Here is a 144,179-nt window from a genome sequence, read left to right on the forward strand (position 1 = left end):
GCGGCCTCCAGCCATCCTCAAGGTGAGCAGGTGGGCTGGTGGGAAGGCATCTGCTAACAGATATTCCTCCATCCTGATGCTGGATGCAAAGTGGCAAAATTGGGGGTTCTTTCCTGAGCCCTCATCAGTCTTCTATTCTTAAAAAACAAGTCCTTGGAAATTTCATTTTAGTCTGTCATTACTCAGAGGTAGCTTTCCATGCTGCCCTTCTTCCCTACATGAAGGCAGGGCCAATATAGCATTGAAGAACTTGGACAGACTCATTTCAGTTCCCAGGTCTGCTGCATTGAAATTTCAATTTCAATCCATAAAAGAGGTAGAGTAGCACTCAATCTAAAGACTTCAGATTTAAAGGAGATGACATGTACAAAATGCTTGGCACAGTGCCTGACAGAGAGCAAATGATATTTGTTCCTATTAATGGTAGCTATTGTTGTGATGCAGACGATGATGCCAATCAAGGATCCAGGATGATCCAGGAAGGTGGTGGCCCTCAGCAGCCCTGGGAAGACAGTAATCAGTAAAGGGGAGAAGAGAGAGCAGTAAAGGATGTCAAAGAGCCAACTTTGACCAGCTGTCAGCTTTGCTTGAGGGCAAACCAGCTCCCCATTCTACTGCCTGAATCCCCTTTCCTCTTTCAAGGCCTTGCCCCCTCACCCCATCTCCGATCGTACGCCCTGTCCTCTCAGGCGGCCAGCACCTCCACGCTGCACAGTCCTTGGTGACACACTGTACTCTCATCTACCCCTCCACCCACAGCACAACTTATCTTGCCTGGCTCTCATTCTCTCATTACACAGCCCTCTGCTAGGAATCAGATAACTAATATAAAGAGGATATTAGTGATTAATAGAGGCTTCATGGTTGTCTCCCAATCATATCATATTCGTGGTGAATATCCCAAAGCCTCCTGGTAGAGATTTCTTGATCTACGATGGGTCTGAAAGGGAGATGGTTTGAATCAGAGCTGTTCTCAGGATTCTTTAAATCAAGCCCTCAACTGCTTACCTTCTTTGCCTACGTATAGAGTCAACCCTTAAAGCAAGTTGAGAGGACGCTCATATATTAGGTAAATCTCAAACTCCATAGATTTGTTCATGACTAAGCTACAGTTACATTGAGTTATATATTCGGGCTCAGTTTTCCCCAACTGAAAAATGGGTATATAACACAAATCCATTTTCTATCTCTTCCGCATCTCTTACCCTAACTGAGTGAACACATGATTAACCAGTATGTAGGGAGGACACAGAGTGTAGCTGTGTTGATTAGAGATGGGAGAGGGGAACAGACGGGCTTAATATTATCATTAGTCATGACTGGAGCCAAACTTAGCAGTTTTAGAACCATGTTTAATAATCCTGTCTGCATATTAGAATTAACTGGGAAGTTTTTTTTAAGAAAAAAAAATTCTTAGGCTCCACACCCCAAGATTCTGATTCAATTGATATGGGTGGGATCTGAGCATCAAAAATTTTTTTAAAGCTCCTTAAGGTGATTCTGTTGTGCAGCCAAGACTAAGAACCACTGTCTTAGAACAGTATCAGTAATACAAAGTGGGTGAAAAATGGCATCCTACTTGGTGGGTCTTGCTTGTGACCAAAAGCTGAGCCCAGCTCTACATTCTGGAAGCACTCAGCAACTGATGTTCAATGGGTTTCACATCATGGTTGTATTCTGGGGAAAAGAACTCTTGGATAGAAGCCAAGAATCACAAGAATTATGGAACAGTGGCTTAAAGGAGCCCTTAAAAATCACCTAACTTTAATCTTCCTCCCTGTTGCTGTGTGAGCACTGGCAATTCAACTTATGTCTCTGGGCTTCCATTTCTCCAGCCAGTAAATGAACAGGCAAAATCTGATAAGCTCAGGGTGCTTCCAGTGCTGTTATCTTAGGATGCTGATACTTTTCAAGCATCAGAGGAAAGAGAGGTTGATATTGCTCGTCCATGTTGATACTCTCTGTTCATTCTTTGTCTGAAGTCACTCTGGGAAGCCTTCTGAGCTACAGGCCTTGTAGCTCCAGGTCTCTTGGCTCCCTGCCTAGGCTCCTGGAGCAGCAGCTGATCTCTATCTTTGGGGCCTTCCTCCACCCAGCCTTCTCCGGCAGGATGAAAGCTTTCATGCGATTCTTGTAAAGGCAGCCCGTTTGAATTGCAGGGGCAGCCTCTGAGTGATCTGTCCGCTCCCCAGCAAGCACATGGCCTGACCACTGATGGTATCTGCAGAGGAAGTGGTGGAATGTGGAAGTTTACACGATGGCAATGTACGCACATCCCCCTGTCTTGAGCCCGGGGAGTGCAGCCAACGGCTGTGTGCTGTGATGCTCCTTGTCCGCCCGCTCCCTGCAGCTTTGGGCTGCTCAGAGCCTCCTGCTTCACGCTCTTCAGAGGGCCTGGGCCTCTGAGCAAGGTTTAAAGAATTGGCCAAAACAATAACAACAAAAACGTTTATTGTTTATCACTTACATCCTCTGCAGCAGGCGCCGTACCAGTGATGTCACGGAATCCCTCCAGGCCTTAGATTCTGACCCAAATTCACTGGAAGGAAATCGCTATGGTCTGAATGTTTGTGCCGCCTCCCCCAAATCATATGTAGAAATCCTAATTCCCAAAGATGATAGTATTAGGAGGTGGGGCCTCTGGGAGGTGCATAGATCATAAGGGTGGAGCCCTCATGAATGGGATTAATGACCTATAAGAGACCCCACAGGGAACTCTAGCCCCTTCTGCCATGTCAGGATACAAGAAGAAGTCTGCAGCCTGGAAGAAGGCCCTCACTCAACCCTGATGTCAGACTTCCAGCCTCCAGAACTGTGAAAAATAAACAGCACCCAGTCTGTGGTATCTTGCTATAGCAGCAGGAATGGACGAAGACGGGAACCACCCCAGGCAACCCCCTAATACAAAGTGTCTTACCTAGTGCACAAACTTACTGGAAAACCATCAGATCTGCTTCAAATTCAAGAGAAAATTGCCTTGTGATGTGCTACACTCGAGGCTGTGAGGGAAATGAAGAATCTGGATAGGGAAGAGGGCAAGGAGTTTTAAAGTGCATGTTGCGGACCTTTTTAGGTTCTCAGTATCTGTGTAGGTAGAAGAAGGGGTAAGGTGAAGAGGGTGGGTGGCTGGAAAAAGGTGGATTTAGCAGATCCCGCCCATGCAAGGGCTTTACAAGTACAGGTGGTAGGGGCCAGCCTGGTGGTGCAGCGGTTAAGTTTGCGTGCTCCACTTCGGTGGCTCGGGGTTCGCTGGTTCGGATCCTGGCGCGGACCTACACACCACTTGTCAAGCCATGCTGTGACAGGCGCCCCACATACGAAATAGAGGAAGATAGGCACGGATGTTAGCTCAGGGCCAATCTTCCTCAGCAAAAAGAGGAGGATTGGCGGTTGACGTTAGGTTAGGGCTAATCTTCCTCCAGAAAGAAAAAAAAAAAAAGAGTCAGTGTGAGGAACCCATGGGAGAACCCGGGGACATACACCCAGTAGAACAGCAGACACTCATCAACATAAATTGTGTTCAGTAAGTGTTTCCATGTTTGTTACTCTCTAATTAAAAGAACAAGTAAACCCTAGGAAATAAAATATTTTATTGCTCTACTTAACAGTGCTCCAGATCTGTTGCCCTCATCCCCCAATCGTCTGCAAGCAGGCCTCTGAGAGAACGCTCTAGGTGTCGTCCCCGCCTTCTGTCAGTCTGGTCCTCAGGGGCTGGGGTGGGGGGAGCAGGGCCTGAGGAGCACTGAGAAACACTGAGCCCCTCTGCCTGCACCTTTCGTTCTGTGAGTAATACGTCACCCACAGGCGGGGAAAAATAACCAGGGAAGAAAAAGTGAGAAAACAAAGGAAGAAAACAGAATCACAGAGGAGATGCACGTGCTTGGAAGGCTAAACTCTCACCATGGCAACCATATCTGTCAGACCACTACTTAAGCCATGTGGCTTCAAGAGGTCAAGTAAATTGATGGGAGCAATGGGATGACATCTGCAAAACTTGTGCAGGAAGGAATCCCTGCTGGGAAATCGGGCCAGTGGCCTCCAGAGCTGAAAGCACATTTGAGAACATCTATTTATATTTGCTTTTATCTTATCAGTATTCGATTTCTGTCCTGGGTACGTTTGATAATATACAAGGTATTGCAATATCGTAGTTTTTATTGTTCGTGCCGTGGAGTCTATTCCAGCTCCTAGCGACCCTGTGTACAGCAGAGCAGAATCTGCCCGGTCTTTTTGCTCCATCCTCTCACCATCCAGCGCTAATCAGACAATGCTCCACTGCTGTTCATAAGAGTCTTCATGGCCAGTTTTTTCGGAAGTGGGTGGCCAAGTCCTTCTGCCTCGTCTGTCTTAGTCTGGAAGCTCCACTGAAACCTGTCCACCCTGGGTGACCCTGCTGGTATTTGAAATACCAGTGGCATAGCTTTCAGCCTCACAGCAACATGCAGCCACAATAGTATGAGGACCAACAGATGGGTGGTGTGGTTCCCTGACCCAGAAATGAACCTGGGCCGTGGCGGTGAGAGAACCAAATCTTAGCCACTAGACCACCAGGGCTGGCTAATACAATAGTACACGTATATAATTTATAAATAAACAAATATACTTATATTAGGGGATGTATACTCAAATATTTCCTACTGATGGGGTACACGGTCAAAGGAGCTTGCAGAGCACCTGACTAGAACAATGACAAAAACCTTTAAAGACTCCATTAAAGCCTGGGGCCTCACCAAGGGGCCTTGGCCAAGCTGGCTTAATGTAGGAGATGTCAGCTGTCTGCTTGGAAAGCCCCTCTCTCAGCTCGTCTCTAGTGCCTCATGCCCCTTTAAAGGATGAATCACTTGCATATTTGGTCAAACAGAAGAAATATTATCATGACTGTTACTATCTAAAGCCCCAATCAGCCTCTCAGGAAGTCACATCACGGTGGGAAGGCCTTTGCTCCCAGGACCGCCATACACAACTGTGGCCCCTGAAAGGCAAGTAGGGACTGGAATCCAGTCTGTGCTCTGCTTGCTGTGCCATGTACCAGAAAGGGGAGCATTGGCCCTGAGGAAGGGTGCCTCTTACTAACACCCACATTGCATGGATTACCAACAGCCTGCCTTTTTTTTTCGCTTTATTTGAATATAATTTTCTCATCGATTTGCTTTCATAAATACAGTTTCTTGCTTGTTTTGTCTTAGTCTAATAATCACTCCTGGAGAGTACGCATTGTGGTGGGGGTGGCAGAACAGGGCTCTGGCTTCAGCAGGTGCAGCCCCTGGAAAACACAGCATACCATGGACCAGCACTCAAAAGCTGAATGTCATTTTCTGCACCTGTGTCTCAGAGATGCCCTGGTGCCATCTGATTAGGCAAGTTGTTCCACACAGAAAACAAACAACTAACGCCTCAGTCCAGCCTCAGCTGGGGGCAGCCTGTTGCCTGGGATGTGGCCTGCCTCAAATGTCTCCATCACACATAACTATTCAGTCATGGAAGGTTCCATTTCAGTCAGCCTGAGACCACTGTGGAATAATGCAATCCTTTTGAATCTGGCCACAGGGGGTCTTAGATGTCCACACATGTCACTGTTCAGTCTCATCCTCCTACAAACTCCATTGATTTATTTACTAGGGAATGTGATGTTTGCCCCACAATATCTTCTCCCTCCTAGGGAGTAATTGTGCTTCCCAGTCATCAGGTTGCACCGAGAAAGGGAGCAGTATTTGGTCTCTGCGGGCTGTCTCTGCAGTACTCCTGGCACCCTCACGCATCCGTCTTGGACTCCTTCATTGATTTGACAAATTCCTTGACTTCTTCTTCCAAGGCCTTGTTCCTCCTCTCAACGTCCTCCCGGGAGCGCTCCACATTGCGAAGGCTGATTTCCAAGGCTGCAAACTTCTTCTTCTCCTTTTCCAGTTCTTCATTGAGCCTCACCACCTTAGCCCAGACGTCATAATTTTCCTTCTCAAGGCTACGAGGAAGGAAACAACAGAATGAAAGAACAGGGTATGACCTCTAAACTCTCCCTTCCCCCTTGCCCACAACCTCCTCTGTCCATTTTTCTCTCCACGTCACAAGATTCACATCCAACCTGTACCTCTTATTTATGTCCCACCCCCCGACGTGAGAACTTCCTGGGAAACCTGAATTCCCAGAGCATGTCTGAGCCCCTTTTGTCATTTAACGCCATCTTGTGACATCTCTTGTGTTGTTTTTCATGTCATTTTCTTTTGTATCTTCCATCAGATAATGAAGTTTTTGAAAGAGAGGACCACCTCTAATATATGTATATGTTCACCCCCACAGCACCTTGCATCTGTCCTGCTCAATAGAAATGCTGATTGACTGCTGAAGCCCCATCCAGACTCCAGATTACCAACACTTTTGTACACGGGAGTGCCTTCTCATGCCGCTTCAATGGAGAGCACAGACCAACGCCTTCTCTTATTAAGGCCTCCTGGGGATCAAGATTTGGAAAAGTATAGGGAATTGCTCACTGAGGAACAGTGGTCCTGGCACTCCCGTCCTCCTTTCTGAATCCTGCTCCAGGTGAAGGATTTGTCGGATTCCTGAAATCTCAGGATTTTCATGGTTACTGGTCAAAATCTTAGTCCAGTTCCCCCTGCCAGGTTATGTTGAAGTAAGTCTTAGAATGAATACACATATGCCATTTTTAAGGCAAAAGAGGAAATTTCAGGCCTGTGAAGGGATTATGTGATAGGAAATTTGCTTCAGAATTTCATCTTGTGAGGTGCTGCCTCGCGGCTCCCCCAACGGCCTGCCCATTTTCATACGGTGACTTGAGCTCCCGTTTGAGCCCACATCTGGCTTCTCTTCTTAGCCCATTCTGCATTTAACAGCCCCTCTTCAGAGCCTTGCCTACCCCTGTCTGTCTCTTCTTAAAGCTAAATTAGTCTCATTCCTTCAGCCTGACTATTCTCCAAATTCTCCATCTCCCTCTTGCTCTGGGGGCAATCTCCAATGGGACATTACGCTAGATCTTAGCCACTACCAATTCCAGTGAAGAGGTAGAACTGGAGGGCCTCGGGAGCCTGGCTGACCCTGGTTCAAATCCCAGCCCCACCAAGGACAAGTGGTGTGACCTTCAGAGATCTTTCGATACTTCCCGAGCCCCTATTTCTTCTGTAAAGTGGAGATATTACCTATTTCACAGGATCGCTGTGGGGATTACATGAGAAGGTGTGTCTGAGGCACAAAGCTTGGACACTGCAGACTGTTAATTCTCCTCCCTCTGCTGAGGATGGGAGGCCCCCCGACGGTGGATTCAGAGGACTTGGTTCCATGCAGGAGGAGCAACCGCCTCAGTGGCAGCCAGTTCATTACCTACTTTGTCAGTGACGCTCGTGTTAGAGCGCAGCGGGTGTCTTCTCTGGGGCTGCTTTGATCCCTGCCAACACATCATCCAAGTCTTGTACTTTCACAGGTGACTGATTTCAGGCTCTCAGACAAAGGAGTTACATTTTGCCTCGAGAAGGGCAGCCCTCTCTAGAGAACAGAGGATGAGGACTCACAGAAGTCTTCCTTTCGCGTACCTGAGTCTTAATGGACTGAAAAGTGCCTGTAATTTGAAAACCGTCTAGTTCACATTTCACTACCTCATGATTAGTGTTAATATGGGCTAAGCCAGATTGAGGTTTCCTCTTGTGAAAAATCAGTGGTGTGAGAAAGATTTCAAGACAATAGTTTAGGTACCCAAGAGAGCAAATTATGTCCAAGCAACTTAGGGATTTGCATGAAATTGTGGCCACAGCCGCCTCACTGGCCTCCTGCTTGTGTCTGTCCCTTGCAGCCTGAGTCCAATGGGAAGCCAGTGACCCAGTGAAGCTTCAGTCAGGCGGAGTCTCCCGGAAGCTCTGCCTCACTGCGGCTTTAAGTTGGCTGACAAGGTCCCCCGTGCTCTGCCTCCCGTCCTATCGGTTATTCCCCCTGCTCCAGCCCACCATGGCTCTTCCTGTGCACGAACACACCACACCTGCTCTTCCCACGGCCTCTGCACCTTTGGTTCTCTCTGCCAGGCATGCTCTTCCCCGCTCTGTGGGCCTGACTTGTTCCCTCATCTCCTTCAGGCCTTTACTTAAGTGTCACCTCCTCAGTGAGGCCTTCCTGACCACCCTACTTAACATTAGAACCCCTTCTGGAACTCTCCATCCCCCTGCCCTGCTTTATTTCTCTCCATAGCATTTTCCGCCACCTGACATAGCATAATAGTGTACAAATTAATTACTCATCTGTATTGTCTGTCTGTCCCTGACAGAAGGATAGCTCTCTAAGTGCAGGGACTTTGGACTTCTTGTTCAGTGCTGTTCCCCACAGCTGGGATGGTGCCTGGCACACAGTGGGTGCTCAATAAATATTTTCAGAATGGATGAGTCACATTAGCATGAAAAAAATTTTAAGTTCCTCTTAATTCATTAAAGGTTGTTGATCTTTAAAGAACCACTATTCAGAAATAGTTAATTAAGCTACTTAAGCTACATACTTACCTTTGTATGAATTTAATCTAAAGTTTAGAGTTTTCACTAATTTCATCATCTCATTACTCCCTTTACCCTCTTTCTTATTAGGCCCAATTGCTGTTGATCACTGTATTCTCTAAATTGAAGTTTTATAACGTCACTACTTTGGCAGATGAGAACAATTCCCCTTGCTTCTAAAGATGGAAGCCAGTGGCTGCCCCGGGCCCTCTGCATGTGACTTACTTCTCAATCTGTTCCTCATACATTTGCTTCTGTGTTTCGATTTCCTTTCGTAGCTCCTGGACCACCCTCTGCAAAGATTCAGGGTCCTCTTCTCCAGAGTTCTTTCTTCCAGGTCCGGTTTCAGAGGTTGGGCTGGCAAAAGTGTCTCTCTTGGGGTCACAGGCATGGGGGGAGAGTGCACCTGCTTCGTCCCTGGGGGACCCGGGCAGGGCAGGGACATTATCATAGGTGGAAGTCCGCTGGGGGTCAGAAAGTTGTGGAACACCTTGAGACATCGTTCTCCTGTGCCCTTCCCCTGCCTTCACCTCTGAAGAAGGTGACCAGAACTCATTTTTAAAGATCTCCACTTTGCTACTGTTGGCACCTTGAAAAGCTGATGTCAAGAAGCATTTCCGGTTAGGGAGCGTCTGAGTCCTTTTTCGAGACTGCAACTTCCAATCTCCTGGCTTTTCCCTGGGGGCTTTGCCGTTGTCTTCTAGATACTCATCACTCGGCCGCTGTCCAGTGGGGCTGGTTGTGTCCGAGTCACTGGTCTAGAAAAAAATGGCCATGAATGTTACAAGGGTTTTTCCCACATAGGTCATGCTCCCAAGACAAAGATTAGAGATTTGAAAGAAAGCATGTCCTGGTTGCACCCCCATGAAAATCTTAATTAGGACACCATCTCTTAATTTGTCACATTAGTTGATAATCTGCATGGCATTTTTTTCAAAAGGACATTACACTTGAAGGAACTCACACTCTAGAGGTGTAGTCGTGACTAAAATCAATTGTTTGTTTGTGGTAAAAGAGTTCTCAATGAGGATTTTGTTATAATCTTAGAATGGGGGCGGGGCCCATCTAACTATGGCTCAAAATCCAAAATAAAAGTTTGATACATTCAACTTGTGGATTTCCATGACCCACCAAAATAAAAAGAACAAAAACAGAGCAAAGAAATCACCACACACTAAATCAAAAAGGAAATGACAAAGTGGCAAAAATATTTGCAATACATATCACAGGCTACTCTCCCTATTATATAAAGCCTATAAAAATTGAGAAGAAAAAGACCAAGCAATAAAAATATGGGCAAAGGACAAGATCAGACAGTTCAGAGAGGGAAAAATGCAACTGGCCCTTACTATAAGAAAAGGTGTTCAGCCTCTCTCACAAAATGAGAAACTCAAATTAATATGAAAATTACTGAAATACCACTTCTCACCTATCAGATGAGCAACCTCCCCCAAATTTGACAACACCCCCTGCTGGTGAAACCATAGGAAAACAGGTTCTTTCACACATTGCTGGTGGAAGTACAAAATGGCACAATCTCTATTCAGCAATTTTAATCAAAATTACACATTCCAGATCTATTTACTCTCTGACTCAGCAATCCCACTTCTGGGAATTTGTCCCAGAAGTACACCTGCCTGAGTACAAGATGAAGCACAGTCAAGGTTATTCATTGCAGCCGTGTTTGTAGTACAAAGGACTGAAAACGACTTGGTCCTCTGTGGGGGCTGGTTGCAGGGCTGATTAAGCAGATTACATGTACAAATGGAACATTACACACCTGCAAAAACACGAGGTCATAGGAGACAGCTGTCTATGTACTGACATGAAAAAGTCTCCAGGATATGCCATTAAGTAGAAAAACGCAAGATACAGATTATTGTGTGTGTGTGTGGAAAGAGAGAATGAGAGATTATGCTAAATTTTATGTAAAAAGGAAAGTAAATAACAATGTACAACTGTATCTGCTTAGATTTGTCTGAAGGAACACTGGAAGGATAAACAAGAAATTAATAAAGGCAGGGAAGGATCGGGTGGGTGGAGACAGCAGAGGGAGCACGACTTCTCACGTATATCTTTTTCTAAGTTTTCAATCTTTTTTGAACCATGTGAATATATTTTTTAATTAAATTAAAAAGAAAAATAATGAGCCCTAAATGTAAAATCAGAAAATCAGGGCTCAAGGGCTCCTTCTAACCCTTCTAGCGAATCACCTGCTTCAGCAACCCCATCTGGAGCCAGAAGTTCCCAGGCCTTGGGATGAGAACCAGATCTAAATCTCATTCTTGTATCCCTTCTAGTGCTGCCACCTTGGGCCTGCTGGTCAACCTCCCTGAGCCGAGCTCCTCGGCCATGAAGTGTAGATGATAAATTCTGCCCTACAGTGTCATGGTGAGGACTCCAGAGATGCTCTACTTAAATTTCCCAGCACAGTGCCTGTCATAGCTGCCCATGCTGTTACAATAAACAGCAGAACCTGTCAAATGAGTGGAACAATGGCTACTCCCAAGGACTGCCAGGATGATTTCATTATATGAGGAATGAGCATTTCTAAATATTAATTTAATTTTAGAGTGTTAGTAAGATGCATTGTGTCCAGATAGACATCACCTAGGAAAAATCACAATCACTACCACTATCTATCTTTTTTTCAGTACTTTGTTAATCATCCTCAGGATTAACAGTACTATGGGGAACTTACATTACCTGCTCAATCAGAAATTTAAAATTTTTTCTTGCCACACATAACGAATCAAGTTGCTATAGAAAGTTCACGTTCTTTTAAAAGAAACTTGCCCCTATAAATATGGAAAAATATTTGAGCTTTGTAAATTATTGTCCTCCAAGAGTCTAAATATCAGAGTCTGCAGAGTTTTTTGACATTGGGAACATGAACCCCAACCCTTCAGGACAAATGAGGGGGTTGACATTGCTGAGACTGCTTATCAGGGAATGAGAAATATTACACGAACACATCACATACTCTGAGAAAGGAATCACGTTTCATGCATTAGCAGGAAACCAGATCCCTCTGGACTTTCACCCGGAATTTTCAACAACGCTCACTAAAACATTTACAATGTGGTATATAATTTCTCCATTGAACTTCCTTGGATTGTGCTTAAAAGGGTTTCCCTTTTAGGGTGGGCTTCAGTGAGGACTCCCATTGCTCAGTCCTTGGGCGACTGGCACATGTCACTAACCCCACCTCCAGGATGCCAATATAGACTAAATTTTGAAAGAGGGCAACCTTTCAAGATGCATGCCCAGGGGTCTGTACCAGCTGTGCCCACTGCCATAGGATCATCCAAAATTCCCCAAATTGCCACCCCAGAGCAGCTCTTACACAGAATGACCTAGACAAAAGAAAGAGTTAGACGGAAGGAGGAAGCCTCTGCACCTTACCGTATTACTAAAGCTGTCTGTTCTAGAAATTGGGGCATCTTCAGTGGCATCCCAGCCCACAGAGCTTCGAGCCACTGGAGGTTTTTTGGGGTCATTTTTCTGGGCAGGGGGTGACAGTGGTGCATCCTTGGACTTGGGGAAGAGGACTTCATGGTCTCTGATCATCATGGTCATCACTCTTTGGATTTGAAGAGTCCCTGAAAGAAAGAAGAGATCTGTTATGCTGGACCACGGGGCAGGAGGCAGGTAGTCCTCAAGGATCTCCACCCATGGGATGTCGCTAAACTTGGCTGTAAAACCACAGGGCCCAAAAGGACCTCATTTTGCTCCTCACAAGACCCTTCTTAATTGCTTGGGGTAGGAGATTGTGGTGAAAGGGATGAGATAGAAGATGGATATGGGAGTGGGGTGAAAGAGAATTATTTTCAGTCTACACTCCGCTGGCTCAGTCTTTGATCAGGAAAATAGGCAATATAAAAGGAGACAAAATGAAGATATCTTTCTCTCCTGATGTGGTCCTCAATATATCTGATTTCTTATGGTGCACATAGTGAACACATGCCTGGCATATTGCCTCCCCAAATCCACGACAGACATCGGTACTTTATGCCAACTTCTGGTCACTGAACTAAGACAGCCTCGGAAGTCATTTCAACACAGCTTTCAAGTAGCCTTTTTGAGAGATGACTCATAAAATGAAACCTATTTGCTCTCTCAGGCTAAGGATATTTAAAAGTAATAAAAGACTAAGAAACACTAGCTGACTGTTTTCATGCTGGCCTATTGTACTGTGTGACATTGGGTAAATCCTTAACTTTTCTGCTCTGCTGCGATCTGGAAAATAGACACAATTCCTGCCCTGCCTACTTCACAGGGCTGCTTTACAATTCAGACAAGATAATCAGCTGAAAATGCTTGGCAAATTGCGACAGCGCAGAAAAAATAAGGGGCAGTGTGGTAATTGTTGTTACTTCCTCCATGCCTGCCTCCACCTTAGGACCAGCTGTACCTTGCATGATCACAGCAGGGTCTTCCACCTTCGACCTGATGAGATTCACACCAATCACAGTAGCCAGGTTGTCCACACTCATCTTGTTAACACTACAGTTCAGCTGGATTTCATGTAGGAACCTGTGGGCAGCCAGGAAATCCCAGAGTAGGAAATAGGAAGTTGCCAGAAGCAAGCACATCCAGGTACCAGTGAGATCTCAGAGATGGATCCCAACTCTTTCCCCCTGGTCTCAGGAGTGGAACCAGCCTGCTCTGCCAATAAGAGTTAAGCTTTGCCCTGAAAGATTTAAGACTAAGGAAGCAGAAAATCCAGGAGGGGCCTGCTCAACTGCTAGTGGTGGCATTGGGCCAGGGATGGGGAGGGGAGAGGAGTCACCTCAGTGGGAGGCAGGATCCAGTTCAGGGAGCTAAGAGGAGATTAGAAGGACTAAAATGACTATTTGACTGCCCTCTTTTTATTTTTCTTCTTGAGGAAGATTAGCCCTGAGCTAACTGCTGCCAATCCTCCTCTTTTTACTGAGGAAGACTGGCTCTGAGCTACTGTCTGTGCCCATCTTCCTTTACTTTATATGTGGGATGCCTACCACAGCATGGCTTGCCAAGCGGTGCCATGTCCACACCCAGGATCCAAACCGGCGAACCCCAGGCTGCTGAAGTGGAATGTGTGCACTTAACTGCTGCGCCACCGGGCTGGCCCCTTGACTGTCTTCTTGTCCCGACTTTCTAGGCGTATCTCCCAGGCTCTCAGCACCCCTCCCACCCAAGTCTCCAGAGGAGAAAACTTTATCATGAGAAGATCTCAGAGACTGGAACCTATGGTGCCTCCTTGCTCTCATCCTCTGATTACAGCATCGAGCACCTTGAATTCTCAGCAGGTGCTCAATAACTGACGAAGAATTTTTACTATACTTCCACCCATTTGAGGAATGAAGCTCTCAGATTCACTATTAAATAAACTGAACAGATGAGGAAAGGAATTTCTAAATACTCTCTCTAAAAACCTTTTTTAAATGGATAGGCTGAAGCAACATAAAATTCCAAACACAGAGAAATGATGAAATAAATGGTGGTGTGTCCAAATGAAGAAACAATATGGAATATTATGGAGTCATTTATAATCCTATTTTATGACACAGGGAAATGCTCACAATATAACACGAAGCCAAAAAAAGCAGGATACAAATACATATACATATAATTTCAATTTGGTATAAAAAATTGTTCCCCTGTATTTATATTGATGTGTGTAAAGATCTACCATAGAGAAAAGAAACATCCAGCAGGACACATATCCAAGTGTTAATAGTGATTTTTGCTAGGTGAGGGGATTGTGGGTAATTTTTATTTCTTATTTATAGCATGTTGTATTTTCCTGGTTTCCAAATCAAGCATGTATCATTTTTATAATTTGGAAACTACAACAAATTATTTTTTTAAAAATAAAGATAACTTTCAGCTGTGTCTGACATGGAGCTCCAGGCTCCCAACTCAGCCAGGTCTGGGTCAATCCATACACTACATATTGCCACAGAGATGGCACACAGTATGTCCTCAGAAAAGGAAATAAAAACAGTGGCCCAGAATGAATGTCTCTGGGATGCTAAGCTACAGCCCAGAATCAGGAAGATGAGAAATGATTCTAGAAACATTGTAAGGATTCTGGGCTCTGCTGCATGTCCCAGGACTCTGGGTGGCACTACGGCAGGCCTGAAGGAGGAAACTGATTCATTTTTTGTGCTGATCAGATTTTCAGGGGATCCTTCAAATTATCCTGTGGACACAGGAAACTACCTCAGTGCTATGCGAATAGAGTTGACCTTCCAAAGATCTGAATCAGCATCTCTGAGGTCCCAGAGATGCTCTCCTCCTCTAACCATGAGCTTTTTTCTGAGGTGCCCGAAAACTGTGGAGCTGATCCCGGGGACCCTCACCTGCAGATGTAGCTCAGGAGGCTGTAGTTGTCTCGAGGAAGGATGGAGAGCTGCTTCATCAACTCCTGCTGAGCCTGGGAAGAGATTTTTAACACCAGTAAACGAGCCTGCTCACTTGCCAGCAGAGCCCCTAGAACATAATGGTGTTTCTGCGTGGACGCAACAATTTGGCAGTCACTCCTGTTCCCATTGTTTCGTGGGATTTTTAAAAACTTTTATTTTGAAATAACTATAAATTTACAGAAAAATGCAATAAAAATAATGGAGAGAGGCTCATAGTTTTTTGTATAGTGTGTTTTTTTTATTTGTCTATAATGATGCCCCCTTCCCCGACTTGGGAGCTACTCTAAGCCAGGACTATTGACGACTCATATTCACGATAATTGTTTACTTAATGAATGCTTCAGATGTAACACTCCAATAAAGAAGTGGACCCTAAGCAAAAACTCCCAGGTCACTTTAAAAGTTCTGAGAGAAGGAGGATGCTTCTGAGAAGGGTTTCAAGCAATATGGCCTTGCTGAGACCCACTGGGACACAAGGACAGGCTGATCGATCTAAAGGGCAGGTGAGAGGTCTAAAAGTTCTAGCTCTGTGATGACCCATAAGTGTCAGAGACTGTCATGCAAGGGATGCGTGTGCCAAGGAGAAGAAGGACAGGAAGCATTTCTTTGTTCTTTTCACCTGCAGCTGCCTGTAGGGTCTGTAGTCACCGTCTGTAGTCACCGTCTGTAACATCACAATTGTAAAGTGCACCAGTTCCCGTGAGGCACGCAGGCTCTCCTCAACCTGAGCATCTCCTGGAGAAAATGTGCCCTATGGCCCGTCGGCCGGCATGCTGTGACTTGGTGCAGACCCTGTGTATCCAGAGGACCCGCTTCATACTGAGTTTTCCTCCTCTTCAGTTTAGTTAAGTGAATTCTTTGCAAAGGTTGGTATAGACTCAGCCCTCTCGGCTACTGCCTCTGCCACATTTTCACCCATGAGGGAGGCTGTGGTCCCTCTGCCCTGTCTAGATGTGCGTTACCGTAGATAGAAACCCTCAGATATGCTGAGATTGAGAAAAGTCGGGAGAAACTGGTCCAGAGCAGGGAAGTCAGGGGTGGCAGTCTCATTGTCAGAACTACATCTATGCGCCTCCTTTCCTCGCCCTGGAGCTGTGGGCTGAGATGCCAGCTGAAACACTGATCTTTTTAGCCCACTTTTAAACCTTATTCCATAAAATATTATTCCTTTCACAAAAGGGAGCTGATATGGCTGTATAAATTAAGGCTTTCTATAGCCTCTTCTCCCCTTCACAAAAAAACTCATAAATCATGCACAAAATATTCTAAATCAGATCTAGTTTTTGTGTTGGAAAACAGCTACAATCACTACAGCATGTTGGCTACAACATTATCATTCTCTTCTTTCCTAATGTTGAAATAGAAAGTCGCCTTTTTTCTTGGGTCAGGATCCACTTAATTCGTGAGGTCCTCCCTCTTAGTCAGGACAGAAGTTCCCATGGCTGCGCTTTCTTCCAGGGCTAGGGTGCTAGCCACTGATTTTTAAAAATATATATACATAGTTTTCTGAGAGTATACTATATAAAAAATTTTGAAGTACAATAGAGAATAAATCTCCCCTTAAACCAATAATTTTAAAATGTCACTTACTTGTACCATGTCCCTTGGTCCTCAAAACAAATCTGAGTAGAGCAGATGTTATTACGAAATTTGGCTAAGTTGGTGCCATCCAATGCAATAGCTACTTGCCACACGAAATTATTTAAATTTAAGTTAAATTAAAATAAATTAAATTAGGAATTTTGTTCCTCACTTGCACCAGCCACATTTCAAGCACCCAGTGGCCATGTGTGGCTTGTGGTTATCATATTGAAAGGTGAAGCTATCTAACAGTTCTATCTTGTAGAAAATTCTATTGGACTAAGTAAATAAGCTAAGTCTCATGGAAGAGGCATGATTTGCCTCATGCCAAAATCAAAGTTAAATCCAGGTCTTTATTGCGGGTTTGTCTGTGCATCACTTTGCCAGAGAGAGCTTTTAACATAGTAGTGCTAAAAACTAACCTCCCAAAAGTGGGCAGTTAGCCCCCTGTGTTAGCAGCCTAACATAAATGCATTCATGGGCCATTTGGTTTTGCAAATTTTGGTTGAAAACCATGAAGGCTTTATTGTTGCTAGTTGGGTTTTATTGGTTTCTTTTGTTAGTTGGTTAGTTTGTTTAATTAACATGACTCCAGTGTGGTGACTGTTGACTATAAGGCCTTTCAGGAAACAATTTATATACGATCAAAAATCCTGCCGGTGAACTCGTGCACTCTAACAAGCTTGATGCCGCAGACAGTGACTACAGACCCTACAGGCAGCTGCAGCTGAAAGGAACAAAGAAAACCTCCCTGTCCTTCCTCTCCCTGGCACATGAATTCCTTTTATGCCCATACCTGACACTCATGGTCATCACAGAGCCAGAACATTCTAACATCTCACCTGTCCTCAAGGTTGGTCAGCCTGTCCTTGTGTCCCAGTGCGTCTCGGCAAGGTCATGTTGCTTGAAACCCTTCTGAGAAGCATCCTCCTTCTCTTACTAATTTTAAAGTGACTTGGGGGTATCTGATTATAGTCCAATTCTTTATTAGGGATCATTAGATCCCACGAAGACTATCGCCATACTTGGCTTCCTTTGCCTTTCGTTGCTGAGGAAGTTCCAGGGTGATGAAGTACCTCACAAAAAGGTAGGGAGCCCCCTGATCCACTGTTGCCTGCCTCCCAGAATAGTGTTCAGTAACAATCACTTTCTTCTGAAGCAGGACAACTACCCCTAATGAGATACAAACCTTTGTCTCATCTGCATTCATGAGCTGCCCACAAAGCAAGAACCCCTCATACTGGCTCCAGGGAACCACTGGCTCTGGGAGGTCTCGGAGGTAGAGCTTTAACAGGGAGGCCACTGTGTGCACATCTGTATCTCTGGAAGAAAATAAGCAATGCTTTTTGAAAGTGAAACTCCAGAACTCTCCACACCTCCCCCCTGGTGATCCACTGAATAGAATCCCAGGTTCCAAAGGGGAGTTTTTTACAGAGGAGTTGAGTCCAATAAAGATGTATCCAACCAAAATGTTTTTGCTAATCCCCCTTCTGGATTAATAATGCTCAACATTTTTTCCTTTATCTCTTCCACCTAACTGTCTGAAAGATAAGTTCAAGGGCTACTTTTTCTTTTTTTTCTTTTTTTTTTTTTAAGATTTTATTTTTTCCTTTTTCTCCCCAAAGTCCCCCGGTACATAGTTGTGTATTCTTCGTTGTGGGTTCTTCTAGTTGCGGCATGTGGGACGCTGCCTCAGCGTGGTCTGATGAGCAGTGCCATGTCCGCGCCCAGAATTCGAACCAACGAAACACTGGGCCGCCTGCTGCGGAGCGCGCGAACTTAACCACTCGGCCACGGGGCCAGCCCCCAAGGGCTACTTTTTCTAAAGTGGAAACTATTTTCATCTTCCTGGCTTTATTCTTTCTCCAAGTCACTTAGAACCTAATAATTTAGCATTCTTTACTTAGTCTCTAATTTTTCATGTGATAACTCCTTGATATCTATGGTTCATTGATCTCTTTAATCCCTCAGAGAGTTTAAAGTAGTTCTGAGATTCATCTGTATATTTGTGTAATCAATCATTCATTCAATCAATAAGCATTGAGAGAACCTATCAGGTGCAAGATACTATGTCAGGCACTGGGATTTCAGCAGTGAACCCGAACAACACACAGGATACCTGGCCTCACTGAGCCACAGAGCTGCACAGAGTCAAACATTACCAAGTTATTACGAGACTGCATGGTTAGTGTGATGACGGGGGGTGTCCAGGACCTGGGACCATGTGGAAATGTGGGGAAGGGACACCCAATGCAGAGTCGGGGAGCCACAGGAGACTCATCAGACAGGATCGGAAGAATGACGAGGAGTTCCAGCATGGTGCAGGCAGCGTACGTGTCAGCCCGGAGGGTGGAGAGGAGGCCCTGCTGCAGGGACTGAGAAAACAGTCCTGCGATTGCCTGATTTTGCTGGAAGAGGCACTGGCATTTCAGCCCAGCCTCTCTGGTTTACAGCAGAGGGGTCAGCATACCCTGGCCAGGGGACAAATCTGGCCCATTACCTGTATTTGTACAGCCTGTGAGCTAAGAATGGATTTTATATTTCCAAACAGTTGGGGAAAAAAACTGAAAGGAAGAACATTTCACGGCATGTGAAACTGGTATGAAATTCGAATTTCAGCCTCCATAAATAAAGTGATACAGGAACACAGCTATGCTTGTTCGTTTTTGTATCGTCTTTGGCAGATTTCATGTTCTAAGACCAGAGTTGAGTAGCTGCGGCAGAAACGATCTGACCCGCAAAACCTAAATATTTCGTACGTGGCCCTTTAAGAGAAGTCGGCTGACCCCTGGTTTATAGAACTATTGCATTTATTCTGCAATTCTATAAGAGAAAATGTCTGAATCTACCATACACTTGAAGCTCATTAGTGAAGAAATCTTTATTTATTTCATATCAAGAAAAACTGGTATTAAGAGGCAGTCCTGGCAGTATTTTGAAAAGCTGTGATGTAGTAAGAAGTTCAGACACTCTGAGTGTCTCCTCTGTTTCAGCGATGGGGAATTTAGAATCGGCTGGGTGGAAATGCCCCCTGGAGGAGGGACGGGAGGGGTGCATTCGAGCTGGAGGAGGAGAAGAGAGGCATTTGAGGCAGCAGAAACAAGAACAACAGGACTTGACGGTAAAACTCGGTCTTGGCGTTTGATGACAATTTTTATGTTTTGTTTTCAACACCCAGTGGTTGGAGCTGTCTTGTGAAAAGGCTCCCCTTCTGCAGCCTGTGAACTCTCTACCTCAAAGGAGACCTCGAGCTGGCACACGGCCCCGTTTAGGCTCCACGGCTGCCCTCAGGAAATCCAGGGTGGGAACCTTCACTTTATACGTGGATTCTGGAAAAGCCTTTCCCTGCTGAGTCACTGCCTAAAAACACACCCTTGTGAAAATACACAACAAGTTTCAGAATCCAGGCTCTCTGGTTTAATGGGGGGCTCTCTTTCACCTCACATCCAATTAGTCTCCCAATCCCCCTCAATTCTACTACCCAAATGTCAGTGAACCCCTCAATGTTCCTCCCCTCCTTTCACTGCCCTATTTCAGGAGGGTGGCGTCTTTTACCAGGAATTCTGCCCCAGCCTCCCATCCGGCCTCCTGCCTCCAGGGTTCCATTATCCAATGTACGGTCCATTGCCTGGCACAGCCCTCAACACTCAAAACACACCCACAGAATGAAAGCAAAACCCAAAAAATCTGGAATGAGAACAACAGTATAGACGATACCTCAAAACATGGAATCTTTTGAAGAGAAACAACAATAAAAAAGACAAACTACTGGATAGTTTAACCAGGAGAAACGAAGACAGCAAAAATATTCAACGTTAGAAAAGACAAAGGTGTTATAACCACAGATACAGTATACACACTTCAAAGCTATAGTCAAAGAACACAGTTGGCTATAGAAACCATCTTTTAGAACAGTGAAACCCACAGCAAGCTTCCCAATCCATTTTACCAGGAGAAGATAATGCTGCTTGGACTGGCTAACCCTCATGCTTGTTTATTGTGTCTCAGCTTAAATGTCCTTTTCTTGGAGACCTCCCTAAATCCACCAGACCATATCAAAAGCCCCTCATCCTAAGTTCTCATGGTACCATCTAGTTTTCCTTTTTAGCACTTAACACAATGGGAATTATACAGGCATTTCTGTAAATTTTTGGTTTAATATCTGTGCCCTCATTATAACAAGGCTGACCCAGATGCCATGGTTATAGCCTAAATTTCCAGCATGATTTTCCCTGGGTTTGCTTTTCCTCCAACATCTTTAGATGATTTTTTTAAATCAAGGACTAAGAGCAAGTCAGGAGCTGGGAGGCCTCTGAGTTCACCACTTGATCCACCAGAGATCAGCCCAGGCCCCTTGGCCGACTCTGCCCGCCCTTCCCTGGTAGCACCCATCTTACAGTGCGGCCTGCCTGTATGTGTTTCTCACAGAAGTGTAGGTATTGGAAGTGTATCAGTTTTGCAGCCAAGGAGTATCCAGCCCAGTGGAAACTCCACAAGGAGATTTTTTAATTCTTATTCATGTTTAATGAGAAGCAGATACACCTGCACTCAAATCTACCAAATAAGAGCTCCTTTGTTCTTCTCTACTCTAGCGAGGCAATTTAGGGGATCTCATGATGGAACCAAGCGTATGATCGATGTAAAGGGTCCAGATGAGTACCCAGCAGGCTCAAGTTGACCCAAGAGTCACCCTGGGAGGACCCTGAAGAGCCCCAGGTGGCCCTTCCTATTTTTGGATGTGTAAACTCTAGCCCTCAGTTCTGGGGGTGGAGACGTCATGACAACGTGTGGTAACTTTCCTCCTTCCAGCCCCAAGTACCTCACAGGAACCAGACGCCGACTCCGCTCCCCAGGCTGACTTGATAGGTGCAGAAGCTCAAGTCTAGGGTGGCAGACACGCCACCATCACCTCTATCCCTCCTGGCTGACTGTTCCCAGTGCTTTAGCAACCACCCACCTGTATCTTTTGATCAACTCAAAGCTAATTAAAAACGTAAAAAGAAAACAGAATATAAAGGTGGTATGCTTGATTGAACAGACGCCTGATAATTAAGCGCAATTTACGCTACTGCTGAAAGGTCCTTAAATTTGATGGCATACCCTGCTACAGTTCTAGTAACAACTCCACCCTTGCTTTCCTGTTAAAATACAGCACCCTTGGTAAATTAACCTAGTACATTCCAAGGGCAGCGACGACAGACATATGGTGGGCCAAACTAAGACAGTGGCTGTGAGAATGGAAAGAAACAGATGGGTCTCAGAAATACTTTGGAGAGAGAATGGACAGCGTTGGTGACTGGAGTGGGAGGTGAGGGAGAGCGAGCAATTAGACTGTCCACACAGATGACACTTAGCTGGTCATGACTTTCCCAGGATCAGCTCTACTCCTGGGTCCTCAATAAACTCTTGGGGAATTTCAGCCTTTGGAAACTGGACAGAGTTCAGGCCTGTCTTACTAAACCTTGGTCTATGGGCTGCTTATTTGGAAAGAACAATGTCTCCTTCTTGCCAAGAAGACAAGCGCATGCAGGCATCCAGGGCGAACATTGCACAATAGCAGAGCATGTACAATGTCAGGGTGGGGGTTGTACCAGCTGGGCATGGCAGAGAAGAAAACCTCGGCTGGGTGACTGGAGGAGGTGGGGTGGGAGGGGGATGGTGGGCAGAAATGTCACTATACCTGATATGCCCCAAACAGGCCCTGCAACCTCCACACAGGAGACTTGGGAGAATGCCAGGCTACCAAAGTGTCAGTATGTACTCCCTCCAAAAGGGCTCAGGGCTAAGTTCAGCAATGCACAGTACTGTGACCTCCCAAACTAACAGGAAGTCCTGGTTCTGGCCATTTCTGGAAAGCTGAGGAAGACCATTGGAGCCCTTGGATATAGATATGGTGCGTTCTCCACCACACCGAGTCTGTTCTACAGCCAGCATTTCTCATCTGCTCAGAAGGGTGGACCTGGAGTTAGGGCCCATCTTTCTCCACTACTCTCCATTTTTCCCACCCCAATATCTTAAACATCTCTTGACTGTCCAGCAAGGCTCTAGTTCTAGTTCACATCATCTATCACATAAATGATCAGCATACTCTCCTAACTGTGCTCCAGGCTCCCAAATTCTGATTATGAGCACAACAAAAGGCTCCTTCTGTTGCAAGCTAGGGCTCTTGGAAGTGTCTGTGCAAGTCCCATTGCTCAACTGGAATAGAGAGGTCTTCTCACTCGAGCAAGACAGAGGAGAGGGTGAGGTGAGGACAGCATACCTGTCAAAGGAGGGCCGCTCCCCGGCGTCAAAAGCATCTCTCAGCTGCTTCACCAGGTTGTCCTGCCCGGGCAGGCGGAAGATGCCCTCTTCATTCAGGCCATGCTCCAGGATGAATTCTGCACACTTCTCCACCAGGATGGGCACCAGGTGGGGGCCAAATTTCTGCTCATAAGCCACGGTCTCATCCAAGCGCTGACCAAACACGGCTGGGAAGAGAAAAACCAGGACCTGCCCATCACCATGGCTTCCGCTGGATGAACTAATAGGCCAGGGCACTTTGCCTATTTCTGGATTGTCTATGTTGCTTACAGCCTCAAAGCTTTTAGGTACTAAACAAATGATATTAAACGAAATATAGTGGACAATCACCCATAATATTTCCTGGGGCTACAAATTTGGAGCAGTCTCTGTCAGCCTTTTTCCACTGACCCACATTTTTACATATTTAAAATAACTTGTGGCACCGACCCAGCGGCACAGCAGTTAATTTCACACGTTCCTGCTTCTCGGTGGCCCGGGGTCCTCTGGTCTGGATCCCAGGTGCAGACATGGCACCGCTTGGCAAAAGCCATGCTGTGGTAGGCATCCCACATACAAAGTAGAGGAAGATGGGCATAGATGTTAGTTCAGGGCCAGTCTTCCTCAGCAAAAAGAAGAGGATTGGCAGTAGTTCGCTCAGGGCTAATCTTCCTCAAAAAAATAAAATAAATAAAATAACTTGTTTTTACTGAGTATGTGTTGTGTGCTAGAAATTGTGCTAAGCCCTTGCACACCTTTTTTCATCTAATCTAGACAGCAACCCCATGAAGTGGTAGTATCATTATACACACTTTAATACTAAAAACACTGAGCCCTAGAGGCACTGATGAACTTGCCGAGGTCAGCGGCAGGGCCTGGTACAGTCAGAGTTCAAGTCCAGGCAGTAAACTCAAGAGAATGTGCTCTTAACCACAGCAGCAAGCAGGCCATTTTGAATTCTGCTTGTGTCATATCGTATTAAAGCCTGATTGTCTATCACATTCACATGGGTCTCTCACTGTATTAAACCATTGAGGCATTTTTAATTATTTACGTTGCTTACTATGGTTTACTATGATCAACATTGCCACAGAGAACATGTTCATTCACCTAGCAGAGCTCTTGGAATTATGTGGTGCAATGTGTAATTTCTAATTAATTGCTTAATTAATTAATTAACATTTGGATGGATGAACATAGGCTTTTCGTTCTTTTGAACTATTTCCTTAGGGCAAATTTCCACAAGTAGAATTACCAGGTCAAGTGGTTTGAACATTTTTACGACTTGATGGTATGCAAATTGCTTTCCAAAAATATTTTTCCAAATTATACTGCCTCCAGCAAAGCATGTGTGGACGAGTTCCACCCCAGCCCTGTCAGCACTTGGCCCTCTAATTTCCCCACCCCAGTGGTGGAGCAAGGTTAGTTTACAAATCAGGCCAATCGCTGGCTACCTCTTCTCCCACTTGCCCCCATGCCCTTCATTTCCTGCAGGTTCAAAAGACAGGTCACAGCTTCAGCTCCGTCCTGCCTGATTTTCCCTCTGTCGTAAGTAGGGCTCTGCCACACCGACCACTTCAATCCCTGGGACACTGGTTCCCAAAGTCCTTTGGTCTTCCCACGATTCTCTCTCTCTGGTTGGTCGCCTATATCTAGTCTCTAATTAATGCAGATTCCACATTAACGTGGTGAGCTCTTGAATGCAATGCGTCCTCTCCACTCCTCCATTCTGCCCTCAGACAGGCTGGACTCCTCTCTCATCTACGACTGCTGTGGTCTCTTCTAACATGTTCAAACCTCTCCTGCTTCTTACCTTTCTACACCACTGATCTAGCTGAGCACATCTCCCCTGTTTTTAATAGTCATCCACTTCTTCCCCAATTGCCACAGCAGTGTTTTTCAAATCACCCCTCAAAATCCCAAGGGTTCCTCTGAGGCCCCTCCCTCATCATGTCAGGTGCTGAGAGGAGAGGGCATCAGATCTAGAAGGAGCTGAGCAGGTGGGCCTCTGCACCCTCTATTCCCAACCAGATCTGCTGGGCTGTTGTCTGTTTTATTTACAGCATTCCAGTGAGACTTTGGCTGGTTAAGTCTTTCTGGGCTAAAGTTTGAAAACTTGGGCTGGCACTCCTTATATTGGCATTGGGCCTGGCCCCACCTGCCTTTCTGGCCTGACTTCTTGTCACGCTCCCAAAGGCACCTCAGCCTGATGTTTCCAAAGCCCACAGCACCCTCCAGTCCTCACACCCTTGGACAGTCTCTTCTTCTTGCCCAGTCTGTTCATCTCTCCCTTCCCTGTCTGCCGGAATTCTACTTGTCTTTCTTGGCCCAACTCAAATATCATCAACTCTGCCCAAGCCTTTCCTGACCCCAGCCTGAGACACGCCATCTTTACTCTGTGTACTCATATCCCTTCTTGAATAACCCAAGGCCTTTCCACAGTGGGCTGCAATTATCTGTATGTACCTGTGTCCTCTGCACAACTATAAGTTCCCTGATGCTGGGAAAATGGGCAGGGTCTTTTCTCATCCCCAGTATTTAGCATGGGGCCTGGCACAAGGAAGACAGTCAATCAGATCTACTGAATTACTTAATGAATCATTTCATCTTTAAGCAAATTCTCTCCATGATTAATGGTAATTTTGACATTTCTTTAAACACTAGTAAGGATCTCCTCAGTAAACAAGTTCAGCTACATGCTAAGAATTATTGAGTGCCCTGCCATATGCCAGCAGCAGGCCACGTGGAATGGGCTATGCAAGCAAGGGCATGTGAGACATTCTTGTTTTCAATTAACGTACCATTGAGTTATGAAAATGAAATGACCACATGTAAAATAAAAACAATTAGAGATTATCAATAACTATGTAGAATTAGGTTCCTCTTTGTCTGTGAAAAGAGCCGGATAGACATTTTCACCAAATTGGAAGAAAATGATTGAAACCATCTGACTTAAAACACAGACCACATGGCATTTGTAAATCCCTTTGAGGGGTCCAGGTAGGGGCACCTCAAAGGGAGAAGCAAGTGTGTTTCAAAGCAGTCGAAACTTGGGCTCAAGGGGCCCAGTGGACTCGGATAGGGAAAGATATCCCAAAGACTATGGAAAGATGTGCACAGAGGTGTCAGAGCTGTCAAATGTGAGCTCCATGTCTGAGGTCCTGAGGCCGATGCTCCACTTTGCAGGTGATCTGGAATCAAGCTCCTTCTCACACCCCTTTGTGTAGCCAGTCCTCTAACTTTTCTCCTCATCAAAGTCTATCAGACTTGTCCTGTGTTCATCCTCTATCCCTCCACACCCCACAGTCAGTCATTTCAATGTCACTCTCACCAGTAGACTCATTTCCCAACACTCCTTTTCCCTCCAGCGTCTCCAACCTGCCGATTCCCGATGCCCTCTCCATGCCTTCATATGGCCACTGAGAGCTTCCAGGGAACACAGCATACCACATCACGGGAATTTCTATTTCCAATCTCTGTAAGACCTTGGTTCCAAATCTTCACGATGCCTCTTGAGGTCAGGACCCATTCCCTCTCCTCTGAGCAAGTGACCTTGTCTCCTCTTTCCCTTATCTCCCCAAATGGAAGACATCATAAGTGAACTCCTTCATCTCCAGTCCCTGCCTTTTGTATCTTTCCTCCTCTGTCTCTCTGCCCGTCCTCTCTCAGAGGTTTCCTCTGAGATTCTGCCATCTTGAATGTTGGTTCCACCCCTTCCATCTTTTCCAGGACTTCACTCCTTCTCTTTGGTATCTTAAATTTTTCTCTTTCAATTGAAAGAGCCCACATGAGTCTAAGTCTTTACAATTTATTAGAGAATAATCTCCCATCCCAGCTCTCATGCAAATGACCGATACTTGCCTTTCTTCTCTTTACCAATACACTCATAGAAACACACGTCTACTTCTGGGAAGTTGTCCACCCTCACAGCTTCTACTTCTTCCCTTATTATTCACTTCTCAACCTCTCAACCCATCTCTCTCTGGTTCATCTGCCTGCAACTGTCCATCCAACCTGCTCACTAAGATTTCTAGTGCCTTCCTAACGGCCAAATCTGGCCTGTGTTCATTCCACATTCTACTGGTCTTCTCTGAAGACTCTGATGGTGTTGATTCTCCTTTCTCCTCAAGACTTTCTCCCTACATGGCTAAAAAACCATCCACTTTCATTCTATTCCCATTTCCCTGCTGGCTCCTTTGCCGTCCCCTTCCTCCATCTGTTCCTTTAGTGTGTCATGTCTGTCATTCCAACTCAGATGTCTTCTCACTCTAAACATTCTCCTTGGGAAAGGTCATATGATTCCATACATTTGGATATTATCTACAAACTGATAACTTACAAATCTGCATACCTAGTCTAGGTCTCTCTATATATCTCTATCGTCTCCATTTCCACTTCTCTCTTCCCCTGCCCCCTCTCTTCCCATAAGTGCAACACTGAATGGCAGTTCTCTCAGAGTGTCCTCCAGTCTCACTTTCATCTCGCCTCAACACTCCCAAATCACTGCTTCTCCTGTAGCCTTGCTTGCAGGCAATAGCATTCCATCAACCAAGCACCAGGCACTGAGAATACAAATCCATTAACACAAGTTACCTGCACTCAGCTAACCCAATTAGCAAAAGAACTATCTGCAACACCCCTGTTTCCCTCCAAACAGTTCAGTACATTCTAAATATGCCTTAAGCCATCTCTCTCCTCTATCCACACTGCCATTGTCAAAATTATTGTAATTTTCTTTGCAACTCTGTTTCTTACAAATTCTTTCCACTAGAATTCACAAAATCGTTCAGCAAACATTGACTGAGCATCTGCTGTGGGCCAGCCTCTTTAGGAGCTGGAGATTATGATAGAAAAAATGAAAAATGGTCTTTGCTCTTGAAAACTCTGGAGCCAATGCCCTTCCTCCTTCTCCCCACCTGGAAACTTGATCTTCTGGCAAGCATGAGTTCAGATGTCTTCTCAGAGGCAACTGGCCACTCCCTCCTCAGCGCTCACAGAGCTCCCCAGATACACCTCTATTCTATCACTTCTCCTGTAGTTTTATGATGATGTATTTAAACATCTCTCTCGTCCACTGGACTGTGGGCTCCTCAAAGGCAGACAGCCTGTCTGGCTCACCATCTATTTTTATTTCCTGGCACAGAGCCTGGCACATGTTGGACCAATCCTCAAAGGGCTGTGACTACTTGCTGTTTCCCCTTCCTCCCTGTCTCGCCCCTTCTCTCTCGAATGCACTCTGATCAGCACTTCTCCAAACTTGCACTTGTCAAGGAGATCAATGGCCTTTACATTTTTAAACTCCAGGGGTCAAATTCTCAGCCTTCTTAACTGCTCTGTCAGCAACATGTGACACAGCAAATCACACCCTCCTTCTTGAGACATTTTTTCAGATGGCTTTCAGTACTCTCTCTTAGTTCTCCATTTAGCTCATGGGCCATTCCTTCTCAGCCTCCTCTGACGATTCCTCTTTTTTCCCCATTCTCTAAATTTTGGAGTGTCCCTGGCCTTCCTTTGCTCATCCGCATGAACTTCATAACTTCGTGGCATCAAACGTCACCCACATGATGAAGACTCCGAACTTTACATCTCCAGCCTAGAAATCAGTCAAAGCTATTTCCTCCAACAAGAAATCACCACTGCATGCTCTAGAGATATGAGGACCAACAGAGTCCCCTCTCACATGAAAGAAAGAACATCCTGGTTTTCTTTAGTTTGTCTAGGTCAGGCTTTGCCACTCTTCATCTCAAATCACATATGAGGAGTTTAGAATCTAAAACATCCCTGGAACTCCAGAGACCCAATCCTGAGTTATACCTACCTCTGACTTCTGGGTCCTGATCACCACCCATTGATCCTCGGTGGACATGAAATAGCCTAGTTACGGGGATATAGGTGAACCGAGAAATCCCAAGAAAACTAGGGAAGGGGCCAAGGAAGGAGGAGGAGAGCAGAGAGTAGGTGGGATGTACTCAAAGACCATTGTCCACCCAACAACACTAAAGGGCAAAACCCAGGCTCCCCCGCTGTGCCATGCCCTCCTCGGTGCACCCCCTCCTTCAGGGAACCAGTGCCTTACTGCTCTTTCTACCCTCCCCAGCCACTCATTCACTCAGAACTGCCCATCACTTTGTACCAGCCACCATTAGCAGACGCTTTTCCATATTAACAGGCACAAATCTTAATTAATTAATTATACTATGTAATATTATAATTATTTATAAATTTAATCAATTTTATGACGGAACTGCCCTAGAAGCTTTCACACGTGCTCTCGTTTAATCCTCATAAGAAACCCTACAAAGTTGATATTATTGTTCCATTTTACAGATGAGAAAACTGAGACTCAGATTAGGAATTTTTCCAAGGTCATATTTGCCCATGATTCTAAATTCAGTGCTTTAATCTCTTTTGTTTAAAGTCAGTGGAATAAAATTATCTAGGCAAAATTTCAGACATCATCAAGTCTTAAGGGGAGAGGGTAAGCGGTCTCTGCTCACAGGCCATCTACCACCCTTTGCTTCTCAAGTCCCCTCTCCAAATTTGCTAGAAAACTCCAGGACACCGGGTTGGTTTGGAGAAGTGACAATGGATAGATTAGCTGTTACCTCCTTTCTATCCTCTTCCCTCCTTTATCATCACTCAAACACTCCTGGGTTCAGATTAACAGCCCCTAGTCCCTCCCTACCACATCTCCAGTCCAGCCCAGGTCACCAGAAGGGTTCGCCCTACCCTTCTGCTCCCTCCTTCCCATTGGCCCCATCAGCCAAGCACTGGTACCTGCTTCCCAGGGGCTGGTTTCCAGGAATGTCCCCATCCCTGACAGGAGAGGGGAGAAGAGCTGGGTAAAGTGTCTTTTAGTGGAAGAATTGAATCACAAATTAAGGAAGAAATACCTTTCTTTTGGAGCTTGGGGGTTTTCCTCCTGAAATTCCAGCAAAAGAGCAGTGCCAGGGCAGGAGAGCCACAGCCCAGCTCCCACTGCGGCATCCTGGGAATACGAGGCATGGCGGGGCCCACGGAATCTCAGCCTCTGCTGGGCCAGCCTCAGGCCTTTCCTCCTCCCCAAGCTGGAAGAACCATCCTCTCTCGCTTCCAGATCAGCACATGTTTGTAAATACTGCTCAGGTTCCGACTCCGGCACAGAAACCATGGGATCTGTCGGCACCTGCCCCAGCCCTCCCTTCCTCCTTCCCACACCACTTCCCCTCCCAGTTCACCTTTATACACATGACTCTTGGCTTTCAAAGAGTGAACATAAAGCTGTCAGGGCCCGCAATAAAAATAAGTGCCTCCTTTTACTTAGCGGCTAATTGTCAACTGCCATTCAAAGGATACCATGGAGGTGGATTAAAAAAAAAAAAAAAAAATCCCACACACAAGCCCTTACCAGCATTGCTCCATACATCAAAGCCTCTGGCAAGAACACAGGACTTCACTTAGCGCTGATGAGGCCAGCCCACCATCCCCTGGAAATGCTTTCAGAGTTGCACGTGGCTCAGTGAAGCCTTCAGAGAGAATGATCTTGGAGTTGTTGGGTAAACTGAGATGATTTCCCTCTCCCGTTGAGATTTAGCAAATAGTGCGGCAACCCTAGCGGACATACCCAGGAGACTTGAAATGGACTCAGCATCACGAGAGGATAGTCAGGAGCAGGGAAAGATTGCCAGGAAGGACTCTGGGCAATGTGATGCTGCCAACAAAGTGTCCATCCCTCCATTCATTCACAGGCCAGGAATCAAGGACTCATCTTTGACACCACATTCTCCTTCCATATCAAATTCCCTCCCACGTCCTGGCATTGTTACCTCCAAAATGTTGGGCAATCCTGTTCACCTCTTTCTACCTCCACCACCACCACCCTCGTTCAAGCCACCTTAGCATGAAGACTGCCATCTTTAACAAGGCTGACTCCACTGTTGTCACCTTCCTCTCACTGCAGAGCCTCTTCTCCTTTCTGTCGCAGGATCTGTGCACATGCTACTCCTCTGACTGAGACACTGTTCCTCTTTTCCCTCTCTGCCTAGTTCGATTCTACTGCCCCTTCCGATATAAGCTTAATCATCATTAATTCAGGGAAGTCTTCCCTGAATTTCTTGACAAAGATTTGTTTTTCTCACATGGCATCATGTGTTTTTTTCATCATGGTACTTTTCACAGTTGTAATTTTATGGTTCTCCTTGAGATTTTTTAAATTAATTTTTGTGTCTTCTACTAGGCTGTGAGCTCCTTGAGAGAAAGGACTTTGTTGTTTTTTTTCTCTTCTCTGTCTCCTTTCTCACTATTGTACCCTCAGTCCTAGCACAGTGCTTGGCACATGCTCAAGAAATATTTATTGGGTAAATGAATAAATAAGTATCTGTCTGGTGTTAGGATCTGGGGGAAGGAAGGATGAGGGAATTAGTGGAAATAAGTAAAAATCAATCCTCTTAATGTCTAGTTTAGCTAGAGAGAAAGAGCCAGCACACATGGAACAACAATGAATCACAGAGACAGCACACTCCCACAGGCTAACCCGTGCTGTGGATTGTGAAATCATGCTCCGAAGGATGCAGAGAACTTAAGAAATGAGAGGAAGAAAAGAAACCCAAGGCATATAACAATTCAATATTTATATACTCTATGCCTAGTGTTGGCAAACACACAAAGGTGCTTAAAACACGGGACCTGCCCCAGGACCTCACACTCTGGTTGGGCCAAGCAGAGCTATGCACAATGTAGTGGAGTGCCTATGGCCTGAGAAAAACTTCAGATGGCCAGCCTCCAGGAGAAGAAAGCAAGGCAGGGCCTGACTGAATAACAATTTGCAATGTGGACTGTCTGCTCCCTACGCATGCAAAAGAGACCAGGTTTCAATGTGGTGCTCCAGGGAAGGCAGAGCCCTCTTACTAAAAAGAAGGGTGGTTTGGAGAAAATGGGCAGCTGTGAGCCTGGGAACAAGTCACCAGAAGTTGAGACGTGATCACCTCTCTTCCCTTTCTCCCACTTAAATTGGGAAAACCTGGGATTGCATCCAGACCTTCTGGGAAGAAGTTAATCTAACCTTTCCAGCCCCACCCTTAGGAGAGGGTAGTAGAAAAAAAAAAAAACTGGCTGGCTAGGAAGGAAAAGGCTGGAACAGTGAGATGTACCAAGGTACGGCTCTCCAAGGTGTGATACTGTGATTTACAACAAGAAATATATATTTGGTCTTCCACCCATTTCCTGGCAAGGAGCTCCTAAAACTCTTGGAATTTCCTGTGATGAGAGGGATAAAGGTATCTTTTGTTATGTTAAAGAGGTGACTTTTGGAAAGCACCTAAGGATGGGGGCTGGGTACCAGTGGACCCAAACGTGATTAGAGTGTTGGAACTTTCAGTGTCCCCCCGCCCCCCCACCAACCTCCAGCGAGGCAAGAGGGGCTGGCAACTGAGTTCAATCACCACTGGCCAATGATTTAATCAATCATCTGCATGATGAGCCTCCATAGAAACCCAAAAGGACGGGGTTCAGAGAGCTTCAGGGTTGGCGAGCATGCGGAAGTCCGGGGAGGGCGATGCACCCGGAGAGGGCATGGCAGCTCCATGCCCTTTCCCCATACCTTGCCCCATGCATCTTTTCCGTCTGGCTCCTCCTGAGTTAGATCCTTTTGTAATAAACCAGTAATCTAGTAAGTAAACTGGTTTCTTCAGTTCTGTGAGCAAATTATTCTAGCAAATTATTCAAACCCAAGGAGGGGGTAGTTGGAATCTCCGATCTCTAGGCAGTTGGTTAGAAGCACAGGCGATGGATGATCTGGACTTGAGACTGGCCTCTGAAGCGTGTGTGTGGTTGGGGGCAGTCTTGTAGGACCGAGTCCTCAAGGTGTAGAATCTGACGCTGTCTCTGGGTAGAGAGTGTCAGAGTTGAGTTAAACTGTAGGACACTCAGCTGATCTCTGAGAATTCACACACACACACACACATTGGAATTGGTCCCAGAATCAGATAAGGAGAGAGGAATGTTCAGAGCCAGCTACGAGGCAGGAGCAGCCAAGGGGAAGAAGCCGGGTGTGCCATGGGGACCAGGTGGGTCATCTCTCCCATCAAGGGAGAAAGGAGACAGAAACGGGACTAGGGCAGGCAGAGAGGCCTTAGCTTTGCCAAATTGTCACTAGAGTGACTACTAAAACTTAAAGTTGGGATTCATTATCTGGGGCGTACAGATGGACTACAGGGGTCTGAAAATATTTTGCAGTTGAATGCAAAATAGTTTCATCTGAACATTTTTCTGGGAAGAGTTTCCATAGCTTTTGTCAGATTCTCTAAGGGGTCTATGAACCATAAAGAGCTTCATCAAAGCTCACCATTAATGTGCTTGGAGGGAGATCATTCTAGAGGGAGCAACCCATTTACCAAATAATTTCTCAGATAAGCTGATCATCGTTTAACAAAGAGGAAAGCCTAGAGGGAGCAGAACATAGTACTTCTATGGGGAGAGGAGGCCATTCCTTCTCCTAATCATTTAATAAATATTTATTGAGCACCTACGATGTCAGGCACTGTTTAGATGCTGGGATACAGCACTGAACAAAATAGAAAAAAATTTCCTGCCAAGTAGTTTGAAGCTTTCATTCTAGTGAGGCGAGACCAACGATGAACAAATGAGTAAAATACTTAGCATGTTAGAAGCAGGTAAGTGCTAAGGAAAAAAGTGAGTCAGGAAAGAGGGATGGGGGTTTGGGTGGGGAAGGAGTTCAACGTTAAATGGGACGATCAGGGGAAGGCTCACTGAGGTGATGTTTGAGAAAAGGCCTGCAGAAAGCAAGGGACCAAGCCTTGCAGCTCCCCAGGGGAAAGAGGGTTGCAGGCAGAGGAAACAGTGAGTGCAAGGGCCCTGAGGCAGGAATGTGCCTAGGGTGTTTGAGGAAGAGCAAGGAGTGAAAAGGTAGGTTCTGGGTGGGAAAAGCATAGAAACTTTCACAAAGGGCTGGGAAGAGGCAGCAGCAACATATCTCAATGATGTCACACTGTTTGTGGGGACCTCCCCTGCCGATCTAGCAGACTCTATGAGAGGCACTTTCCAAGTGGGATCATGGTGCGGTGACAGAGAGCCGCCCACAGAGGCAGGAGCCCCGGCCCGGCCCCTCGATAGCTGGGCCCCTTGGACTAATCATTGACTTCCTCAGAATCAAAGTCTCCTGACTCACGAACAGGAAGAACAGATGTCTGTCCTGCCCCATGGCCTCAGACTAGACTCTCCGATCGCTGTCTTAAAATGCCTTCTTATCCCGAGATTTATGATTTTGGTTCAATAAGACGCTTTTTACAAACAACTGAAATGCCACATCAGAGCCGAACCTGTTCCTTGAGTTAATAAATAGTGCTGGGCTCTTCTTTCTCCTGACTTGGACTTTCCCCTGACCACAGGACTTATGCTTGACTTGCTTCTCAGGGTAGGGGCCTTGAGGTGGGGTGAGGGAGAAATCCCCTTGTGGACTATGCCTGAGTGCAGCAGCTCACCGTGGCGAGGCTGAGCCAAGCACCACATGGGGCACAGATGCTGGTCACAGTGCACCAACGGCATCTGACTCAGAGCAGGTGCCTAATTAAGGCAATATCCACGACCCTTGTCAGGGCAGACAACCTAAAGCACTGGACTGGGGAAACACGACATGTCAATGTGGCTCACCACCTCCTAATCCAGGGCAATAGGGAAGGGAAGGCGAAGATTATCCAGGTGGAATGGCATGTAATACAGCTGTGATAAATAAACACCTCATCTCAGCCTGATTAGCATCGTAAAAAACTGTGTTTAGGAATTGGGAAACAGTTAATGAAGCCGAGATACTCCTTTTTGTAACAGGATACAGCTGTTCAGGAGGACTGTGGCACTCATTCTTGAGTTTGGATGTTCCATCCAGGTCACTTCTTCTCTTGAAGCCCCACTAGGAGAGTCACAGACCACAGGACTGCCTCCCCACCCCAGATCCTGGGGCCGCAGGTGGACTTCTGAGCCCAGCTGAGCCAGGTGGCTCCTCATTCTCAGGAGTTTGGAATCGGGCGGTGGAGGTTGAGCTCAGCCTCCGCTGGTGCTTGAGGGAGAAATACAGGAAAGCCGGGGCTGGCACAGCAGTATCTGGGACAGGTCTAAGTACTGGAGGGCTGATAACTACACGAAAACAGGCAGGCATGCAGAGAAAAGCGGAATGAGAAGCTGCGTGGCCGCAGAGAAACCAACAGGACAAGCTCAATGCTGATGGTCCAGATCTTGGTCTTAATGTCTTGAGTTCTCTCGGTGGTTCTGCCCTAGGTTTCTTTGGGTAGCTACTGTACCTACCCAGGAAATCCCTCCTTGTTGTTTAACATCATTGCATGCGGTTTCTATTTCTTATAACCAAATAATCCCTGAAATGTACCAATTAAGATCATATAGCAATTAAATTATATAGCAATTAAGATAGGTATTAAATTGTATATACTCTATGCTTGTCATTCTGAGAAAAAAAGGAACATATATATAAACATTAGCTGGAAGGAAAACAAAAATATCTCCGCTGCTTTTGGAGGTCATTATTTTCCTATATTTTTTCAAATTTCCACAGAATTGCTATGGTGTTCATAATTCTTGAAAGTGTTAGGCAATCAAATGAATATTTAATATTTGAGCTGTAAAACCCCCCAAATGATTTCCAAAATAACGGCAGCACAGTTAACAAACAATCCCGTATTATACAGTTATCCTGGAGTTGACACAAATAAGCGTGTTCCTAAAAAGTTGGAGGAAAATGGCCACTTGAGAACTCATCCGTATCAGTTCTTTCATATTTTTATGAAAGGAAAAAACACATACTGGATTCACCTGTTCGTTCATTTCAGATTTTTTTTTCACATCAGTTTTTCACAGGCACGGCCCTCCTCTAGTCTGGACACAACCCCGGAGGCCCCAGAGAGCTCAAACACTTGAGTCATGGAACCTAGAAAAGTGTTCATCCCGAGTACCTGCAAGGCTATTCCTGAACCTCGCCCCAGTCGGACCACCCAGTTCTGGATGGCAGCTCTGCCTTCCTGTGCTGCTCAGCCTAACTTAGCTTTCGGCATCGCTCTGGCTATCAACGCTCTCAGGTTCCACAACCCCATAACCGGGCCGACTCATGCTGCTGCAGAATGTTAGTACTGCCAGGGACTAGGGTCAGCTGGTGCAGCCCATTCATTTTACAGGTGAGAGTACCGCGGCCCAGAGAGGAGAACGGACTGCTTCAGAACATCACCCACATTTGCCAATGAGTGCAAAGGGCTTTCAGTCCTTCCAACTAAACTGAAGGTGACTCTTTGAGATGACTCAGGGAAGGAAGCTAGAGGCTTAGCCATGGGCATGGCCTCAGAGCTGTCCTCTGGTGGTCTCCCTTGAACACTGTTCAAGGAGAGATCATGTCTGGAACTACCTCCTCCCCATCCCTGAGATGTCACAGACACCTGCCCAGGAAAGCCTGCTGAGGTCCTTACCTCCAGAGGGTGTGCCAGCGACTCTCCTAAGGAATTTAACCCACTCCTCCATCTCCGCCTGGGAGCTGGCCATGAGGACATAGGAGTCCTGTCCCGTGCGACACTGGTCCCATGAGGCTGGAGGAAGAAGTAACACTAATGAAGGTCTTAGAGTGGCAAGGGGCTGGAGCAAGGGGAGGAGATGGGAAGCTGAACCTGATTTGTTTCCTTGGTTCAATTAAACAACCAGTCAAACAACACAAAAGCATAATCTACTTATCCTCAGTGGAACTGAGTATCTATGCACTCCTGTTGTTTTTGCCAAAGCTCTAATTCTATAGATAAACCACTGACCATGGTGGTTTACAACTGGGATGACTTGGGCTGAGATCTGCTCCCACGGAAGACAGAAGCCATTTCCTACCAAAAAGGAAGAGGAAGTTCCAGGGGTGATGTCAGTGTCAGTGTTAGAGGAGACAGGATCAGCGAACACAAGTTTGAGATTTCAGTCCATCATGCCAATCACAGACACTTTCCTAAGCTACCCCTGAGCTCAGCTATGGGGATGGGAAAGGGAACCACAGCTCAGGAGGGAGGGACAATGAGCACGTGTGCCTTTCTCACAAAAATGGCGCTTCCTGTTCAGGATTTACTGCTCTCCTGCCTGCACAAGGCATTGCAAATGGTAGGTCTTGATACATAGTTGGTGGGCAAATGAAGTTTGTCAGGACTATCTTCACCATTTTCACTGTAAACCCAAGATTATAGACAGACACATGTAGTGTTTCCTGGGTTGGTGTTACCAAATGGACAAAAGGGTAGAGAAAATGACAAGGGGACAGAGGTGGGGAGAGGAGACCAAGAGAAAGGATGAGAGAAAGTGACAAAAAAGAGAAAAATAGGGAGAGAGAAGAGAGGGAGAGAGAGAGCATCAAGCGTGGGTCTTAGGACAAGAAATTAATAGCAATCTCTTTCAAATACAGGGTACTATTAAATTTCAAAGTGCCTTTGTAGACAGCAACCCATTCTTCTCACAATGTCAGGGCATTTTCCTCAAAAAGAGCCTATTCTAACACCCAGGTTGTGACCAAACCTGTATTTTCTTGCAGGACAAGAAAAGACTTTCCAATTCCCTTTGGTTCTGGTCCCTTAAACCTACCTTAATATCACCGAGCCTCATCTTCTTTTATGCTTTGGGATGACCTGATTCTAAATCCATCTTATCATGGGGTCATCAGGTCTTCTGACCAGAACGGCCAGTCCATGGAAGCCCTGGCCATTCAGGAACATCCTGAGAGCTGAGTATTTCCAGAAGTAAAATGGGAAGTAAAAAGTGCTCAGGGAAGAACTAAAGAACTAACTCAGGAAGCACAATACCTCTTTGACATAGAATAGGGCTCTGGTAGCATTTCCACTCTACAGATGACAGAACTGAAGCCCAGAGATGCAAAAGGACCCGCCCATTGATACCCAGTAAGTTACTGCCAAACTTGAGGCAAGGCCTCTGGTCTTTCTCCCAATAGTTTCCAGTAGCCCATATTGCTTTAAATTTGACCAACCTTGGCCAAAATTTATCTGGCATCTACCATTCTCTACCATGCCTACACTTCAGACTATTATATTATCAAGAATATGCCTTCTCAGGGCTGGCTCTGGTGGCCTAGTGGTTAAGTTCAGCATGCTCCACATCAGCAGCCCAGGTTTAGTTCCCGAGTGCAAACCTATACCACTTGTCTATCAGTGCCCATGCTGTGAAAGTGGCTCCCAAATGAAAGGAAGATTGGCACAGATGTTATCTCAGGGTGAATCTTCCTCAAGCAAAAAGAGCAAGATTGGCAATAGACATTAGCTCAGGGCGAATCTTCCTCAGCAAAAAAAAAAGAACATGCCTTTTCAGTTTACCCTGATTCCTGAGAAATCCTTTAGTTCCATCATGGTAACCCCACTCAGAAAAGTCCAGCTCTCTAGATGGTCCTGAATGGCCAGGGTTTCCATGGACTGACCCTTCTGGTCAGAATAGCTGATGACCTGATGATAAGATGAATTCAAAATCAGGTCATCCCAAAGGGTAAACATGGTGAGGGTCAGTGACATTAAGATAGGTTCAAGAAACCAGAGCCAAAGGGAATTTGAAAATCTTTTGTTGCCCTACAAAAAAGTTACTGTTTGGGCCCTTGGGGTGCCAGGACAAGCTCTCTTTGAGGGAAATTGCCTGACATTAATACAAAGCCCATGAATAGCAATCTGCCCTCAGGCACATACTTTCTCTGACTTCAACAGTCTGTTCAATATGCATCACCTCTTGGGCTGCTTCCCTTGGCAGAAAGGAAACTCCCTTCTTTTCTTCCTCTGCCTAAGGAACTCCTATCCATCCTCTAAAACGTAGCTCAAGTGTCATCTTCTCTAAGGATCCAAACATCTCCTCCTCCCACTCTAAATTGAGTGAGGAGTCCCTATTCTAAATTCCTTAACATGCTATCCTTACCTCTATCACAGCAGTAGCTAAATTATCCTGGACACTGGTTTCCTTATCATTAACATTGAGGTAATTACTTAATATGTCCGAAACTAAAGCCCTGATCTTCCACTCAGAACTTGCTTCATGCACAAATCTCAGCAAATCCATCTTTCCCATTGTCTAGTTGAGAACCTTGACTTCTCTTTCAAATCCGTCAGCAAATGAAGTCCTCTGTACCCTCAGAATGTGTCCAGAGACTGGTTGTTTCTCACCCCCTTCATCGTTACGATCTCTTACTTGGATTATGGCAGTAGCCTCCTTGCTCATTTTTATTCTCAACTCACAAAAGTTTTAAAACAGAAGTCAGATCATGTTACTTCTTTGCTCAAAACCTCCCAATAGCTTCCCACCCTTCTACCATAAAAACTAAACCTTTTTCAACTGCCTATAAGTGCCTGTAAAGTCTGTGCCCTCCCCCACCAAATCTCCTCCTCTTCCCCCCATCACCACTCCACTGTAACCACATTGGCCTCCTTGATGTTTCCTGAACATGTGAAATACGCTCAGAGACCTTGCACTGGCTGTTCCCCTTCCTGGAATACTCTTCTTCCAGATATGCACAGAGCTCACTCCTTCAGCTCCTTCAGATCTTTGCTCAAAGGTCACCTTCTCAACAATGCCTATTCTGCCTGCTCTATTTAAAATGACAAAGCAACCAAAGCCACCCCCACCTCAACCAGCGCTTTCTCTTTCTTTGCTTTGATTTTTTGCATAGTACTTATCCTAACATAAAAACTGTAATAAGTTACTCATTTCCTTGGTTTGTTTTCAGTCTCCCCCGCACTAGACTGTAACCTGCATGCAGCCTCTTTCGTTCTTTGCTGAATGCCCAGTTCCTACGATAGTGCCCGGCTCATAGTAGGTACTCAGTAAATTTGTTGTAACCTCTCATAAGGCAGTACGAGAATTAAATGCAACGTAAGCCCACAGAAGGACTAACGCCCCCATCTCTGAAGACTCCCTTAGGGTGGGAGGAGAACAGATATTTATTCTGCTGGAGGTAAGCGGGAGGAGGATGCCTGCCCTAAATTTTTGCCTGCCTCAAATAAAGAAAAACATAGCATACCTACAGTGAAAGTCTTCTCTGTGGCCTTTGTGCACTAACAGTGGTGATCGCGGAGAGGGGGCCTGGATTAGGAAGGCCATTTCTTAAGCCAGCATCGGCCCCTGAGAATCATCCTGGACAAGAGGCTGATCAAAAAAGGGACCAAAACTTCTCTACGTCATAACATAAAGGGCGTCTCACTGTAGGTTGGGCGGAGCCTTGGGAATGATGGCACCTTTAGGAAAATGGTTCCCTACCTTCCCATTGCTTTAGAATTGTTGTTTGTCCTTATGAGGTGTATGTGTGCTGTGTGCATGCATGTGTACGTGTGTGACTCTGTCCAAGAATTCCCCCAGCAGCCAGGAGAATGCTGCAAGTAAGAGTGAGAGTAAGCGGACAAACCTTCATCCACCGCAGCACAGCAATCTTCGAGGGTCCTGGACTTCGGTGCAAAGCCCACAGTGCATTTGCAGCTGGAGCTCTCAAAAGGGTTCCCCCAGACTGAAAATTCAGGCTTTGGGACACGTGTTACCACGGATGGTTGCATCCTATGAACTGGGCTGGGGAAAGGATCCTAGGAATAGAAGGCTTGTGGGAAAGAGGTGAGGTTTTCCCAGAGAGGAGAGAATGAAAAAGTAAGTTCTCCCTCTGCAGGGGAAGAGAGGTGGAGAGACTTTCACATAGAAAAGCGAAAGAGTGCCCATGAGGGGGCCACCTGGGAAGAGCTGAACTTTAAAAATGTTTTCCTTTGTTTTCTATGGATGGTCATAGGTAGTTTTAGGATTGGTTTCTACATTATAATTTCCTCTAGCTATCCCCAAAATATCAAACCCTGACATGGTGCTAACTATACATGAGGCACTGTACCAAGTGTGTCATATATATTCCTTTATTCAACGCTCACTACCATCATCATTGTCCTCATGTTACAGATACTGAAACAGAGGCAGGGAGAAAGTAAGTAACCCGATCACAGTTATACAAACTCCCCTCGCTGCAAATGCATTACAGGAAGGTAACTCTTGATGGGGAAGAGGCATCCTCCAGTGGGCTGCTCACGCGTACAAGTGGTGAATTACAACAACCGACATGTGCTAAGTGCTCAGTAAGTTAGAACTGTTATTTCTCGTTAGGTCACGTTGAACCATATGCGACTGTTGATCGTCAACCATTTTCGAGCTACGCAAACGGCAATCTCACATGATTCAATTTATATTTTAAGTGTTAATTTTAATGTCCCACTCACCTTCAAAACTGAGCTGCTTTTAGTGAGCAGGGAGGGCACACTTTCCAGATAAACATTCCCCAGGGCCTAGTGGAATACCTGACGCTAAGCACACACTCATGAAATGTTTATGGAGTTGACCTGAATGTGCACCCACTTAGCTCACTTGATGCCAGTTAAGGAGCTAGTATAGGTTCATTAACTATACCCAGAAGTACTATGCATTCTTACTAGGTTGGTTAGTTGACTGACGAACTCACTGAATATAGCTTTGGATGCAGAAGTTAAATTAAAATGTAATGCACCCCTGTCCCACCTTTCATCACCTACCTGGAGTGACTTCAAAGATGAACTTCCCTGCTTCTTCCGGGTTTGTGGCGATCTCCTTGATCGTACTTCCTGGTAGATACATGCAACCCTGAAAGATCAAAAGTCAGGCCTTTAATATAAGCAGCAATTTTATCATCTGTAAACTAAAAGGAAGTTGGAGGACAGACACAATAATGATGGGCTGGGGCAGGGGATGGGTGGTGAGGAACATGGAAAGCTGGCATCTCAGTTTTGAATGGGGCTCTTCCACTATTCAGGCCTCAGCCAAATTAAACTGGCAGCCATCTGAGAGCAGGCTAGACGCCTAGAGAGAAAAGGACAAGGTCCCGACAGGAGAATGAGCAGAGAGGGTACCATCGCCAACACTTGCCTCTTCCCACTTTTCCAAGGATATGACTTCCTGGCCAAATCAGACACCTGATCCTTGTGAAGGCAACGCTGAGACTGAGTGGATCATACTATCTGCTGGGCTGCCAGAGGGGGCATTGTGACCAGAGAGGGTACCATCGCCAACACTTGCCTCTTCCCACTTTTCCAAGGTTATGACTTCCTGGCCAAATCAGACACCTGATCTTTGAGAAGGCAACGCTGAGACTGAGTGGATCATACTATCTGCTGGGCTGCCAGAGGGGGCATTGAGGACTGAACCACAGGTAGCCATTCAAGGGGATAGGGTACTTAGTCATAGCAAGAGCTACTGAGCAGCACATTCCAGGTATCTGCCCCTTTGCTAAGCACCTTGAATATATTATTCATTTAGTCCTTCCAGCAACCCTCCAAGCACAGTACCATTGTGCATATTTACAAGTGAGGAAACTGGGGCTCAGAAAGACCCCGCCATTTTCTCAATGTCACAGAGCTAGCAAGAGGCTGAATGGTAATGCATCTCAGAGGGTTCAAAGCCTGCGCTCATCACCATCACAGCTGGGGTTGTGGGGACCCGTCAGCTTAATGTGCCCTGGAAGGAGGGAGGAGGATCATGGATCCTTGGCGGGGAGTGAGGGTCCGGAGGATATGTGACCTCTTATACACAAATGTGTTATCAGAAAAACAAGTCACTTCCACCATGTGGATGCACGGTGCTTTACCATTCACTGCGCACTGTCACATGCGGCATCTCCCCAGATCCCCTCAACAGCTCCATATCAAGGGTGTGGCAAGATCTGCCACTTCTACTTTGCAGATGGGAAGACCAACACTTTGAATGTCTAACTGACTGCATAAGCGAACGTGGTGAATTTGTACTCGAGTTAGTTACTCATAATTTACATCCCACTGGCTGTTGGAGGTAGTGCGTCTGATTCTGAGCTGACTAAACATGTGTGTCGTTATTCTAAAACACCACGTGGATGAGGAGGATTGGCAGCAGAGAAGCTATAAAGGCGAGAGTCTTGAGGAACTCTCAGATCACTCAGGAGCCCGAAAAAAATAAACGTTTCTTAAGGGTCTAGAAATAAAAATGGGGGCCACCCTGTGGCTGAGTGGTTAAGTTTGCAACGGTCCGCTTCGGCGGTCCAGGGTTTCACCAGTTCAAATCCTGGGCACGGATATGGCAGCGCTCATCAGGCCATGCTGAGGCGGTGTGCCACATGGCACAACTAGAAGGACCCACAACTGAAAATGTGCAGCTGTGTACTGGGGGGATTTGGGGAGAAAAAGCAGAAAAAAAAGAAGATTGGCAACAGTTGTTAGCTCAGGTGCCAATCTAAAACAAACAATAAAAATAAAAATAGAAATAAAAACGTCTGAGTGAGACGAAGAGTAGGAGAAAAAGAAGAAGAAAAGGAGGAGGAAGAAGAATAAGAAAGAAGAGGAAGAAGAGGAGGAGAAGAAAGGGGAAGAGAGGAAGAAAAGTGAGGGGGGAGGGGGAAGAAGAAAAAGAAAAATATCCGTCTGTCAAAGGGAATTCTGCATTTTTTCTACATTTCTCTGATTTTATCACTTAAATGTAACTCCACCTACATGGTCCTCGCCATCTTTAAATAATATCAATGGCCTCAAAAAAACGGCCCTGAGATTGTACTGCTGGGCTACTTTGCATGAGTTATGGCACCAGAAGAAAAGGCCACGTTATTTTTACCCCAGAGGGGGTACCACCTGGTAGGAAGAAAAAGAGAGTGTGATTTCACAGGTACCTGCCTCTCCTAAATACCTCTCTAAACTATTATTTGATATCCCAAATCATTTCATCCAAAAATAGTAAAAATAAAATGCAAAACATATAAATACCACTCATTGAGCAGTTACTAGGTGCCAGGATCTGTGCTAAATGCCCTGAATATACTATTACATCCAACCTTCATAAGAACTCTATGAGGGATGGACTGTTATATTCCCCACTGGGGAGATGAGGAGGTAAGGCTCAGAGAGGTTAATCAGCTGATCCAACATCACAAAGCTAATTAAGAAAGCTGATTCAAACCTCGGTCAGTGGGATTCCAGAATTACAAGTAAGGCTTTACTTACAAGTCGCACTTACTTGCTGGAAGAAGTAGTGATCAGAAGTAAACTTAATCTCACCAAGGCAGAGATGACAGATCGCAAGCCGTCTCCTCATCTTGAGCATGAGAGCCTAACATCTTAAACGAATAGAGGAGAGTGAGGGAGAAGAAGAGCGGGAAGGAGGAAAAGAGACATTGGTGGGGGTGGGGGTGGGAACACTGATGGGGAAGGAGGAAGTGTCCCAGGTAGGGAAGGGCCCAAGACGCCTGTGGCCACTTTCGCCTAACTCACAAGTTGATTAAAGCAGACTCTGAACAAAGATGGAAGGAGGGGGAGGTTTGCTCTGGAGGCCACAAGTCCTACAGGAGTGAGGCAGGGGAGAGCCGTACGGGGCCTGCTTATATTGGCTCACGAGAACTAACTGTTACATTTTCAGGCAACTCGGTGAGCCAGTGGTTAAACACAGCCATTATTAAAAGTTAAACCATATAAATGTACAATGAAATATTTTATATTAAAAATAAAGATAATACTCAGAAATCAGCACTTCCCAATTATCTACCATATTTTACTAGTATTTCTGTTCCTATGGTTATTTTCATCTAACCTACCTGTGTGCTAGAAATACTGTAACATCGTGCTACTGCGCGTCTTTTTTCAATGCTGCATTCAGTGATGACACGTTGGTCACTTGAATCAGCCACGTGGGGAAGATTTACACCACAGAAACTGGCAAATGCTGCATTCAAATCAACTCTCCCACCAGAGAATCATCTATTAAAATTTTGCCAACACATCACCGACAGACAACAGCCTGTGGTGACTCCACAGAAAGCAGGAGATGAGACGACGGAGCAACCAAGCTCGGATTGTCTAAAACCATCATGGTAGCAGTGACTTGGGGACAATTTGCTGAGATTCTGTTTTAAACGACTTCCCCAGCAAAGAACCTTTTGGAACGAGTTTTGTGAAGCTAGGTCAGAGACTCACAGAGCATTATGTTGTCAGAGCTGGGCAGATCTTTCTGTGAACTCAGAGCAAAAAATGCATAGACTCCCTTCTACCGAGCCCCAAGTTTCTTGACAGCACATACACAGAGACCATCAATACAGGGTTCCATAATTTATTTGATCATTTTCCTTTGTTGTACATTAGGTCCAGTGTTTCTCATCACAAATAGCACTGTACATATCTTGTTATTTCTTTTAGATAGCCTCTCAAAACCAGAACAACTGAATGTAAGGATATGACTATTTTTGGCTCTTAGAAATTTGGCTAAATGACTTTCTAGAAAATTGCACCAATTTACACACACATCATCAGCATACATGAAGGCCTTTTTCATCTGATTGCTCCAAGATTACTGGGGTGTTTCTGTTTTGGGGGTTCTTAGGAATAGGATGTGTGTGTTCTTTTTAAACTTCTATTTTAGCTATATAAAAATTAGAAAGGAAACAAAAAAGAGGAAATGAAAAATTGCATGTAACTCCAGTACTCAGAGATTCATGACTATTTTCCCTCAACAATGGGATTAGTATGTACATCATCCTCTGTTGTAAACTGCCCTTTTTAAAACAATAATATTATGGATATCTTTCCATTTCAAAAACTATTAATTTAGGGTATCAACAGCTGAATTGTATTCTATTGTATAGCTATATAAAAGTTCCCTGATATAACCTAGCCCCTTCCACTGGGCATTTGTTTTCACATCTCTCTTATAAACAACAGTGTGGTGAAAACCTGTACAAGTAAATTTAATTATCTACATCAATCTTAAGCATCCATTTAGGTTAAATTACTAGAATTAGAAATACAGGGTCAAAGAGTTTGTATTTTCTAAAAGGCATATATCACCCTCCGGAAAGGTTGTATGGATTTTCATTTCCACCAGCTGTGCATGATAATTCCTGTTCCGTGGTCTTTACCAACACTGAAATTTCCAGAAAGTCTTTGTTAATTTGATAAGGGAACAGTAGTATCTCACTAGCTTACATTGTATGTCTTTAATTATTACTGAGATTGAGCTTTTTTATAGATACTTATCGGCCATTACACTTTGGCAAATTGTCCATTTGTGTCATTTGCTCATTTTTCTATTGAGCTGTTTGAACTTTTCTTATAGATTTGAAAGAATAGTTTAAATATTAAGAATATTTGTTTATCATATACATATACACAATTTTTTCCTGTTTATTATTTGCCTGCTTTATTATACTGTTTTTTTAAATACAGACATTTTTATTTATGCAATTAAATTAGTCTTCCCCTTGTGATATCTTTGTTGTTTGCTTAAAAAATACCTGCCTCCCAAAGATTATGCAGATAACGACATTTTTACAAACTCAGGATTTTTCATTTAGTCTTTAATCCACCCGGAATCACGAGTGGTACGAAACATAGTATGGAAATATACCTTCACTTTTCCCAGGAATTTAGCTCATGTCTGTAACTTTCACTTCATTTCTAGATATTTGCACTGTCTAGGAATCCCAAAACAATGTTAAATGATAGCATAATAAAAGTACTTTACTTTGAATAGATTTTTTTATTTAGTGAAATAATTGTGGATATATGAGAGTCTACAGTGATGTTCACTTAATTCTTGTTTATAATAATAATATAGAAACATCAGCCCAAATTTTCAACTGATTTCCAGTAGGAAATTAGTTAAATATATTGTAGAATGTCCATACAATAGACTATTTTGCCACCATTAAGAATTACATTGTAGAAGAATATTTAATCATATGGGACAATATTCATGATATCCTGTTAGTTCTTTAAAGAATATGATTATATTAATTTTGCATTTAGAATAATGAGTTTCTAAATGTACATAGAAAAAACTAGAAGAAGTGAGGATTTAGGTGGCTATGTCTTGCTGATGGGATAATTTTTATTTTCTATTTTGTGCTTTTCTGCATCTTCCAAATTTCTTACCATGCGTACATACAGCTTTTGTAATCAAAACATGCATATACATATAAAGTAAAATTTCTTTTCTAAGAAATTATCATTTTATTCTTAAAAGCTTTTTTAAAAACTTTTTATATCTGAGATGAGTATTTTTGGATTTTATCAAATACTTTCTTCAGCCATCTAGTTAGGAGTTGTGTGGTTTTTCTCATTTGCCTTATTGATCTCGACCTATTGATCTGACGTATTATATTAATAGATTTCCTAAAAAATAAACCACGCCTGTCATCCTAGAAGAAGCTTTACCTAATTATCCCAGGCTAATTTAATCCTGAGAGGACTTTGAGTTTCCTCCTCCAGAAGTAAGGGAGAGAAGCTGGGACCTTCAACAATTTATTTTACCCTTTGACATCAGTTTATGCTTACACAAAATGGCTTTTTACACATGCTTCATATTGTTTGATCCTGTGACAAAGGCAGGCCAGGTAGGATTCTCTCATTTTTACCAAAGAACAAAGAGGGGTCCGGAAAAATTAAATAGTCACATGGCCAGACAGTAGGACCGGGAAAAGAACACAAGCTTGGACGTAACGTTCCTCTCACTCTCTACACCTCTGGGCAGTAAACCCCACGGAGCTGTCCTTTCCCCTGATCTGGTGAGGCCAATGCATCATTGCCACCTCCCTCACTCTGCAGGTGGGAAGTCCACCTACTAACCCGCTGTCACTGCATCACCAGCGTCTTGGCCTGCAACTGCTTGGCTCTGACAGGGTCTGCATTGTTCAGGAAGTGAAGGGAGTCTGGTGACCACACACAGGACACCGGGCAAGAACTCAGTCTGTCGGGGGGCCTCTGGCCCTTCTCCAGCCTCTGCAATGACAGACACTCACAGTCCTCAAGTGGCAGGCCTGGTTAACCAGGTGCTGCTGATGCGTCACAGATCCCCAAGCCTGCCCTTAAAAGGAACTGTCCTGTTCCAAAGTGACCGTCTCATTTCTTTACATACTCCCATCCCCCCTCCAATATCCTCACTTTTCTTGGGATTTTTTCTGGCTCCAGAAGGTTCTAGAGTCTGTCTATCCTAATAAGCTCCTTCTGGCCAAGCCCACTCTTCCACCTCCGCAGACATGAGGTCTAGACAGGGAGACCAGTCGTCCTGGTTGCCCTGAGACAAGGAGTCCACACCTTGGGTCCCAGGGTAATTTTTAATAGCACCCCTTTCCACTCTCATGCACCACGATGGCCATGAGGAATCAATGAGGCAGGAAAAAGAAACACAGGCCCAACATTTAGGATCAAAGCCCTCTGTGGCCCCATCTACTCCATCAGGAAATCCTGTTTGCTGTCCTTCAGCCCACAACTCCCACTGAGATTCTAAACATCTTAACCTCTCACCTAGATTACCCTCTTGCCTCCTCCTTCTGGCCCTGAGTCTATTTTTGGACACGGTAGAAAGAGCCATCTTTTTACAACATAAGCCAAAGAATGTCCCCTTTCTGCTGGGAACCTTGGAACGCCTCTCCATCGCCCTCAATGTAAACACTCAAGGATTTACAGTGACCTACAATGCCCTTTGCAATCTGAGCCCTGACCCTCAACCCCTCCCCTTCCCTCTCTGACATCATTCCCTCTGATTCCCTCATTCTCTAGCTCTGCTGCCCCACACTGACCTCCTTGCTGTTCCCCACACATAGCAGACATGCTGCACCTCAGGGCCTTTGCACTGGCTGTTCCCTCTTCCCTGGAGCACTCTTTCCCCAGATTGCCCCCCCCCCAACTGCCTCTCCTCCCTCTCCACCAGGTCCTTCTAACCACTCTTTAAAATTGTGACTCCTCCCCCAAACGCTTGCTCCCCCTCAAGCCATTCTATTTTTTCCTCATAGAACTAGCTATTTTCCAACAAACTACCTATTCTCCTTATTTATTATATTTATTTTCTGTCTTTCCCCATCTTCTAAGTTCTACATGGCAGAGATTTTTATCCGTTTTACTCACTAGTTTTCTTCAAGTACCCAGAACAGTTTCTGGCGCGTAATGGATACTCAATAAATATTGATGGAACGAACAAATAAAGGAAAAGGACAAATCAGTTTTCCTGAACCCAAATCCGCTCTCTCTGAGCCCTGGTACTCAGCATCCCTGTCAAGACCAGGCTGCCAGCTTTGACGTGGAGCTGCATCTAGGAAGCTCCACAGTGCTCACCTGGGGGCTCCGTGGAGGAGGATCACCCTGGCATCTTTGCAGCTCAGTTTACTTGTCTAGAAAGTGGTGAAAGGGGGAGAGTGAGCTCCTCTCCAATGGATGCGGGTCTCGTCCCAGTAAAAAGGCCCCTGTGAGTTCACACATAATCTACGTGGGCTCCTCGCCCGCCTCCTGCGTGCCTGGAGAGGAGAACCCTGGGAACGGGGACGAACAGTCTGGCTGGTACCTGTGGCTTCATGTCCTCTTCGTCCTTGTAGTAGCAGAGCTGCTGCGCCCTCAGCACAAAGTACCTCTGCTGCCAGTTCTTCACGATGGACCTCTGCTTCTTCAGCCAGCCCATCTTGATGGGCCTTTCCAGAGGGTTGGGGGTGGACGACAGGTGGAAGGCCGCCATCTGCTCGCCGGTCATCACGCTCCTTGACCGAGCTATGGAGAGGAAGAGACAGGCAGGCTGACCGAGGGATATGAAGCAGTGTGCAAAGAAGGGGCGGAGAGGCGAGAGAGGAACCCCCAGGGGGCCGGACAAGCCCGTGGGGCCCCAGCCAGGTCGGCCTCAAGGGTGCAGATCTGTATCAGAGAAAATCCCCCGGGACCCGGAGAAGCGGCCGCGGGGCCTGCTCCCGACGGGGGGCTGGAGCGAGACCGCAAAAGAGGCGAAAGGCAGCGGCCCGATGCACACGCAGTCCGGCCGCTGATGTCGGCCCCCTCATTCTGCAAAGCGAAAGACCGGCTGGAGCCTCATGAAGAGGAAGTGGCCACAGCATCTGACAAAAGGTGCTTCCTTTTTCCTGCGTGGGAGCCAGTATCTGACAAGAGAGAGGAGAAAATAAAGCCTCGCTCTGAGGGCACCGGGTGAGTCCCACGCAGCTGCAGAGGCGGCGGAAGCGGCCCGGGCATGCTTCCACAGAGGAGGTGCCGGGGTCCGTGCTCTGACCTCTCCGTGGAGTGGAGTCCTTCCCCAGCAGACCCCCAAAACCCCCGGCCCCTGGCCAAGCAGCCAGCCTGCAGGAAGTTGGCATCTCCTGAATGTTCCTGCCGCATGTCATCGGGTGGCATTCTGTCCCCTGCCCTGTGAGAGTGTTTACAGCCCTCCTGCTGAACCAAGGGCCTCCCTGTAGCTGCCTTCCTCCTACCTCTTCAGTCAGGCTCCATGTGGCTCTCTCCAGGAGGCTGACAGCACATAAGCATTTGAAAGCAAAATGAATCTACCGACAGAACGCAGAAGCGGATTCGAATCCAGACCCCTTAACCCACTGAATCACTAGTTGGCTTTTGTTTTCACACAAGAGCTCTGCCTGTCGTTGGATCAGGTCCAGGAGTCCACAGCTTGTCTCCACAGGAACTCCACCCAAGACAACTCTCTCCTTTCCTTCCCTCCACAGCGACCTATCAGCTGGCCTGTGGTCCTCCTTGAGCACATCCTCTGAGCGCCACCTTCCTTCTTTCCCAGCCAGTTCCACAGCGCCCTTAACACTACGTGGAGCTCCTTGACTCCTCAACGCTGTGCTGTGCTTCACGCTTGCCAGGCCCCAGTGCCTGCCTTCCTCTCCTGGCTGGAGGAAGTCTCCATCTTATAACCGCTTTATTCAGCTTTCGTCAGTCCCTAGAACGTCCACCACATAGCCAAGCTAAGCCAACTGCACTCTCGCGCAGTTTCATCTCACCTGGTTAGAGACCAGTCCTTCCCTTCCTGGCTCCTTGACCCTGGGAACATTATACAACTTCTCTGAGCCTCGGTTTCCTCACTTCTTAAACTGGTATAATAATAGTCCCTACTCTATGGAACTGTGGAGACTAAACAAGCTAATGCATATAAACCACTGAGCAAGGCGCCTGGTCCAAGGCCAGTGAATGTTATTCATTATTTTTATCAACAAATGACTGCTTCCTACTCCAAGGATGGAGATCGTCTTTGAGAGCTTCCTAAACTCCCCTCTTCATTTCAAAATGTCGCTCCATCACCAGGCTTTCTCTCTTCCTTCACTCCTATCTTTAATATGTTGAATCCATTGCTTTTGATTCCTTTCTTTTTATCTCCTTACAGACCTGTGGTTTTCGATCTTTATTTATGTTCACGGCATATTTTCAAATACTAGAATTTTATATGGAATTACAGAGTCTTTCTTCCACTGACTCTAATCGTATTCAGAGTTCTGACCCTATTTATACGTTTTGCCCTTCCGTTCTACATTGCTGTCTGAAGAGGGCTCTGCCCTAACTGGGCTCTCTTGATCCTCACATGGGGTCTGTGTTCCTGTCACAAACTCTCCTTCCTGGGTGCCAGCCTGTAGTCAGCCCTCACCTCCCACCAGGGACTAGAAAGGTCATACTATGTTGTACACTAGGAGCCAAGACATACTTGATTCAACCTCCTGTTGGACAGGCATCATCACGAGTGCATATACTCAGGTAAAAAGAGTTTGACATTTTGATGACAATTCGGCACCACACTTGCAAAGGGTTCGCTTTCCATCAGTGTCCTGACACCCCCGTTAAGAATTTTATCTTAGATGTTGCTCCTCAGTTAACTGCTGTCTTCAAGGTCTTCCAACTCAAAGAACAGCCACTCTGGGGCTGATCACTTACTCTAAGCCTGTGTAAATGATCTGAAGGAGCCATAGCAGGAATGCAAGGAGGAGGAGGAAATTTAAAGACCTGTATACAGCTTTCTGTCTCTCTAGGTCAGACGCTGTAACTTGCAAAGACTCATATCTATCCTAGCAAGAGGGCAGATGAGAGGCAGAAATGAAAAGGATGGTTCACACACAAAATTTTCTGGAGAAGATGGAAGAGTGAGGCATTCTGGCAAATGCACGGGCATTCTCCCCTACCTCAACAGTCTCAGCACGGCCCAGCCCAGTGTGAGTTTTGTGATCATTCACCTGAAGCAGCATCAGACTTGGGAAAGAGGACCCCCTCCTAGCAGCAGCATAATGAGAAGCCTTCACTTGGCTTCTGGTGTGATGCCACCAAATGGAGTTGGCATAGGAGAAGAGGAAAACAGGCAGGTGCCACATGGTGGTTATGAGGACTCAGGTCTCATGGGCTACCCCCAGAGACCCAAATTGTTAGAACCGCTATGGGAGAAACTGAAGGTCTCCAACAGCATTGAAGAAGTGGGGTCAGGGCAACAGGAGCCAAAAAGATACCCTAGATTAAAGAGAATTAACTCAGCACAGAAGAATGCTGGGATATTATTCTGTGATTACTTCTGGGAAATATTTTATGTTCTGTTGTGGCAAAAACAAACACACAAAAACAAAAACCTCCCCCAGAAGCATCTGTGCATTGTAGAATGGCCTTGCAAAGACAAGAGTAGGTGTGAGGATCTTAAGTTCTCAGACCTAGCCGAGAGGGGCTTTCATGCCCCTGTGACAGGTAGGCTACCACCTTGTCTGCCTGCACGTGGTCAGGGCCCTGACTAACCATCTTTGTATTCCTGAAATAATGCCATTCCCCCATACACCCACCCAGTGTCCCCTGGATGCTGCTATCATCCCCACCGTAGGTGGCATGACTGTGAGCACTGGGCCATGGGTTACAGGGTAGAGTGGGGGTGGCTTAGGACAAACTTCCACACTGCTGGGACTGCTAGAATTAGGCCCACGCACTGGGGAGATGACAGCTGGACGCTGATGACTAAGCAGGGGAGCTTCCGGTCCCATGTCAGAGCCATCTTCTACTGTGGCCCTCAGCATTGCTCATTAGCCAGGCCTATCGTGAGATGATTCAAACATCAGGGAAGAAAGCCTGGTGGGCCTTGAGTTTGACTTGCTTTTGACTAACTTTCCTTGTTAGTCCCTTTAAACAGTCTGTCTTCTTGGTGGGTGTGACTTGTTCTCGGATAAAGTAAACAAAGAAATCTGTTACTATTAATGGAACTGTTTTTCATAATGAAAATAACAACCGTGATAAGCTTTGCTTGTGGGCCAGTCATTGCACACTGAGTGCACACTCCCAGCCCTTCAGGAAGGAGATCTGAACTAGGCTGTGGGCTGGAGAGGGAGCTGCGGGCAGAGCAGGGAGGCGGGAAGCTGGAAGGCAGTTGCTAAGCCTTTACGGAACATTCTGGGGAAGTGGGAAATGAAGGTCTCAGTGAAGTCAGACATCCATCCTCACGCTATAGAGAGAGAAAAAACAAGCCCCAGCCTTGTACTGCCCAGTACAGTGGCCAATTACCATGAGTGGCTATGTACATGAATATGAATTAAAATAAATTCAATTCAATTCCTCAGCCGCACCTGCCACATTGTAAGTGTTCAGTAGCCCCGTGTGGCTCATGGCTACAGTACTGGACAACACAGGTAGAGAACATATCCATCATGCCAGAAAGTTCCATTGGTCAGCACTTCCTGGCATCTGAGTGTTATCATTACTAAGCATGGGACAAAATGGGCCATAAAGGTGGGACAGCATTTCATCAAATCGAGAAATTAAGCTACAGGGCCCAGAGAAGAAGTGGCTTCAGCTGGCAGAAGTTCTCTCTTGATGTTAGAGGTAATAGGGAGCCATTGCATATACCTTAGCAAGGGAGGCCTATGATAAAATATAGATGAGTTATACACTTGTGCTGCATATGCTGAATTTTAGTCTGCAAGTGAGGGAATGTACCAAAGGAAAGAAGAGAAATGGAAGAAGTGCCACATTCCCAGCAATGATGTTTTTGCAGTAGAAGTTAGCTGCTTTTTGCCCTAAGTTGCAGCAAGAGAAAATTAAAGTAGGAAGTATAAACAGAGAAGTCAGCTTGAGAAGCATTATCACTTCCTTTCTTCATCTTCCCATCTTCTGACCCCTAAACCCAAAAATAACCAATCACAAAATCTCATAGGGTCTACTTTTGAGATATTTATTCCATTTTCTCTCAACTCTGCCTCAGTTAGGATTCCATTTTAGCTGGCTCTGAATGTGTGGGTGAGATGGGAATAATTCATTCAAAGCTGGGGGAACTATTGAAGATATTTTTTCAGTATGTTGATATGAACAGTGCATTCATCTGGGAACCATGTTTAAATGAATTGTAAAAGGGAGCAGAATTTACATGGCTTCACCACAGCCCCTCTCCTGAGCTGCAGACCCATCTGTCCAGCTGCTTTCATGTACCTCGGCAGGAATCTCAAGGCCACCGTGGTGCTAATTGAACTTACCATCTCCCCACTGCTTGCCTTCCACCCTCCCCCTATCCTGCCCCGTAAACACACCCGAGCCTGCTTTACCTCCACTGGTCTCTGACATGCTGTGAGTGACATCCCTGCAACCAACCAACCAAACCAGAAAGCTGCCCCATTCCTACGATCATCACAATCAACAACTCTCTCCCTCTCTCTTTTTCTCTCCCTCTCTGTCTCTCTCTCGGCCTTTCTCTCTACCTGAACCTGGTTTTTCAGGCCCTTCTATCCTCTCCCTGGATTTCTGTAATAGTTCCCTGACCTATCTGTCTCCTACCAGTCTCACCTCCAGTCCATTGATGACATTGTTTATGGCACAGTCCTTTGAAAACACAAATCTGAATGTGGCACTCTCTTGCCTAAAAGCCTCCAATGACTCCCCAACACCTTCATCCTGAAAGGTGATGTCTGAATTCCCTACCAAAGTCAGAGTCCTTTGTGGTTTTCCTACTGCATTCCTTGCTCTTCCTCCATACTCATTCTGCACTTCACTCATGACAATATGCTATTCCAGCTACTGGAATATTCTCCCCCCCATCCCCACTCACCCCCAGTTCAACCCTTGGAAAGCCCTTGTTCATCCCTCAAGACTTACTTCTGGCCACACCTCCCATGAGAAGCCTTCACAGTCCAGCCAGACTCAGCTGCTCCCTGGGCTCTGTTCTCTCTTAACTGGGGACACACGTCCATCAAAGCACTTATCCTGCCTGGTCCTTTTGCTTAATGTCTTCCCTTTCCACTTGCGAGAACAAGTCACACCCACCAAGAGGACAGGGGCTCTGCCTTGCTGTTTTGACCTTGCTCATCCTTGTTCTCCCAGCACCTAACACCTAAAAAGTAGCAGAGGGCACAGACTTCTACATACGCAGCCTGGGGCGAGTCATATGCTGTCTCTGAGGGTCAGTTTCCTCCTCTGTGAAATGGTGATAATATCCATACCTTGTGGGGTGATTAGTCTATAAAGATTAATAATGGTAAGTGGATGGGCCCCAGCCAATGTCTGCTTCTTAAAACATGGGCATTAAATGGAGGCTATTGTTATTAACATTATTTTTATAGTATGGACTCGATTTTATGTTAAATGAGAGAAAAGAAAGAAAAGATGAAAGAGGGAAGGAGTGAAAGGAGGGAGAGAGAAGGAGAAAGGGGAAAAGAGAAGACTAGCTGGGCACTGTACAATATTCCAGGTGCAAATCCAGAGGCCTGAATCAGGATGGTGGCAGTAGAAAAGGAAAGAACAGGAGAAGCAGTCATGGGGCAGACCACCAGACCTCAGCAAATGGCTGAACGAGGAGTAGTGGGAGGCAAAGACTTTTGTGAGGTTTGGGGTTTGCGTGGCTCAGGTAAGGTAGCCTACTCCATCCATTCATTCAGCGCACATTGACTGAGCACTTGGCATGTGCCAGGAAGTGTGTCAGGTTCTGGGGTATAAGATCAGCCAGACACAACCTTGCCCCCAAATAGATCATACACCTGGGAGACCTGTCTATGGAAGCAGGGAATGAAGTCAGAGAGTAAGGTGGGTTTGAACAGGCAGGGGAGTCCAGTTCCGTGCATGATGAAACATATGGGTGGACCGAGAGCTTTAGACTTCCCCTCAGTTCTGGTTTTGACAGGTAAGGCCTGTGGATTAAGAAAGAGGATAGGGAGGAAAAGATGTGCAAGAGAAAGCAAGGAGATTTGAGTGATGTGAAAATATCAGATCTGGAAAGTAACACAAGAGATGTTCAGAAACCAAAGAAAAGGCTGAGCACAGAGGAAAGTAACATTTTAACTTGAGGATATGGAGATAAGCTTAGATACAAGACAGAAAAAGTATTGTTTTCCTTGGAACTTTAAAGAAAGCTTGTACTAGAGTTAAGTATAGAAGTAAGGAAGTGCAGTCAGAAAATCCGTTATCCCCAAGAGTTTGGGGATGGAGCAGAGGGTTGCTGCCTGGAAGGGAATGAAAAGAGAGAGGCTGTCATCCTGCACCAAGTGAAGATCCAGGGCCACTTCTCATCCATTTCACGCCCTGGGACTGGAGCTGTCCTTAGGGAGCAGATGGTGCCTTTGGGTAGAGAAATAGGCCCTTCTGTCTCTGGGCGGATGGATGTAGCCACACACCAGGGTGACAGCTTGATGAGAGGAGCACCAGCTGTATTTCAGCCCTACTCATCCTTTCTGCCAAGACCCTTGTACAAAATGCATGCTTATACACCTTACATGTTCTGCAAGAGGTCATTTAAGGATATAAAGTACCATTCAAAAGCGAGAGGTCTTTTTTAAAGAACTGCTCAAGTTTCTGATCTCAGTTTTCTCTCTCAGAAAGGTATATCTGACTACAAAGGTGAGTTGAAAGGCCCCAGGGCCTCAGGAATAAACATCTTCATGCTTTTTTTTTTTTTTTTTTTTTTGCATGTCCGCAGGTTATAAGTGCTAAAACTATAGAGAAATTCTTGAGGGCAAGGACCATGTCTTATTCATTTTAGCATCCTGAGGACCCTCACAGTGTCTGGCCCAGTAAAGTTAATTGAAAGGACCGAAGAGAGAAAGGATATGTGTGTTTATGTTACATGGAGAGAAAATAATGTTGAGTAATCTTCAAATAAAAGATTCGTAGGATGGGTTCTCTTTAACAAGGAAACTCATCTTTCTCTCTTATGCCTTTAGTTAACCAATCGCAACAACTTCTTGGGCATTTCTTATGCGCAGGACATGGTGCTAGGGAATGAGATGCGTTTAAAAAATAGAGGAAAGCTACTAAATTAATGAACTCAAGACTTGTGGGGTGTCAAATATTTGCTGTGCACCCTGGCTCACAGAAATGCATTCCCCCGCACCCTGTGGCCAAGAGCTGCTCCATCCCAGCCCTAGTTCCTGATGGGCCAGAGCTTGTCACATGCTCCCTTTCTAGAAAAGGAGAATTAGTCATCACTCATGAGATACAACGTGTTAAGGAGAGATTAGCATCTAGTTGAGGCTTTCTTTCTGGTAAAATCAGAATGAGGAAAGAGTACCACTGATGGAGAATATAAAATGGAAGCTCAACCATCAGAAAGTAGGTTCCCGAGGGCGGAGATTTTTATACATCTTCTTCACTGGTCTAACCACTCCTCCTAGAAGAGCTTCTAGCCAACTGAAGGTTTTCAATAAATATTTGTTGAGTGAATAAACATTTTAGAATGAAATGGAAGCCACCATCAGGCATTCTATATTTGCAACAAATATTGGCCGATTTACCTATTTGTGAGATCTCTAGATCTTGTGCCTGCTCCAGCAGAGTGGCCAGTAGAAGATATAATCCCAGATCTAATAATGACCCACACCAATAATGATATATTTATTGAGTACTTACCATGTGCCAGCCACAGTGCAAGCCCTTCATATGTCTAGTCTCATTCAATGCTCAAACTAACTCTTTACGGTAAGCAGCATATTGTCATTCCCCTCTTACAGAGGAGGGACTGAAGCTCAGAGAGGCGAAATGATTTGTCCCAGTTTTACAGCTAGAAATCTGATTTCAAAGCCCCATATCCATACCTAGGCCACACAGCCCATGGAGAAGCATGTATTCTAGTGGTAAAGAGAGGCATCTAAGTTGAGAATCAACGTGTGATAATTCACAAAATTAGCCAGTAACAGTGAAGTGAAGGAGAGATAGCACCACCCTTCCTCTGGGCAGGGAACAAAGCCACTATTCCTAACCCATCACAGAGACACCAGCCTCAGCCTCCACCCATTTTGCCTCAATATTACGTGTAAACAACTTTGCGCTACTTTTTCCATCCAGCGATGTATGCTCTGCAAGGCTCAGCAGGCCTTGAAAAAATAGTGACAGAGAAAAGGTACTGAAACCTCAAACCCACCACTGGAGCTGAGCTGACACCCCCACAGGAAAATGGACATATTAGGTAGTCCTACCATGTCTTAGGAGCTCTCAGTCCAAGCTCATTTGAAGAGACCTAAGGGTTCTGACTGAAGCCCAATGCAGCCAAGGTGTGAGAGGGAGGAACGAGGGCTAACCCACCGTGGGCTCAGCGCTCACGCCCACGTCGCAGCTCACAGGCAGTGCCCCACCCCGGCTGAGAAAGATGCTTCTGGGGAACCGTGTGAACCAGCGGGCCCATCATCACTGCCTCCCTGATCGACAGGGATTCACACACTCTTGCCCACACCCTTCACACATACACACACACACGCTCTGTCCCCCATACGCCCACGTGCACATGCACACCCTCAGCCTGTCCGGTTATCAGACAGTGGGAAGATGGCCCTCCTAGAAGAAAGTTAGATCTTTTAACCTCAGAACCTCCAGGACCTCTTTCTTCATCCCTTTTCCCTCATTCCTCTCCAAGACAAACTGCCCTCCATTTGAAAGCATCCACCATTTGGGAGGAGGTGGGGAAATTTAAAAATCTTTCCACTTTCAAAACCTGGCAGTTAGACTTTAGGATAAATGTATCCTGTGATTACCCTCCTGGATTTTTTTTTTTTTTTTTTTGAATTCTAAGTTTCATTTTTAACTTTGGTATGAAAAACATTGCTCCCTGCAAAAAGAAACAAGCCTCCAGGCTGAGGACAGGAAAGGGGCTTGCTCTGTGCACCTCACTTCAAATCACAGGGACCTTCCCAGGACGCTTGCCTGTGAGACAAATTTACATAACCTAATTCAAAGAAATATCTGAAGGTTGTTTCCTGCGTGCTGGCCTCCATACCCAGGAATTGAACGGGTTACATTTTCCCCTGTTCTATAGTTTGTAGAAATGTCCTTCATTGTTTGACAAGTGAGCATTTCAACCTAAAAGAGCAAATTCTGCTTTGGAAATGGACTTAGTACACACAGCTATGTCTTTTGCAGGAAGAGATAAAAATGTGGTCTCAGTAGCAATATAAAGGAGAGAGAGAGAGAGAAGGAGGGGTGGAGAGAGGGCGGAAGGGAGGGAGAGAGAAAATTGGCTTTCTGTTTCTTAAGCTTGCAAGATCTTCTACACTCTGCAAATTCTCTTGACCCAGCGTCACCCCTCTCCCGGGCTGCCCCTCTGGTGTCCACATTTTTCAGCTTCCAGGTTTCTTAGGAATTGAGAGTGCTGTTGTCTCTTGCGGGTGTGTGTCTCCAACAGTTGCAACACTTCACCGGCCCCCTCTGCCTATCTTTGCATAACAGGAAGCCAAGTGTAATAACAAGAAGCTTGCAGAATTGTGAATGCTTCCTACTGAACACTGCCCGGGGCTGCCTCTTCCTCAGCACAAGGTGAAGGGGACATTGGGCAATGGGGTGGTAAATGTACCCTGGGTTGACAAGTGGCTGCTTAGCTGTGTATCAAAGTTAATTGCCTTTCCAGACATCAGTGTAAGGAAGGCCTTTGCATCATTAGGACTGTGGGACATGAGCACAGTAAATTACTCATGGCTCACGTGGTATGCTAAAGCAAGAAGGGCATCAGGAGAAGAATTGACTCTTCCATTGTCAAAGCGAGTCATTTGTTCTAATTAAGAGGTTTTGCTTAGTCACTAGCATTCATAAATAAGTATCGCATTAGAATGCTTGAAGTATTTGCATTTTATAAGCCCAAATGAATTCTGCGGCCCCAGTATTTCACGGTGGCACTCCAGCCAAGGCAATGCTGAAGGACTGGCACTGATGACCAAGCACTGGGCCTCGATGAGGCTGCAAGTCATTACTGACCTTAGAGATGTCACTCCAAGAGGTTCCTAGGTCCTTCACTGGTCTTCGGGAAAAGTGATTTTTCACCTTATAATTCTATTAAGAGTGTGAACAATGAACAATTCTTGCAGTGGGACGGGCCTGGCATACAAGTCAAAATATGTTTCTCTTATTCTACAACCTGATAAAAAGATTCTGTTAAAAACTGAGGCTATTAGATTATGGATAGATGATAGATGATACTAATAAATTGTCATTTAGTTTTGTTAGGTGTGATCAGGCAATGTGGTTAAGAAATAAAATGTTCATATCTTTAAAGATGCTTAAGCTTGAGGAATAAAATTACATAGTATATGGGATTTGCTTTAAAATAACTCAGCAAAGAAAAGAAGAAAAGGAAAAGAAAGAGCTAGATAAAACAAATGTGACCAAATAGTGATATTGTTGCACTTCAGTAATAGATACACTTATATGGGGTTCATTATACTTATTTTCTATTTTGGCGTTTGAAACATATGTATAATAAAAAAATCTTTTCCAAGATTCTATTAGGCTTCATTATTTTCTCACATCAGCTATCGCCCTGAACTTCAACTTGGTTGTTTTCCCAGGCCTGCATTTCTAGACCTGTTAGTTACTCCTATGAGCACAGCAGAATGATGCTACACAGATGTTACACCACACACGCGCACATTGCCTCCCAGACAGATCCTGGCCCTCCCTTTCCCCTGCACTCGTTTTATCAGTTAATGACAGGGAAGAACTGAGGGTCTCCTGATGCTTTTAGTTATGGATAGTATTTCCTGTAAAGTCAACTTTTACAGAAACTGTTAGTGGTGGCAATGGTGTGTGTGTGTGTACATACACACACACACACACACACCCCTAATTCCCCCAGCCCCACCTTGGAAAACAGCTGTTGCAAGGAAAGCAAAGAGGCCCCGACTTATATGACAATTCCTTTTGACAGGGAGTAGTGTCTGGGCTATCTGAGGCCCAGTACAGGCTCAATGGAAAGAATGAAGTAACAGGATTATCAGCGTTTGCAATGACAAAAGTTGGAGGAAGTGACAGTGCACAGGCTACCACTGCAGCATGGTAGATGGCCAACACTTGATGATAGCTCCTGCGGCAGAGAGGCAGGCAGCAGAGCACAGGGAGAGGTGTATCTGACTGAACATCAAGAGACCCACGTTCAGGTTCCAGCTCAGACATATACCAGCTGTGTAATTCTCTCAACCTTTCTGAGCCTTCATTTCCTTATTTATAAAATAAAAGCATGGAAATAAAGCATCTTGAATGTGTTTCCAACTCTCAATTTTTTTGATTGCTATATAAACACATTAAAAATTAATATAAACATCTTTCAGCCAACTATTTTGTCTGGTAACCCTATTTTAGGTGCGACATGTCTAACTTAATTTACCAACTCAGACAAGATTCCAGCTGTATACCAAGAAAACAGGATTCTAGGGATGTGTTTATTTAATTGATTAAGAAAAATAGACTTGGCAAAATATATAATCTGGGTGATTTTAATAAAACACAAGGGTTGGCACAGGCCTGGTTTGAGTGTTTGTGAATTTCAATAGTAGGCTAAAGAAGATTTCCTGAGAAGTCTCAGTAAAAATGCAGAGTAGGAGGTACAAAGACAAAAGACACAGTAGCTATTACTCAAGGATTGACAGCTTAACAGGCTGTCTGGTCGATTTATTTTGGGGTAAATACCTTAGCTCCCAAATATTATGGATCCATCATCTTCTGGATATACTCTGACTCTAAACCAGCCTTTATGTATCAAAAACTGCAAACACTTCCATGCCTTTCAACCAAGTAAGTCGTCTACTAATTTAGTTAAGAAGATGATAATGTATGCATATTAGGTTTATTTACAAGGATATTCACTGCAGTACTCTTGTTTAAAAAACATAAACAACTAAGTGTCCAACAACATGGGATTGGTTGAATGAAGTATGGTATGCCCATAAAGCAAAATATTATGTAGCCTTAAAGATGATGTTTTATTGGATTATCATGAGATGTGAAAACGTTGTATTTATGTAGTTAGGTTAAAAACTACTGATTCCAAAAACTGCTGACTCCGTTTTGTTGAAATACACACATACATGTACACACATATTGTAGCACAGGAAAAGCATAAATACATATGTGGTGTAGCACAGAGAAACCTAATGGCAAGATTCACACCAGACTGACGAAGGGTTAGAAGTTATTTCCAGAGAGGTGAGATTGTGGGTAATTTTTGTTTTCTGTTTACTGTCATTGTTTATAAAGAAAACAAAAGTTACTTGTAAAAGCTCTATGTCAGCTTTCTCTTCAATTACATGCAGGCTGAATCTCCCAATTTAAAAATTTTAAGACAAAGTATGTGAGTCAAGAAAGAGAAATGACGACTGAGGGGAATCTGTCCCAATGTCAGGAGGAATTTACGTAATCTAAAACAAAGCAAACTCCAAAAGTTTTGAAATAGACCATTTCAGGAGCTAGCTGTATCTTCTTGGGCAAATCACCTACCGTGCTTGATGGGATTATTTGCTAGCAGGATACACTATATTAATATCTTTTACAAAATATAAAGTAGGTATCGACTTGCCAATTATTATTATTATCATTGACAAAAATAACTTCTACAGAGCTTAGTTTCTACATATATGCAATGAGATTGTTGAACAAGATGCTTTCTAAGGTGCTTCTCAACCTTCAATTCTCCTATTCTCTGTATCCTGGTAGTTTCTACTAATAAAATGTATGCAGAGTATACAATTAGAGAAAAGGGCAGCAGAAATGGAGGATTCATTATTTGGGGAAGAGAATAAAAGAGAAAGTGCTCAGGAAAGGTGAGGGATCAGTATAGCTTGGCGCTCTCAGCCAAGATGTCACAGAAACCATAGAACCCGAACACAATCCTTGGCACTGAGAAGGGGCAGACGTGGGGGAGAGAGAAGTCAGCAGGATTGTCAGGGGGAGCACGGGGTTGGTGGTGCGGCGGCGGGGGGTGGGGAGCGGCCCTGAGGGAGCTCAGGAAGGAAGGACTACCTGGAATTCCAGGAGGTTTGACCTCATCGTGTATTTCCAAATTTCCATTGAAAGGACCAGTGAATTACTTCAGTAATAATAAGGGGTAATGTGAAATGGAAGTAAAAGTAAAGAAGGGATGCTCTCTGCGTGATATTTGAGGGGAGGAGGAATTCTGTAAGATGTAGGAAAGGCAGGGCCGAACTGAGACAAGAGCTGACCAACCCACAATTCAGTGTATGTGGAGGAACAGCTGTCCTAGAGCAGAGCCGGGGAAAGGTCCCAAGAAGACTCTGCCCCGACTCCTAGAAAGGAAGAGCAGCAGGGGAGGCGGGGAACGGATGGAGACCCCAGAGCTGTACTTCCGGAAGTGCTCACAGAACAGAGGTCTGGCTGGGGCATGTTCTTTCCAGCTGACTGCAAGTCCGGTCAGAGAAGAAATGGTGGCCCTGTCTTGCTGGCTCCTAAACTGGGTCACCGTATCAGAAAGAGTAGAGGGCACTTTTCCAACTAAGCTCGGGCTACCACAATGAGAAAATAAAGAAACTCTCCATGAACAGAAGGGGAGCTACTCTCTCTAAACAGGATGCTTCTTAAAAAGTTACAGGTAAGCTGAGCACACCACCCAGCAGTTCCACTTTCAGGAAGCCACTCATGAGAAGTGAAGATGCATGTCTGCAAAATTTCTTGTGGGCAAAAGTTCCCAGCAGCATTATTCATAATGGTCAAACTGGAAACAATCCAGAGTCCATCCACTGGTGGATGGATAGACGCGACGTGGTATAGCCATAGAATGCAACTGACTCAAAATATAAAGGCATGAAGTCCTGACACTGCTGCGACACGATGAACCTTGAAACGTCATGCTAACTGAGAGAAGCTGAATGCAGAGGACAGCGGATTATGATTCCACGTATGCGAAATATGCCGAAATGGCAACGCTGTAGAGGCAGAAAGCAGATCAGCGGTCGCCTGGGGTTGAGGGTGAGAGCAGGGATTGACTGCAAATGGGCAGGAGAGAACTTTCTGGGATGATGAGAGTGTTCTAAAATTGAATTGTGGTGATGGCTGTACAACGCTATAAATTTACTAAAAATCATTGAATCTACACTTACAATGAAAGAATTTTATGGTGTATGATTTCACTCATACGTGGAATATAAACAAACACATGGACAAAGAAAACAATTCAGTGGTTACTGGGGGAGGTGGGGGGGGGCACAGGGGGTAAAGGGGAGCACTTGTGTGATGACAGACAAGAAACATGTACAACTGAAATCTCACAATGATGTGAACTGTTATGAACCCAATAAAAAAAGAATTTTATGGTATGTAAATCGTGTCTCAATAAAGCGGTAAAAAGAAAGATCAAGAACCATGTATATTTAGTTGCCACCCACACACGAAAGAAACCCACAGTGGAAGCGTGAAGAGCAAAACAGTCTCTACATAGAAAAATAAGAAATAATTCCTAACTCATCTTATGAAACCATTTTAAATAGACTATAAACTCCACAAAACGAGAGATTTGCCTGTTTTGTCTCTCATGTATCCCAAATGTCTAGAATATTCCAGGAATGCAAGGATACTTTAGTATCAGGAAAACTATTAAATGCTTTATTACATTAATAGGTAAAAGAATTAAAAAGCCATATGTTTTCAAAAGATTGTCAACTTAAATTTGATAAAGTTCCATATTGATTTATACTAGAAATTAATTATTAAGAATAGAAGAAAGATGTGAACAAGGGCTATCAAACCGATAGGAGGGAACTGAGAGAAGACTCTATGTTCTTGAAATTCAGCTTCTGCAAATTGGAAGAATCGTAAGTTCTTGGGAATCAGAGAAGGTGTTTGGTGTTTTAGCTGTGTAAGGAAGAATGATGAAGCACAGGCGAGAGGTCTCAAAGGAAGAGAAAATGACACAGCTGAAAATGTCTGACACCTCTACTGCGTCGTACAATTAAGGGCTGTGCAATGTGTGAAAATTTGCATTGCTGTGACATTTTGCAATGCTGTTAAAAGTTTTAGGGTTTGGGGCTGGCCTGGTGGTGCAGTGGTTCAGTTCGCATGTTCTGCTTCAGTGGCCCAGGGTTCCCCGGTTCGGATCCTCGTTACGAACATGGCACCGCTTGGCAAGCCATGCTGTGGCAGGCGTCCCACATATAAAGTGGAGGAAGATGGGCATGAATGTTAGCTCAGGGACAGTTTTCCTCAGCAAAAAGAGGAGGATGGGCAGCAGATGTGAGCTCAGGGCCAGTCTTCCTCAAAAAAAAGTTTTAGGGTTTGACAGAAGAAATCATTCAAAAATTCATGAAACGTAATCAAATAGAAAAAAAAACAATGTCAGTGTCTTGCTCAGAGCTACTGACTTGTGGGAAATTATTGAGATTTTACTTTTTCGTAAAAGCATATCATTTACCAGTGTTTCTATCCATTTCAGGCTATGCGTCACAGTACTTAGGTGAAGCTTTGCAGAATGCAGAATTTCCCCTGTGATTTTGCCACTGAAATCTTGCAGTTCTGTTTCCTCTTTAAAGCTGTCAAACCTTATCAGCCGTCTGAGGAAAAAAAATACTTCAGGGAGTTTCCCTTTTATCACCCAAGGTCCTGGCAAAAATATTAGGATTTATTTTGTGTGCATCTGTGAGCAACCGGAGCTCCTCTGTCTGCCCTGGGCTTTGTTGGCGGTCAGACACAGACCTTGGCCCTGAGAAGTCTCTTTGTGGCTGGCTCACCTTGATGGCGCTCACAGCCTCTACACCGAGTCTCTTGTTGCCCATAGAAGAACTAGCAGAACATCATTCTTCTTTCTTTTTTCTTTATCCATTCGTTTGCTTTTAGCTGATGGTCACTGAAGGACGAACTATGCATTGAAGTCCCGGGTGCAGAAGCCGAAGAAGTGGGAAGTACAGACAGACACAGGAAGTGGAAAAAGGAGACCCACAGTGGGTGACTCAGTGACTGACACCGTGACACACAGGGTTTGCTCCCAATTCCATGTCCCTCTAGCCTGGCACATCTTATAACATGAGAGACCTTTTCAAGGCAAAAAATAACTTGTCATGTTTGGGCTGGATTTGTATTAAAGGAATAATTTCACTAAACTCAGTGTATGCACTAAATGGAGATTCATCAAACGTAAAATAACGGACACGTCTTATAATAAACTGGCATGGAGCATATTTAGAAAAGAAATAGTAAATATTTTAATGGAAAAGATTTCCTTCGTGTGCTCGAGAATGAATCACATCTTTTTCTCCTTCAACCCTTTAGCTCCACCCTTTCCCTCTCTCCTTCTCTGTCCTGGCACTTCCTTACGGTATCAACTGCGAAATGGTGAAGTGGGAGGGAGCTGAACCCAGACTTCAGAACAGCCCCTGAAAACATCTGTTCCTTTTAATATGTGGGAAGATGTTTCAAAATACAAGTAGATAAACATAGCTACTTAACTGACTTGAACATTGAATTCCGTTGATGCACAAACAGCGTGAGTTTTCTTATACCAGGAACGGATGTATTTCTGGGAAGATAAATTTCCAGAATGCCATTTCTACTTGCGTAATTTTGAGAAAGAGGATCCTGAACGGCATTCTGGAGTGTTTGGCCATAAAAATAGCACCAACCATTCCAATCTTCCAGCACTTTCTCCTGAATGATAAAAAAATACTTTGGAAAATGTGACTTTTGTGATCTCTGGGAGGAGGCCTGGAAAGGGAGGGCTGAGGGTTCCGAGGGACACAGGAAATCTTTGTTTGTAATGCATAAGTGTGTGGGTGTGTTCCTGTGGGCAGTGCTAGAAAGGAAAAATGAGAGAAAATGTTTGCAAACCATTGCAGGCAGGAGCTGAATGAGAGGCTCAAAGAGTCCGTAACATTTATGAACCATATTTGATATCTGCAGAATCTCCTGGGTTGAGATTATCAAAAAACAACTCAACACCAAAAGCACAATCTAGAAAAGAAAAATTTGATATAGGACTTCATCAAAATTAAAAACTTTTGCTCTATGAAAGGCACTAAGGGAATCAAAAGCAAGCCACAGATTGGGAGAAAATATCGCAAATCACCGATCTGACAAAGGAATTATATCCCAAATATACAAAGAATGCTCAAAAACTTTGGAAAACAATTTAGCAGTTTCTTACAATGATAAACATACACTTACCATATGACCCAGTAGTCCCACTACTCAAAATTTACCCACGAGAAATGAGACATTATGTTCACACCAAAACCTGTAAGCACTTATTTATAGCAGGTTATTCATAATCTCCAAAAATTAGAATCAATCCCAATATCTTTCAACCAACAAATGGCTACATCCATGCAATGGACTACTACGCAGCAATCAAAAAGACAAAGCTATTGACACACACAGTAACATGGATGAATCTCAAATGCATTCTGCTGAGTAAGAAATCAGACTCCGAAGGATGCATACTACATGATTGCATTTATATGACATTTTGGAAAAAGCAAAACTCTAAAGACAGAGAACAGATGAGTGGGTGCCCAAGGTAAGGGTTGACAAAGAAGGGTTGACAAAAAAGAGAAGGAGGAAATCCTTCATGGTGATGGAACTGTTCTATTTCTTGATCTTGGTGATTGTCCCATGACTCTATGCGTTTGATAAACTCATAACTGCAGACCCAAATGAACACATTTTACTAGACGTCAATGTCAAAAAATTTTTTCATCTGCTCACATTTGTTGTATGTTTGTTACACAGAACCATCTGACATTCTCACCTCTTCCTGACCTTCAAATTTTCCATAGATAATGTAATAAGAACGTGGGAAAGACAAACATATCAAGCTAAATCTCCCCAGATTGTAAGGGAGTGGGATCCCAGAGTTGACAGATGGGGCTCCTTCATTTAGCTTTTCCCTTTCGTAGGGGCTAGGAAAGGCCCTGACATGCCTCCCCCAGCAACAAGCCCACACTCCCATGAAGAAAGTCTGACCATGGGCCTCACCCAGATTATTCATTTGAGTGTCCCAAACAAACACGGGAATGTAGCCAGGGGTGTTCCCTCCATAAACTCAATCTCCAAATTCCAGTGGTACTGAATTTTAGTATATGGAATAGCACAACGGCAGGCAAGTTGGTGGGATTAGAGACCCTGCAAAGGATTCTCTTGTGGAAAGTAGTAGAAAGACCACTGAGTAGTGTTCAGGAGACCTAATATCCAGTTCTGGTTCTCCTGCTAACTTGCTGTGTTCATATTTGGGCAGTTCACATAATTTCTCCATGTTTTCTCATTGTCTCAGTCAACAATTTTTTGGCTGCAAGAAACAGATTCTGAAATAAGCTGGTTTAATATAGACACATAAATGATAGCTAGCTAGCTACCTAGATAGATGATAGATTAGCAGTTCTCAACTGGGGACGGTTTTAAACCACAGGAGACACTTGGCAATGTCTAGAGATATTTTTGGTTGCCATAACTGGGAGGGCTGCTACTGACACCCAATGGATGGAGTCCAGGGATGCTGCTAAATACTCTACAATGCAAAGGACAGCCCCCACAACAAAGAATTGTCCAGCCGCAAATGGCAATAGTGCTGAGGTTGAAAACTTTGATTTAAATACAGACACACATACATATATATAAATAATGTGGTGTATGCATGTGTGTATAATTTTTTAAGGATAACATTATTTCAAAAACTCTAAGGAAATTTTGAAAAAAAAGATCATGGCTGGAGACGAGTAGAAATCAAGGTAGACTTTGAGAGTTTTAAGCTCTTAGAGTTCAAGGGCCTTCCCCTTGGCGCCCTATGATTTGCAGGGCTCAGTTCCAAACACCCATTCTCTGTGAACCTCAGACTGAGAGAAAACCAGACAGACATACTTCAAGTCAGCTGTTCACCCTGCTCGAGTCTGTCCAAGGGGGCAGGAAAACAAAGGCCAAGCCTGTGGCCACCCCTGGAGACTGGGTTGGAAGCCCTCTGAGACGGGGAGCTGAGAAAACAGTCCCAAAGAGGCATATCCCATTTATCTGTAAAATGATCATAATGCCACCTATCCTCTAGAAGCCAATCATTAAATGAATGACTGTGGGCCTCAGCTCACTGGAAGCAGAAACGGCAGGTCTCTCCTTGAAAGAGAATTTATAATCTTTTCTTTTTTTCCCTTTCTATCTTGAAGAACCGTTTGCAATTTTTATACTGCTACAGAACAAAGGGAACCATAACTTATGTTCCACAGTTTGCTTATCTGATTTCATGAACTTCAATAAGTTTTGCTTATTTGTGGCAGTCCCAAGTTTTACCCCCTCAGAGCTATTAGGATGTGGAGGGTAATTCTGCTACCTGCCCTTTATGAGATGAGGATCAAATGAGATAAAGTACAGTACATCCCTTCCCCAACACAGTAAGCGAGGTCCAAAACTCAGTCATCTACTACACATGGTCACGTTGTTTTGAAGCTAATGAAATGGCTGCCAGGAACCTGCTCAGCCGGCAGCTCCAGAGGTCTGGCTGTGCCAGCATATCCATCCCAGCCCAGGCTGAGTGTGCTGCCATCTGCTGGCCACAGTCAGCTTCAGTTTACACATCATCCAACAGGACGCAGCCCTGCGGGGGGCCAGGACTTGCAGTTCTGCAGCAAGAAGCAATTCTAGGAATTTGCCAGTTAGTTTCCAAGTCTTATTGGCCCAGGCCAGGAAGACGGGGCCAGGAAAACACTGTGGACTAGGGAACCCCTGTGACCTTTCCCACTCAGCCTCATCTTTTCCTCCACATCTCACGACACCCAGGAAATACCTTTGGGTGGGAGGCTCAGGACAGAGGACGGAGCCATTTGCCCATCACATTATATCTAATTATCCCCTGCTTCCTTATTGAGGGTTTTTCTGTACTTGGAAATAAAAAGCAATGGTTTTAACCTTTGTAAGATGACAGACCCCTTTGAGAATCTGCATATGCACACATAATCTTTCATACAATTTTAGGAAGGTTATGGGCTTAATGAAGCCAACCCGTGGACACAAAGGAAAGGACACTGAATACAGCCCTGATATAGGTGTTAGTTGGGTATTATATATATATAATCATAAGCCACTCTGAAGTCATTTGGAACAAAAAGGAAAAATGGCAGAGGTAAGCATGAGGGAAGGAAGAGGAAAGCTATGCTAACTGGAGGATAATAAGCCCCCTACTGTCCTCTAGAGTGTGCCAAACGCCCATAGGGTTCTTTAGCCCTATGGATTCATGCTGTGTATCCTCCACCTTTTCTCTTCCCCCTGAACAGATGTTTTACACATCTGAGTTTTTCCCAGCCCTTCCCATTCCCTCTGGTTGTGTCCAGAGTCCCTGGCAGACCAGCAATGAGGCTTGAGTTGGGAGCGAGAAGACTGGCTGGGTTTGGCCCAACTCATCTGAGCGACCATGAGTAACTCCTACTCCCTCTCTCTGAGCTCTGAATGAGGACAAGCATTCCCTAATCCCTTTGGGGATGTAATGAGACACTGCGTACAGGTGAAAATCATGGGAAGAAAAGTGGTGGACCATTTTTGGAACCTGCGATGTTATTCCAAAAACAAGTCCTTCTAGGATGCGCCACAGGCAATTCGTGCTTAGAGCAGGGGAAATAAGTGTCGTCTGGCCCTGTGCTTTGGTAACACTCACAGCAGCAGATCCCAACCTTTGCTGCATATCTGGTCACTTGGGAGCTTCTAAAAATCCAAACACGTGGACCACACCTCTGCCACTTAAATCAGTATCTCTGGAGTGGAATTAGACAGCAGAATTTGTTTTTTTAATTTTTATTGAGTTTATGATAGCTTACAACCTTGTGAAATTTCAGTTGTACATTATTGTCTGTCAGTCGTGTTGCAGGTGCACCCCTTCACCCTTTGTGCCCACCCCACACCCCTCCTTTCCCCTGGTAGCCGCTAATCTGTTCTTTTGTCCACATGTTTACCTTCCACATGTGACTGGAGCCATACAGAGTTCATCTTTCTCTATCTGGCTTATTTCACTTAACATAATTCCCTCAAGGCCCATCTATGTTCTTGTGAATGGGACGATTTTATTCTTTTTTATGGCTGAGTAGTATTCCATTGTGTATATATACCATATCTTCTTTATCCAATCATCAGTTGCTGGGCACTTAGGTTGGTTCCACGTCTTGGCTATTGCAAATAATGCTGCAATGAACATAGGGGTGCATAGGACTTTTGGAATTGCTGATTTCAAGCTCTTTGGATAGATACCCAGTAGTGGGATGGCTGGGTCATATGGTATTTTTATTTTTAATTTTTTGAGAAATCTCCATACTGTTTTCCACAGTGACTGCACCAGTTTGCATTCCCACTAGCAGTGTATGAGGGTTCCTTTTTCTCCACATCCTCTCCAACATTGGCTACTTTTTGTTTTGGTTATTTTTGCCATTCTACTGGGTGTAAGGTGCTATCTTAGTGTAGTTTTGATTTGCATTTCCCTGATGGTCAGTGATGATGAGCATCTTTTTCTATTGGCCTATTGGCCATCCGTATGTCTTCTTTGGAGAAATGTCTGTTTATGTAGGCAGCAGAATCTTTTTTTTTTTTTCCTCTTTATCTCCCCAAACCCGCCCTGTACACAGCTGTATATCTTAGTTGCAGCTCCTTCTAGTTGTGGGATGTGGTACACCGCCTCAAAGTGGCCTGACGAGTGGTGCCATGTCCACGCCCAGGATCTGAACCTTGGGCCTCCGCAGCCGAGCGCGCGAACTTAACCACTCGGCCACGGAGCCAGCCCCTTTTTTTTTTTAAAGATTGGCACCTGAGCTAACAACTATTGCCAATCTTCCTTTTTCGTTTGTTTGTTTTTCTGCTTTATCTCCCCACATCCCACCGTACATAGTTGTATATCTTAGTTGTGGGTCCTTCTAGTTGTGGCATGTGGGACGCTGCCTCAACGTGACCTGACGAGCAGTGTCATGTCTGCGCCCAGGATCCGAACCCTGGGCCACCGCGGCGGAGCGCGTGAACTTAACCACTCGGCCATGGGGCCGGCCCCCAGTAGCAGAATTTTTTAAAACCTCTGCAGGCAATTCCAAACAGCAGCCAAGTTTGAGAATCAATGAGTTAGAGGAGAGGGGAGGGGCTCAGCTCAAGAGCCTGATGTCACTTTCACATGATTTCCCTGAGCCCTGGGGCGATCGCTCTGATCAAGGAAACTATCAACACACACGTGCAGGCACTGCAGGGCTTGCAGAGACTAAGTTACAAGACCATGAAAACTGGAGGTTAGACAATGGTTAGGAGGCTTACAGTGCAATCTGGGCCTGAAATGGAGCTAAGACAAGTGGGCGGATTTGGGATACAGGTAGGAGACAGAATTACTGGGACTGATGTGCGCTACTTGGGGGAGGAAAAGGTCCTGTGGTCAGAGTCTGGCTCAACAACGACTCAGTTCCTGGGATACAAGGTAGAAGAACATCAGGGTCAGCTATAATTTGTGGCCCCCAGTACAAAATGAAAATGGGGGACCCCTTATTCAAACAGTATTAAGAATTTCAAGATGGTTACAGCAGAGCATTAAACCAAGCGGAGTATCCTTCTGAGCTTGGGGCCCTGGGTGACTGTGTGTTGCACACCCGTGCAGCCAACCCTGAGAAGAGGGTCTTGGCCACCTGACAGAGCACGGAGGAGTGGACAATACAGGGGTGCATAGAGAGAAACAACTAGAAAGAAAGACCACTGGACTGATGAGTCTATCTCTTTGAAGGACCCACAGAAGTGCTACCCGGGGTTATTGTAAATTTTCATATCGATCAGTGAACTTCTGCAGAATATTTTAATGGCAGGAGTGTGTCCCTGAAGCCCATAGTTTGCTCGGGTGTCAATGGCACCAGAAACTCCGGAGATGTTTTTGGTGGAGGAGTCTATGGAATGGGCTATTCTGGGTGGAGAAGATGATAGAGCTGTGTGCAAACTTTGCAGTGGTGACACAAACCAATGTATTGATCAGAGTTCAATGCAGGATGTCGGAACTGCCTTGTAAGGATTTAAGGGCTTATACAATATTTGGAGGAGCTGAAGGAGCAGGTTCTCAGCCTCTAAAAGACCTCCGAGAGCAAAACAGACCTGATTCCCTCAGGGAATTACCACCTTTGGGGAAATTCCACAAGTAACATCCTTCTGCAGTGGCTGCTGCCACTGCCGCTCATGCCCAAGATGCTAGAGAATGGAGGCCGGAGCTCTGCTGCCTGGAAGCCTCGCATGCTCCTATCTTGCTCGCCAGCAGCAATGCCAGGAAGGAGCCACAGGAAGCTAGATGCTCGCACTTTCCTTCCACCTTCCAGATCTCATCAGAGCAAAGCTAATCAGCAGAATGTAATCTGTTTCTAGAATCTTAACTACAAGAGAGTCCGAGAAATCTTGGTTTTATCTTTCAATCTCTCCAAAGAGAGGGAAGGCAGAATGAAGTTTCAGTGAAACAGTCCAGAGTAACAATCGCAGTCTGTTTTGTCATCAGCCATTGCCCAACAGCCTAACCACATTCTGAACGTGTGGTGGATATGCTGGGTTTGGTGGCTGGTTGGTGGCTTGGTGAAAGTCAACTTGCGGGACTTTGAAGAGTGTCCCAAATTGCAAAACCATGTGGAGGCTCCTCTCTTGCCCACCTCACATTCTCCACTTTCCCCTCCTCCTTCTTTCCGCCCCCTCCATATGCTAGGTGCTCTCTCCTACTCTCCGTCTTTCTTCCTTTCCTCCTCTCCCTTGCTCGTCCTCGCCCCTCATCTCAGCTGTCCACCTAGACTCACTGACCATATGACAAAACTGGTGAATAGCTTCAGCATCTGTATTTCCTGAGTAAAGCTGCTTTGTGCCTGAGTTAGGAGCTCCCTGGATGCTCAAGATGAGAACAGAGGTGGCGGGGAAGCAGGGCTGGTGAACATGGCTCCCCCACACCCCTGAGTCTGAGGTAGAGGAATTCTTCGGCCACATTTTAGTCTCAGTCATCAAGAAGACTGTGATTATCGGAGCGGCCTGGATCCCTTCTGACACTTTTCAACAGTCTAAGCCCGTGACTCGGGCCCTGACCTCTCTCAAGAACAGCTGAATGCTCAGTCACCCACGTGCTGTTCCAAATTAGCTTCGGAAACTGAAAGCCCTGCTTCCTTCTCCACAAGAAAGTCAGACTTGCCTCTCTGGACCAAACCATTGCTCAACACTAATAAGGACAGCAAAAGGAGGCATTGGTCTTAGTTCAACTTACTTCATGTCACTGGGATAGAGGAAAGTTAGCAGGCTATAGGTCAGTCCCCAGCTATTCCACAAAAATCTCCTTGATCACCTACTGTGTGCCAGGCACTGTTCTTGGCAGCAATGATCTAAAAGTGAAGGAAACAGACCAACCCTGCCTTCAAGGGGCTTACAGTCTAGTGGAGGTTGGAGACCACAGACCCACAAACAAATGAATATCACTTCAGGTATGAAAAGCATTGCAGAGAAAATAAAATAAGATAATGGGATAAAGAGAAACTGGAGTATTGGAGGCTATCTTAGATACTGTGGTCAGGAAAGAGATAATATTGGAGAGATAATATTGGAACTGAAACTGAATGAAGTGGAGGAAAGGCCATGGTAAGAGCGGGAGAAGGGCATTTCAGAGAGAAGAGCAGACCAGCCTTGAGCTGGCCTTGTGCACCAAGTGTTTAAGGACCTTGAAGGTGCATGTGGCTGAAGGGCAGTGTGAGAGGAGCAGAGGAGTGGCAGATGGCTTGGGAGAGAGGGGAAGGGATCAGGTCCCATAGACAGGATCATTAGTTAGAATTTCATTCTATGTGTACTGAAGGTGTTTTGTTTTGTTTTGTTTATTTATTTTTTTTTTTTAGGAAGATTAGCCCTGAGCTAACATCTGCTACCAATCCTCCTCTTTTTGCTGAGGAAGACTGGCCCTGAGCTAACATCTGTGCCCATCTTCCTCTACTTTATATGTGGGACGCCTGCCACAGCGTGGTGTGCCAAGTGGTGCCATGTCCGCACCCGGGATCCGAACCAGTGAACCCTGGGCTACCAAAGCGGAACGTGCGCACTTAACTGCTGGGCCACCGGGCCAGCACCTACTGAAGGTTTTAAAGAAAACATGACACAACTCAATTTCTACTTTTTAAAGCTAGCGAATCTGGCCATGGTGCAAAGAATCTGTGGTTCAGGACAAGAGCGGAGGCAGGAAGACTAGTTAGCAACAACTGCAGTAGACCAGGCAAGAAATGATGGTATTTAGAGTATCAGAGATAATGGAAATAATCAGATTGGAGACAGGAATCAGTAAAGAATCCAGAAGTTCTCTCTGGTGGATTAGATGCAGGGCGGGAGAGAAAAAGATGAATGGGAGATGACTGTAGGTTTTTAGCCTGAGCAACTTGGTGAATGGTAGAGCTTTTATGGAGGTCAGGGAAACTGGGTGGGAGGGTGGAAAGAGAGGCCATTCCAAATTCCATGTTGGACATGCTGAGAGAGAGCTCCTGGGACATCCCAGTGGAGATGTTGAGCAGAGCCCAGCAGAGAGGTTGGGGCTGATGTGTAACAGAGCAGATGGGATTTAAAGCCACGGGAAGGGATGAGATGAGCCAGTGAGTGAGGATGGATGAAGAAAAGAAGACCAGGGAACTGAGCCCTGGGACAAGTGCTGGTGTCATAGACATGCAAGCTGTGCAGTCACATCGGGCTCCACGCTTCGATGGCCCCTGCACTTGGTTTAATGCTCTGCTCTCACCGTCTTGAAATTCTTAACAGTTTGGATCAAGGGGCTCCATATTCTCATTTAAACCAGACCCTGCAGATGATGTAGCCAGTTTTGCCTGGAACGGTTCAAAGTTAACAGGTCTGGTGAAGCAGGAGGCTCCAGCAGAGAAGACTCAGGGAGAGTGGCTCAAGAGGAAGGGGAAGCCAGGGAATGTGGTATCAAGGAAGCCTTGAAATTATTTCAAGGAGAAAACAGCTGACTGTGTCAAACAGTGCAGAGTAGTGGAGCGAGAAGAGGACAGAGGATTCTGCCTTGGCTTGCCGGGGTACAGATGACTCACGACTTTGGAGAGGACCTTCTTGGTGGAGTGGCGCACACCAGGGCTTAATTAAGTCGACTGCAGAAAGAGAAGTGACCAGCTCTACCACTGCCATTTGAGAACCTGTAGCGAGAATACAAGTGGAAGCCCCCATCCTGCAGTCTACACCCCTTCTCTTCCCACCCCCAGCTCCACTTCACAGTGAGGGGCCTCACACGTGCATGTGGACACATCAGCCCAGACATCCGGGCTCTGTTCTGGGGCTCCCTGCAATCAATCATCCTCAAGACAGCCACTGGGGGGACCCAGGAAAACATTTGTGTGGGCCCTGGAAACAGCTCTGGCCATCTGTGTGGCCAATTTCACAGTCCCAAGTGGTCTAGACGGCAAGCAGGGCACAGGCTGTGGGTGGGCATGTTCCCTTGGCGAGCCGCCTTGCCCTGTGAAGAGGAATACAGCCTCAGCCAGGACCCTCGAAGATCCAGGCCTCTTGATGGGGCCTTTGTTGCCTGGGACCAAGAAGGTGAAGATGCGGGTAGACGGAAGCACTTGGCGGTAGGAGAATGAGGTGGTGCTCACTGGGTGGCACATATTTCCTCAATGAAACAGAAAAGTGAGAGTGATGGTGGAAGGAGGTGCTAAGGTCTTGTGGAGAGAAAAAAAAGTTTTGGGGAAAAGGAAAGTAAGTTTACTAGGTAGGCATAGTAGGATTATCAGGCTCTGTGGAACATCCCCCTAACATGATTGATTACAAATTTTAAGAAAATCCATGCGGCTCAGTGGTCTGATTTCCCCCAGCAGTGTTCAACGGCCCAGGTACAGGCACCAAAACCGGGGATCATTGGGTTTAAACAGGGTCAGGGGTTTCTCCAGTGGTTATGACCATGCGAGAGGAGGGCAGAGGACTTCAGGGGGTTAGTTCAGCAGTTCTGCACTACCAGAATGAGGACTCGACGGTAGAGGGGTGTGGTGGATGATTGATCATGAAAAAGCCATAGAACCAATGGAATGATCGCTCACTGGGGTGAGAGGATTGCCTGGGTGGGGGAGCTGGGCATATAGGAGGTGGTGGTCACAGCGGGGGAAGCCTGGAAGTGAGATTTTAGAGATGGTACAATTATAGGGGATGACATGGTTTACTTATGACTATGAGCAGACCAACTGGTTGGAGGAAGTGTTATGGGAAATGAGGCCATCAAAGGAGAGATGCTACCAATAATAAAAACAAGGTCATTGTCAGGCACTGCGCTAAGTAGCTTGTACACCCATTATTTGATTCTTATAATAGCTCTATAAAGTGGGCAGGACTACTGCCCCCATTCTTCAGACGAGAAGACCCAGGCACAGAGAGATTCAACCTACTTGCCCGAAGTCAAAGAGGTGGTAAAAGGCTGAGTTGGAAATCGAATCCAGGCTTGTCTGACTTCAAGGATTGTATTCTTAAAGACCCTGCCACGACACTCAGGTCTGGCTTCTTAGTTGAGTAGAGTTGGTTTGTGTTTTTTAATTTTTTTTCTTTCAAGAAAACACTTTTTGTCTGGAACATCACTTTTTATCTGTAAAGACACAAAGGTGAGTAAATCATCAATCGCTTTCATTATAATGCTGGGCATTTCAGGCCACAGAAGGATGCGATATGGGCCTAACTTTGTGCTGACCAGAGACTGGTTTAATCTAGGGCTTTCTGGAGAGAAACAAAACAGAGCAAGTTTATCGGCAGAAATGCAACTACGTCCATTGTCTGCGGGCGCCCTCTACTGGCCATTAGTCAGAACAGCAGTCTGGGACAGGAAATGCTTGGTGCTTTTTGGAAGGAGAGTGTAGACTTGAATTAACGAGTAAAAACTTGCCCCTTGTAGATATTTAGTGACTATGGGTAAAGTAGGGCAAGGAAACTTTAGTTACAGAACAAACCCTGTGTCAGCTTTTTAAATGTCACAATCGCAGTCACGTCACTTATGTGTTCCTGATTCTCTTTAGTGGGAGAGCCCTGCCTCTCTCTGGGTGTCTCTCCAACGATTGTGAGCTACTTGAGGTCAAGCTCTTAAGCTTTTTAATCTTCTCACATCCTGAGCCTAGTATAGTGCCCAGCACATAGTAGGTGTCCAATAAATATGCGTCAGCCAGAATAGAAGCAAAATGAGCAAAGTGGTACAATTTCACAGAAAGAGGGATGAACTGTACTTGGGCAATTCAGGAAGACTCCAGGAGATGGGGGGGGTGGCCGTGGTGATGGGGAGGAAGGAGGAGAGTTGCAAAAATTTCCAGAATGTAGAATGGCAAGCCTGGGGGGCAGATATAGAGCCCATGGGATTTTCGTGTGATTCTGGAAGGAAATACCCTGCCATATGACTGACCGGTCTGACCCTTCCAGAGAATGTATGAGCAAAAATAAAAAATTTCATAGAAACCGATGGAGGAAGCTAGCATGGCAGACTCAGTTAGGCTGAAGGAAGAATCTGGAAGATTCTAAAGATGGGTCCTAAAAAAGAACAACAATTCAAGGTTTAAAGAAGTTTTTCCATAATTTCATTTTTACCTTAAACTATGTGATCTCACCAGAAATTCAATTCATTAGCTATACAGAGCACCTATCACAATGATGGCATTATTTTCTCAAAATACCTTGTTTTCTCAGACACAGAGCGCTGGCACTAGGGTGACTGTCTTGGTTTTCATCCTGGGAGTCTCAAATCTCAGGAGCCCCCTGAGTCTCGGGCAATTTAGGACGGCTGGTCACCCTAGCTGAGCAGGAGAACTTGGAATGGCTCAGAGGAATATTAGTCCCAAACGAAGAAAAAGCAGGTGGACCTCAAAACAGAGCACAAACGACCTTGACTAAGAATGGATTAGAGGTGACAGCTATACTCTGTACCTGTTGTCATCATGACTGTAGTTGTGGGTATGGCGAGATTCCTCACGACCAGCAAAATGGGTTTCTGAGTCATAAGTGACTAGCTGTGGAGGAAGAATGCACTTATAAGAACCCTTGGGTAGCTGTTGCTAAGGAAGATGGCAGTCTCATTTCAAAGGTCCTGCTGTTCCTTATAGTTCTATCTGAAACTAACGATCTGAAAATGAATAGTAGGCCACATGCAGGATTCTTACAGTCAACCAGAAAGCTAGTCCACCACTGTTGTAACCCACATGTGAGTGATCACAGACGTTAAATGTTGACCCCAAATAAACAACTTTCACCCTCACTTCAGTGGCCAGAGATACATGTGACAGTGGGAGACGTCAGCAGTTCTGGAGGAAGGGGCTTCTCAGTACTGGGGAAGGGTCTTCCAGGTGGTACGCAACCCACGGCCCCTCTTTTCCCACCCCAGGTAAGGGAGGTTTGAGGGACTGCTCCCATCCCAGGAGCACGGAGACAGCGACGCCTCCACAGCAGGCGCTCTGCGGGACGCCTCCCACGAGCTCCTCATCCTTATCGGAAAGTCACAACGCAGGCACTTTACTGATTTAGGAAAGAAATGACGACAAAGAAACAAGACAGAAAGAGAAGAGTGAGAAGAAAGAAAAAGGAAAAAAGAAAACAAGCATAGCTGGGTGAACATAACCGATAAAGCTCGTGTGCATTAAGGAAGGACTGCGCATTCGAGGACTGGAGGAAAAAGGAGTACGAAACACGACGTGACCAGCCAACTCCAGACCAGCATGGCTGTTGTGGGCCAGGGCCCGACCCTGGGCAGGAAAGCGGATCAGAAGATATTGTAAAGACCATTTGTCTAAAGAAAAGAAAGAAGAACTAAATTGGACCAAAACAAACAAAACCCTAGCCTGCTGGCTGTGGCTTCCACCAGTGACTTGGTTAGAAGGAGCCGACATCATGTCTACATTGTTGTGATGCTCATGGTGACGATGATGATAACGACTGATATTTATGAAGCACATACCAATGCCCGCTATTATGCTAAGGGTTTTACCAAGATCACCTCCTTTAATGCTCACAGTAACCATAGGGGTTAGCATGATGATTATGCCGAGATAAAGAAACTGAGCACCACGGTCACATGGCTAGCAGCTAGGGATAGTGGGATTCAAATTCAGGCACTCTGACTCCAAAGCTAGCTTCCTAACTCCCCTGCTATATATAGCTGGCCCATTTCATTGTAGCTAGTTCAGACTTTGGTCAGAAAATTCTTTTTGCAAGCTTGATTAAATTATTTTAAAATATTAAAAAATCGTCTACATCAGCGTCAGAAACTTCATACCGCGGAACTTCCTCTTTCATCTGGAAACTCCCAAACCAACAAGGAAGCCTACGAATGGTCCAGAGGCCGGGGTCCCATCAGTAGAGTAGCACCAGCTCCATCTGGAACTAAGATCTGTGTGTGGACATTTCGGGGAGGGTCACACAGTAAGAAAGGGAGGAAGTGAAGCAGCTGTCACCTGAGCCAGCCACAGTCCTGGTGACAGACGCCTCACGGCTTGTGGAGAATGTGCGGTGGCACCAAGTGGAAAAACACTTTTCTTAGAAAGATGGAGGTGTGGGTGAAAGAGCGCTGGCAGCGTGAGAAGCACAGTATCGACAATGCTCCTGGCACAGGACCAGTCCTACAGAGATGAGCAAATAAATATGACCTGAAGAATGAATGAACAAATGAACGAACAAATGACCGGCCTCAATGTGCTAATGATACCATCATCTTATGCAACTCCAAAGAAAGAATATGAGTGGTTGTGGAATCGTGTTTTCATTTATGAACAAAAAGAACTGATTCTCAGCACTGACAATTTTGAACACCATTCTTGGAAAAATTGTAATGCCCGATTGCTACTAGTAAATGAACTGTACCCACAGGATCTCCTAGGAGTTGTGTACTGATAGATTGCTTATGCTTACACTCTCTTCTTAAAGGAAAAGACTTAACGGTGTTTTCATATTCAAATAAAAAACTCATTTGCCATGAACATACAAATTCATATCAAAGACAGGAAAATATAAGTATGCTAATCGAATGGTTGAAAGTTGCTGTGAGTGAGCTTCAAAATTTAGCTCTGAGTTTCCTGGCAGCCAAGATAAAAGGAGAAACACAATGAGTTGCACAACTGTCTTACCCGAAAGGAGCAAACACTTGGGTCCCTCAAAGAAGACAAAGGGTTTCTGAGCACTGAATTCTCAACTAATTTCCTCATAGAGTTATACATAGGAGTTGCTAGCATTGTCCACTCCTTGTTCACAGCTTTTTATCAGTCATTCAACAACGTTTATTGAGCAAGTAATGTATAAACAGTACCTTACTAGGTACTGTGTAACAATGGGCTTACATCAAACATACAACGAAGAGCAACAATACAATGAGACACATGTTTAGGATATTTAGACTCAAGGTACTCTGTGTGGAGCGCTTCACCCGGGAGAGGTCAGCGAGGTTTCACAGAGAAGGTCACGTTCTTTGTTTTGTTTCGGTTTTTGTTGAGATATAATTGACATATAAGATTGTATTCGTTTTAGCTGTACAACACAATTATTTGATATATGTTACATTGCGAAATGATCACCACAATAAATTTAGTTCACATCTGTCACTGCACAGAGTTACAATTTTTTTTGTCCCATGGTGGGAACTTTTAAGATCTGCTCTTTTAGCAACTTTCAAATATACAATACTACACTCACCATGCCATATATTCCGTCCCCAGGACTTGTCTATCTTATAACTGGAAGTTTGTACATTTTGGCCGCCTTGTTCTCATTTTTACAACACAAACAGGAGCAGATTTCATGAAATGATTACTTGCAGCAAAGATAAAAACCAAGGGTGTGCCATTAAAGCACAGGTCCGTGAGCCCACTGTGTGAGGGTGTACGTCCAGTGCATGCAGTCCGAGCACAGCCTTTAGCTCATTCCGAGGTTGGCAATGAGATTATCTATAAAGAAAGGAAACAGGTGTTTGCCGAGCCCCTAACGTGTTCTGCGCATGATGTAGCTTCCTCCTCTCAACAGACGCGTAATTAATCCTATTCGTTGAGCAACTTGCCCTGGGATTCTCTGCTAGTTAGCAGAAGGGTGCCAAGTCCATGCACGCTTTTCTGTTTTCTTGACTAAACACCCTCCTGCTCTCCTAACTCTATCAAGAAGGGTCAATGGGCAAGTCACAAGTCACCCCTTAGACAGTCCTCTGTCGATGCCACTTTTTACAGGCAGTTTGAGTTCATTCTCTCCAGGGAGAGCCTAGAGTACTGTGGTTGCCTGTTACTGATTAAGGATAAATATCTTTCTTTGAGTACCCAGCGATCCGTTGGTAGGGTTGACTCAGAGCACGCAAGTTCAGGAGCGTTCACTGAGCTCACCACAAAGGACATCCACAGTCTCTAGAGCTACAAGCCTCTCTGTCTAAATGGCTGGGAAAGGATTACTACATTTTCCTTCCAGCAATTTGCAGACTGAGGGACTCCCAGAGGACAAGATGTCTTCACTGTGACTTACGTAGCGGTAGGAACTGGGGGGTGAAGAGGGGGCCCTGAGTAGAGAGGCTTCAAGGCAAATGAAAAAGAGCAGGAACTGGGAAAGGTAAGCTGTGGCTGAGGGCTGCAGTGAGAGTGTGTGCGTGCTTGGGGAAGGAAGTGGGTGTGGCAAGAGACAAGCGGGCAGGTGAGCAGGGCCAGATCACAGGCACTTTCGGTTTAATCCCTTCACAAGGAGAAGCCATATGAAATTATAAAGCTTCTTTCTCCTTCGAAGAAACAGAGACTATGTAGAGGAAAACCAGGGTGAGAAAGATGGCAAGTCTGCGACTCCCTGAAGAACATGTCCGTCCACACCTTAAAGAAAAAGAATGGCAGTGATGGGTGGCCGGGAGACCAGAATTCCTACTCCTGGGCGCCCTCCTATGGCTCCCAAGGCTGTTCTCATCAGAGGACTTGTCTCGCGTCTCGTCATTGTTTCCCTGACTGTCCCACTACCCCATAAGCCCTGCAGGCGCAAAGAGCACGACTGTCTTTATATTTGGCTGCTAGACCTATGGGTATAACGTTTTTTTGTAAAATGATTTTTGTTTTTTAAGAAAGCTTTCAAAGGAAAAAAAAAGCTCTCAAGGAGAAAAATGATGATGAGTGAAACATAAGACAAGAAATGCAAATTATTTTCTCTCTTTGTAACTTCCATATCTCAGTTCCTGTCTGGAAACTCTACAAAATGTACATACCGTCCCCTGGGTGGAATCTCTCCGCTTGGCCTGTGCCTCACCCCGGCTCTCACCCATGTTATCCCTGGCTCTCCACGGGTGCCCTGTGGTCGCAATGGCTGTGGCCACAGTTGGGGCTTCCCTTCAGCTCCTCACACACTCCCATCTCTTGTACCCGATTAGCCATAGAGCTGCCTTGTGAGCTGTCACGCACTTCTTATCTCTCAAGCTGTGCTGTGTGTGACAGCCCATCCTCACAACTTATCTTCTCAATAGGTCCCGGGATCATTCCAAAACTCCCATAATGGGCATTCCTTTGTTTTTGTTTTTGCTTTTTTTTTACAGTGTAAATAGATCATTTGTCTTTGCTTTCTTTAAAATACTATTACAACTGTACATATTAATACTAGCACAAGAATTGCAAGTTTTGGAGTTTAAAATGTATCCCAGGGAGACATGGTTGGGCCAGACGAGTAAGAGGAATAACTGAGGATGATTTCTCTGTTACTTTATACATCGTAAAGCATGTTCCCATCCGCTCCCAGCTCAGGGCTTTGCACACAGTGTGGAATTGTAGAAACAAATCCCAGGTGTTTTCTAATGCCATTTTATTTTCTGTTCAAACAACAGAATGTTCAGAGAAAGGGAAAACGTCTACACTTCATTTTTCCTTTTTGAAGCCTTTCTAAGTCAGCTCTTCTAATTTTGAGAGTTTAAGTGAAAATCCAAATTATAACACACTACGTTATATAGTCAATCTGCTTTAAATATTAGTTCCCATATTTTTGTTTTTACAAAAATCGTACTGTTCTGGGGCCGGCCTGGTGGCACAGCTGTTAAGTGCGCACGTTCCGCTTCTTGGCAGCCCAGGGTTCGTCGGTTCGGATCCTGGGTGCGGACATGGCACCACTTGGCACACCATATGTGGTAGGCATCCCACATATAAAGCAGAGGAAGATGGGCACGGATGTTAGCTCAGGGACAGGCTTCCTCAGCAAAAAGAGGAGGATTGGCAGCAGTTATCTCAGGGCTAATCTTCTTCTTCAAAAAAAAAAATAGAACTGTTCTCTATGCGTATTTTACATTATCAGCTCATGACATATTTCAGGCAAATAAAAATGGTTTCAACTGAGATTTTGAATCCAACAGATATAGAGTTAAGCATTTAAAAAGTAATTTTAACTACCAGGAAATGTTAATGAATCAACTCACATTTGTTCCTGTTTCACTCAGTGACAAAACCTACAGCACACTCTACAGAGAGGAAAACTAACTCAAATTAATATATCTCTATCTAGAATTATTGTATTTTCAGAAGCTCCTGGCAATTAAAGCCTTATCATGAGGTACAATTCTGGTGTTTTTGTGGTTCATCATGACAACTGCGCAGGAGCAAAGTTTAACAATTTTCTGAATATTTTAAATATTAGCCTATTTTCTCACACCAGTTATTTAAAAAGAATGCTTTTCTTAAAATCTCCCAAGTATTAGTGTTATACAAATTTAAACCTTTAAAGAAAACCACCACAAGACTCAGTATGTGAACTTTCCCTATTAATTCTGAAACTTAGAACTAACTCTATTAGTTTGCTTAACTTTGGGATTTAAGAAAAAAAAAAAATCACATACTGCACTACACACATTCTAGACATTTTCGAAGATCAAAGTCTACTGCTGAGTGTAGTTGGCTCGGCAGGGAAGCCCTGTGGTCAACTCCGAGCGCCCCTCAGTTAGGAGCATCTTGGCCAAAAGGACCAGGGACCAGGCTCCCGGTGGGACGCCCCGACCCTCGCCGGCCACGTAGTCCCCAGCGTGGCCCCCGCCCTGAGTCCCAGCCTTGGCCGCCCCTCGCTCAGGCCTGCCACCCCCGCCACGGCGCTGCCGCGCCCTCCAGGAACCTGGCAGACACAGAAGGCCAATCCTCCAGGAGGAGCGAGTCCTCTAGAAAAACAGGCGGCAAGTTAACGGGAAGCGTGGTGGTACAATTCCTAGCACCATTGGGGCACGTGCCACCCAGCCACCCCATCTTTGTCCTTGGACAGGCCTCCCTGAATCCCCAAGCTCTGAGGGGAGCAACTCCTGACTCGATCGTCATTGCAGTCCCTCACCGATGGCACCCTGAGAGTTGCATCGGGCGGGCTTTCCTTACTCAAAGGACCGCGAGCCAGCTCTGGAGACAGGCAGAGAAGGCATCGAGTTCTCCCGTCAGACGCTGTGCAGATGCGTTATAAACTGTGAAGTGTGGGTGGGAGAGATGGCGGCACTACCGCAATTGGAAGGTATTTATGGCTGTGTATCCCACACCAGGGCCACAGGGCATTGCACCCTTGACCCATTTTTAGAGACACAAGTGCCCACAGCCACTGAGCTGGCCTCTGCCAATCCCAGTGAACTTGGGCTCCTAATCTAACACAAAGTCCAGAATCCAGGGCAACATTGTCCAGCGCCTGCAGGGGACACTTTGTGTGTGAGGGAGTAGAAATCAAGATTGTGACATCCCTTCACCACTTAGGTTGGTCCTAACTCTGCTGCTGTGTACAAGGGCCGGACATGACATCAGTCCCTGTTTCCCAAGTGGCCGGGAGGCCCTGGGCCTGGGCAGCAGGTGGTACGCATCTTGTGGAAAGAATTTAATTTAAGCCCACAGGTAAGTCGACAACAACATGGGGACAGACATTTTACTCGAACAAGGAATAAAGATAGGCATGGGCCGTGGAGGGGCATCCCTGCGTCAGTGTTCCCTGTGGAGAAAGTCACGTTCTTCTCCTTGACTCTGCCTGCACACGTGGGGACCTTTCCCCATCGGGAACCTGGAGCTGCTCAGGGACGGCAAAGGCTTCAGCCACAGCAAATAAACTAAATTTGGTCCAGAACGCAGGCTGGTCCGGATTAGCACCTTGTAAGTATGGCAATGAATTGTAAAGAAAGTGTTCACCAAAGCTGAACACTGGACCAAGACGAGTTCACCATGGCCTGCATGGTCTCAGGATTCCTGACCTGGGGAGCCAGCGTTTCAGTGTTCAGAGAAGGTGATGAATATGCTCCAGCAGGCTGGCCTGCTCACTCTGGGGCCATGGAGCTGTTCCCAGAAAGCCCTGTATCCTGGGACTAGAGGTCCAGAAAGTCCACAGAGGACCAGGTGTGGGTCCTGGCTTGTTCGAATCTCTGTGGTCAGGGTTTTGCAGCTGGCTGCTGATCGCCAAAGAGGGTGTGTCTGTAAGACCTTGGGCCAGTAGGCCTGGCCAAGAACTTGGAGTCCAGAATTCGGAATCTGGAATTTGTTTTAGCTTTCGGTGTTTTTAATAACACGGTTAATACTTGTTCATTATAGAAATTCTGGAAACTACTTTAAAACTAATAATATATATGTGTGTAAGTATGGCTCACCCATAAATCTCTCACCCATGGTTAACTCTTAGAGACGAATGATGCACATCCTTCCAGATTTTTGAGGGTTTATTACATGTTCATTTCTTTGTTCATTTTACAAACAATAATAAAATAAACTCTTGTGTACCTCCCACTGAGGTACCTGTGAAGCATCCCAACTGCTTTCCCCTTCTTTTCCCCTCCAGAGGTACCAACCCCCTTGAATATTATATTAGTCCATGCCTTGCTTTTCTTTATAGTTTTGCCATATACATATATAATTTTTAATCTTAGTATAAATGAATCCTATTCTGCTTTCCTGTGAGCTCCTTTTTGGCCCAATGTTAAGCTTTTGCTACTCAATCTCATTTAAATGTATAACTATAATTAAGTAGTTTTCCTCTTGTGTAGCATTCCATTTTATAAAGATACTACAGTTTATTTTCTTACTCTGTAATTGATGAGCAATTGGGTTGTTTCCTGTTGTCATCAACAATACTCCTATGAAACGTCTGTACCTCTATTCTGGTTCCCAGGCACGAGAATGTGTCTAGGCAGTCTCTGAAGTGAAATGGCTGCCTCGCAAGGTTTGTGCATTGTCGACTTCACTAAGTGATGCCAAATTGTTTTCCAAAATTGTTGTATCCTCAGCGTTACGAGAGTTCCTGTTGCTCCACGTCATTGACAACACTTGGTATTATCAGACTTTTTCATTTTAAGGCCAGTTTGGTGGGTGAGAACAAGTATGTCATCGTGCTTTTAATTTGCAGTTGCTGATTATGGTGATTAAGCATATTTCCATATATTTATTGGCGGTAGTATTCTTATTCTATAAAATGCCTATTCGTGTTGTTTGTTCATTTTTTTTATCATTTTTTATTGATTTACAGGACTTTTTTAGTATATTTAATTCTATCTGTGTCTGTGTATCTATGTATTTATCTACCTAAAACTATACTTTCAAGTCTGACTTCTTTTAACAAGAATAATGACCTACAGTGCGTAAGGCCTTATGGCTTTATAAATTGATCTAGTTGTGAAGATCCTAAGTAAGAAATGCTTTTATTCCCTTTAGTCTAATTTCCTAAAGGAAAAAACGAGACCCCACTTCAGACAAATAATGATTTATCAAATGGAAAAAACTCAAGTGGGAAAAAAAACCCACTATTGATATTTTTCACTTTACTACTTGGGAGACTAGAATAATGCATTTTTGTTTCTAAATAAAAATTTTTTCAATATTAAATTTCAGAGGGAAAAAAAGTTGAAAACAGCCACCTTTCCATAGTTACTTTCGTCATGTGTCTCACAGTCACACGCTGTCTAGGGCCTGTTCTCCCCTGTTTTGGCTTGGGGGAAATGAGGAAAAGAGAAAGATGTGCCTGCGACTGGATACAATATGGGCGGTCCGGAAATCCACCCAGCAATCTTCCCACTAAATGCTCCCAACCACTGGGCAGACGGGGGGGCCTTCCCTGGATGATCAATACCCTCTCGATGGAGCCTCCAGGCAAGGAAGTGGATGTGCCAGGCCCCCGACAGTGTGCAAGAAGGGATGCTGCCTCCTAGAACCCGCCCTCCAGGGCTTACAATTCAGTGAGAAAGACAAATATGTGAAAGAGTAGAAGATTGGAGTAACAGTGCATGAAAACCACAGAAGGCTGTCACAGCTTTAATTGCTAGACTGAAATTGAAAATGATAAAGGATCAAAAAAGGAACTGTGTGGTCTTGGCTCCAACTTAAGTCAAGTCTGTTCGCTCTGCATCCCCTTTTCCTCCAACCCCTCTTCCCTACCAGGATCAATAGGTCAGATGCAGGGGGGCCTGCGTCCCGGTCTCCCACCACTGCCAGGCCCAGGTGGTGGTTTCCGGGTCAGCCCTGGCCTCCAGCAGGGCCCTCCTCAGCTCTCTGAGATGGATGTACAGTGGGGAGTCCCTTCCCCACTCTCAGGGACTTCCACTTTCAGTCCAGCCTGACTCAGCACACAAAAGATTTAGGGGAAACTGGAAGTGCAGCCCACCAGAAAAATGCTGGGGCCTCTTCCTGGGCCAGTGTCTTGCTATTTCCTGAAGCATGTGCTGCACTTGGTGCACTCCCTGTGCTTCTGCCCCTCCCCCTTAAACTATAGCTTAATAAGAGCCTCTTGGAAATTGACCTGGACAGTGAATTTGCGGTAATACTTGGGTTCCAGTCCAAGTGGCCTTAAAATCACACCCTTTTGCTGCTCATCTACTCCAGTGGTTTCCAACTAGGGAAGATGTCTCTCCCCAAGCATCTTATAATGTCTGGAGACATTTTTGGTTGTCACAACTGGTGGCAGGGTAGTTGCTGCCATCATCTAGCAGGTAGAGGCCAAGGATACTGCTAACATCCTGTAATGCCCAGGATAGCCCCCATCACAAAGAATTAGCCAGCCCAAAATATCAATAGTGTCCACGCTGAGAAACCCTGATCTACTCCTTACTAGCTCAGGCTGGGAAAACCACAGGTCATTGGCTTGACTGACATGACTCCCAGTTCCACCGATCCTCCTAATAGAGGTAAGCATCTCTGATATATTGTTAAGCCAGTTCCTACAGACGCACCTGGACACAGGATGCTGGAGAGGGGACCTGAGATCCAGTGGTTGAGTCAGTGACTCTCTCCATCGACATGACATTCATGAAAGGTATTCTGGCTGCAGTCCCATCTCTCAGGGTGACAGACTTGTAAATAGCATGGATAACGACAAGGGCCCGTCTATATTTCATTAGGTAATTTTTTTTTCAGTAAATAATACTAAATAACGTTATCTTCTTGTAGTCACTCATTCATTCAGTCAACAAATATTTATATTGTGCCCACTAAGACCAGGCACAGCGCTCCATGCTGGATGAATGGTAACTCTCAAGGCTACTGACTTAGATGCCAGCCGTACAGCAGGCCTTTTCATCAGGTGGGATAGAGGGCCGGGTGCTTGTTAAATTACAGATTCTTAGGCCTAATCCTCAGAGATTCTGATTCCATAAGTCAGGATGGTGCCCAGGAATCTGCATCTTTAACAATAACTGGAGGTAACTGATACCGGCTATCCATGGGACCGTGATTTAGGAAGCATTGGTAGAAATCATGTAATCCACCCAGCCCACTCCCAGGTCTGAGCATGTTCAGACATGAGTTCAAAGGTGGTAACTTCCTAGATCCCTGAAAAAAAATCACTTAACTGTTAATTGTCTCACGTTTCCCAGTTTTAAACAGAAGGAGAGTAAGACCTGTTCAAACACGGATAAGGGGAAGGTAGAATGACCTCACGTGAAGAGAAGCAGGACACTTTCAAAGGAATAGAACCATAGAAGTTTTACTTCTAAAAACAATTTTGATGACATATAATAGAATAACATTAGCCAAGGGCATTGGTATCAGCAGCAGTTAGGAGGAAAATCTCTTGCTTAGAGGCACACACACTCCCTGTTCTCTGGACCGACCTCAGCATGCAGTGATTTCTACCTTGATTAGGGACCTCCCTGGTCACCAAGATAAATGGCTCCTCTGATTACTCTCAATTTTCTTTCAAATCCTTTCTCAGACCTACATCGTTAACCGTCCATTATGTAACTTTGCAGTAGACCGCTTACTCTAGTAGCACATTAACCACTGTTGGAGGCCCAAGTCTAAACTTTGTTCTTAGCAAAACTTTTCCAAGCCGCTGGAAACACCTGAACACTTACCTCTGTCTAAGGTCAAGGAAACCACGCCGCTGAACGGGGATAAGAATAAAACACAGAGAATCCCTCTTGGCCCAATTGCTCCACACTAAAGTCCTGTGATCGATTCAATAGAAGAAACCCACATAAAGAAACTCATCACAAGTGCATGCCAGATTAAAATCAACGGATCACCATCGTCATTAATGAAAGGCCAGGAGAGCTGAGAAAGCATGCCAGCGACCCTTAAGATAATTAATCTAAAATGTGTCTCTCTTTTTTAGCTCCTCTAGCAAAGAGTTCCCTTCCATTCTGTCGCTATAACTAAAATTGTCTTTATTCTACCTTCAAATGTCTCTATGTTCCTGTCTTGTCCTCACTGTTTATTTGTTGCTACAAGCAGCCCCATCTCAGCCCCCCAGGTCCACAGAGAGGGCCTGGAGACCCAGCAGACTCAGAACACAGGACACCTCGAGTTTACTCACAGAGGAAGCACTTCAAAAGACTCTACTCTCAGTGCTCCCATCAAAAACCACTCCAAATATGGATGAGGTTCCAAACAGGAGGCAAATTATCCTTCCAGGATAAATAGAGAAAAACTCACAGTTTTGTGTCTGATCTGTAGGCTTGGCCCATCCGAAGTACCCCAGGTCCCACACACTGAGGAGCTCCATGCCACCGCCACCTCCGAATGAAAGAGAACCCCCTGCCAGTGCTTGGGAACTTTGAGCCAACATATCCGTTTGAATGCAAATTTTTCCCCAAACCCAGATTTGTGAGAGACCCATTTTTAAGTAGCCTGTGCTCCCTGCAGACCCACATGCAAATAGTGGGAGCTCAAGTAGAAGAACCGCAAAGGTAACAAAAAGACATTGACGGTACCTATTTTTGCAGCCTCCATTTTCAGGTTGAAATCCCAGTTTCTTGGCAACTTCAGGGACATTTTGCCTCTGGTTCCGGCGAGTCCCTGCCCAAGCGGCGAGTCTGTCAGGATTCGCACCCTTCTTGCTTTTTCGATTCTTCCCTCCAGCTGGTGTGTGTGTGTTTTCCCCTTTATGTCGCTTCACAAGCAACTTTGGGTCTGAGGTCGACTGGCCAACGTGTCTCCTCCTTTCAGATGAGAGGTCCACCCATCTGTCACTTGGAGATGGCACCCAAACCCCTCCAAATTCCACCCACAGTCCCACGGGGCCCGGGACCTCGTGAAGCGTGCACCTCGCTTTTCTTGCTTTCAGTTTTACCAGAAATATCCCAGTTGACACTTCGCTGTGCGTCATGGGAAGCAGAGCTCCTGTTCGAAAGAATCTCAGGCCTCCCTGAGACGAGGTCGTGATAAACAACTGCGGCCTCTCGGCTTTTTTTTTTTTTTTTTTAACTGTCTGCTTCCTTGCATTTGAGGAAGTGGGTGGCTGTTCAGTGTAGATGATGCTTGATGAGCACTGTTTCTCAAGAAAACGGGTTTTGGAAATGCTTGTACAAGTAGAGTGAGTGCTTTTGTGATATAAGGCTAGCATTCTGATTAAAAGAAGAAGAAAATGCCAGGATTCCTGCCATTTGCCTCTAAGCCCCTCCCCCTCACCAAATGGATCAAGCACCTGAAAATGGCCAGTAAGATAACCAGTGTTCCCCCAAAGTCACCTTCCTTTAAATTCTTCCTGCTGTAAGGACCACATGGTAAGCTCTCCACCTGCTCAGGATAAAGGTTCCAAGGGACCCCAGCCCGCTGTAGGGAGGGTTCTGATGGATTTAGCTAATAAGTTAGCTGTGGCTGGGTAGACCCCCTCACACGCTCTAGCGATTTTCTGGTATTGTGTATAGGGTGTGGGTTTTGGAATCAGACCAACATGAGTCCCAAACCCAGTTCTTCCATTTCCTAGCTCTGCAGTTTTTAACAAGCACCTGGATCTCTCTGGGCCTCCGTGTCCTTGTCAGTAAAATGGGGTTGATAATACCCATGACTGAACAAAGTTGTGAAGGTGGCTACTACAGACCTTGACACACAGTGGTTGCACCACAATAATTCAACCCTTATTCCATTTAGTCCAGTTCTGCAACAGGCTTTCATATGTTTAACTGGGTCAGCCTAACCTAGTTGTTAAGTATTTGGGCCTGGAAGCTGACTGCCTGTGTTGAAATCCTGGCTCTCCCACTTTCTTGCTGTGTGACTTTGGACAAGTTTCTTGACCACTCTGTGCTTCCATGTCCTCATCTGTAAATGGGGCAAATAATAAGCCCTACTTCATAAGGCTGCCATGAGGATTTATTAAATAGTAGGTACAAAGTGCTCACCACAGTCGCTGCCTGCCAGCATGCAAGCTACACATCCTTGGTCCGTTCATTCTTCAGCTCTCCTGGCCTACTCTGTCACACTTTCTTCTTCGCCTCCCACATGCTCACTGTCTGTTGATGACCTGGCTTCCTGTTTCACGGAGAAAGTTGACGCAACTGGAAGAGAATGTCTGCAGGCTCCCACCACTACATCTGCCCACCTCCATACGTGTGAGCCCACACTCAAGCTTCTCCGGTTACAGCAGATGAAACATTGTCATCACCTCCCATCTTTACCGCCTCATCAGTTCTTTCTCTCTTCTGGATCATTTCCATCAGCATTCACACTTACTATTTTTTAACCCACCTTTTAAAAAAAATCTCTCTTGATGCCACTTGGCCCTTCGGCTACAGCCCCATTTCTCTCCTTCATTTCTAAGCAAAGCTTCCATAAGAATTATCTGCTGTTATTCTCTCTGAACCCCTTCTGTTGATGTTTTTGCTCCCACGACTCCACAAAATATATTCTTGTCAAGGACATTGATGACACCCCTGTCACTGAACCCACCGGTCACATCTGCATCTCATTCACTGACCTCTGAGCAGCTGTGGACACATTTGACCACTTTCTCCAACTCAGCCCCCTCTCTGCTTGGCCCCCAGGACCCCTCACCAGCCTGGTTGTCTGCCGGGCTTTCTGGCTGCTCCGTCTCCCTTGCCTTGCTGATGCCGTCCCATCTCTCTGACCTCTGCATGTTGGAAGAAACCAAGACTCTCTCAGTGGACTTCTCTTCCACCCAGACTCACATCTTGGTGAGCTCGTCTGACTCAAGGCTTTAAGTGCCTTGTATCTGCTGATGATTTCAACGTGTATTTCCAGCCCAGACCAGCCCCCTGAGCCGCAAATCATCCACATCTCTGCTTAGATATCTAATAGCCATCTAAAAATAAAATGTCCAAAACTTATATATTCAGGGGACCAGGCTGAAGGAGGAGTGGTGACCTGAGGCATATTCTTCTCATTGTGATTGACAGGAATGTAACAGGGAAGAATCGCACCAGAACCTCTGCTCGCATCATGTCTGCTCATATTCCAGTGGCCCATACACATCCCATAGCCAAGGTCAAAGTTATTGAGGCAGGAACTACACACAGCCCTGAGGGGGGCGGGGGGAAGGGAGTGAATTTTTGTGATAAGACTCCAATCCATCACCCCAACCTGGTTTACCCAGCTACCCTCCAACCGCCCAGGGGTGCTGATTTCTCTGAACCTGACTCAGCCAATTGGAGACTTTGGACCCCCACTCTCATTACTGCCTGCCTGACCCAAACATGGCTGCTCCTTTTCCTATCCTGAGTAGGGGTAGGGTGGGGCGGTAGCCATCCTGAGCCCCAGCCCTGCAGCGTCTCCGAGTCTCCACGGGGAACTTGACACCATCCAAAGTTTCAGTCCTGGGATCTTTAACTCAGGAACTCTGAAAGTATTTTGGAGGTGGTATTTAGAAACACGCAGAGAACTTCCTTAACTCTTTAGGGCAGGTTCCTGTGAGTCTTGGAAAAACTCATGACTGATGGGGAAGTTGGCTGTGAATACTTGGGAAGGCCATTGGAGGAAACGCACCCCTGGGAAGGCCCAGCACCGCAGCCTTCCCTCCGAAGGGCCCTCGCGGGGCCATCAGTGGCCTGGGGCAGGGTAGGGGCACTGTCTGCCACAGGGCTGCTCTCCTCTTCAGAAAAGGAAGAACGAGATGTCTTGTCTGGTCCCAAAGTTTGAATCAGCATCGCCAACAGCAAAAGCAAAAATTCCTTCCCCCATTTGCTTACTGAATGCTAACCATTTGTTGAGTAAGGACTTAATTTTTGCTGGACATTGAAGGAATGTTCATGAAGAAGCAGGCTTGGTTTCCGCCCCCATTCAGCTTACAGTCTGTTGAGGGAGAAGAGTGATTAAGTAAACAATTAAATACAGTGTGAGAAGGGGTATGTGGGGGGAGGTGTGGGGAGGTCTGGGAGTTTATATCAGAGGGCCTAACTGGGACCTGGCGTGTGAGGGAAGGCTTCCTGGAGGAAGCGTCTTTTAGATTAAGGCTTGATGAATGAGTTAGGGAGGCAAGAGTGTTGGAAAAGTCTTCCAGACAAAACAAACAGCGTGCAAGAGGCACAGAGGCAAAAAAGAACACACCAGCTTGCTCCTGAAGAGGGTGAAAGCGGTGGGATGGAGGAGAGATGAAGCTGGAGAGATAGACAGAGCTAGATCGGGCCTCGATCCTTGGTAAGCCTTGGTAAAGAGTTTCGACTTTACCTGGGAGGAAATGGAAGCCACTGCAGAGTTGTTATTGGCATCGAGATGAGGAGGCTGTGACAGATGAGAGATGAGATGTGTCCAGGTGAGAGCGAGTGTGAGGGAGAGAGGTCAGCAGCAGCATGCAGCGGAAGAAGGGAAAGCAAAGCAAAAGGCTTTCAGGTGGAAGGACTGATCGCCCACGGGGAATTTCTATGGGAGGAAAAAGAGACCCCACGGTCTGTCGACAGTCCCTGCAGAGAGGGAGGCTCCAATCACAGAAATGAGGAGTGCACCAAAAGAGCAAGCGCTGCTAATGAGGAGCGGGGAGTTGAGGCTCCCCAGGGAGAAGATGCAAAGCTCAGTTTGGGGGTGCTGCATTTAAAGACCTATGGGGTAGTCGAGTGCAGATGTCCTGCAAGTATGTGAGCCCAGAGCTCAGGAGACTGGTTGATTCATTCGTTCACTTGTGCACTCCATAAACATTTATCCAGGACTGTGCTGGATGCTGAGTAAACAAGGATGATTAAGAACCTGGCCTAATCCTCAACTGACTCATGAGAGAGGAGTGTAAACATAATGGCAGTGCTATTCAAGGTACAAAAATAGTGCACGCACAGGGAAGGGCGAGAGCAGAAAATGGGGAGCTCTGCTTGGGTGGCCAGGGACGGCTTCCCGGGAGAGGTGACCCAGGAGAGGGCAGGCAGGCAGGAAGCAAGGTGGGAGAGAGGGAGGAGGGCATTCAGGGCAATGAAACAGCAGACGGCTGCTAAAACAGGAAACCCGCTTAGGGAAGTAGCAGGAATGGCGTGTGGCTGCAGGGTACGGCTGCAGGAGGAGCCACTGGGCCAGGGCCTGACACACTGCTGAGGGTTTGGACTCCACCTGAGATGACAGTCATTGGAGCACTCTTTAACATTCCTTTCAATGTTCTTTTCACCATTATAGGAGTCTATGCAGGTTTTAAATGAGCCTAAAATAAAAATCACTGTTACCATTTAATGTGTAATGAAAATTTTTCCCATTCTCAGTCTCCACCTCTCTCTTTCTATTTACGTTTATATGTAGTGTATGTATATATGGATTTTTTAACTGATTAAGGAATAATGGGCAAATTTAGTTGTATATATTTAAAGTGTACAACATGATAATTTGATATATATGAATATATACATCCAGATGCATTGCAGATGTACAATTACCAAGATTAAGATTATTCACACAGCCATCACCTCACACAGCTAACATAGATACTCTTGTGTGTGTGGTGAGAACGCTTAAGATCTACTCTGAGCAACTTTCAAATATATAATACTGTATTATTAACGATAGTCATCATGCTGTACATTAGATCCTGTATACATATTTTTTAATTAAAAAAGTATATGCTGTTTTATAAGCTATTATCTTCCTTTCACAAAAAACATGAATAGTTATCTATCATTAAGCATTTTTTCAAAATATCATTAGTAGTGGCCTCATAGTTCTTAATTGTTTGGTGAGATCAGCATTTATTCAGCAAATCCCTGTATCATTGAGTATTTGAGATATGTACAAATTTTCGTAATATTGTTATAGCTAAATATCTGGGTAAATCCATTCTCCACTCCTTTCACCCCCAGGTAAATTCTTAGAGATGGAATTGCTGCAAAAGTGGATAAGAAAATATTAAAACTTAACGTGTATTTCCAAACTGTCCTCCAGAAAATTCTACCAATTTATGTTCCAATTAGTGATATATGAGGGGCCCACTTCCCTCGTGGCCTCACTAATAGTTGGTGCTGTTATTTTAAAAAGAAGAAAAAGCATTGCCAATTATTTAAGCAAATAATTAAACAATGAAACTCAAGTTATTTTTTTCATGTGCTTAATGGCCACTTATAGAGGTCAGATACGTCGAGGTGTCTATGTGTCTGAGTGATTTTGCGGGGAATCAGCAAAGGGGGGTTTTCTTACATCTTTATTTGTGACTTTCATCCCACTAGATCTAGGGTCTTCCTCAGAAACTCCAATATCTGCATGGTGGGTCTCTGCTTTGTTGCCCCTTTGTCTTTCATTTTGTCACCTCTGTTACTGTCCTCTGCATTTTGAGACAATTGCTCATATTCGACCTTCATCTTACTAGTTTTGTTTTTTTAACAGCTTTATTGAAATATAATTTACATAGCGTGCAATTCACCGATCTAAATGTACAATTCAATGATTTTTAATATATTCACAGAGTTGTGCAGCCATCACCATAATCGACTTCAGAATATTTCATCCCCCACAAAAGAAACCCCACACTCGTTAGCAGTCCCTTCCCACTCTCCCTCACCCAGCCTTAGGCAACCACTAATCTACTTTCTGCCTCTATTTGCCTTTTCTGGACATTTCCTATAAATGGAATCATATAATATATGATCTTCTGTGACTGGCTTCCTTCACTTATCGTTATGTTTTCAAGCTTCATCCATGTTGTGGCATATATCAGAATTTCATTTCTTCTTATAGCCAAATAATACTCCGTTGTATAGATGTAGCACATTTTGTTTATCTGTTCATTAGCTGACGGACATTTGGATTTTTCCCACTTTTTGGCTGTTATAAATAATGCTGCTCTGGTCATTCGTGTACAGGTTTTTGTGTGGACATATGAGTTCGTTTCTCTTGGGTATGTACCTAGCAGTGGAACTTCTGGATCATGTGGTGACTCAAGTTTAAACTTTTGAGGAACTGCCAGAATGTTTTCCAAAGTGGCTGCTCCATTTTACATTCCACTATCAATGGAGGAGGGTTCCATTTTTCCCACGTCCTCCCCAACACTTGTTACCACCTGTCTTTTTTATTTTAGCCATCCTAGTGGGTGTATAATGATATTTCATTGTGGTTTTGATTTGCATTTCCCTGATGGCTAATACTGTTGAGCATCTTTCCACGTGCTTATTGGCTGGTTTGGTTTTCCAAAGCGTAAATCCTGCTTCTTGAAACATCCAAGGATGTAGCCACAGGGAACCTGCATTTCTACAAGACCACTTTTAGCTAAAGCTCAAGCCTCCAATTTTTTTTTTTTTTTTTAAAGATTTTATTTTTTTCCTTTTTCTCCCCAAAGCCCCCTGGTACATAGTTGTGTATTCTTCGTTGTGGGTTCTTCTAGTTGTGGCATGTGGGACGCTGCCTCAGCGTGGTCTGATGAGCAGTGCCATGTCCGCGCCCAGGATTCGAACTAACAAAACACTGGGCCGCCTGCAGCGGAGTGCGCGGGAACTTAACCGCTCGGCCACGGGGCCAGCCCCATCAAGCCTCCAATTTTGACTGACATTCTACTATTTTGTTTTGGTTCCCTTAAATCCTTCCTTAGGGGAAGCTGATGCTCACTGTGCTGAACAGCATTCCAAACTTCCGGCAGCCTTTTCTCTATTACTTCCACTTTACTAAATTGCCATCGTCCCCTACCCCCGCCAGTTCTCCAGAATGTTTAAGTGACCCTGCGCAGGAAAAAGCAGTCACACCTTACCCGTGGTGATTAGATCTGCTGGAGAGAGTCAGCTGCCACTAGATCTCTCCCTCTCTTTCCCCATCACATGCTCCAGGTTGTGGTTGTCACCCTCATCCTCCTCATCATCATTGTTGTAGCTGTTGTTTTCTGCAGGGATTTGTAACAACGCCTGGGGAAGGGATGGAAGGATAATGCTCCAGCTACCTCGCTGATGAGCATCAGAGAAATGGACGGCGGAGAAGGGGAGTTCAGTTTTCTGGGTTTTGCACAGTTTGAGTCTCTGAGTGAAGAACAGATTCCAGGAGAGTCAGAACGTGGATGTCCACCTTTGTCAGGAGGTCTCTGTTCATGAGACAAACCAGGAAGGTCTCTCTGAACCAGGTCCTTAGGCAGTAGGACGATGCCCTGTTGATCAGTGAGGTTCTCCTTAGGAGGAGCAAAGAGGCGCTTTGTTGTGAGTGCCAGCCAAAGGGCTTTATGGTTGCTGTTTTCAACAGAATTACTGTACATTTGGGGTGGGAGGGGCATAAACCAAGATAAATCTTGGTGTTGGAGTTTAAACAAAAGGGGCTTTCCATTTCACTTTCATTCGCTTACATTTAGCTGAAAAATTCTTGGAATGTAGACAGGTGGCTGAGGACTGGCCTCCGTCCCCCGTGTCTCCCACAGTCCTTGAAGAGGTAGGTACTTGGTGAAATTTTAAGGCCCTGCCCATGGTGGCAGACCCTGAATACAATGTCTCTTTCCCAGTGGTGAGTGTGGGGTGGGAGAGGAAAGGAGGGCAATAAGTGGGGCTGCCCATGCAATAGGGTGCATTGTCTATAGACAATTTAAAAAGTATAACAAAACTAAAAGCCATCTGCTTTTTTATTGTTGTTATCATCACCACATACGGTAATTCTAAATAATGTCTGTGTGAAAACACTGCTCCCCCTTAGTTGGACCTCCTCCAACCCCCACCTAGATATGCCCCACAACCCCTGCTCATCCACATGAGAATTCTCTCCTTGCTGCCGCACCTGCCCAAGTGTCGTGTACTTTGATTGATTTCACTGTCTGCCTGCAAATATCAACAGCAACCCCAATCCTTCCCACCCCAGCTCCCTGAGGATTTGAATCCCTACTCCGGCCCTTACCCCACTTTCCCCAGTGGTGGTCTATAAGAAACCCCCTCATCCTGTGAACTTTCCAATGGCCTAGAATTTGAATCAGGTGACTTGTTTGAGAAAACCTGCAGGATGCCCTTCTAAAAAGGAATGTCTTGAAAGACTGCATCTTAATGAGCTTATCCAGACAATTTGGGTAGAGTTCACACTTTTTTTAAAATTTGCAGATCTTATTTTTTTAAGCAGTTTTAGGTTTACAGAAAAATTGAATAGAATGTAGAGAGTTCCCGTATACCACCTACCCCCATGCACTACCCATGCAGTTCCACATTTCCGCTTATTAGCAGCTTGCGCTAATGGTACATTTGTTAGAACTGATGAGCCAATATTAAAACATTATTATTAACTAAAGTCCATAGTTTCCATTAGGATTCACTCTTCGTGTTGTACATTCTATGGATTTGGCAAATGCGTAACACGTGTGTCCATCATCATCATCATAGATAGAATAGTTTTGCTGCCCCAAAAGTCCCAAAAGTCTGTGTAGAGGACCCACTTTTTGACACCTCCTCATGTTTGCTCGCGTAGAGGGTTTTTTCTTTATTGGAATTAATTGCCATGATTTTAAAATCAAGAGATTCATATAGGAATGTGGGTTTCTGGCTTCTTGAAACAACCAGCGATGCAGCCACTTGTACCTGCATGTCCACGAGACCGCAGTCAGCAGAAGCTCAGCCAAGGCTGACCCTCTTCAGATGGGTCAAGTGTACCCAAACCCTTCCACTCCCGAGAGGCGGTGCCAGGTGCCATTTGTAGTCACACTTGTATTGTTGTTTTCTCTATAATAGATCTAAGAAAAAAAGTATAATACTTTATACCCACGTCTCATTCAAATGTGGAGAGATAAAATGTGGTCTGAGAAGGTCAAGATGGTTGGGAGAAAAAATCTCTCTTTGTGGACATGAGCTAGCCAGTTTTACATGCTTATGTTGTGTCCCCCCCCGCCCCCCGCCCCGCTCCTGCATCGAAGTGTGGGCCCCATGTTGGGGGAGCACTTGAGTAGCAACTGCACTTTTAGTTACCACTGAAGTGTGTAGGGCTAATGGCTGCATCTTGTAGATATGACCAGCTCCCAGAATGTGTGTCCTGGAGTGTGGCATTTGCAGACACCCAAAGAAAGATCTTTCTGATGTGTGTCTCTCCCTAAGAAAGCTGAATTTAGAAGGCACAAGTTCAAGGTTTTATTCCCTTTCCCTTGGCTATATGGAGAAAACAGGGAAAAAAAAAAAAAACTTGGCGGAGGAAGAGACTTCTGTCCTCTGAACACTGTGTGAGCTCAGGGACGGGGACAGTCATCTTGGCTCAGAGCCTTGTTCCTCCAGGGCCTGAGCCGAGAAGTGGACATGCCCTGTCTCATTAGTGATGTTGCCTCTGCCAATGTCTCTGATGTTGGTTCCGATGGCTGGTCACAGTTTGATAGTCTATTAACCTTTACTTTTTCCAATTATCCCATGGCCAAAATAAAAGTATTTAAAGTATCAAAGGCCAAGGCTGGCATTGTTGCTGCCAAGGCTGTACCTGGAGGAACACAGTTCCGTGGATCACGGGATTAGGGACAGAAATGTCCATTTGAGTGGGAAATTTGTTACCAAGGGATTATAAACAGAACCTGAAGTTTTTGAAAGGAAGCACACAGAGCAAATAAAAGGCAATTGTCCCCCACATAACACCTCCTTTGGGCCACATTATATGAAGCTGAACCCCATGAAATTGCTGATATCTGACCACTTTAGACCTACAAAAAAACCCAGTTTCATATGGTTCAATGTAAGAGGCCCAGTCTGCTTCCTGCCACTCATTCACTCAACAAATATCGAATGAATTGTTCACCTGTAATGTCCCAGGCACTGTTTAGGTGCTGGGAAAACAGCCAAAAGCAAGACAGACAACATTTCCTCCTTTTGTGAAGCTTATGCTAGTGAGCAGAGACACATAAACACAATAAATAAGTAAACTATGTATGGTATGTTAGATGGTGGTGAGTGCTGTGGAGGAAAACTGAAAGTGCTGTGGGAAGCGAGAAGACGTCTGGTTTCAGGTGATGTGGCTGCAGTTTTAAACAGTTGGACTGTACAACATTTGAGTAGACCTAGAAAGAGTGAGAAATGAGGCAGGTAAATATCTGTGGAAGAACTTTCCAGCAGAAGGGAGAGTGAGTGCAAGAGTCTCACCTGAGGTGGGACCAAGCCAAGTCCAACCAAGAGACAGCAGGTGGCAGTGTGCCTGGAGTAGAGGGAGCAGGGGGTCCTTGGGAACAAGGTTGGTGAGGCAACAGGAGCCCGATTGTACAGGGCTTTCCAGGACCTGGCCAGGACTTTGGCTTTTACTTGGAGTGAAGTTTTGAGCAGAAGAGTGACTTGACTCGATTTGTACTTTTAAAAGATCCCTATGGCTTCCATGTTGAGAGCTGAAGAAGATGAGATGAGAGGTCCCAGCTCAAGCAGGCAGGCAGGAAACCAAAAGGGGCAAATAGTCTGAAGAGTGGGACTTGTGCCTTCTGCAAGGGCGGAAGCAGAGACATCGCACGCAGGCTGATGGCAACAGTGCAGGTGAGAGAGGATAGTGGGTCTGGACCAGGGTGGACCAGCCAGCACACCACGCGTGGTTGTACAGTTGATGCCCTGCGCTGGTGCTGGTCTCGTGGGTGAGTGGAGCTAGAATCCAGCCAGGGCCCAGAGCCTAAGTGTGGAGCTCTGTCCACGCATTAAGTCATGGATTTAACGTTTTTCTAAATTTTACAAGAACAACACCATCTGGACCAGCACGGGCTCTGGTGGTAGCCAGGGAGCTGGTGAGAGGTGCTGAGATTCTAAATATATCCTGGATCAACTCTGCCAGCTCCACTAACAGATTGGATGAGGAGTGTGAGAGAAAGAGAGGAATCAAGAGAAACTCCCAGAATCACGGCCTGAGAAAATGGAACAATGGAGTTCGCATTTGCTGAGATGGGCAAGATGGAGAAGGAGCAGGCTGGGGAGAGAGGGCGGAGGGCAGCACATAGTGAGCTAACAGGCCCAGTAAACATGCAAGTGGAGAAGGGCCAGTGGGCAGTTGGATACGAGTCTGGTGTTCAGGGCTGAGGTCCAGTGGATGGATATTTTAGATAATGTAAAAAGACATCTCCTTGACCTTACACTTTTTCGGTCCCCTGAAGTGGCTGAGGAGCAGCCTCAGTAAAAGCAATAGGTAATAACCTGCAGGGCCCACAGGTGCCCAAGGCCCCCATCCTTGCAACATCCTGCAGAGATTACACACTGCGGGGCTTGCCCCAGCTGGGTGGCCGCCCACGGTTGTTCTCCTTTTTCAGGGGTCTAGAGTAAGAGAGGTTTTGCCCAGGAGAAATAAACATTTGAGGCTCAAATGCCAAGCGTCTAAACTAGAGGCCAGGTGTTTAGGGGGCCTGGGGGAACTGTCAGCTCCCTAGCACCTGGAGAACTTGGGGGCCCTAATCTAGCAGGAAGTTGAGTCCAGGAGGGACTCACTTTTCCGTTGGAAGAAGGGAAGCTGTGCCTCTTGGCCACCCCGAGAACTCCTCAGCTCACTCCTCAGACGGTCCTGCTCAGCTCATAGTTCTGCTCTCACCCCAGTGGCTCATCAAGCAGGCCCATAGCTCTCTTGTGTCTGGATGAAGAAGAGGGAGATTATTTACCTCACTCCTCCCACTTCCCAGTGTAGGACATGTCCATGCCCAACCAATTGGGGTCTTTCCTCCTTCCAAAGTGAGCCAGATTATTCATCTCCTGGGAGCAATACGCTCTGTGGGGATCTGGGAGTCTCCATCTTGCCACCATAAGTGCTCTTCAGGAAGTGTGTTAATAAAATCACTCAAGGCACATCTGTATGTCCGATTTGTGTCCATCCCAGACTGGCTGGCCATAGTCAGTGGCAGGGCCTGTCACCCCCCCGGGAGCCCTGAGCTATGGGCACTAACCGCTGAGCACAGGAGGTCAGAGCAACTTGCAGGATGACCTGACCAAGCAGGCCAGGTGAGCAAGGGGTGGAGGGATAGCTTCTCCCATCTCCCATCCCTCACACCTCATCTCAAGGTCCAGGAGTCTCTCCATGGCAGAGCAGCCTGGGCCTCACAATTGCCCCCTCAGGTAGCCCCTCCCTAGCAGAATTTCCCAAGCGCTTAGCTCACACCAGACCCCAGAGACGGATAGAAACGGTCAAGAGGCCAAGATTCAGTGCCCTTTTCTTTCCCCTCAGAACTAGTGAGGAGTGGGGGCTTGCTCGCTGATCCCTAGAGGGAGCCCTAGGGCAAGAAAGGTGTCCTTGTCCGTCCTCCTTGACCAGGTTCTGGCTCGTCACTCTCCTTCTCACAACGGCTCTAGGTTTCTATCGCCCCTTCATATGCTGTCCCAAATGTGACAAACCGCCACAAGGAAGTTCCCAGTAAATGTAGCCCATTCCTAGAATTTTCCAAAGGCGCCTCCAGGATTTGGGGTAGCCCGCTGGCATTCAGTTCTCCAGCTGGTCCTGGAGTAATGACAGGCCTGAGCAGGCTGCCCAGGGAGCCCAGTGTGGGTAAGTCCACCAGAGCGTCCCTCATTGTGAATGACCACCTCGCTTCCCTCACCTTGGCTCCAGAGAGCCTGTTTTTGCTATCAACCAGCAGCCACAGTGCTGGCACCTGGGTGGCTGCTGTGGGCTCTCGTAAGCCCAGATTTGCCCTCCTGGCCTTGAACACAAAGCCAGTGCCCTGTGCAGGCTGCCCAAGCCAAGTGCCAAGGTAGACAGCACTTAGGAGCATTTGCCCATGTTCTCCGGAGACTGCTGAGCTTGGCCTGCCCCTTCAGGCTCTCAGTATTTTCCCCACGGTTTAAGACTTAGCAACTCCTCCATTTCTCTTATAGCAAAAATGCTGTTAGCCATCTTGCTTCCCATGAGGGGCTCTTGCAGCAGATTTGGCCCACCGACTTTGCCCTTTCTGGGCTTCCTCTGCTCTTTCTCTCCTAATTATTTCCTGGGTGGAGACCTGGGAGCTGCACCCATCCAGCCTGGGATCTTATGGTCCATGCTGACAGGGCACGCTGAGCCTGGGTGGTACCTGCGGTCTTAGCAGAGCTGTTCAACTTTGCCTTGGGGGTCTCTGGGAAGTTACATACCCCACACAGGTATGTATTCACTCTGAGTCCAGTTCAAGACAAGGGTGGGTGTGTCTGCCGCCTCCAGATGGGCCAGTCTAGACACCTCATTCCACGATGAAGAGCTCTGCACTAACCCTCTACTGCCTGTCGTTTGGGCTCACTCAACTGCAAAGAGATTCCACCGACAGATTCCTGTGGCCTGGGCCTTAGAGGGCACACTTCTCTTTTCTCAGAAGGCCCCAGAGTGTATGTACAGGAACTGCTCCATCTTGGGGAGGCGTCTTTGGTCTCTGCTCATGGAGAGGAGCCAAATGTTTGAATGCGGGAGCCCAGTGGCTCTAGTTCCCCGTGTGTGATCAATCCACCACACAGGGTTTCTGAGGGACCCTCCTTCTAGGGCTTTCTTGGCCCACAGCTAACAACATGGCCACCAGACCACCAACCCTCCTTAGGGCCAGTGACCCACCCTCTCAGGGGTTTTGCTGGCCCACAGACATTGTGGTCACCCTGGTTACTACTTCTACTTTCTCCTGACTTGCCATCACCCTTGGGGTGAGGGAGCTATCTTCCGCCCTGGAGGACCCTGTCGACCCCTTCTGTATGTGTGGTTGGGCGATATTCATTCCATATGAGCACACTCTGCCAGAGAAAGCACTGGTGCCATCGCATGTGCAGGCTGAGACCACGGGTGGAAGGGTCAGCAGGTACCCACGGTCTCCCTCCTCTTGGTTATGAGTGTCAGGTTGTACTCCACAGGAGGGACCACTTCTGAAAAAAGCATTTGGAATGAAAAACCCCTGGGAACATTTGGAGGCAGCAGTCATTATAGTGTACCCACAGCAGACCACAGAGGCCTGCGGGACCCCTGCTCAGACCCAGGACAGTGATGAAATAGCCACAAGGACTGGGAAGGCCACAAGGAATGTGTTGGTTACAGAGATGCATTGCTCGCTAGCTACCTGAGCAGGGTTCCATCCCCCGAGGGTCTAGCCTGGCCCATAACTAGCAGACTAACTTTATAGGCTCCTTCCTCCTGAACAGGGGGCGTCACTTCCTTGAACATGTTCTCAGGGCATGAAGTTGTCTGCCTCTACCAAGTGGAAGGCCACAGACTGTTAGATTATAAATGACCTCCTTTGTCATGTGCTGGGAATTTCTGACTACAGGAACTCCATTTGCCTACCTCCCGGTAGGCTCAGCTCCGTGGCATTTGCCAGCTATTCCACACTCTTACCAACGATAGCCAATGTGCCTCCATGAACACTGGAATGGTCAGCTCAGGAAGCAAACCAGCCACTGTCACATTGGCCCCATAAGAAGAGAGAGCAAAGAGGTGGTGGTACCCTTCTGCTGGAGCACAGACTCATGGGCATCCGGCTGAAGCCAGGCCAAGCTCTCCTCTCCCCAGTTTGGAGAGTGGGGAAAGGGTGTACCTGTTGACTGCCAGCCCAAGGGCGTCTGCACCTAGTGACACTTGCTTGCATTTGTCCTGTCCTTTGCACAGGGCTTTACAAAGCTGTCCTGGAGCACTCGTGTGCCCATAAGTGATGTGGAAAGGTGGAGGAGTCCAGAAGCCTGAACTAGGTGAGAAGCATTGTAGGGAGCAGAGGCCCTGGAGCTAGACTCCTTGCGTTTGAACCCGCCTTCCTCAGCTGGCTACCCGCCTGACCGTGGGCACGTTGATTAACCTCTCTAAGCTAAGGTAATTAGTACATCTGTCTCATAGAGCTGATGAGAAGATCAGATGAGATAATACACCAAAAACACTCAATACGGGGCCTGGCATGGAGCAAATTCTTAATAAATGTTAGAGAAGAAAATAATATCCATGGGTGAATTTATGTGTCCTGAAGAGCCCTTGAAGCTCCATTTCATGTAACTTAATAAGAAAGCAAGTGGTAGCTAACAAGTGAAAATATGCTATACAGGCTCCAACCTGGGAACAGGAGGGATCTGCTGTTCCTTGTTGAAAAGGCCCACCAGCCTGCAAAGCCAGCTTGGACCCACTGGGGAAGGGCATGGAAAGGAGGGAGGAAGGGCGCTGTCTGTCCACAAAGCACTGCAGTGCTGACATGCTAAGGATGGTGACTAATTCTGGACCACAAACCAGTGGTGTGGTTTAATGAGCCCCTTCTTACCCGCCCAATGGCCCAGCACGTGTGCAAACAACGACACACCCAGTTTTATCAGCTTGGACATATTGGGGGGAAGGAAGTGGTGTCGTGGGGAGGGGTTGAATTCTAATCCTGACACTCAGAGAAGAGAAAGGGGTCCAAGTCGCAGAAAGGCAAACTTGTCATCTTCTGTCTACCTGGGGTTTTGCTAAGAGGAAATCTAATGCAACAGTTCAAGAACTGTATTTTTAAGCCCAACCTGGACCGCTCCGTCAGTCAGCTTCTACTCTCCTGAGATCACGAGATGCTCAGCAGGGTGCTGCCAGAACAGGAAGTGACAAAGGCAGCTGATTTCGCCAGTGATATGTAAACCTGCAGTTCACATTGAGTAATTTCACACAGAACAACCAGACCTGCTGGTGAAGGAAAGAATTAGTGCAAATGTGTAACTTCACCTTAAACTCAGTCCACACATTGGCGAAGAGAACACCCGGCTTTCATACCCAATGCAAATCCACTTTCTTCTCATGATTTTCATGACAACATTGTATTATTCATCCCATTTTACAGATAAGAAAACTGAGGCATGGACTGGAGAGGTAATTTGCCTAGGGATCAGGTCAGAAATCTATATTTTGTTCATGAGTTGTTGCAAACCTTAATGGTCAGAAAATACACAATATAATCCTTAAAATAAAGTATGAAATTCAAAATAAATCAAGGAATTAATTTCTGATTGTTAGCTCTGATAACAAAAAGAGGAAATGAGTTTGGGCCAGTTTCATAAAAGGTGTCGCCTTACTTTACGTGTTATTCAAAACAAGTTTTGTATATGAAATTTTAAGTACTCAGTGTAATTAAAACTTGTACACACTTTCATCTGAAACATAACTGTTGCCAGTATTGATGTAGAGTTGGTACTAGTTAAAGTTGTCACCAAGAAGTTTTATGTGTGGTTCCAGACATGTGGGGTGGGAAAAAAGAATGAGGATGTTGATCCACAATAAGCCTTTGGAGTCTGGGGGTGTCTTGTGTTTCTGTATCAGTCACATCTGTAAGCCTGGCAGGATTTCTATAAAAATTCATCTCCGTTTTGAAGGATCATATTACTCAAGCAGAGGCATCTATTAGGATCACTTTCAGATATTCCAAAATATCTGGCAGGGGTTTGTGGGGAAGTGTATCAGAAAATAGCCTACACATTTTAAAACCACATAGATGTTGCCCACCTTGCTAAAGGATGCTTGTGTCCAGGAGGTGGAGAAATGCTGAAGGCAGACCGTGGTCCTTGTGCACCAAGAACGTACCCTTCTGGATGAGTCCAATAACAGAGTGATTATGGACACATAACTGGGGGGCGTTTGATCTCTGCCCCTAGCAAAACTTCCAGGGCAAGCGTAGCAGCTATTTTTACTTTTGAAAAAACTGTTTGTAACGTTCCCATGTCTGCGATCTCTGTTCTGTCCCAGCTTCGTTCCTCCGCCCCACCAAAATTTAGAGCCGCAGTTTATCATGTAAGCTCGTCAGTGGCATCTCTCAAGCCACCTTCTGCGAAAGGAAAGCACTTCTGTCTGGCTCCCGTGATTTTAAAGATGGGGACCTTCCCTATCTGGGTGTGTGATTTCTAGAATTGGGCTCTGATCAGTTAGCTGATAGTGCACAGGAAGTTGCTAGGGCTTTTCACCAAAACCGTCACTTTGGTCTTTGTGTAACATTTAAAGTTTTCTTCTCAAAATAAGCATGGGCTTTAGATCAGTGGACATAGGTAACTGGACAACCCTGGACTATCCAATGTCACTCATACTGAGTTTGGAAATAAATCAGGTGCTTATGTTGGTGACATGAGCCAGGTACCAAGAGGTAGGCCTGGACTCATGAGGGTCTGAGTGCGAACCCCTTCTCTGTCTCACTGTGATTTCTTTTTCTTTTTTTAAAAAATTTTATTTTTCCTTTTTCTCCCCAAAGCCCCCCAGTACATAGTTGTGTATATTTTAGCTGTGGATCCTTCTAGCTGTGGTATGTGGGATGCTGCCTCAGCATGGCCTGATGAGCGGTGCCATGTCTGGGCCCAGGATTCCTACCGATGAAACCCTGGGCCGCCCGAAGCCGAGTGCGTGAACTTAACCACCTAGCCACGGGGCGGCCCCTCACTGTGATTTCTGAGCCCCAGGCTTCTTATCTATAAGGATGAAGTGATAATACTTGCTGTGGCTTATTCTTGTGAGGATTAGGCTTTGCGTATGTAAAGTGCCTGGGACATAGCAGGAGTTGTTAAATAGTAAGATAATCATGCTAAATTTCCTTAAAATTTCCTTAAAAATAATGCTAAATTTCCAATATCTGACAAGACGATGTGGAACACTGAATAATGGCCTCCCAAAGACGTCCACATCCTAATCGCAGGAACCTGACAGCGTGTGAAGGGACTTTGCAGAAGTGATTAAGTCAAGGAACTTGACATGGGGACACGATCCTGGATTATCCAGGTCGGTCTAGTGTAATCACAAGGAGCCTTATAAGAAGGAGGCAGAGGGGGATTGATATTGATGCGGGGTCGGTGAGCCGAAGGTCAAAAGAAAGATTTCTTAGACTCTTAAGATCTGGCAGTAGTGCTCTTTTATTTAGAGAATAGTGTGGAATAGCATGGGGACAGGACCCATGGGCAGTCAGAGCTTCTGCTGCCGCCGCTTCTGCTGCCCCCGCTGGCATGGGGACAGGACCCATGGGCAGTCAGAGCTTCTGCTGCCGCCGCTTCTGCTGCCCCCGCTGGCATGGGGACAGGACCCATGGGCAGGCAGAGCTGGTGCATGGGGACAGGACCCACAGGCGGTCAGAGCTCCTGCTGCTGCCCCCGCTGGCATGGGGACAGGACCCATGGGCAGGCAGAGCTGGTGCGTGGGGACAGGACCCACAGGCGGTCAGAGCTCCTGATGCTGCCCCGAGTTGAGGGTTAGGGCTAATTTTATAAGGCATGGGTACGTGACTTATTTTTACTGGAGAAAAGAAAAGATGATGTAAAAAGTCATTAAATGATTTCAGTGCAGATGGGGTCTGGTTATTGTGCGGTCATATAACTTTAGATACGAATCTGGCCATATAGATCGGCATGTAGGTGAGGATGCCCTGGGCTTCTCTCCCTGGGGCGGTCCTAATTCATACCATAAAAAAAGTCCACTGGGCCGTATAGTTCGGCATGTAGGCCAGGTCACCTTGCGCTTCTCTAGCTGGGGCAGCCTTAATCCACATCAATATGAGTATGGAAGCAGAGGTCTGAATGATGTGGGAAAGGGGCCACGAGCCGAGGAATGCAGACGCTCTCCAGATGCTGGAAGAGGTAAGGAGACTGATTCTCCCCTCAGGGCCTTCAAAGGGAACGAGACTTACTGACCCCTTGATGTTAGCCCTGGGAGACCTTTAGGAGTTCGACCTCCAGTACTATCAGAGAATAAATCTGTGTGGTTTTAAGCCGCTGAGTTTGTGGTAATTTACTACAGTAGGAAGCAGAAACTCACACAAAGGTCATAAAACTGATTTTCTTGGGTGACCCATAAGCTGGCTCTGGAGGCAATTTCCAACAAAACAATCTTTCCCATTTTTTTACAACAAGATTATCACATATTCATGACATACTTCTTTCAGTGTGTAGAGTGGGACAAACAGAGGCCTTAAAGCAGACCCTAGAGCAGTGATTCTCAGACATTCTTGTAATTTTGAATCATTTGAGTTCTTGTGGAAGTGAAGATTCTGATTCAGGAGGTCTGGGGTGAGGCCTGAGACTCTGCATTCCTAACACGTTCGCAATGATGCAATGCTGCAGGTCCTCAGATCACTCTTTGAGTAGCCGGGCTCTAGAGGACCAATTTGAAGGGAACACATTTGGTTGGCACACAAGAGACTCCTGCAAGGGACCTGCCCTTAACTAACTTCCCAACTCTGCCCAGTCCTTTGTAACCCTCCTTGAGGGCTCCCAGGGTCTGCTGAGTGCTCACTACTGGTAGTACGTCATTCACGTCCACTCCCACCGAGTGAACTGTACGTATTGACTCGGTTGGATCAGTTCCCAAACAAATGCATCCCAAGATAATACAAGCTGTACTTACTATTCTAATTATACGATGAAGTCGATTACTTACACCAATGAAATATGAGTGCAAAGAAAAAAACAGAGCTCTTTCTATGAAAATTAATTTAATGGATTTGGAAAGAGAGAATAAATGTATATCACTACAAAATGCATCAAATCACATGTGGGCAAGTAGAACGGAGAATCATAAAAATCTCTAGACTTAGAATGCTTTAAAAGGGGGCCGGCCCCGGGGCCAAGTGATTAAGTTCACGAGCTCCGCTTCACTGGCCCAGGGTTTCACTGGTTCGGATCCTGGGTGTGGACATGGTACCGCTCATCAGGCCATGCTGAGGTGGTGTCCCACATGCCACAACTAGAAGCACCTACAATTTAAATATACAGCTATGTACTGGGGGAATTTGGGGAGAAAAAGCAGGAAAAAAAAAGAAGATTGGCAACAGTTGTTAGCTCAGGTGCCAATCTTTAAAAAACAAAAAAGAATGCTTTAAAATATGCCTTTAAATTTTCACTCTGATTTTAAAGAAACCTAAACTTTCCTGCCAGTGCATTATGAATAAGATTTAGATGAGAAAAGCTAGAGGGATCTGCATCTGCTTTTTAAGAGAAAATGTAAAAGGTCAAGTGATTGTTGCCACCCTTAGTGGTGGTGACAATGTGCTTGCTTACACTTCAGACCGTTGGCTTTCCTTACATAACACCACAGTTGTTACCTACCACCCCTGTCCAGCCTCCGCGCCACAAATCTGTCAGAGGCTGTAATTAGTCTCTGTCTTTCGCAGAGAAAGAATCTGAAGCGGAAAATGAAATGAGTGAATTGATTCAGTTCTAGAGCAAGTAAAAGCCTCAACATCCTGGGTCATCCCCGACAACCCAGGGCCAGATCATGACACCTCTGCCGTGCCTTGTCCTTTAAAAGGGGGTCCCTGATCAGAGACAGCATGGGAGCAATAGTTTAAGGTATATTTAATCATAAGAAGAACATTAAGGAATACACACAAAACAAATACTTTTAAACAAACAGAATGTCACATTCTGACATTTAAAGAGGACAGAATCAGATGTATCATTCAACTAGGATCAAAAAGTACAGAGAAATATCAGCTGTGGCAGAACCACATCAAGCTAAAGGAAGTTCAGGTCAGAAAACTTTATAAGTAGAACACAGATGCCCATCTGAGTTGGCCCTAGAGCCCCCATGGTGGTTTCTCACCAATGTAAGTGCCACCTCAAGATCAGACCATGTGGGTGAGGGGTTGAATAAAACTAGATACACATTCTCAATCCATTTGTGCTAGACAATTGAAACTACAATTTCATAAAATTATGAAGGTAAAGGGAATCATATTCCACACCTTCTGATTTACCTTCTGGGAGGAAAGGATGTTGGCCCAAGCTCCATAAGAGGGTAGAAGCTATCTAAGGCAAGCTCAGGAGCCCTGCTGACTTTCTCCACTGCCACGCTGACCACTACAGTATCCCTGTCTATCTTGAAGGATCTACAGTTTGGGAGAAGCCACAGCATGTAAGTGTGAAGGATAATTTCTGTAGCATCAGAGTGTGTCCCACAAGGGTCACAGGGATGTTCCAGAGGGGACCTCGCTGGACAGCTCTTCTCCTTCCCTAGACATGTCATTTTTCCTTCTGCTTCTGAAATGGGTTACAAGGGACAGTGGGAACATTTTTTCCCTCCAGAAGCCCTCCAAACAAACCTCTCATCATAACTCATTAGCCAGAACAGGGTCACGTGTTCACCCTTAAACCAATCACCAGCAAGAGGAATGGGATTTCTGTGGTTGACTTAGAGCAATGCTTCTCAAACTTGAGCACTCATCGGAATCACCTGGAGAAGTTGTTAAAACACTGATGGCTGGGCTCCACCCTCATAGGTTCTGATTTGGTAAGTTTCAGGGTAGGGACAGAGAATTTGCATTTCTGCCCAGTTCCCAGGTGATGCTGATGGTGCTGGGCTAAGAATTACCGGATTTGAGGAGGGAACCAACAGTGAAAGGCCCATCCTCTTTCGGCATTTTAAGTGGTTCTAACCTGACTTCCTGCTCACATGTTTCAAGTTAAGCCTTCTAGTTTACATGGCTCGCCCTCATGCTCAGAGCTGAGTCATCCTTCTCACACAGGGAAGTTATGATTGTAACCAGCAGAAGAACTCAAAGCAGAAACGGTCAAAAGTGGCTGCCTCTGGAGAACAGGTGGGAGAGGAGGGGAGGAAAAGAAGTAATGAGATATCTCGTTATGATTATGTGCCCATCTAAACTGGATTTTTCTTTTCGTTGTATTATTTGCTTTAATAAGAATACTTTTGGAGTGCACATTTTTCCTACTAAAGAACATTCTCAACTTTCTTCCTTTCCCCAACCAGCCGCTTCTGTGTATCGAGATCAAGGTTGTGAATGGAGCATAATATAGGCATGAGTAGCTATTCTTTCAAGGATACCAGTAATTGAGTTAAAATCATCATAGTGAGGTTGACAAAATATTAACCTATGGCTTGCACCAAAATTTGTCTTAGGAAGGGCACGGTCCCCCTTTGGAAAAATAATTTGAAAACAACCTGGGGAAGAAGCTCACCTCCCCTTCTCCCCAGGCCACCCCCCATACCCACCCCCCACCACAAGGACCTCCATGAAGGCTAGCACCAAGGCTCAAGAGAAAATGGCTGAAATGCTCTTCAAACAAAAAGAGAAGTCATTGGACCTCCTTGGAAAACCCACCAAAGAGCAGAGAGTAGAAGGATAGAGAAATGAGTGCCACTGAGAGGGAGGGGCTGCATTTTGAGCTGTAACCTCTCACCTGACATCCTTCTTCACCTCCCCAAGACTCTCTTCAGTTAAGACTCACACATACTCATGCAAGTGATTTTTTGTAGTGGAAACTAAAGCAGCTATGACATGGGATGACCCAGACAACCCAAGAGGAAGTGGAAAGCCAAGGAGGCAGCAGAGACTTGGAGAACGACATATGATTAGTCTACCCTAGGGAGATGTAGCAGAAATCTTGGTTTTCACTTTCCACAGGCCCAGTTATTAGAGAGTCGAAGGTAATTTCACCTACATCTCAGCCTCCAGTTGACACCCTGTCATTTAAGAACTAGAAAAAAACCACCAAGTTCATGTCAGGGAGCAAATATATTCAATCCTATGAAATTGCCAGATGACCAAGGGCTCTGACCTCCTGAGAAGGAATCACCTGCTGCAGAGAACTCTTCTTGGAAGGGGGGATGGTTCAGCAGTGTCCAGAGCCACCCGGGCTGGGAGCTATAGACCAAAAGCTGAGTGTGTTCTTCATGTGGAACAACTCGGAGAGCTCCTAGGCTGGCAGTCATCTACGCAGAAACCAGAAAAGCCAAGTCTGACCCATTGCAGGGGCTTCTCTAAGTAAATAAGTAAATTTAAAAAAAAAACAAACAAACAAAAAAACCCTTATAGCTATTTTTGGCCTGATTCACTCTATAACCATTATTTCATTTACCATCTGAAGAACAGGGACTCTGATTCAAATAATACTTATTCTTCATTTGGTTCTGGCCATCATTCCCCACTAACACCGAGGAAATAACCTAAAGTTCTGCCATTAATACAAAGTTATTATTATTCCATTTGCTCAAGAACTTAATGGATTCTATTCATCAATACATTTCTTTCACAATTCAAGTTTGTATCTTTTTTTTTTAAAAGCATTTCCATTTCTCTTCACAATTGCAAGGCTAGGTTGAATTAACATTTTTTCCTCCCTTTCTATGGCCAATTCTTCTTTTCATTTATTAATTACCTGCTTGACTCATTTGCAGACCTAGCATAAAATCAACCTCATGCTCTCTGTCCTGAATAATTAGCTGTTTCCTTTATGGATCAAATGGAAGGGCTTGTCATCAGATTCTTCAATAAGACAGCTTTCAAAAAGAATAACACTATTACCTTAAGGAAAACTATTCTCTAATTTGTCAGAAAAACAATCTGAAGAGAAATGTATGGTCATTTGTCTTGCGATCCAAAGTCCAGTTTAATTCTGCTCTCTTTGTCTCCACCCTGAAGAGGATGTTAGGCAGCACAGACATCCACGTTGGCTGGCGTGTGTTACATTTGTCCTCCTATCGCTCAGGAACAAGGACCACATGTCTGGCTCAGGGAGGCAAAGTGGGACTGAAATACCAAACACATTCACTTGCCAAATTCCAGGATATTAGGATCTTGGTTTAATCTGTTCCGAATTATAACCGAGTAGAGAAAAGTCTGTTTTTCTATATCTGTAGCCATGGGAATATTTAGCAAGAGGAAAACTCTTGTTCCTCAGCTCCCTCTGCTGGCCTTTCAGAAAACCATTTGTCCCCTTCCTAGCAGATCTCGTGCTTTGTGAGCATAGAGGGCCAACTTCCTCCCAAATGTGAGCTGATAGGGAAGACAGGTCCACATCAACTGGGAAAAACTCCTCAAGAAACCCAGTGCTCCAAAAGATAATAATGGAAGAGAGGCAGGCCTTCCTAATGGTGAGTCCAAACTGCCAGGCAGATTCTCCAGCCCACTAGACAAAGCAGCAAGCCAGAGATGGGGCCTAGGCACGTTTATTCTGAAAAAGACTCCCAGGTGATCCTGGTTAGGAACGGCAGGTCCTAAAGTTATGTTTTATGTCAAAGGCATATTCTAGTGGCTACAGTTCGCATTTCTATGTATTTTGCAGGCTTAATGTGTTGAGGGGGGTGGCTAATCATTAACCTGACCCAATATGCTTGGTTATTTAATGGCACATATACCCTTGTTTCCTCAGACCTAAAACCCCACTTCCATTTCTTCATGCTTCTTATCCTCCTCGAAGATTCTCAGGAACTGATAAGAGCAATTCAGAGAGGCATTCAGCTCTGCACCCAAGTTTCTGAAGGCTGCTGCTTTCCTGTCTTTGGTTTTCTCAAGTCTTCTCCTTAAGGGTTTTGCTAGTGTCAATGCGTTTCCTCTGAATGACAGAAGGGTCACATTTCCCAACCTTCTGACTGCCATTCCTCGTGCATGAGAGCAGCGAAGACCGGGCAGGTGCTGAATGACACACACAGTATACTGAGCCCACAGGCCTGAGGTCTACACATCAAACCTATCCCTGGCAAGAGAAGACGTCTTGGCGTGTCAGCTCAGGGACTAAGAGATTGCTTCTCACTGGCCAGGGCACAATTTACCCTCAAATTCTATTTACCCCAGTCAGAGCTACACCGAGAAAAATAGTTTCACGGCTCTGAGTTATATCCGTGAGTTCAGCCAGACGCCTTGCAAATGTGTGGTCTCAGTCATTTCCTACCAAGGGAAATAACTCAAAATTTGTCCAAATAACCATGGGTCAGTCAAAGTACACACAAAGCAAGAGAACAAAACATTCCCATAGTTTGTTCTATCTAGGAAAATATTATATACACATAATATAATACCTTCCTATAAACCTGCGTTCTTCATAAAGCATGTTAATATGTTTTACAATCAAATTTCACAACCACAAATACATGTTGATTTGTTACAATGATTTGCTATAAGTCATTTTTGTGTGTGTATATATATACATAACACATTTTGTATATATTTACATATATACCTATAACCTTTAAATAAGAAAATTTTTCGAAACGTAGTTTAGCATCTTTAAGATAAGCTCCTTGATTATTGAAAATAATGTTTCAGGTTTGACAAATATTGACCCAAAATATCTGTAAGGACTCAATTAATGGCCTAATCCACAAGCTCTCAAATTTAATTCCCTGTGAGTGGCCTTCTAAAAAATACTGATAGCAATACATTGAAATGATGTAAGTTCAATGCATGTGAGAAGAAGTCTTGAGATAAATACTGGGAAAGCTCTTTGGATTTTTCAGAGATACGTCTTTTTCTAAAAAGAAAAAATTTGTTGTTACAGATATAATTTAGGTTTATAACGCACCAGAACTGAGACTCTCACTTGTAATGTTAACAATGCTTTGCAAACCGCCTGTGACTCTTCAAGAAGAATATTGACATGCACTTTCAAGCACCCACCAAGAAGGCCCCTGATCTACTCATTTGGATATTTATTCTTCCACTCACTTTGTCTTTTGTTCCCAACACATAAAGCTGCCAAATTAAATTGAAAATACCCTGGACACTAGGAAAAATTAAGGAGACTGGTACTCTGGATCTTTTTTATTTTTCGCTCATCTTATAGCACAGCGGTGGGGCCAGGAGGCAAGGAAAGGGTTTTAAAGCCCCAAATGTTTAGAGTTTAATTGGCCCTCAATGCTGACTCACTTTCTAATCTGCTTCATAACCATTTCAGCTGGAATTTAGCATGAGTTTGCTTGGCTTTCTATATTTATCCACTGAACAAATATCCATTAAGTGTCTTCTGTGTTCTAGGCACTATTTTCAGTGCTGGAACACAGCACTAAACAGTCACTGCCTTTGTGGAGTCACATTCCTTAGGGGAAGACCAACAATCAGCAAGTAAATATAAAATATAATTCACATAACAGGTGGTAAGAAGAAAGATAATGAAGGCTTAACTAAGGGAAAAGAGAGCGATGGTGAGAGTGGTGGGAAGGCTTATAGGGTGGTCAGGGAAGGCCTCCTTGAAGAGCTGACTGCTGAGCAGAGCCCAGGGGACCAATGTGAAGGAGCAACACTTGTGAAGATGAGGGAAGAGTCCTTCAGAACAGGAAACAACAGGCATGAAGCCCTGAAGGTCTTTTTTGTAGACCTACGAGTTTCCAGGTACTGTACTAGATGCTACATATATAATGGTGGACAAAATGGGTGTGAACTTCCACTGTCATGGCACTTATAAATTATTTGGAGAGGAGTCCAAGAGAGTGATATGAAAGGATGGTGGTGAGAGTGGGAGTGAAACTGACTTACTTCAAATGATCAGGAAATGCTTCTCGGAAGAGCTGACACTTACCTGGGAGGTGATATTAGCAAGGAAGCAGTTGTGGTGGCCAAGAGAATGTTCCTGACAAAGAGAATGGTATTCTCAAAGCCCCCGGAAGATCAGTTGGTATGCTCCAGGAAGAGGAAAAAAAAGCCAGTGATGCTAGAACCAGCGAGCCAAAGGGAGAGCAGATTGAGATCAGTTTGGAGAGATGAGTAAATGTCAGACTGTTCAGGACTTTGTAGATCATAATTAGGAATTTGAAGTTTTTAAAAATGCATTGTAGAGCCCTGTGGGGATTTAAGCAGAGAGCATCACTACCAGATTTGTGTGTTCAAAAGATCACCCTCACTGCTGTGAAGGAAATAGACTGGATGTGAAAAGTCCACTGTGGAGGCTATTGCGGCAGCTCAGGGGAGAGGTCATGGTGGCTTGGACCATGGTGGCAATGGGAATGGAGAGACAGAGTCCAGATCTGTACTGGAAATAGGAGACACAGGCCTTGCTGTTGGATTAAAAGAGGGAGATAAGAAAGAAGGAGATAGCTAGTTGGTGGCCTCTTTCTTACACTGGGCAATAGGTGTTTACTAATGTCATTTACTGAGATGGTGAAGATTGGGAGGAGAAACAGATGGGGGAAGGAGGGAACCAAAGTTCCATTCTGGACATGTGAAGTTTGAAATGTCCGTGAGGCTATTGATAGAATATAAAATAGGCAAATTTTACCTACCATCCCTTTCAAAGGAAGTCTTTAAAACTCAGTGTGGGTGTTTGGTAACTTCTAAACCTTAGTCACTTAATATACCATCCAGGATCATCTCTCAGGTCGATAAAGTGGTTAAGATTTGTCACGGTCTGATTCTGCTTGGCAGATCATGCAGGGGACACTGATGCTGAATTGACTGGCACACAGAAGAGGCATGGCCTTCCAATAGTGAAGTCAGTTGCACTCGGCGTGACAGATTCCTTAGGAGTAGAATCTGAAAGAGGAATCGTAACAAAATTAAACATGTGACAAAGTCTACTTCTGATAGATACATGTAAATCAGAGGCCAGATGAGAACACCAAGGTGATTTTTGTGCCTATCCACTGCAACAAGATAGCGTTCCATTGATTTTCATTGATTTTTCTCTATTGTATTTTTATTGTCTGTGTTTTTAACTCCTGCTCTTGTTATTATTATTTCCTATTATTACATTTACTCTCCTTTTTCTAGTTTCTTAAGACGGAGACTTAAGTTATTGATTTAAGACCTTTTGTTTCCTATGGCAGAAGTGGCCAGGTTTCTTGCCTGTCTCCCAGGGGCAGCTAATCACCACCTAGTATTCATACAAGGCCAAGGGCGTGGACAAGCTTCTTTAGGTGTTCTTGCTCCACCCTCAAACCTTGACCAGCCTTCCATGCCTACACCATCAAAAGGGGCAGTCCCACTGAGGTTGAACAAGGTAGTGCCCCGCCCTCTTGTCTCAGCTCTCAAATGGTCAACAAGCATCCTCTCCATGGTCTATTTAGTGCCACATTTTCCACATTCTTGTGCTTTTTATTAGTGATTTCACTGTTTAAAATGGCCCCCAAATGTAGTACTGAAGTGCTGTCTAGGGTTCCTAAGTTTTAGAAGACCATAATGTGCCCTATTGAGAAAATGTGTGTGTTAGCTCAGTTCTTTGTTTAGCCAGGAGTTGTAGTGCCGTTGGCCATGAGTTCAGTGTAAGTGAATCAATAGTATATATTAATAATGTGTCTTTAAACAGAAACACACATAAAACAAGGTTATGTATTGATCAGCTGACAAAAATGTTGTGGCCAGAGGCTCATAGGAAGCTAACTCTATATTCCCCTTAGAAGCAATGGGTCAGTATTCGTGAATTCAATGTTTGTGCTGACTTTACAGAACACAACTACTGTGAATAATGAGAATCGACGGTATATGTGCATGTGTATATGTGTCTATTTTACGTGCGGGGGCGTGTATGTGTGTGTGTGTGTACATACACACCGTGTATATATGAGTATATCTGCTGGTATAGTCCTAACCTATCTCTGAAAGTATTCCCAAGAAACTAAGAACATTGATGATCTCTGGGAGGGGAACTGGGTGGCTGGGGAAAGCAGTAGGAGGGGGACTTTTCACCATATATCCCTTTGTATCTTTTAAGTTTTGAACCAAGTCAGTGTGCTACCTCGCCAGAAGATAAATACAAAATTGAAACAAAACCAATGATGTACCTAGAGTAGTTAAATTCATTGAAACAGAAAATAGAGTGGTGGTTTCCAAGGCCTGGGGGGAGGGGGAGAGGGGAGTTACTGTTTAATGGGTATAGAATTTCATTTGGGGAAGAAGAAAAAGTTCCAGGGATGAATGGTGGTAAAGGTTGCACAAGGTGCATGTACTTAATGCTAATGAATTTTACATTAAAAACAGGTAAAATGTTAAATGCCATGTTATGTATATTTTACCACAATAAAAAAAGGGAAGCTCTCTCAGATCTCCTGCCCTGGCCCAGTCTTTCTCCTGAGCCCCAGCGGAGGCTCGTGGAGAAAAGCTGATGAGTGAGTGAGTACATACCCACCTTGAACCTGGGGCCCCCAGGATGCTAAATTGTCATGCTATCCCATTTAGCCTTTAAGAATTCCTTAAAATTCCCATTGTTTTCTTCTTATCTGCCTTTCTGGCTTCCACCTAGCCCTTGCATGCTTGGCCAAGGCTAAAACAATTTGTGTATCTTCATTCTCTTTGTCTTATCCTTTGAAATTCACATCACCTAATTGTCTTGCAACCTCAACTCTCTGATGGGCTCAAGGACTCTGTAGATTATCTGATTCTTCTCACTGTTAGTGTGGGAGTGAAATTCTCTTCCAGCTTTCTATATCCTAAGCAGAAGCAGAATCCCTACCTTGAAGTTCTACTGTTATTAGATCTTGAGTTCCCTGAAGACCTCAATCAAAGTGACCTGCTACCTCAAAACGAACAGTAACCAACATTCTAAAATATTCCAATTCTGTTCATACTTCTAACATCATGTATAGTTCACATTTTAGCTTCAAAGTATTATAATATTAATTTCAGTTAAATTCTATGCAGAAACCAAATATCCTGGCTCTAACCTGCCCACACAGTTACTCCAGCCCAAGTATTTCTGGTCTTCCCCATGGTTATGTACGTGGGGAAGTCTCATTCGCATGGGATCTGCTTGGTTCTGTGGGCCTGCACCACGGTCTCTGCACCATAGTCTCTCGTCACACCTCCACTGAGCATGGCAGCTTCCCGACTTGTGCCACCATTACTCATGCCACCAAGCAGATCCTGCCCCTGCTCCAGTGTGGCTCTGCCAGGGATGACCATCGCTGCCACTCTCCTGGGCTACCGTGCTGCAAACAGTGAGCCACGGGGCACCAGAACGGTGCAATGTTCTGGAGGGGAATGAGAGAGAATGGCTCCCTCCCTTTTGTATTAGATACTACACGAGAGACCCCAAAGTAGGATTGCTAGAGCCTGATATATTACAGAATGCCAGTTTTTCCCTCAGTGCTTTTTTCCCCTAGGCTAAGGACACATTTAAGTAATCACAATTATATCCTCAGGATCCCTATCACCTCTGGGAAGTACATCTCTTTACTGATTCTAACTCTTCATGCTTGGCTCCTTCTTCCCTTAAGATACCACCTCCCACAGCAGTCTTCTTTCAGGCCACCCCACCAGTTCACCAGAAATATCCACTTATTTCTGAACCCGGCGGTATACACAGCCTGAATCCCACAAACAGACACAACACTAATCAGAAAACTCGTTAGCCCCAAATACAAGCAGCCATCTGTCAGATCAGTTTTCCAATTAACCAAATGTATCTGAACTTTTCATAGTAGGCTGTGCCTCTAGTTGCAATTTCCATGTTGAAAATGTTTTTTGTTAACAAAAGTGCTTTTCCCCAAAGGAATTTCGAAAAATGCAAAGCAGCTTCAAATTTTTTTTTTTAAAGATTTTATTTTTTTCATTTTTCTCCCCAAAGCCCCCCGGTGCATAGTTGTATATTCTTCATTGTGGGTCCTTCTAGTTGTGGCATGAGCTAACATCCACTGCCAATCTTCCTCTTTTTGTGTGTGAGCCGCCACTATAGTATAGCCACTGACAGACAAATGGTGTAGGTCTGCGCCTGGGAACCGAACCCAGGCCACGGAAGCAGAGCCAAACTTAACCACTAGGCCACCAGGGCTGGCCTGGAATTATCGCATTTTAATCCTACTAACTGACGTTTATAGGTTTTTATCCTAGGAAGTGGTGAAATGGTAGAAGAATATATGTGTCCAATGTCAAGAACAGAAAAGGTCAAACAAGCTAACCAAGAAATTGTTTCTTGGAAGTGATTTAATGAAACTAAAGAGAACATAGAAAACATTTTTACAACAAAAATATGTTCATTTTTTATGCGTGTAATGTTAAAAATGAAGAATAAAGACATAACAAAGACACACACACAAAGAGTATTAACTTGAGAACGTGCATACTGTAATAGATCACAAAATTTCAAGTTCTCACATCTGATTTTTTTAGATCATTAAAAAAAGATGAAGGAGAATATATATGATTTCACTGAGATTTAGAAACAGAATTTAAGAGCCACCTAAATTTTTTCATTAAATTCACGATTTATGCAGCAACACAGAAAAATTAATACTGGTTAGTCATTTGATATGTACCCCTTCCTCCGTCTACGTTGCAAATTTTAATTAGCCCAGGCACAGATATGCCCTTCTTCTCTCCACTTCTCTTTCCACACTAGCATCTCTTCTCTTTCACTCTTTTTCTACTTTAGATTCCTACCACCCTCCTATGTGTGCTTTTGAATAAGTCCTTTCAACAGGACATCAGTTCTTCATACCTTAGTGCACATTTATGCCAATGAGTTATCTTTGTCATGGATGCTTGCCTTCTAAAGCTTTATCTCCAATTGTATATTGAAAAGCTCCTTTTTTAATGAAAATCCAATATTAGCTATGCAAGATATCCAGGTAAACTTGATTCAAAACATCCAATTCGGGGCCCCCCAGTGGCACAGGGGTTAAGTTCTCATGTTCTGCTTCAGTGGCCCAAGGTTCGCTGGCTTGGATTCCAAGTGCAGACCTACACACTGCATATCAAGCCATGCTGTGGCAGGCGTCCCATATATAAAATAGAGGAAGATGGGCATAGACGTTAGCTCAGGGCCAGTCTTCCTCAGCAAAAAAGAGGAGGATTGCCAGCAGATGTTAGCTCAGGGCTAATATTCCTCAAAAAAAAAGGGGGGGTTGCCAGCTCAGTGGCACAGCAATTAAGTTCACACGTTCCGCTTCAGTGGTCTGGGGTTTGCCAGTTCAGATCCTGGGTGCAGACCTTTGCACTGCTTGTTAAGCCATTCTGTGGCAGGCGTCCCACGTATAAAGGAGAGGAAGATGGGCACAGCTGTTAGCTCAGGGCCAGTCTTCCTCAGCAAAAACAGGAGGATTGGCAGCAGATGTTAGCTCAGGGCTAATTTTCTTCAAAAAAAAAAGTCACCCAATTTCACAGCCCCCTTTCTGATTTTTGTGAATTCCCAAGAGTTATTTATTCTCTTGGTACCCTCTGCCAATGGATCCTGAGTCCGTGTGTACCATTTCTGTCATGCATCAACTTGGATTCAGAAGTCAGCACCATGTTTTGAGTTTAGTAGGATTTGCGGAAGATTTGGAGTTACAATGGACAGCACAGGTCCCTCCACTGTCTCACATGCTCCATTCCTCCCTTCTTCCTTGCCCTGAACACGTCCTTTGAACCTCAAATTCTTCCCTTCCTGTTATGCAGAGCATTTCCTCTCTCTTATAGATTCTGCTCTGAACCTTGCAGACAGAACCCCAACAAGATAAGCAGCCTAACTGAGAGCCTTCCATGTTGGAATTATAAGGAAGGAAACTCCTCCTTTTGCCTCCATATAAGGTGTTCTAACAGTAGTTGGGAAGGAGGCCCGAAGACAACCAACTTTGGTAGTTTGGGTTGAGTGAAGACCTGCTGTCTGTGGAGCACCATCAGGAGAGAGGTTGGCTGAGGAGGGGCAAGAGTGGCAGCGAATGAAATTGGTTCTTGGCAAGGGACCGCACCTCCGCACACTTAGCAAAGTGTTGTCAGCAGTAGTTAATTAAGTGTAGTGTTACTGCGCCTGGAAGAGCAACTAAAGTAGGCAAATTACCCAGCTTACTGGCACTGGCCACCCTTCCGATGGTTAATTGGAAAAAGTGCTGCTTCTCTCTTAAGGCAGAGCGTCTGCATTTGGTTCAAAGATAGGTCAATAATGTTTTCCTTTTTTTGAAGAACATGAATATAATTGGCCCCATCCCATGGCCAACCTTTACACGATGCCCCCTAATTCAAAGAAAAACAAACAACTAAATAGTCATTAAAAACAATTCAAGGTAATTCAAATGTTGTTCCATGTCATGAGAAACCACCTTCTTAATCCACAAACGTCTTGGGGCATCCTCTCTCTTCAGCTCTTCCACTCTCAGTATCTTCACGTACATGGAAGTTACTCCCCGGGAATGGTTTCTTGCCCACCCTCAGCTCCCAACTTAAACTTTCTGAACCTATCCTATTAGACTCTTGTAGCGCTCCACCTCATTCTTAGGTTTTTTGTTGGTTTTTTAAATTCATTTCTATTATAAATTCTCTAGCTAGCACTTCTCCTGTTCTCTAATAGACTAGATCCTCTTAATGAAAATGACTGTTGAGGTGGGTAGAGCAGTGAGAAGGTGAATAGGGCAGAAAACATGGCCAAAGGGAAAGTGCCAAGCCAACAATGCTAGAATTTCCAGATTTTTCCTTATGAGCTAGTGGAGGGTCAGAGTTATGAACGCTTATGCATTATTTGATTTTCTCTGTATTGTACAAGGAAAATAGGATCTCTTGGAAAGGATCAGGGGTTTTTTGTTTGTTGGTTGGTTTTTGATAGGGAGGGAACACCCCTCCACTACTTTTATATCTGGGTAAGGAGCTTTATTAAGAAATAAATAAACAAATAAAAACAGAAGCGTAGAGTGGGATGTTCTGAGGCTGGCCCTCTTCACTACAGCTATTGAGTAGGACCTTTCTGCCTGAAGGGGCCACAGTGATGAAAACCTTAACCTAGGGCGTGAGGGTCCTTGGGCATGCGAGGAGTAATGGGAAATCCCAGAGCAAGGGATCTGTTAGCCTACAGATAAAGAGCCAAATGAGAGGCAGAGAGGCATTTATTTTGGGATCAAAGAATTGCAATTCCGGGTACACAGATTCCTGTAGCAACCCAAATAGGGTCCCGCTTAGAGAGGAAGAGGCAGGGGCTTTTAAAGGCAAAAGCCTTTCACAAAGAATGTTAGTTAATTGGGGTTGCAGCAGAAAGCTAGTTTTGGCTAAACGTAATTGACTGCTAAGGCTGGCTGGAGGGAGGCAAAGTCTGGCACTGTGAGGAGACGCAGGGTCTTGCCGTGCTGCTCAGCTCAAAAATTCATGTTCTGCCAATAAGCATGTGCATGAGACCCATTTCCTTAATGACTTCTTGGTTCCATTTTAAAGCCCTTGGACATGAGGGACCCCGTTTTGTTTCACATTGCACAGGTCCCAGAAACCTTGGGTGGCTTGAGTCATTGATATCAACGACCTGGAGAAGGTCTGGTCTCCCCAATCGTTTGCTCTTTGCCCCTCAAATTTCGGTAGCGTATTTATGCAACTGTCCAGAAATATCATCCCTACCTGGACAAGAATTTTCCAAACCAGGTGCCTGTGAGAAACACAGGTGAGACCCTCCTGCCCTGGCTGTTGGCAGGGAGGCAGGCTCATTAATTTCCTCCAGCTGGTTAAAATCTCTCACGGGCTCCCAGGCCAGGCGCGGAGAGAACATTGCCCTGAGCAGCACACTATCTGAAGAGCTTGGTTCTCAGCTGAGCGCTGAATCAATTGGAGGCCTTCCCCAAATCCAGCGACGCTGCAGAATTGGCTTCTTTCCCCAGATGCTCTACCCATGGGGGTCTCAGTGCAGTGAACAAACCTTTTCCTACGCAGAGCCCAGGCCAGGTGTGTTGGAATCAACACAGGCCCCTAATTGCACCTCCATCTGAGGGGGAGAAGTGTATCTTCCTGACCTTTGGCTCATAATTGCTGTGTTTTGGGATGCACGACCAACGGGCCTTTTCATCTTAGATGCACTGACATCAATTCCAGACAGGTTCTACTCCTATAACACTCCTACAAATGATCAAATATCTATTTGGAATTAATATGCAATATTCAAATTTTAAAGCAAAAGTACAAACCAAAACATTAACTCATTAGATTGGTTAATAGTTATAAGGCCTTATGACACATTGAACCAAAAGACATGCTGTATTGTTCTTCATAATAATATGTCGGTGATACCACAAGCTGACAAACATTGAATATAGACTGTGTCTCAGGCACATGTCACGTTATTCCATTTAATCTATGGTCTGCTCCTGCCAATCACCTCCTTCTCCTCCCACTCTGACTTTCAATACTGAGGATGGGTCCAGGCCCCCAGGGAACGGACATAGCCCAGAAGGCACAAAGTAACCACAGGCTTTGTTCCACTCCAGTTTGAAATACATCTCTTCATTACGAGAATTAATGCAAATGGACACAGTTTAAATGAAGCCTTGCTACATTACTCAATGGGAAGGAAATGCAAGAAGATTTCAAAAGGAACCTTGCTGGGAGACACGGGAGAGCCATGGGTGGTAATGGTCATCTCATTTCCTGCTAGAATTTTCTCATCACAGCACACCACTTCTCTGTTTTTCTGCTTTATCAATCAGTAAAATGAGAGCCTCATGCCAGTAAGGCCTATAGGCCAGAAATGACGATTAAATACAATATTCAAAATCAGCTTCAACAAAACTAAGTTCTCACTAAGAGGAGAGTGAAGAAGGTTGCTTAGCTGCTCTGGTTTCGGTTCCTCTTCTGTGAAATGAGTTGCTGAACTTCATTTTCTCGAGACCCCTTGGTATCCAGCCCCCTTCCCGCCTGCCTGACCTAAACCTGCACAGGAGACTGTGATTAGTGGCAGGAGGAAAGACGATGCCTGCTTTGGCTCCCGAGCAATAAGTCTTCTGGAAACCTTTGTAATAAACCTACTCTCCCCACAGCTGATACCGTGTCCCCCGACGCCCCTGAAAACAAGCTGTCCCCAGGATTGCTCTTCTTACCTGCTTGCAGGAGAGGAAAGAACAATCAACCACGAGTGGCAAGACCTGATTTTTATCCCAAGTCTCAACTAGCTGTGTGATCTTTGCCTAAGTTGTTGACCTCAATGGCATGTTTCCTCACTTGAAAAATGAGGGGATTGGTCCAGGTGATCTCTGAGGTCCCTTCCAACTCTGAAACTTGAAGTAATAAGAGTCACGTGGAATAAATGAATTTTCATCATCTAAAGTTCTCAGGATTTGAACTCAACAGTGACCCAGGATGCAAACCAAATGGCCCCTTGGAAGGAAATGGCTTCCTAGAATTGTTGTTGATAAGCACTTAATGTTCATACCAAACTTACATTTCATGCCAGAATTACCCAGTCCCTTATTTAGAATGTGATGCCAATTTCAGCTACAGTTACAATGTTGATTTGAGTATAAAATTTCACTTAAAGCACATTTCTTCGATTTACTGATTTCTGCTCTGCCTGGTAGCTAGGAGACAATGGGTATGTGGTTTTCCTTCCAACAGCCGGGGGTTTTATTAAATTAATAAGCAGAAAATAATAGGTCAATGAATATTTTTGAATAAATGAATAATACGAACAGGTAACATTTTCTAATCAATTTACTTCCTGCCATTTGTGTGGGTTCCACACAGAAGTAACCAAACTCATAGTTATTGTGCCTCATTACAGTGTGGAAACTAGGTTCTGGAGATTCAGCAATGAAGAGATCACAGTCTAGTTTGAAAAGGGAGAACACAGAGTAAATAATGAAAAGCAACACAGTCATAGGCAGCTTTACTTTAAATTGCTGCCATAAATTTGGTTATGTTTTAATGGCAATTTCACACTTTCCTAGCAAATACACAGTAACTAAGACATTCTTTCCTGTGTGTGTGACGGCGTAGGGCCCGGGCACCCCTGCACAGCTGTGTGCCTATGGGCGCTCGGTGGCCCAGAGTGGAACATTGGATGTATGTATGGGAACTTTTTCTATGGGAAACTATGGAGAAGAACCACAGAAGTCAGGATCTTGCGAGAGGGGTTGCATCATTTTGCATTCCCACTAGCAATGTATGAGGGCTACAGCCTCTCCGAATTCTTGCTAATGTGGAGTATTGCCAATATTTTTTAGCCGTTCCGGTTGGTGGGAACTGGTATCTTCTGATTTTATTTTGCATTTTCCTAATGTCTGATGATGCTGAAAAGCTTTTCGTGTGCTTATTGGCCACTCATATATTTTCTTTTGTGAAGTATCTGTTCAAGTCATTTACCATTCTTTATTGGGTCTTTTGTCATTTTATTGTTAATTTTTAGGAGTTCGTTACATGTTTTGCATGCAAATCCTTGTCAGATATATATATTACAAGTATTTTCTCCCATTCCATGGCTTGCCTATTTATTTCCTTAATAGTCTTTCAAATGTGCAGAAATGCTTTATTTTGATGAATTCAGTTCGTCAAGTTTTTATTTTATATTACGCTTTTCTTTTAAAGATTTTTTAATTTTTTTCCTTTTTCTCCCCAAAGCCCCCCAGTACATAGTTGTATATTCTTCGTTGTGGGTCCTTCTAGTTGTGGCATGTGGGACGCTGCCTCAGTGTGGTTTGATGAGCAGTGCCATGTCCTCGCCTGGGATTCGAACCAATGAAACACTGGGCCGCCTGCAGCGGAGAGCGCGAACTTAACCACTCGGCCACGGGGCCAGCCCCTTATATTACGCTTTTAGTGTTGTAATAAATCTGTTGCTGCCCCAAGATTTTGAGGATATTCTCCTTTGTTTTCTTCTAGAGGCCCTATGGCTCTTGCTTATGTATTTTTTAAATTTTTATTGCAGTAATATTGGATTATAACATTATATAGCTTTCAGATGTACATCGTAATATATTTCAAATTGCTTATATTTTTAAGTCTTTGATCCATCTGAAATTAATTTTGGTGTACAGAGAGACATAAGAATTGATGTTCATTTTTTGCCATTCAGGTATACAGCTGTTCCAATCACCATTTGCTCAAAAAAATTTTTTTTCCATACTGAATTGTCTTGATGCTTTCGTCAAAAATCAGTTGACATATAATATGTTACATGTTATGTACGGGTCTGTTTCTGTACCTATTCTTCTGTTCCCTTGATCAATTTGTCTATTCTTATTGTCAATACCACACCATCTTGATAACTATACCTTTATAGTATGTTTTGAAATCAAGTAGTATATGTCCTCCAACTTTATTCTTCTTTTTTAAGATTTCCAAATCCTTTGCATTTCATATAGACCTTGGTATCAGTTGTCAATTTGCACAGAAAAGAGCCTACTGGGATTTTAATTTGGATTTCATTGAATCTATAGAAAAATTTGGGAAGAATACATATCTTAACAAAATTTAGTCTTCCAAACCGTGAACAATAGAAGGATGATTGGATGGTCTTCACTCTCTCTCAACAGAGTTTTGTAGTTTCAGATATGGCAGTCTTTCACCTCTTTCCTTCCCGGGTGTCTGATGGGTTTCGAAGCTAGGGTAAATAGTATTGTTTGAAAATTTTATTTTCCTATTGCTTGTTGCTGTTATGTAGGAATGTAATTGATTTTTGTATATCGGCTCATCTTGCAACCTTGCTAAAATGACTCATTAGTTTTAATATATTGTGGATTGCTTGGGGTTTTCTAGAAACAAAATCATGTCATCACGAAAAGAGGATAGTTTATTTCTTTTCCAATTTTTATACCACTTTTTACAGTTGCTCCTGTCTTATTAAATTAGTAGGACTTCCAGTATAATATTGAATAGAAGTGATAAGAGCAGATAGCCACCTTGTGATTCAGATTTTAAGAGAAAAACATTAATATTTTATTATTAATTATAATTAGGTGTAGGTTTTTCATAGATATCCTTTATCAGGCTGCAGATGCTCCCTTCTATCACTAGTTTGTTCAATATTTTTTATCAAGTATTGATGTTGGATTTTGTTCAATGTTTTACCTGAATTTTTTGAGACGATTATGTGACTTTGATTATTTATTCTGTTAATGTGGTGAATTACATTGATTGATTTTCAAGTCTGTTGCCAACTTTGCACTCCTGGGAGAAACTTCATTATTATGATGTATTCTATCTATTAATACATATAAATTGCATTTCTTATATTTTCTTATATTCAATTTTCTTAGATTTTATTAAGGAATTTTTCATCTAAATTAATGGAGATTTTGGTTTGTACTTCTCTTTTATTGTAATATCTCTGTCAGGTTTTAGTTCAGTGTTACGCTAGCCTTATAAAACTATTTGGGATACATTCCCTCGTCTGTTTTCTGAGTTTGTGTGAGATTGGTACTATTTCTACCTTAAATGTCGGAGAGAATGCACCACCGCAGCCGTCTGGGCCCAGAGGTTTTGTTGCTTCTGCTGCTACCGTGATTGTTGTGCTGGGGAGATGGAGGGGTGGATATTGCAAACTCAATTTTTAAAATAGATATAAAGTTCAGATTTTCCGTTTCTTTTGTGTCAACTTTGCTAAGTTGTCTTTCTAGATATTTGTCCACTTTATCTGAATTTCAAATTTTAATACTATAAAATTTTTTATAATATTCTCCCTTGTTATCTTTTCAATAGCTGTAGAATCTTTACTGATGTCCCATATTTCAACTCTGATGTTAGTAATTAGCATTTTTCTTTTTTTGATTGGTTTTGCCAGGGACATATCAATTTTATTAATCTTTCCAAGGAAAAAAATTTATCAATTTTTCTCAAATTTTTATCTATTTTCTATTTTTAAATTTCTGTTCTTATCTTTATTATCTCCCTTTTTCTATCTCTTTTGGATTTAATTTACTTTTTTATTTCTTATAACTTAATATGGAAGCTGAGGTCCTTAACTTTAAACCTTTTTATTTTCAAATGTAAGCATTTAAAGCTATAAATTTCCCCCTAAGAACTCTTTAGCTGCATTCCATAAATACTGACAGGCTATGCTTCATTATCATTCAGTTCAAAATATTTTTGAATTTCTCTTATAGTTTATTCTTTGAATCACTGGGTTATTTAGAAATGTGCTGCTTAATTTCCAAATTTGGGGGAATGTTTTTAGCTGTATTATTGATATTGATTTATAATTTAATAACATTTTCAGAGAACATACTCTGTATAATGTCAGTACTTTGAAATGTATTGGGACTCGTTTAATGGCCAAGCATCTATCTAGTCTATCTTGGTGAATTACCTAAATGTGTATCTTGCAGTTGGTAGGCATATAAGTTTTTAAAATATATTGCCATTATGTTGTTCCTAATCATCTCTTATGATTTTTAAAATATCTACTCTATTTATAGTTATACCATGTTTTCTTAATACTATTTATTTCTGCCTTCTCTTCTTGTTTCCTTTATCAATTTTGCCAGAGATTGGTCTCTCTTACTAGTCTTTTTAAAGAGCAGACTTTATTGGTTTCATTGATCATCTATATTTTATTGCTGTTGTTTTCCATATTATTAATTTCTGATTATCTTAATTTTGATTTGCTAGGTTATTCCCTGCCTTCTCCCATAATAACCTAAGTCCTATGTGGGAAGGGAGGGGAGCTTATCTCTTTAAATAAACATTTGAATAAATGAATTCACGAATGAATGAATGAATGTGTACAGCTTCCAAGGTAACTGCACACCTGGCGTATGTCGGTCCCCAGACCCACCTGTTTCATCCCTGCTTCCTCCCTTTCAGTAGCATTTAGTGGATCCTCTTCCTCCGCTCAGTCTCCCTTTGCTAGATTGTTCCAGAACTTAATCATTGGTGCTCTGCTCTTCCTACACCTACTTTCAAGGCAACCTCATGCAATCCAATCACATTAAATATTGTCTAGACATTGATGACTCAAACATTTCTATCTCCACTCCTAAACGTTCTTGTGATCTCCAGAGTTGTGTATCCAAATGAGTTCTCAACTTCTTCATCCTAACTTCACTTAAACTTAACATTTCCAAATACTCAATTTACCACTTTCCCAAAACGTGATCCTCCCCAGATGTGATTCTATCGCATGAAGTGTCATCGTTCGCTCAGTTTTTCAGGAAAAGTCCTGGAGGCATCCTTGACAACTATCTCCTCCTATACCACATCCAATACTGATAAAGTCCTGTCAGCTTTTTATTCAAACTATGAGTCCATCCACCTCTCCCCATCTCTACCATTACCTCCCTTGCCTATGATACATCTATATCTCACCTGGACTATCACTTCCCATCTGGTCGCCCCCTTCCACCCCTGTCCACCGTGGTCTATGCTACACACAGCACTGGGAGTTATCATTTTAAAAAGCAATTCATGTTAGTTACTCCCTTGCCTCGCATACACTTAGAATAAAATCCAAAGTCCTTCCAAGGCATGTAAGGTTCTGTGTAATTTGGTTTCCAGCTACCCATTTCCTGTCAACCATGTTCTCCATTCTATTCACCCTGCACCATTCACCTGGGCCTTCTTGCTGTTCCTTAAACACTCCAGTCTTTTTCCCATTTCAGAGCTTTTGCACTTGCTGCTTCTTCAACCTGGAATGTTCTGTCCCAGATGTTCCCACAGCTTGTTCCTTTCACTTTATTGGGGTAGCTGGTCATGTGCCACCTCCTCAAAGAAAACATCCTTGACCACCAATCTAAAACAGCCATCCCTCCCTGCTCAGTCAGCCTTTCTTACTTTTTTCATGTTCTACATCACATATTCGTTCCCTCGTTTATTCCCTGTCAATCCCCATCAGAATACGAGCTCCATGAAGTTGAAGCTTTGTCCTATTGTTCACCTCTGGATCCTTAATGTCTAGAGTACTGCCTGCCACATAGTAGGTCTGGAATGAATATTTGTTGAATGAATTAATGACTTTTAACCTCCACTGCAACTGTCTCTGAAGGAGAATAAAATTTTTCTAAAAGTTTACTACCAGCTAGTTATGCAAGCTTAAGCAAATTCCTAGGACAAAATTTTCTTTTCTATAAAACACAAAGTTCAGATTAACTGCTAAGATCTCCTCCAGCTCAAATGTGGTTTGACTATAAGCCTTGAAAATTCTGTAAAGATGCTCTTCAGTTGAGGTGTTTTTGAACGGGAGCATCCATAGCAAGTGGGCAGCAAGGGTGGAACCCAGGTTTGGGGAGACTCTGCAATGACTGCTGAAATGAGACCCACAGCCATTGGGTAGCCGGTTCCCTGCAGTTCATTGTGGACCAGGAGTGGTCCTGGCCAGGGCCATGCCCAGGTGTTCTTGGGCTAACAGGTAGATAATGATAAGAAGCCAACCTTCGTAGGTATCTATTGTTCTGAATTACAGAAGAATCAAGAGTTAAGCCTTCTGACACATATTATTGCAAGATTTTCTCTTCCATAGTTAGGATATTTACAACCCCAAATTATAAAATCTTCAGCGGATAAAATTTCCAAACAATTTCTCCCCCTCCACCCCACCCCTGGCGCATCCTGCTAGAACACTCATGTTCTCCTCTCAATTTGCTTTATTTGATCCTGGCCCTGACTGGGTTACCACTGGTGCCATTTCCCCCAACTCACCCTCTAGATGTCATCTCATTGCTTTGTCTTATACATATAGTCTCACAGCCTGGTTGTATTTATTCTTGAGAGGAAATATCTATCATGATACTCAAAAATTCCGGATAATTTTACCCTCTTTATGAAAACTAATTTATTAGAGCAAGGAGCCTCCCTCAGGTATTATCCTGCTGTGAGGGAAAATAAGAAACTCTAATTGCTCTTCAAAGTGCTAATGACAGCTTCATGGGTAAGAAGATGGGGAAGATGAAGAATTACAACTTTCTGAGCTCTCTCAGGCTTTAATGACAAGTGGAGGCCGGAGTGGTCCCTTTGCTCTTGGCCGTTGAGATCACAAAGAAAATCTGCCCAACTTTATCAAATCAGGTCTCCTGAGGCTGCACAGAGTCAGGGTGAAGTAGAGGTGCTGTGTCCTGAATGTTTGTGTCCTCCCCAAAATTCATATGTTGAAACCTAATGCCCGATGTGATGGTACGAGGAGGTGAGGCCTTTGGGAGGTGCTTAGGTCAAGAGGCAAGAGCCCTCACGATGGGATCAGTGTTCTTATAAAAAAGACCCCAGAGATATCTCGTGCCTCCTCAGCCAGATGAGGACACAGCTAGAAGATGCTGTCTATGAACCAGGAATCAGGCTCTCACCAGACATTGAATCTGCCAGCACCTTGATCTTGGACTTCCCAGCCTTTAGAACTGTGAGAAATGAATTTCAGTTGTATATAAACCACGCAGTCTATGGTATTCTGTTATAGCAGCCTGAAGAGACTAAAACAAGTGGGAAGCATATTTGGCCACAATCAAAGAACCCAATCCTATTCCATGTTGTTTCTAACCAGCTGTGCAGCCTCCCTGGACTCCAGGCTTCAAATCTCTAAAATAAGGGGCTGAATCTCCAGTTACCACTGACAGATTAGATACTCACATGTGTCTCTGGATCCTTCCTAGTGTCAATAAAAACAACCACAAAGGGATTTTTTAATGAAAAATTTTAACAAGCTCTTTATTCATTTACTTTTAGGTATTTTATAAATACCAGAAGAGAAATTGGACAGTTTGTGATGAAACTTAGAAAAATTTCTTTTTCCATAAAGCAAACTTATAAATCTTTCCCTTTGGCTCCTTCTTCCAGTCCTCCTTCACTGTATTGAAGAGACACTGGGTTATTCCAGGTTTTTGGTCAGGTGGGTGGTTTCCAAACCAACTGGACTCTCCAGGTAGGGAGCTCCTGCACAGAGTTTTCCAGTCACTGGATCTATGACTTGTCCAACTTTGAAAATGATCTCAGCCAGTTCATGTTTCACATGCTTCATTCGTGGGACAGGTAAAGCTTTGAGAAGCTCAACATCCCCAGCTGTGCACTGCTGAAGAGCATCGTGAGCAAAGTAGGTTTTTTGCTTATTAAAATACTTTAATAAATAGGGATGCGGAACAAGCCTGGCCACTCTCACTTTAGCAGTTTTTTGCATCGCTGTCCCAATCACCTCCCCATGATCCATTTGCATGGACAGATGAATGAGCTATTGACATTATTATGTGGCTTTGGTCACCTCTTGGCTCTGCTCTCCTGGCGTGCGGCCTGTGGAGCCCAATTGCAAAGGGATTTTTAACAAAGAAAAGAAAATGGGACAGAGAAATGTCAATAGAATTTTGAAGATGGGGAGCAGATGGAATTAGCTATATAAAAAATCAAAATGCCTCAAATCAGTGAGGAGAGCTGAGAAATGGCCCTGCTTGCGCCGCTGAACCTCCAAAAGGCTCAGGAATTGGTAGGACTTGGCGTCTTTGGAAGTGAAAGTAAAGATGAGACTGAAAACAAGGGGATGGAAAGTCTGTTGAAGGAAAAATTGGCCTCCAGATCTTCTCCCAACCTTACAGAGTGGGCTGTCTGTCCCGACTCACCCAGGAGAAGACTGGAAGGCTATTCTTTGGCGAGGATGAAACACGCACTCTGGATTTGAGGCACAAATCACAGTTGGTGGATGAATGAGTAACACTCATGGGGCACCACTAGAAAACAGGGAGATTACATGAACGTTTACGACCTGCATGTTGAGAACGCCTTCCTTTTTTATGCGATGGTACAGCTCAGCCTATAACCTCCAGGCAGGATAACAGGAGATTCTTCTCTGTGAATCTGACCAGCCCAAGAGAAAAGAACAGAAACTAGGTTTTGTTCCCAAAGGATATAGCCTAGCCAGGGATCCTAGAGCCATGCCCATAGTAAACAAGCCTTCCCCCTGTGCCCAGAGCTCCAAGACAGCCTGTTAGTGACCCATTCTTGATTTTGAACGAAGAGTCAAGAATCCCCAGACATTTGAGGAAAGCATCTAATATACCAGATAACCAAAGCAAACAGAAAAATAAGAGTTGACCCTTATTGAGCACATATATGAGCTAGGCACTCTTCTAAGGACTTTATGTGTATTTACTCATGTAATCCTCACCACGGCTATTTAACACTATTATTATCTCTACTGAATAGATGAAGAAACTGAGGCATAAAGACATTAGGTAAACTTGCCCAAGGTCACCCAGCTAGTAAGTGGGGAAGCTGTTATTTTAACCAGGCAATCTGGCTTGGATCCATGCTGTAACCACTAAGCCAAAATAATAATAATAAATAAATAAAATAAAACACATTTATTAGTAATAGAGACCAATTCAAAGAAAATAGAACTTCCACAGTATCAATAATATCCTCTGAAATATAAGAGAAGAAATTTCATCTAAGAAATAAGAAAAGAATGCTGTAAAAATGCAATATTAAGAGAACCAAAAGAGTCTTTTTAGCAATTAAAAATATGGAAACACAAGTGAAAAACTCAGTGGAATGGAGATTTTCCAGAAAGTAGAGCAAGTTATAGCTTTGTAGCTGGTCACCTGGCTTCCAAACCTGGTCCATCCCTCCACCCCTCAGACTATTCTCAATACAACAGGCAGAGCGCTTAATTTTAAATCCTAATTCAGAGACACATTAATTCCTTGCTTAAAACTCTCCAGCAAACCCCCCTCATATTTAGGATAAAAGTCACACACGTACTATGGCCTGTGAGGTCCTCTATGATCTGGTGTGTGGCCTCCTCAGCAATGCCAACTGTAGCCATTTTCCCCGTACTCACTCCAGCCACACTAGCCTCTTGCTGTTCCTCTTATCACCAAGCTTACTCCTACCTCAGGGCCTTTGCACTTGCTGATTCCTCTGTTCATAAAGCTGTTCTTTCATATCTTTGCAGAGCTGGCTTCTTCATTTCAAGTCTCCAAGAAGCCAAGCTGTCCCTGACCTCCCAAACTAAACCACCTCCAATCCCTTTCTGCCTCTTTCCATGAGTTGTCACTTGCTGACCCTTTACTCTGCTCTACTTTTTTCATAACACTTATCACTGTCAGAAAATGTTTATGTATGTGCTCTTACTTCTTTGTTTCATTGATGGATCTAGGCTATAAGCTCCATGGGGCCTGCAACTTTGTCTCAGTCACTGCTGAATCCTGAGCACTTACATGGCACTGGTACACGGTAAGCATTAAATAGATATTTGTTAAATAAACAGTATTAGGTGGTAAAAACAATGACACCACCTTCAATGACTGTTTTTATAGAATCCCTGGATTTTCAATCTGCAAAGTAATGAAAAGTAAAAGTCTGTACAAAGCAGAGGAAATTGGTTTCATTTTTGTTCCGCTCATAAGCTCTGGAGGGGGTAGCTGCAAATACAATATCTGGGCTGAACAGTGTGGTCTGACATTTCTTCTGTGAGCCCCAGAGGTATCTCCCTTCTGGCAGAGCCGCAGGCACGGATGGGGAGCAGCACAGCGCTCCTATTAGCTAAGTATGTAAACAAGCCAGCCAGCGGCTGCCTCTGCTTATTATCTACATGAATAAAATGCTTCCACTGGGACACACCAAAGGAGAAGCATTCTCAGTTCCAGTGGAGCTAAATTCTCCAGAAAAGTGATTCTTGACCCCGGGCTCAGAGAGAATTCTTTGGAGGAAGAAGAGATCAATAGTGTTAATCGCCCTTTCCACAGCTGGGCAGGTTTCTCTCAGCTGCAAGCCAGGAAGACAAAGAGGGGGACAGGTTTTCTTTAAACTATGAAGGAATCTTTTCTGAAAAGAGCATTTAGACTGTCAACTCCTGTGGAATATCTCCATTGTAATAAGGGATGGAGAGAGAACAATGAAGAGAAATCCCATGGTAATCCAAATATCTCATTTTACCACAAATAATCTCACTCCTCAAAAATGCCAAGTTCCCCAAGGAAGGACTTGGCAGGCGCCTTCAGCATGACAGTGCAGGGCTGGCAAGTGGACCCTGCAGTTCAAAAGCAGATGGAGGCAAGAGTGGAGGGCCTGGAAGTGAGAAGGCAACAAGACCTACTCTGGAGTTCTCACAAGCTGATTCTAGAAGATGATCTGAGGCAGTGTGGGTGGGACGCCGGGGAGCAGAAACGTAAAGAGTCCAGGGTGGACCCAAGGCAGCAATCCTAAGGAGAGTCTGGTGTCATCTTATAGGTATGGAGTCAGAAGTCCAAAAATCAGTGTCACTGGACTAAAGTCAAGACGTCGGCAGGGCTGGTTCCCAATGGAGGCTCTGAAGGGAGAATCCCTTTCCTCGCCTTTTTCAGCTTCTAGTGACCTGGGCTTGTGACTGCTTCTCCGTCTTTATAGTTGACTCCAGTCTCAGTTTCCATGGTCACATCACCACCTTCTCTCTCTCTGCTTCTCACTTACAAGGCCGTGTGTGATTACACTTAGGGCCCGCCTGGGTAACTCAAGATTGTTTCCTCATCTCAAGATCCTTGACTTAATCACATCTGCACAGTCCCTTTTGCTATGTAAGGCAGTCTTCACAGGTTCCAGTGGTTCAGACCTGGGTATCTTTAGAGCCGTTGTTCAGCCCAGCACAGTATATAAAGTAAATTATGTGTATGCATATGTGTATATAATATATATGTATATTATATGTAATGTATGTGTATATATGTCAATTATATATAATATATAAATAGATATAATATGTGTATGTATATGTGTAACATACATATATGTATGCATATATGTATATATACACATAGTATATATAATATCCACTCATTATTCATTGCTCATTGAGAAGACACCATTACTTGACTGGTCATGCTTCAAACTGAGATTAATTTGGTAATTTGATATATCTTTAGTGAGACCATGTCCTTGCAGCCAGAAGGGATCCTCTCCCCTTACAACAGACATATCCCAAAGGTGGATTATGAATGATCCCTAAAAATAGGTGTGTACTTTTAGTAGATGCGTGTGTCTATTTCTGCCCAAGATTTACTGACTGAAGATCACATTTTCAAGACCATACACATTAGGGCCAACTGCTTCTTACCTTTCTCTGGATGGAAGAAGGTATTAGGCTTCCTGGGCATAAGTCATTCTGAAGTGGGGTACTGTTGCCCCACCCATTAAAGAATGAAAAACCTCAGACTTTGAGAAATATTAATAAACGACTCTGAGTGGGTGAGAGATGAGGGAATTCTGCAGGAGAAAATGCATGTAGCCTGGTCCTAGACCCAAAGAGGGAAGATTTTCCTCTCTGTCCCATGGTGAGGGACTCGTGGAGAGGCAGACAAGCCCCTACAACGTGCAGGCCAGCTGGAGCCCCCTTGTGGAGGGGCACAGCCTACAGACTCTAGCATCAGTTGATGCAGCCTGTGGAAGTGAGATGCCTAGCTGAAGAGATGAGCAAAAACCAAGAAGAACTTTGTGAAACCTGGACCTTCCTCGGGGAGCCTCAGTAGTACTCAGAAACAGGATCACGCAGCGAGACTTCGTGCTGAGTTATGGACGAGTGACAATGTAGTGACAATTATGTTAAGCAAATGTAACCTTACTGCACTGTATTGGAGAAGGGGGATATTCCTACTTGGTTTGGTGATATGTTGCCATGGAAATACTGATTGACCCCTGAGGATATTTTATTCGAAGACCTGACCTCTCTCTAGGGCTCAAAATGTTCTTTTAAAGGAGGTATAGTTTGTTTTACAAACTGCCATTTTAAGAGTCTTTAGACACTTTTTCTTGGTGTATTCCAAAAATAATGACACTAAAATTGAAATGCCTATTCTAATTCAAGGATTCTCTAAGTTTCTGTGTATGTCCTGATGAAGATGACCTTCTTTGTTCCATATTTTTTCAATGCTGTTAAAAAGCAAAATGCATTCATTAGGTTGTTTACTGTTTACTGATGCTCAAACTGTCCGTCCTTGAAATTCGTGGAAGACTTTGGTCAGCCCACTTGCTAACTAAAAAGAGCTGTAGGAATGCATTTTAATGCTTCACACTGAGAGCTCTTCTAACCCTGGCTTTCTGCAAGCTGAATCCCAACAAACCATCTATTAATTTTAGCTTTCTGGTGTAAACATTTGAGAGAGCCCAATTTTGAAACAGAACCAAGAGTACTTACTTCTCCACTATCCACAGCCTCAGAACTCCCATCTTGGCTGCCAGTTTGGGATCTTTTCTAACTAGCAGTGTGTGGAAGCTGACAGCTTTATTGCATGCACCTGCCATACCTATTGCCTTTTAGCTTTAGGGGCAAAGGTAAACATCCAGAAACTTTGTGTGCTTAGATAGAATTCTCTTTACAATGGAGCTAAATGGTCCTTGTCCTCAAACACACCTTGTACATTAGTAGACATACAGAGGATAAAGGAAAGATGAGACGGGGTAGTTCCATCTAGATATCATTCAGGGGTACCCCTTCCAATCCTTGTTCTTGTCACTTTAAATACAAAGGTGAAAGAGACCCCAGAAGCTTACAAAATAGTGTACCCTAGTGACCTCATGCTCAGAAATCAAACCAGCCTGGTTTTGAATGGCAGGCTGACTATTTACTAGAAAAGTGATCCTCAGGAATATTACCACCCATCTCATAGGGTTAAGAGGATTAAATAAAATCATGCTGTAAACTACTTAATTCAGTACACAGAGACCCTTGACTAACTAGAATTAATAGTGTAGTACATTATTATTGTATTCCATGTCACAATAGCCAAAAAGAACATTTAAGCAATTCTTATCCATAACAAGGAAAACTTGCCTATGATAAAAAGCATGCACCTTGAGGTTGGGTTAAAAAAAAAATTCCTCATAGGGTGGTACAGATTAAACTAGAATGTTCAGATTCAATTTTTATTAAGGTCCTAATACACTGGAGAATGCTGATATCCTGTTTATGTAGTTTGACAACGTAGCCTTTGTTGGAGAGTTGAGGATTATGTGGAAGACAAATGCAGTCAGAGCTGGCTGTTACTGAGTCATTCTGGCTGCCCAGTTAGGTAGGAACGGAACGTTGTAAACAGTGACTTAAATCAGATGGAGGTTGATTTTTATGTCACTTGGGAGAAGTGTAGATTTAGTCAGTTCTGTGCTGGTATGAACACCCCAGCATTATCATGAGCCCGTTATCCTTCCAGCTATCTGGACCACCATCCCTGTGGTGTAAGCCTTGTTTTCATTGTCCAGGATGCTTACATCTGCATTCTAAATAATGGGATTTTGAACAGGAAAGAGAAAAGCACTTAAGGAAGTAAGTTCCATACTTTCATAAGCATCCTCCTAGGTTTTACCGGTAGGTACTTGGTCATCCTTAGCAGCAAGGGAGTCTGTGAAATATAGTGTTTACTCTGAATTAATAATTTGGTTCTCTTACTAAGGAAAAAGAGGGTCCTGGAGAGTGGAAGGAAGCTAAACTTCCTAGCCACACTAAATTCATCCTCTTCTCTGAATATTCTCCATCTCTCCCTCTCACTTTCCATTCCTGGTTCCTTTCTCCTATTTCTCAATGACCACTTACTTTTCTCTGCAGAGTCTACCCTTTCAATTTTCCATCCATTCTAAAGACTTCCATTGCTGAGTTTCCATGAGCAGAAGAAGGTGTTAAGCCGGCTGGTCTGTGGTTTATTTCTCTCCCTATACCACATGGATGCTCCCAGGGTGAGAAGGCAGGGGGCCCGGTCTAATCTCCTTGTAAACCTGTTGATCACTGGATCTCCTGGAATCAACTAATGATTTTATATGATAAGAGTCCTTATCTGTAAAATTCTCTTAGCAGGATATTTCTGTTTCAGGATTAATTATGTTAAATATAACTAGAATCTGTGGATTTTTGAGTCATGACCTCTAAAAAATGTCACAAAATCCCTGTGATGATCTATAGAGAAAAAAAATGGAGAGTGGGTGGGGCAGACCCCTGTGCCAACAGGCCAGGGGAAGAACTCCGATGGCGTTTGTGTCACCATGACTGTACTAGGTCACAATAATGGCTGCCGCCAATGTCTCAGTCCCCAGGAGGTGATCCTAGCCACTTCCTGCCTCGCCAAGATGCACCCAGAGCCTATCGAGTCTGTGGATCAGCTGTCACTCTGCTGGACTCAGCTGGGCTATTCCCATTTCCAGAAAGTCGGTTAGATCGAAATCTGCTCTATGTGTCTTTATTCACTCTGGGACTATTGGGACCTGGGACCCAGGGCCTGGGTGTGATCTTCTTATGGCAAACATAGGAAAGCAAGTGGGATTCTCCAATGCCAATTTTCATTCAGAGTTCAAGCTCACTAACCACTTATCTCATCTTCCTTTAACAGTCTCTGGAAGAATGAAGATCTTTTTGAGCACATAGCTGAAAAGGGAGCCCAGCCGTAGGATAATGACTCTACTTCTGGTTTCTGGACAGAGTGGTCATCCTTTATCCAGGAGTTAGTGAGAACACTGGGTGTGGCAAAAGAGAATCTGTCTTGGTGCTGAAATTGAAAGTGAAAGTGGAGAGACTTTCTGCAGGTTAAGTTCTCCAAACCCTGAGATGAGGATTTGGGTAAATTATTCTTAAGTGTGTTCCCAGGAAATACTAAAAGGGAAGAAAGGAAGTGGGACTGCGAATGCCAAGTAGAAGAGGCCAACCAAGGATGCCATCTTGAGTATGTGGAATTGAGAAAAGAAGGAGTCAGTCATGTTAAGGCACTAAAATGGGGCTGGGGGGACGCGAAGAGGAGAGGAGCAAATTCCCCCTTCACCATGAACTCTTGAACTCATTAGATGCCTGAAACGCATCTGCAAGCCTTCTCGAGGAAGATAAGATTATTGGGACCAAGACCTCATTCCTGTCAGGGTCATCTTCTACATTCCTAATTTTAATGGCTTGTTTCAACTGACTCTCACTCCATGACTACTTGTGCCTGGAATTTGTTAAAAGACATTCCTTTTTTTTCCCCCTTTGCCTTTGTTGGCCACAACTATAAAACCTTTCCTCTTTCTTCAACAGCTGGAACACAATTCAAGTGCTGCTTGAGTCTGTGTTCCCGGGCTGCAGTCCTAACAAACCTTGAGTAAACTTTTTGTTCAAGTCTAAAAAATGAGAAAAAAAAAAGAATGGAGATGTTTCATAACTTAAATGTTCTCCACCCAATGTGGTGATCTGCAAACCTCATTTAGAGACCTCATCTTTATTGTGGGGCAGAGACTATGTCTGACATGGAAAGGGAGGACCTGTATGGCCACTGAATTGTCCTAGACAGCCCCTGCTCCATCTGAGCCTCTTGATTTCTTGAAACATGAGATTATTAGTAAAGCTTCATACTGAATAAGAGCTCTAATTTGTGAGTCTAGTTTAACAATCTGATCCTTTGTGATAGTTCAACATGGGTGGTAGCCACATCTTTCTAACTTCCAATTTTCTCCTAAATTCTTCATCGATATTTCTAACTACTTGCTGAACGTATCTAAATATTTTATCAGTACCTCAAAATCAACATATCTAACAATACACTTCTTATCTACCGCCTAAATCAGTTCCTGCTTCTGAATTTCCAATCACTCAGCCACAGGCATCAGCATCATCCCTTCCTGCTCCTCCTTCCTCAACTCCAGGAACACTTTAAAACCTTTGCTCCATTCATCTCTTCCTTTGTATTTTCACTCCCATTTAATTGGTCTTTCTGCTTCCAGTCCTTCTGGCCACTAATCTATCCAACATATTGATCTTCTTATAGCACTCTTCTGCATAACACATGATGGGCTTCTGGGGAAATATGGTGGAGGTGATATAGGATCATAAAATCTGATGAAATAAACAACAGTAAGATATAGATAGACATAGATAGATAGATAGACAGACAGAGATATGTATATAGATACTCACCTTGGACAGAACTGGCTCTGATACCCAGTGTATTGTTCAAGGTGAGTAAAATGAAAAGAAGCAACAGGAAAACTTTGCAATTATGCAAAAAGGAAAGAGAGAGAGAGGGGAAGGAAGGAAGGAAGAAAAGAAGGAAGGGAGGAAGAAAGGAAGGAAGGGAGGAAGGAAGGGGGGAGGAAAAGAATAGAGCCTGCAAAAGAAAAATGAATAATCTACTCTGGAAGAAATAAATTCCATGGGAAACAAAAGGAAATAAATATAACAAATGCTGGAAATCTTAAACACATAAAGAGAATATCAAAACGATGAACCAAGAGATACATATATCAAACAGAATGAAATAAAAAGAGATATTTCAAAGCTAAAGATATTCTACACATCCTACCAAGAGTAAAGCTCTGCTCAAAGGAAACTCATTCCTTTAATCACTGATGAGACACAAGAAAGATTAAAAATAAAAGAAGTGAGTATTCAACTCAAGAAAATATGAAAAGGCCAACAAAATTAAAATGAGGAAAACAGAAACAAAACAATTAACATAACAACAGAAAGTAACAAATGAAAAGAGAGCGAGACAGTCAACTTGATAAGTCAGTCTGCAATGCTTTTTTTATAAGATCCTTCCTTGTGCTTCCCAGCAACCAAAATGCCCTGTCTCCTTAAAACCAGTCATTAAGGGACAAGGGCTGGAGTTGTGTCTTATTCAATTTTGGAACATCATAGCCTAGGACAAGCAATGTGTGTTAAATAATTGCGTGAAAGAGTCCTGAGTCTCCAGGTTATAAAGAGAGACCTTCTCTGGCTGCTTGGATGAAGCTTTGCCACACGAATGAGGATGGGGCCACTGAGAAGGCATAAGGCACAGAGTCAGGGAACCACAGAGCCTACTGAGTTGTCTGTCCAAGAAGAATGCCCATGACCATCTATTGATTTCATTCCATTTAATGCATGTGCGCCTTCCTTCCTGCCATTTGCATTTCTGCCAGTGCCA

The 144,179-nt window shown here is 44.6% G+C and overlaps 1 protein-coding gene and 1 pseudogene across 9 annotated transcripts; both read right to left on the bottom strand.

Annotated features, from left to right (window-relative positions):
* Positions 1–3,570: 3,570 nt before the first annotated feature.
* Positions 3,571–91,266, bottom strand: ARHGAP25 (Rho GTPase activating protein 25). 9 transcript variants are annotated; one of them, XM_070573836.1, is made up of 13 exons: positions 90,797–91,156; positions 78,604–78,686; positions 77,091–77,284; positions 49,103–49,302; positions 41,314–41,401; positions 36,217–36,333; positions 22,737–22,944; positions 17,664–17,796; positions 14,831–14,904; positions 12,898–13,019; positions 11,889–12,085; positions 8,709–9,241; positions 3,571–5,959 (listed from the first exon to the last, which is right to left on the bottom strand). In XM_070573836.1, the coding sequence occupies exons 4-13, from the start codon at positions 49,283–49,285 to the stop codon at positions 5,752–5,754; spliced, it is 1,863 nt and encodes a 620-aa protein (XP_070429937.1). In that variant the 5' UTR covers positions 49,286–49,302; positions 77,091–77,284; positions 78,604–78,686; positions 90,797–91,156; the 3' UTR covers positions 3,571–5,751. The 9 variants fall into 9 exon arrangements, with proteins under 9 accessions (XP_070429937.1, XP_070429938.1, XP_008515198.1 ...); XM_070573837.1 differs by lacking the exon at positions 78,604–78,686 and having other exon boundaries at positions 90,797–91,237; XM_008516976.2 differs by lacking the exons at positions 77,091–77,284; positions 78,604–78,686 and adding an exon at positions 90,519–90,599 and having other exon boundaries at positions 90,797–90,992.
* Positions 91,267–134,017: 42,751 nt separating this feature from the next.
* LOC139075735 (small ribosomal subunit protein uS17m pseudogene) lies at positions 134,018–134,535 on the bottom strand (annotated as a pseudogene).
* Positions 134,536–144,179: the final 9,644 nt, after the last annotated feature.

This window comes from Equus przewalskii, chromosome 14 (assembly GCF_037783145.1).
Source record: "Equus przewalskii isolate Varuska chromosome 14, EquPr2, whole genome shotgun sequence".
In the NCBI taxonomy this organism is placed as follows: Eukaryota; Metazoa; Chordata; class Mammalia; order Perissodactyla; family Equidae; genus Equus; species Equus przewalskii.

Excerpts from the sequence above, each read along its gene's own strand:
- ARHGAP25 (XM_008516976.2), bottom strand. The coding sequence starts at position 90,857 with ATGTCCCTGAAGTTGCCAAGAAACTGGGATTTCAACCTGAAAATGGAG. Across the intron at positions 41,402-49,102 it reads AAGAGGACATGAAGCCACAG|GGTTGCATGTATCTACCAGG; the intron begins GTACCAGCCAGA and ends TTGATCTTTCAG. Across the intron at positions 17,797-22,736 it reads GAGCGGCCCTCCTTTGACAG|AGATACAGATGTGCACACAG; the intron begins GTATGCTGTCCT and ends ATTTTCTTCCAG.